Source organism: Phodopus roborovskii, unplaced genomic scaffold (genome assembly GCF_943737965.1).
Source record: "Phodopus roborovskii unplaced genomic scaffold, PHOROB, whole genome shotgun sequence".
NCBI lineage: Eukaryota > Metazoa > Chordata > Mammalia > Rodentia > Cricetidae > Phodopus > Phodopus roborovskii.
In genome coordinates this window covers 13980552-14120669 of record NW_026125059.1, presented here as the reverse complement: position 1 = coordinate 14120669, position 140118 = coordinate 13980552, and the positions used below count along the sequence as shown (strand labels likewise).

Sequence of the window (140118 nt, the reverse complement as noted above, 5' to 3'; positions counted from 1 at the left end):
TGCAGCAATTCCATATATGTTCCCAAGGTACTTGGTATACCAGCAATCTGTTACCAGGTGCAAGTCCATTTGCTCACTACTTGAAAGCCAATAAATACTTATGAGATGACAGTTGGTAGGAAGGAAATCACTTTATTCAAGGACCAGCACCCTAAGAGACAGAGGAAGGTTGTTGTCACCAGAATAAGACTGTGTTAGAGAGCTCAGAAACATTCACAAGTTGTTATAGATAGAAAAAGAGGTTGTGGGACAATGACCAGAAAGGCTACATGCTGGCCAGCGTTTTCGTTTTCTTTTCTCTTTGCCTAAAATGCACTTGAAATGATTCATAGGCCAATGCCCACAATTCTTCAGACAAACATATTATCCCCCTGAAAGTTAAACATCATTCTAGTTTTAAGTAAAGAGCTGGATTAGCAATATTTGCCATGTACCTTGACATTAACTGAAGATCATTATATGTACTAGATAAATAAAAACTAAAAAGATTACTGGTTAGAGACATTGTAGGGCCAGTGTTTATTTAGTTTGGCTCCAGCAATTGGTGTCTGAGTCACTCCAAGGTTTTGTTTAGAACTTACAACATGACAAGTGGAGAATAAAAAGAATGAATTAATAACTTTACATGGGGCAATTTGTAATGGAGGGCCAGTTAAAAACAGAGATGTGCAAAATACTGTTTTACAATATTGTACAATATTATAAGTATTAATTGTAAATATTTTTAAATATTTTAAAAGAACATTACTGCTGTCACAAAACTGTAACTGCAATGAAAAGTAGAGTCCATGTCAGAATTAATAAATCAATTCACAAGACATTCATTTCAACCACTTCTCTAGAGCATGGAGCCATTTTAGATATAAAGAGAAATCTGGCACTAGGGAAATACCCAGAGATCTACAAGGATGAACCCAACTAACAATCTTCCATGATAATGAGATTGACGGCTACCTTATATTTATGCCTCCTAGAGCCTTCATCTAGTAACTGATGGAAGCAGAAGCAGACACAGCTAAACACTGAGCTGAACTCCTGGAATCCAGTTGCAGACAGGGAGGAGTGATGAGAAAAGGGGTCAAGACCAGCCTGGAGAACCCCACAGAATCAGCTGACCTGAACAAAGGGGAGCTCATGCACCCCAGTCTGATAGCTGGGAAACCAGCATAGGACCAACCCAGACCCCCGAATGAGGGTGTTAGTTAGGAGGACTAGGCAGTCTATGGGGCCTCTGGTAGTGTATCAATATTTATCCCTAGAATACTAATGGACTTTGGGAGCCCAAGTAGAGGGATATTCCCTCAGCCTAGACACATGAGGGAGGGCCTAGGCCCTGCCCCAAATGTTTGAAGACTCCCCATGGAAGACCTCACCCCCCTGGGGAACAGAAAGGGGATGGGATGGGGTTTGGTGGGGGTGACAGGGGAGGGTGGGATGGTGAGGGAACTGGGATTGACATGTAAAACAACCTTGTTTCAAATTTAAATTAAAAAAGAAAGAAACAGACAGAGAGAGAGAGAGAGAGAGAGAGAGAGAGAGAGAGAGAGAGAAGTGTGGCATGTTCCCTAGAGCCCATGGGAAAATATGATTGACTTCTCTCAATAATTTCCCTGGGTGTCAGGGATAACTGGAAACCAGACCTGGTTCTCTGATCAGCAGGGTGCTTACCTGGTGGGACAGGGACATTGTCTATGAGAGTGTGGTGGAGAGGAAAGGCAATTGTGAGATTAGAAAAGTCACATCTCAGAGGTTAACAGTGCTGACTTCTCTTCCAAAGGACCTGGGTTCCATTTCCAGCACCCACATGGCAGTTCACAACCATATGCAACCCCAGTTTCAGGGGATCTGAGAACACTGCATGCATGCAGTGTACAGACATATGTGCAGGCGAAACACTCATACACAAAAAATAATTTCTCAAAAGAGAAAGAAAATCCCAGGTTGTGGTGATTTATTTTTAATACAGATTGCCTGAAGGATCAGAATGCAAAGCCAGGCCACACTAGTTAGCTACAGAACCTAGGCAGTGGTGGCACACACCTTTAATCCCAGGACTCATGAGACAGAGGCAGATAGATCTCTGTGAATTCAAGGCCACCCTGGGTTACATTAGAGTGAATCAGTCTAAAAGAGAAACAGAGCTCACGCCTTTAATCCCGGCAATAGAGTATATAAGGAGCTCAGTGCAGTCTCAGGCAGGCAGTCCAGGATTCTGAGGCCTGGTGAAGAGCAATGAAGTCTGGAGATGCAATCTGAGGTTCAGTGGCTTGTCCCTTCCATCTGAGCACTGGCAGAGGTGAGAAATCTCTAGTGGCTTGGCTGCTTTTCTGATCTTCAGCGTGAACCCCAATATCTGTCTCTAGGTTTTTATTATTTGTGTAGCACCAGCTCCCCCTGATCTTACCAGATGTGAAGCCAATGCATAATGCTGAATCTGAATTTTAGGTTCTGTATTGTTACATAAATAATCTGCCTTCCCAGTGCACACTTGGTGGCTAATAAAGGGGAAAGCTCTTTAATAATAGTGCACATTCAGCTCTGGCTAATGCCCAAGGAAGAACTAGCCACAAATAGATATTACTAACTTATATACACCTTGAATTTATGCATTTCACATACACTGTAGTTCTTAAATCTCTTTCAAGTCCCAGCTCCAGGTCACACTTTGAACAATTTAAGCAGAGACAGGAGTCACAAGTCTGGCCAGCTGGGCACATGGGAGACTTACACAGAAAGGTGTTGTCATAGTTATTTCTTAAGTACACTAGCATTGTTCTTATTGAATAGTTGTTACATGGGGTCATCTTGCCCACCTGGCAGAATTACATTTTCCCTGATAAGAACAAAGGGGACTTGATGGCCAACTACAGCTTGCTGGTGATTGTGACCCTGCACTGCCCCTTTGACCTGTCCTGTAGAGGCACATTCTTTGCTGTGTGGATGGAACAAATGGCTGGTTCTCGGTCAGGATTGTCTCCTTTTATTGTGGGAATGGAGCCTAAGTGGAGCCCTCTCTTGCTGAATAAACATAAGCAGAAACTTTCTTAACAACTCTAAGCTTCAATTATGGTACAATCATATCTTTCTCACAGTATCTAACCACCCTGCTTAGTACACTATGGTGAAGAAAGAGTTTCTGTCCAGCCCAGTCCAGCCGCCCTTCAGTCCCAAATAAACATACAGAGGCTTATATTAATTAATAAACATACAGAGGCTCAGGCTTCTTATTAACTGGGTCTCTTAATCATTAACTATTTCTATTAAAGTATGTATTGCCATGAGCCTGTTAGCTTACCTTTCATGCTCTGGCATGCTGGTCCTTCAGCGGCTACATGGCGTCTACCTCAAGACTATCTGCGGTTCTCTTCCCAGCATTCTCCTAGTCTGGTGGCCCTGCCTATACTGCCTGGCTGGCTACGTCCTGTCTGTTTATTGGCTGAAACAGCTTTATTCATCAACCAATAAGAGGAACATATATTCACAGCATACACAAGAATCTCCCCCTTCACTATGTATCTCCCACTCAAGCAGGAGGCAATACTCCTTTGACTAAATTCTACTTTGTATAACTTAGCATTTCCTAGACAAGTTTATTAGTGAATTCTTCATAACATCAGCTTGATACTTCAAGTTTCTTCTGCATCAGAACCATGGCACATTGGGCAAAACTGTTGAGATGATGAGAGTTGACTCAGCAGTTAGGAGTATTTGTCACTCTTGCAGAAGACCCTAGTTCAATCCCCAACATCCATGTGGTAACTAACACCTATCTGTAACTCCAGTTCCAAGTGGGATCTGATGCCCTCTTCTGACCTCCAAGGGCAAAATTCTCATATATATTTTAAAAGATGATGAATTTCGTTGAGGGGCTGCAGAGATGGCTTAAAACAGTTAAGAGCACTGGCTGCTCTTCCAGAGATCCTGAGTTCAATTTCCAGCACCCACATTTAGCTCACAACTCTCTAGAGTGGGATTTAATGCCCTCTTCTGGCATAAAGTTGTACATGTAAACAGAGCCTCATACATAAATTAAATAGTTTTTAAAAAAAGAAGAAATGATGGAAGAAATAGTTGAGGATAGAAGTGTCAGGTAGATGCCTCCCCGGTGTGAATAGGCAGGTGACTTCCTATTGATTGCCAGGCCACCAGAGATGGTAAGTTACATGAAGTCAGCTGCTCCTGAACTCTTCACAGTCGAAATACATGCCTTTCCTTGCATGGTGTCAAAGTACTAGAAGTCACCTTGGCAATGGTCTTTCTTCTACTGCTTCTTTAGGTGTTTGGCATCACAAACTGGCCCCTGGTGCTTCCAGATCATCAATAATAAAAGTAAAACAGAAGGCCATAGGTTATCCTCAGCACTATGCCTTTGCCCCACCACTTCCTCCTCTTGGTCCAATATAGCCTGAGGATTACAGTCTTGGGGGCTGGAGAGATGGCTCAGAGGTTAGGAACACTGGCTGTTCTTCCAGAGGTCCTGAGTTCAATTCCCAGCAACCATAAGATGACTCACAGCCATCCAAAATGAGATCTGGTACCCTCTTCTGGCCTGCAGGGATACATGCAGACAGAACACTGTATACATAATAAATGAATAAAGCTTAGAAAGAACAAAAAAGGAAGAAAGAAAAATCAGACTCCCCGTTAGCCAATGTTGAATTACCCTGGTAATACAATGTATAACTGTAGTCATTTTCTGGTTTCTTGCTTCTAAGCAATGTCATGGACACAACCAATGTCGAATATCTTGGTGTATATAGATGTTATTATTTGTCTTGCCCCATGTTTAATCTTCAGGTTTGATATAATTACTCACATCTTTTCTCCACTCTAGTATCTTCTCCCATCATTTCTATAAACATCCCTCCTTCTAGAACTCTAGATGAGTGTGTTTGCATCGTCTCATTTTTCCATATCCACCTATTCTTGATTCCTACCCACCTGGTTCATGGTGTGACCTTTCTTTGGAGGGAGTTAGTCCCTCTAGCCCCTTACGTGTTGTAAAATTATTATGATTTTTTTTCAGAATTAGGCTGTTAACAACTTGTCTCGAGTCTTGTCATTGTTAAAGTTTATGGGCTGTCCTCTCAGGTGCTTAGTTTAAATGTCTTTTCTAAGTCTGAACACACCTAATCCTCACTTATCTCTATTGACTTAAAAACTTAAACTAGGAGCCTAACAATCAATCAAGTTATACTGAGATCAGCATGCATTTAAAGAAACATAAATCTTACAAATAGGACATGAAGTGATTACAAATCACCATGGGAACCACTCATGGCAGCTGGCTTTTTAAAACTACAGGGTGTGTAGGTGTGTGAGAAGGGTGTGCCAGTGGGACCTGCCTCAGGGAGAAGAGTGATGTTAAGACTGGTCTCACCACAACTATTCATTTGTGCACCGAGAGATTAGGAAAGGGTTGCAATGCCTCCTTTCTCAAAGCTACTGGGGGCTGGAGAGATGGCTCAGTGACTCAAGCGTTGGCTGCTCTTCCAAAGGACCATGGTTTAGGTCCCCACACCCACTATCCCAGGGAATCCAATAGCCTCTCTTAATTGGCATCTCAGAAATCTGAACACCAGGGACCTTGTCATCATATCCAGGTATTACTCCATCCTGAGCCTCAACTTCCCTGTATAAACAAAGACTGCTGTAGGATTAGCAAAAGATGAAGCCTCTCCCAACATTGGCTTCCCTGAACGTTCCTGGGAGTGCTTTCTCTGCTCCCTAAGTCAGTCAGGATCATTGGTCTATGCCACCCAACTCCAGGAATGCTTTTTGGAGGACAGGGAGTCTTCTTCGGAAATAAGGCCATCATAGCCACCTCTGGTACCTCTTGGCTCTAAGGTTCAGGGTTCCCTCTGCCAGGATATATTTTTATTTTTGGTGTGTGTGTGTGTGAGAGAGAGAGAGAGAGAGAGAGAGAGAGAGAGAGAGAGAGAGAGAGAGAGAGAGAGATGTGCACAAGAGAGTGTGGCGCCTGTAGAGTTCAGAAGAGGATGTCAGATCCCCTAGCATTGGAGTTGCAGGCAATCATGTGTCACCCAAAGTGGGTGCTGGGAACCAAACCATGATCCTCTGCAAAAGTGATTCACAGACTTGACCACTGAGCCATCTCTCTAGCCCCCGACAGAACTTCTTCAGGTGAGGTTCATAGTTCCTTCCAGATCCCTAAATCTCGGGAACTAATACTCAAGTGCTATGTGAGTTTTTCAGATGAGTCCATTGGAATTACAACATGATGATGTACCATATAGGTTAATGATAATATACCATATAGGTTAATGGTGATGTACCAAATAGGCTAATGATGCTATACCATATAGGCTAATGATGATGTACCAAACAGGTTAATGCCCGCTGGTGCCAGTTCAGTCCATGCTTCTCTTAGCCTCTCACCTCCTCTCTGCTGGATGATTCTCTGGTCTTCCTCTAACTTTCAACTGTGGTTTGCTCAGAGTTGTAAGTTAAGCCTGTTAGCTTGCATCACTCTACACTAGACTACGATGCCCTTAAAATTGGGAGCTTTATCAGGTTTTGCCCCCTCTGTATTCTCAATAACCTGTACATACCAGTACGCAGTAGTTATTCAATGACTGTGATGTGAGTCCCCGAGAATGCAAAGGCCCGCTCATGTGTGGTTCTTTTATTCCTTAGCTTCAAGAGACAGGACTGATACCTAATATTCAATAAACATTAAAGGTAGGAAATGTGTGGCATGAATAAATGGGTGAGAGAATGAGTGTGCCCAGAGAAAAGCCATCCCTAATCTCCATCTCTCCTCATCCCTGGAGCCACTGAACTGTCCCCAAGCTCATGGGTTTCCTAGTTCTTCATAAGAAAGGATCTTTTAAAAAATGCTAACTTGGGGTCTGGAGGGATGGCTCTGTGATTAAAAGCATCTATTGTTCTTGAAGAGGACCTAAGTTTGATTCCCAATGCTCACATGGGAGCTCACAACCATGCATAACTCCAGTTCCATGGAGTCCAGTACCCTCTTCTAACCTCCTTGGACACCAGGCACAGGCATGAGGTGTGAGGAAAACACCCATACACATAAAATACATTTCAAATAATTAAATCCTTTTTTACAAATTCCAATGACAAACTATAGAGGAGGGAAGGGGTCAGCAGGAGACGGATAGGACATGAGAAAACCATGGAAGGCAAATATGAGAAAAACGCATTTTATATAAATGTATGAACTGTCATAATGAAATTCAGTTTCATGTTTAATTAATACATGCTAATAAAAAATAATGGTATTTTGTACTAAGCTGTGCTATGAGATTGGTAGATTCCCTCAACTGAAGGCAAAGGTTAGTGACCAGGATCATTGAGATGTGTCAGTGGGTCAAGGCACTAATGCCAAGTCTGGTGACTTGCATTTGATCGCTGGGTGATGCCCGGAGTGAAAACACTTCTGTTAAGCTGAGTGAAAAAGATAATGAGGACAGAGAAGCAGTGAAAACCAGAAATAGCAGATCATTTTGACCTGATAACCCAAGTCTCTCCCCACACAGAGGACTACTTTGTGGCCAGCCACTCCCTGTGGGGTTTCCCCTGATTAGGTCATTACTGATTTACATCTTTACTTTTGTCCCACTGCCTGGGCTTCCCAGGACATGATCTTTGTAGCCTGGTAAATGCATGCTTCTCTTCCAAAATGGAATGTCCACAGTGATGCTTGAAGATCTCAGAGGGAGGGAAACCAGAATCTTGAACAAAAGCAGACAAGGTTCACTTCTATAAGAGAAAGTGGGGGAGATCTCAAGTGCTTCCCGATAGTCTGATGAGATATGCCTGGCTTTTCTAGAAATCCATCAAGGACTTGGGAAACCATTTCATTTATTGAGAACTTAATGGAGGGAGCCCAAGCCTTCCACAGAAGCAGCCTCACTGGAGAGCAAACATCTGCCAGTTAGAGCCAAATGCTACCCTCATGGAAGACCCAGGGCCAGGCAGGGATTCTCCAAAGCATTAAACAGAAAATAAATCATGTTTAATGTCTTTGTGAGGATGATCAACCTCAACAAAACGCAGATATCAAAATGTCCTATTGAATAAGCTTTGACAAGCATATGCACACATATATTTATTGTCCCAACAAAATACAGAACCTTTCCATTCCCTCGTGTCATTTCCTCTGTGTTTCTGTGTAACCAGTTTTATGGTTCCAAAGATAAGATTGGCTTGCTTTCCTCTACTATAGATTCATTTTGCCTATTCTAAAATTTCAGATGCCTGGGATCACATTTTATATCAAATTTTATATGTGGTTCTTCTACTACCCATGTTGTTGAGCCTAATTTGTGTTGCCTATTTCAAGTGGATGTTGTTTTTAATCCTAAATAATATCCCACAGTGTTCATATACTATTCTCTAGTGATGAACACATGAATTGCACCTGCTTTGGATATTCTGAGAATAGATTTAATAAAAATCTGTCCGCATCCTTTAACATACACACCTAAGAATAGGCACATATCTAACTTTAGTATAAACTATCAAATGTTTCCAAAATAATTGTACAATATCGTACAATACACATAGTATGGTGACCCTGTTGTATCATTAGCTGTGTGTAAGAGTTCTAAGAACTGGACATGGTGAACACACTGGTAATCCCAGCACTAGAGAGGCTAAAGCAGGAGGATCATGAGTTTAAGGCCATCCTACTACAGGTCAAGACCATTCTCAGGGCCCAAAGAATGTCTCAGTTTACTTGTATTGCACAGGAGGCCCTGGATTTGATTCCAAAAACTACGTAAAAAGGAACACATTCTCAACAATATTTCATATTGTTACATCTTAAACACTCTAGTGGGTATGGAGTGATACCTTGTTATGGATTTAATTTATGTTTTCTGGTGGTTAACAATATTGAGTATCTGCTGTACTTATTGTATCGGCCAATTTTGAGGGGTATATTTCATGTGTATGTCTATGTTTTGTCTTCATATGATTGACATGTAGGTGTTCTTCATATATTGTTACTGTAAGTACACACTTTGTCAGACACAAGCAGCCACTGTCACATGCATGTACTGTGAATGTTTTCTCCGGGTCCCAGGGTCAGACTTTCACTGCCTCACCAGTTTATTTGAAGCACAGAAGTTTTAAATCTAGAATGGCTTTTCAAAGTACGACTGCAGCTGGAAAACCATCGCCTTCTGGCTCTCTGCCCCTCTCCCTGGTACAAAAAGGACAGCCTCCAGCACCATGTCAAGTTGAGACCAGTTCTGAATGCCTTCATCACATTTGGTCCTCACAGTAATCTTGCAAACTGGTCTTGTTAAGATTTCATTACACGAATGAGAAAATGGATGTGCAGAGATACGCACGTCTGAGGCTATAATCCAAAAGATAGACCTCTCAGACCCGTGGGACAAGCAAAGGCTTCTGCCTCTCTCTCTCTGGTGTCAAGGGACAGGATGCAGGGAAGGTGTTGCCTGTGGTCTTCCTGAGTCAGATAATATAGGACTCCATCTACATTCATTGCCCTTTAAGACACCAGTGAAATACAGTGAGCATCTTCTGATAAGCAAGAGGCTGGTCCTGTTCTGAAGAGTTTTAAAGGCCTTTAGATCATTGTAAGACTCCAGTGGGAACAACAGGATGTCCATCAGTGGGCAAGTGGCATACAACATCAGTTTTAACTTAATTTAGAAAAAAAAAGAAACAGTGGAAACCCTTCTCATATCCACATAGTAAAGAGAAAATCTTCCATATTGCTCTGCTGAGTATTTCCCAAAGGTATTTTGAGCTACCATGCAGTGATGTTCCATCCAGTGAGAACCAAGGCCCCAACTGTCTTAGCCAGTCCTCTTATTACTGAATGGCTGTGCTATTTCCAGTCTTCCATGTTATGACTAACTCTGGTGTGAATACCCTCCCACTACACACAGATATTTTCCATGTCGTCTGTATTCCATTGGCCTTTATTTCCTGAGGTAGACGTGTTCAGAAATAAAGAGATGTAAGTTTCTTTATTCTTTTTGTCTTTTTGTTTGCTTGTTTTTTGTTTTCTTTTTTGTTTTCAAGACAAGGATTCCTTTGTGTAGCCCTGGATATCCTAGAACTTACTCTGTAGACCAGGCTGGCCTCAAACTCAGAGATCTGCCTATCTCTCCTTCCTGAATGCTGGGATTAAAGGTGTGTGCCACCACTGCCTGATGGAGATATAAATTTCTTAATTGCTTATGACAAAGAAACATACAGTATGTCAGAAAAAGACAGCATCATTCTCAGTGACTAACTGGGTTTTCAGTGTAGATGAAGAGCAGGAAGGGCAGAGAACAGGCTTCGGGTCTCATACCGGAGGGTTGAAAACAATGTCCAAGTAGATACTCCCTAGAATACATTGTTCGACGATGTGTGTGACAGACTTAGCTATCTCTCCAGTGGTGATCAGAACACTAGACTTGATTTACACTGGCCTTGAACCTAGGTCCTACTTTGTCACTTGCCAGTTGTGCCTCTAAGTAAGCCACTTCCCCTTTTCCCACCTCCCTTTCATGCATCTGCAGACAGGGGACAACAATGCCCGTGGACATTCTGATCATCTGTGAAGATGAAATGACACTTGGGCTTTTTTTTTCTGTTTTAAAACTGCAAGCCCCTGTATAGCCATTATGCTCTCTGTGTTCAGTTGGTGGACTGGAATGTAAATCCCTAATGAAACCGATAAGACTTGTGAACCAGAAAAGTGGAAGGCTCAACTCTACATCCATTGCTGATGTCAACAATGGCTCAACACTACCTGCTCTAAGAACAGACATTTCAGAAGCCCCAGCTTAACTTTTCCACTCTTTATTTCCTGGCCCTCCTCCATGCCACATGGGATGCCCCTCATGTAGAGTAAGTGTTTCTGTGGTATGACTTTAAAAAGAGTGTGTGCTAGGCCTCAAACTCTTCCAAACATTTGTTTCTTAGTCCCAGTACCACCTAGCTCAAAGTTTACAAGCTACCTCTTGTAATGGCACTTTTACCACCATGGTCTGCCTCTCAAAATCTTATAACTCCCTTTCAGCCACTATATGAACTCCAATTAATGAATTACCTAGAAAACACCTGACTTATACTCTTCAAAATTATCAAAGTCAGGCCAGAGAGGTAGCTTGGTGAATGAAGGCACTTGCCATCAAGATTTGATGACTTAATAGAGCATGGTGATATGAACCTTTAATCCCAGAACTCAGGAAGCAGAAGCAAGTGGATCTCTTAGTTCAAAGCCAGCTTGATCTAGAGAGTGAGTTCCAGAACAGTCAAGGTTACATAGAGAGACTTAGTCTCAAAGAAACAAAAAAAGATTTGATGACTTATCTTTAATCCCTTGAATTTGATCAGTTGTAGGAGAGAATGGATTCAATGGATTCTCACAAATTGTTCTCTGCCTTCTACCTTCACATCCTGGCATACAAATGCTCCCACAGAACTCACTGACTCCAGACAGACAGCTGAAGAACCTGCTGTGAGTGACAGTTGTGGGGCTTGGGCAGTCTGTGGGACCACTGGCAGTGTGACTAGGATTTATCTCTAGTGCATGAACTGGCTTTTTGGAACCCATTTCCTGATGGGAAATGTCATTCTGTAAATATGTTTCTCTTATTAGTTAATGAATAAAGCACTGTTGGCCAATAGAAAAGCAAGATAGGCAGGACTATGAGGCAAGAAGGATTCTGGGAGATGTAGTAGAAGAGTCAAGATGTAGGGACTTGAGAGAAGAGGTCCAGACCCTCTCTCCAGTAAGTGGAAACACTTAGATTAATAGGAACAGAGCTAGCCAATAAGAAACACTAGTAACATGCCAATAGCTTTATATCTAATATAGAGTCTCTGTGTGTTATTTGGGGCTGATGTGGCTCTGGGACCAGGCTGGCAGAAAAGTGCTCATAACAGTTCCCTATGGAGGGATACCTTGCTCAGCATAGATACACAGGAGAGGGCCTTGGTCCTGACTCAATGTGATGTGACAGACTTTGTTGACTCCCCATTGGAGGCCTCACCCTCTCTGAGGAGTCAATGCAGGGGGAAGGTGGGGAGAGCAGGAGAAGGGGAGAGAGAGGTAACTGGGATTGGTATGCAAAATAAAAAAGAATTGTTTTTAAAAATCAAATGTTCCCACAGACACATGTCATAAGTAAGTAAATATAATTTTTTAAATTTTTAATGAGCAAGGCTATCAGAAAAAGCAGTTGTGCCTCATTGTCAAGAAAAACCCTAAACCATTTTGAATGTCATATTCTGTAAGTCTTTGAAAAGTTTGAAGAATGCCTATTCATCTTAAATACATCTCTGTATATCTAGAAATCCTAACTAACTTAACTATAAGTTCTATCATAGGTAACTATCTATAATCTGTATTGAATTATACATTAAATTTCTAAATGAGCTATATAAACACAACACTTAATAAGAGGAGAAATATACATATCACAAAATTGACATTAAATTTGTATCAATAAATAAAAATCCATTCCAAAACAAAGTATTCATATCTATACCATAATCCCCTTTTTACCTTTAAAAAGATTGGTTGGGGTCATTAACCATTTATAACCACCCCCATTTAAATGAAAAACATTTATAAACAATATTTTGGAATTTGGGGGTCGTTCTTTCCAAACTGCTTCCTGCTGGTAGGGGGCGCTGTCATGGGATCCTAAGAAGACACAGAAATCCTGGCTGTAGTCTGCAAGGCTGTCTTGTCCAAGCTGTTTTGAATGTAGGATCACCTGGTACTCTGTTTCAGGGGGCCTTGCTTAATCAAACCACATTAGTCTGGAAGGAATCCACAGCTTTTCGTTTTTTGGTTTTTTTTTTTTTTTTTTTTTTTTTTTTTTTTTTTTTTGTGGAAACAAAAATAGAAATCCTTTTCCCCAGTAACCTGTCCTTAGACTTAAATTTTGAAGTCAAAGCATTTTTAAAGTATGTAAATTGGATTAATCCAGCAGCATTTGTTTTAACAGTTGTTGTTATTTCCTCAGCAGTCAAATTTAAAGACAACAGAACAGCATATGGTATCCAAAGTTTCTCTGTGCTTTCCATCTTTATGTGGCTTTTTCATTACTCTCTTTCTTCTACTTCTATTTTTTCATATTTTGAGACAGGGTTTCTCTGTGTAACTTTTATCTGTCCTGGAATTCACTCTGCATACCAGGTTTACTTTGAAATCACAGAGATCTGCTTGCCTCTGTCTCCCCAGTGCTGGGATTAAAGGCGTGTGCCACCACACCCAGCTCCTCTCTGCCTTTTTTAAACAATTTTATTCTTTTTCTCTCCCAAGCGTACATATATTTTAAAACACACTGTAAACCTTTAGCTTTTGCTTAATGTGAATCTGTCTTTACTGTAAATCTTTATCTTTTCTGGCCATGAGTCTTTTATCTGGTAAACAACAACATTGCTAAAATGAAAGTCATAGCTGTGTTAGCCACGGTCTATCAAAGATGGCGGTGGGCACTTTTACCGCCAGAACTGACAGCTGTGCTCACTGCCATGGTCTACGCTGCCATCCACCAGCATGCTGCCAGCTTGGAGATGTGGTCACTGCCATTACCAGCTCTCATAAACACCAGTAAGTTGTTAGCAGAGCTCTTTAAAAGCCATGTGGTTTTTTGCCGCTTATGCTGAGTCAGGAAACCTCCCTTAAAGGAGCCATGCAAATTTCTGTTTGTCTCTAGCAAGGCAGAGCCCAACTGAGAAAAATGCTGCTACCAAGAAGCCTTGTTTGTCTCTGTTCTTTTGTTTCTAAAACAATTTTTTAAGCTTTTGTTAAGTTTTAAGTGGAAGTTCTTATTAGCCACGTTGGGTGCCATATGTTATGTGTAGTTTTTTTCCCCAACGCCAGCCCCTCTCTCCGGTAAGATAAGACCATGTGGAAGTACTTGGATTAATAGAAATAGACAGAGCTAACCAATAAGAAACTAGTAACTGGCCAACAGCATTATATCAAATACAGCGTCTCTGTGTGTTATTTGGGGCTGGTGCAGCGGTGGAACAAGACCGGCTGGGAAAAACCTTACTCGTAACACCACTTAGCAAAGACTGTGGGGTCACTGACTGTAAATGACTGGTAGTTTCTGTCTGTAATTTTTCTCATGTGCCACTACATTCCTTCCTTAAAAACGGCTATGGGTATTTCCCCCACTGCTTGCATGTTTATCTCTCGTATGTATGCCATCTTTTGGGCACACATAGCTGTGAATCGTCAGGAAGATGGTTTCTGCTTAATCTGTATAATTTTGATGAATAGAAGTAATACTAGGACAAAGACAGCTAATTTTAAACTTCAGAACAAATTCAAAGCAAACTGGCTGCCCCTGGAGATGAATACACAAAGGCAAATTCCAAGATGTTTATTGCTGATTCAAGGTCAGGCATGAGCAACTTTGGTAGACATAACCCCCTGCAGTAATGGACTTTCTGCCTGTACTTCTAACCTCAAAGCACAGCAAACTAACTCTTTATTGTTTAAGTCCTGAATTTCAATGTAATTTTCTGTCTGGGAATCCTGACCTACATGCATAGCCAATTGTTACTCAGTGGCCTGAGAGAAATTGTATGATCAGTATGGCTTTGTTTCTTACTGTTTACTCAAGAAGTGCTGTGTGACCCTGAAAGCATAATTCATATTTGTCCAGATGCTTTGCTGCAAGAGGAAAAGTGTGATGGAGAAAGAAGTGTGAGAGATGTAGAAGGAGGTGAGTGAATGAGTGAATAAATGAGAGAAGGGGGAAGAAGGGAGGGGTGGAGGGAGGGAGGGAGGGAGGGAGGAAGGGAGGGAGGGAGGGAATATAAGAGTAGTGTGTGAAAATGGGAATTACATTTCATTTGAGCACATGGGCACAGGAGATCACTTCCTAAATATAACACCAGTAGCACAGACACTGAGAGCAACAATTAATAAATGGGACCCCCTGAAATTGAGAAGCTTCTGTAAAGCAAAGAATACAGTCAACAAGACAAAACAACTCCATACAACATGGGGAAAGATTTTCACCAACCCCACATCTGACAGAGGACTGATCTCCAAAATATACAGAGAACTCAAGAAACTAGAAATCAAACTACCAAATAATCCAATTTTTAAAATGGGCTACAGACCTAAATAGAAAATTCTTAACAGAACAATTGGCGGGAAGACACTTAAGGAAATTCTCATCATCCTTAGTCATCAGAGAAATGCAAATCAAAACCACTCTGAGATTCCATCTCACACCAATCAGAATAGCTAAGATTAAAAACACCAGTGACAGCTTGTGCTGGTGGGAGTGTAAACTTGTACAGCCACTGTGGAAATCAGTATGGGGATTCCTTAGAAAATTAGGGATCAACCTACTCAAGACCCTGTAATACCACTGTTGGGCATATACCCAAAGGAGGCACATTCACACCACAAGGACATTTGCTCAACTATGTTCTTAGCAACATTATTCGTAATAGCCAGGTCTTGGAAACAACCTAGATGCTCCTCATCTGAAGAATGGATAAATAAAATGTGGTACACTTACACAATGGAGTATTAATCAGCAGTAAGAAACAATGACATCCTAAAATTTGTAGACAAATGGAGAGAACTAGAAAAAAATCCTAAGAAAGACAAATACAGTATGTACTCACTCATAAGTGGATACCAGACATAAAGCAAAAGAAACCCAGCCTACAATCCACAACCCCAAAGAAGCTAGAACCTTCTTCCAGATACAGATGGAAGCAGACGCAGAAATCCACAACTAATCAATGATCCAAGCTCCTGGAGTACAATCACAGTGAGGGAGGAGTGATAATATGAACAAAGGAGTCAAGACCATGATGGGTAAACCCACAGAATCAGCTGACCCCAGCTAGTGAGAGATCACTGCCTCACGTATGACAAATGGGGGACCTGCAAAAGACCATACCTGACTCCCTTAATATAGTGACAATGGTGTGACTGGGACAATATGTGAGGCCATTGGAAGTGGGTCCAAGATCTAACACTAATGCACAAACTGACTTAGTGGAGCCCACTCTATAAAGAGAGATACCTTGCCTAGCCTAGACAAAGGGGTGTGGGGATGGGGAGGTGCCTTGTTCCTGACTCAAGGAAATGATGGAACAGACTTAGTAGACTTCCTATGGGAGACCTTACCATCTCCATGGAGCAGAAGGGATGGGGGAGGGAGTGGAGGAGAAGGAGAAGAGGAGGGAGGGGGAACTGGGATTGGAATGTAAAAAATAAATAAATTTTTTAAAAAGAAAATGAAGAAAAGAGTAGTGAGTGTGAGTGTGTAAGCATGTGAGTGAGTGAGTAAGTGAGTGAGTGAGTGAGTGAGTGAGTGACGTAGAAGAGAGATGCAGCAGTCGAAGGAATGTAACAGAGTAGAGAGAAGTGTGTACAGAAAAGAGATGCACAGAGAAAACGTAGCTGTGTGTGAAGGGATATAACTGTGTGGAGATGGGATTTCAGAAAGGGATTTTTAAGATGAAGTAAGAGAGAGAAGGTCACCATCAGGAAAATGTGTGCTTGTTCCTTTTTTCTTGTTACCATCGGAAAGTGTGTGTGTTTCCTTGTTTACCCTCAATAGAAAAGTCTAGTCCTCAGATACGTAAGAAGTTTTCCTAAGTCCCACTACCTTGAAGACACTTGTTCTGCAGTTCTTGGAGCTGCAGGCTGAAGTAGAGATTAATCCCAGCATTCAGGAGGCAGATACAATTGGATCTAGTCCACAAAGGAGTTCCCGGCCGAGCAGAGCTACATATGGAACCTGTCTCATAAAAACTCCTCTCTCAGCCGGACGGTGGTGGCCCAGCACTCGGGAGGCAGAGGCAGGCAGATGTCTGTGAGTATGAGGCCAGCCTGGTCTACAAGAGCTAGTTCCAGGACAGCATCTGAAGCAATACAGAGAAATCCTGTCTCAAAAACAAACAAACAAAGTAAAAAAAAAAACACCTCTCTATATATATTACATATATCATATATCATCTCTATATATATTGCATATGATATATCATATAAAACTATATGCCATATATACCCTCCCTATATAAAATATCATTGTATCACATATATCATATAATATGTCTATATGTATCTGATGTATATAATCATGTTTTACATATTTATACACACACACACATATACATACTCTCTAATCTTTCCCTCCCATCCTCTCTCTTTCTTATGCCTATTCCAATCAGCTCATAGAACCACCAACTTCACATCACTCCACTGTGTCCCTGTCAAAGTTACTACTGACTTCCAGGTTGCTAAATATAGTGCTCAGTTGCCATCATTAATCACTCTTCCTGGATCTATTTCCTCCACAGCTGTTTCTAGGACTCTGTAATGTCATGGTTTGGCCCCTTCCTTTCCAATCTCCTGTTGCTCCTCATATCTTCTTCCTAAGTCCCCTTCTCTTCTCCAGCCACCCAGGAGAGTAAGGAGGGTAAGCCTAGGTTTGGGCCTTCCTGATCCATGTGCATCCCCTTCCCTTCTGATCTCATCCAGTACTGGGGCTCTCTGCTTCAGCTGCACAGTGATGGCTTGCTTGTTATCCAGTCTCCCTCCTAACTTCCAGATCACAAGTTCAACTCACTTCTGATTTCTCATGTTGGATGCTTCCTACATGCCTCCAACTTAATATTTCTAAAACTGAATCCCTCATCTTACCTGCCCAAACTGCTTTACCTATTCCTGTCTCCAGTGATGGCATCATCCTTGAGTCATTCAGACCAAAACTCTTGCCATCCTCTGACTCACTTACCTTTTAATACCATGTGTGACGTACTGGGAAGACCAATTTATGCTACCCTTAAATGTGATTGTGAAATTGGTTTTGGAGCACCAGTAATTTCCTAAATTAAATTATTCACCAAATGGAGGTGGGGAAGTTCTGCCTTCACATCTGTTTCTTAATTTAATATCTAACACAGCCTGGCCTACAGTGCTTTCCATGCATATGGCTGCCAAGCATCCTCCAGGCCACTGACCTTCCAGATCCCTACCACCTAACCCTACTTCCTATACTCATTTTCTTAAGATCTCTTCTCCTGACACCGGGACATACTTTTAATCCCTGCACTTGAGGCAGAGGCAGGAGGATCTCTGTAACTTCAAGGCCACCCTGGTCTACAGAATGAGCTCTGAGACAGCCAGGGCTACACAGAGAAACCCTGCCTCAAAAAAAAAAAAATCTCTTCTCTCTTGCTGGGATTTTGTCCCACTAACTTAGTATGCTTCCTAGGCCCACAAAATGTACCCCTTCCAATTTACTTCATCTCTGACTCTAGGAGGTACGCCTGGCTTCCTCCTTTGACCTTGATTAAATGCTAAAGCCAGTCAGGTTTTCTTGACTCTTTTCTAGATCTCAGGAAATCTCTCTGTGCGGCTCCATAAAGGTGGAGAAAGTATGTGCTTGTCTGTAATCCCAGCACTCGGGACACAGAGACAGAAAGAGGGGCAAGCTCCCACTGAACCAGAGAAAAGCCTGCCATAAAGAAGACAGTTTAATCCCTGAGACTCACACAGCTGAAGGAGAGAATGGATTCCCACAAATTATCCCTCTGCCAGTACACCCTGGCATACATATGCTCCCAAAGACACACACAATCCCTTATTCCTTCCTTCCTCCCTTCCTTTTTTTCTTTCTCCCTCCCTCCCCCTTCTTCCTTCCTTCCTTTTGTTTTCTTTCAGATGGAGGCCCCTCAAATTCCTGGCCTCTTTTCTATTCTGCTGCTATCCACTGACACAGCACCAAGTGATGAGTTCAGTGCTAACTTTATCCCTTCTTAGATGTGCAATGAAGGGAATTACAACATCTTCTCTGTGAGCCAATTTTGAGATTATCAAAGATGATGGATGTCAAGGGCCTGGCACACAGCAAGCACGCAAATGAGTGTTGCTGTCATCCCTGTTATTATTACCATCCTGTGGGCACTACTCTGCATGCATACTCTAATTGAATCCCTGCATTCAGGCTTGAGATGTGCAAATGGGATGTGCTGCCATTATCTTACAGAGAAGTTCAAGTTCAAAGGGATTGCAAGTGTCTGGGGTTTTTTTTCCCCTAATATTGTACAGCTAAAAAAGTGGCAGAGAAATTATCCAAACTCTGATAGGTCTGGCCTTAAAACTTTGTTCTTGCTGTGAGATGCATGTCCTCTCTGAAATTACTTAAATTACTTAAAACACAAGTTTGAGAAAACATACAGCAGATATCGTCCTTCTAGAGAGTAATATGGAAATGTATCACAGTCTTATAAAATGTCCTCATAAAATGGTTGGAATTATGAAGACTGGAATAGTATTATGTGTCATTGGACTGTAGAAATGCAGCTAGTGTTTTTTGTTAATTTTATGGGTTTTATTTCTGTGGTCTGGAGGCCTCTCGCTTTCTAGATTGCAGAGTGTAAGAGAGTGCAATGGATATATAAAACATCAGAGAAGTCAGAGAGATCAATGAACCATGACCCCTCTGTTCTCCTCCAGGAGACATCTGGGAACTTTAGGATAAATGTGACATTTTCTGGAGAAGAAGGGATGTGAACTGCTGCTGTTGGAGAATGTAACTGGGGTCTTGATCAGTTTTTATTCATCAGTCTTGGCATCCAATTCCCCTCATGTATTTAAAGAGTGCCATTTATTTACTACGCGTCATTCCCTTTCTGCTCTTTCATTCACCATGTATTTCCCACATTTGAGATAATGCATAACCATGATGAATGGTATACAGTAGGGCTCTGTTTTGCTTGGCACTGACATACAAAGCCCAGATGCAGGCTCTTCAACTACAACACAAGTATGTTGTAGATAGTAGGATTTTATTAACTTTTTAAATATGAGAATTAGTGGTTAAAGATGGCAAAAGTACAGCGACAGACACCCCTATGTCTTTCCCTGAAAGTCACAGCACACTAATGAAATGTAGAAAGAAATTTCAACCCTGAATCACAAATTGTTTTTGAACATGGAATAGGAAGGTAACAGAGAAAATAAAATCTATCACCAAAGCATGACATGTGGTACACATGGAGACAACAGAGGTAAAAAATGCCCACACAGACCCTCGCACACAGTAAGAGCTCAGTGGACGTTACTCACAAGGAAGCCTCATTTCTCTGAGCAGAGTGACTGCAAAGTTTGAGTCAAGTTAGAAAGGAAGGCATGAGTGAAGGTCTTTGTTGAGAGAGGGAGGGAGGAAGAAAGGAATACAAAGGGAAGGAACATAGTCCAGGCCAAAGTCATGGAATCAGACATTGGGGCAGGGTCAGCTAGCATGAGGTATGAAGGAAGCCTGAAGGACACATAGGTCATTTGAGGATCAGTCCCTTACTCTAACTAGATCCTTTTGCCCCTCCATACCCCCAGCACCCTGTCAAAACCATCTCCTTAGGCCTCCATCCAAGGCTACAGAAAGCATGTGCCTGAGCATCCACTCTGACAAAGACCCCATTCTCTCCGGCTGGCCACAGCTGGAGCCCATGTGTGGCTGGGAGCCAGGAGGCCTCTGGCTAGCCCAGCACTGGCAGTAATCTGACATAAACTTGAGCAAGGCACACTCCACTCTGCAGCCTTTTTCCTTCAGTAAAACAGCAGCGAGCACACTGCCCTGTCCTTCCCTGGGGTGGCATGTGGCCCTAGGGTGGCATGTGGCTCTGCTGAGTTGCGATTGATGGGAAACTTCCCTGTGAATCACCATAAAACTCCAGTCACTGGGACTATTACTGCCATTATCATCATCACGGCTATACCTTGACTCACACGCCAAATGTCCTCCACCCCCTCTCTCCTCCTGCCCTTCTGGAACGTGGCTTCAAAGAACAGGGGGTTCCAGCACTCAAGCCCTTCCATTCCCAACTCCTTTCTCTCCTCTAAGATAGTCAGCCTTTTGACACCTAGAATTGAGTCAAGACCCCCTCACTTTGACCCCAGTTCTGACTACCCCCATTTCCAACCACTCTGACAAAGTAGGGAGAGCCCTAGGCATCAAGAGTGAATGATTTGGGACACCTGTCTTCTACCTCAGCTGCTTCCTCTGACAGTGAAAGTGAAGATGCCAACCTCATAAGTATTGCCTTGAGAATCGCATGAGATCCTGTTAGGGATCCAGTCCCTGAAGATAAGACAGGCCTATGACACTCGTGTGTCCTTGGCTGTCTGAAACCCTTCCATTTATTCTATTTGGATCAAACACTGCTCTCTTCCCCCTTATCTCCTCTTAAACTTTTGTTTTGTTTTGTTTGAGATAGGGTTTCTTGTGTAGCCCTTACTGTCCTGGAACTTGCTCTGTAGACCAGACAAGCCTTGAACTCACCGAGATCCTCCTGTCTCTGCCTCCCAAGCGTGGTATTAAAGGCATGTGTCATCACAGCCCAGCTGACTCCTCTTAAACCTTAAATGCTCCTAGGAAAGTGAAACACATGCTGTCAGCCCCACAAGTTAACAGATGAATAGATGGTGCCTCCCATTCCAAAGTGAAATGATAAAGACCCACACTGAGAAAGGTTAGGGGGAAACGGACCAAGCATGAAGGCCGTTTCCATCTTAGAGTCAACTGCGACTTCCTCACTGGCCACAGACCTCGCTGCTATTCTAAAACCCTTTCCTATTAAAGGTCATCATCAGCCTAGGTACCAGATGCCTGGGGCCTCCTACTGGGGCTGAGTTAAACTCTAAAGCAGATCTTCAGGCGCCATCCTGTGGCCACAAGGGAGATTGCAGAAGTAAAGAGCAGATGAGACAGGAAGAGATGGGGAGAGCTGCATCCAGAAAAGAGGGAAGATCTATCTTCCGCCTTTCCTCACATACCCCCATCAGGAAGTGCCCTATTCCAGTCCCACAACCCTGCAAGTATATTGTCTGGCCCTGCTGTTTTCTTTCTGTGTGCTCCTAGACAAGACCCTGCGTCTTCTAGGACTCACTTTCTTAACTTTAAACTTAAGGGATTAAGCAAGGTGAGATCTCAAGCCAGGTGCTATCCACAGCATACTTAGTTTATCTGATCATGCTATCTAAGCAAGGCACAGATCCCTGTGCCCAGACACTCCTGACCCACATGGCCAATCACAGAAAATACAGTCATGTGGTTTAAGGTTTGACTCAAAGCTCCCCTCCACCCTCCCTTCCTGCCCTCCACAGCATCCTTTCGTTTTTGTTTGTTTGTTTTGGTTTTGTTTTTTGTTTTGTTTTTACTTTACATATCAATCCCAATTCTCTCTCCCTCCCATCCCATGCCCCCACCACCACCCTCCCATCCCATACACACACACACACACACACACACACACACACACACACACACTCCACAGGGAGGGTGATGCCTTCCAGGAAGGATCAACAAAATCATCAAGTCATTTGGAGTAGGGACCAGGCCCTCCCTCCTGCCTCTAGGTTAAGGGAGTATCCCTCCATGGGGAATGTGCTCCCAAAGTCCTTTTGTGCACCAGGGATAGATACATCCTGGTTCCACTGTCAGAGTCCACTGACTAGGTCTTCTAACTGAGAACACTGTTCAGGGGGTCTGAGTCGGTCCAGTGCTGGCTACAGAGATAGCTGACCTGAACAAGGGGGAGCTAATGGACCCCAAGACTGGTAGCTGGGAAACCTCAGCATCCTTTCATTCTGTAATTACACACAAGTGGGCTCTGCTCCTCCAGCTCAATGGCTTTTCTCAGTAAAGCAGTCTCTCTCTCCACCCAGCTTAGCACCAGTACAAAGATCACCAGCACTGAAATCGGTCTGCCTGGCTTCAGCCCCATCTGGTAGCAGAATCGTGTTCCCCTCAACAGCTTCCACACATGAATCCTGGAAACCTGCGAATAAATCTATGACACTACACGACAAAGGAGACTGTTGCAGATATTTTGAAGTAGGCGCGTATCTGCAATTGTCAAAGTTGCAGCACATAATCACACACAGACAGGAATGTCAAGATCAGAGGGATGTGAGACCATGAGCCAGGGAATGTGGGAGGTCTCTAGAAGCTACAAAAGAAAGCAGACCTCTCCAGAAGGAATGCACACCTGCCAACCTTCCCTGGACTTCTGATTTCCAGAACTCTTGCTTTCAAAAACCTCAGTTTGTTATAGCAGCAGTAGGAAACCGGTAACATGCCAGTTCAGCCTCTTCACTATGTATGTGACTCTAGGAAACTGCATGCCTCCCATTACTTCATGTGTAAAAATGGGAATGATGCAGGCAATAATTATTTTTAAGATTTATTTTTACATGTATTTATTTATTGGGGATGTGGAGGTCAGAGGACAGCCTGTGAAAATTGGTTAGCTCCCTTCACCATGTGGGTTCTGAGAATTGAACTTAGGTTGTAAGGCCTGATAGGTAAATGTGCTTGCCAGCTAAGCCACCTTGCCATCTAAGATATTAATCGTCTCACGAAGTTGTCTGGATAAAAGAGGAAACAACGGCAATTCTTGGAAATCGCTTAAAACCATGTCCAAGACTGAACATGTTACCTATTACAATAAGAATAGTTGCAACTACCATTAACTAAGATTCTGAAATAGGTGTTGGGTACAATGGCAGGTGCTTTAGGATAAATTCTAACCACGGCAACCCCTTTGGGGGTAACAGTTTCTATTTCAGCTTTAACGATGGCAAAACAAACCCAGAGGAATTTACCTGAAACTGAAAGCATTTTAGTTTCCCGCGTGTACCTGGGAGGTTTGTGTTCCATGGCGGTAGAGGGTTTTGTGTTGCTTTGCTTTGTTTCTTGGGGAAATGGCAGAAGGAAAGCCAAAGGCTCAGGCGTGCCACTGAGTGCCAGAGGCAGATACAATGCAGGTAAAGCACATCTGTAGTCCCTCACTCTGACTGTTGAGGGGCTGAACCGAGGCTTCCCACCTCACCACCTCCCCCAGCCAGGTCCCAGGCGGCCTTTGGGCCACATTTTTGGCACCAGGAGACAGGAACAGCAAGAGAACTAAGTGCTGGAGGGTGGGGGTTTCAGACTTGCTCAGACCCAAGGGTTCTCGGGGCACCCCCACCTTCCCCACGTCCTGCATAACGGACCATCTGTTCTGGGCTGAATAAACAAGGAACGGGAAGCAACGGCCAGCCTCCTGCCCCCAGCCCCAGTGCTGCACAATGCGCCTTTCTCCGAAAGGACGCCTCCCGGGCGCCTGTGAGCGCACATCGTCTGAACTCCCCTCCCCCTGGCGGCACAGCAATAGCCACAAACCAACCCAGTGGAAACCGGTGTAGGTTTTTTTTTTTTTTTTTTTTTAAGAAAACATAAAGAAATCCAACTAAGAACTGGGCGCAGCACGCAGCCTGGGCGTGTGACGTGTTCTTCCCCACCAGCACCTCCCAATCCCCTCGCCCCCCAAATCTGGCTTCTGGTCCAGGCGAGACCAGCTCGAAGGCAGCGCTTGGGACCCGCCAGCGCCCCCTCCTGGACGGTCCATGCCAAGGGGCACAGGTGCTCAGACCGCATGCGACCTTCACTTCCGGCTGGCCAGCTGGTTCTCCAGCTCCTCCAGGCGCTCTGTCAGCTGGGCCAGTGAGCTGTTAAAGAAGATTTGAACTCAGAGATTCTTTCACCTGCCCTGAATACCGCGCCTCCATCCCCAAAGGATATGGTTCTGTGTCAGGCTCTCAAGCGCCCCCAGCGTGCGTCCCTGGAAATCCACGAGGCTTTCGCATTCGCAGGGACTCCGAAGCTCTGTCCCAGCGCTGATGCCCTCTTCTGCAAGCAGAACACCAAGAGTCAAGGGAATGAGGAGCCAAAGGAAGCCTATTGGACTTTGGGCTGAACCTTCTTATACACCTCTACCGAGTTGATGGTTGAGTATGTACAGGCTTTGGCTTTAGACCTGGCTTGAGTCCCAGCCAAGGAGCCCAGAAGTCCTAGGGAAAACTCAGCCCCTCTAAGCCTCAATTCCTGTATATTTAGAATGGATATAGTGAAGGAAGCTATCCATTTGGGTTGTGAGAAGTAGACGATTTGTGTCTGTGTGCACACTTGCAGGAGAAATTCTGAAACCCTGATGCATGCTGGGATAACCACAGAGCTTGCTAGAGTCAAGATTCTGATTCAGAACAAGGATCTGTTTGTTTGTTTGTTTTAATAAGCTCCTAAAACATGTTGATAGTGAAGTCAATTAATTTCACTTTGGTCAGAAAGAATCCAGAGTGACAAACACTCTCCAAATGAGACATATCTAACAACGGAAGTGTTCTATATCTGTCGCACCCGATTTAGTTAGCCACAAGCCACCTGGAGCTATTTAGTGCTTGAAATGTGGCTGGCCCAACTGAAGAAGTCAGTTTTTATTTTGTTTTATTGCAATCAGTTGTGATTCATTATACACGCGTAGCAACTGAATACCACATTGACACAATATCTAAAAACAATGTCAGGCACAAGGCAACCCTGCACTGTGTATTTTAAGTAAACCAACATTCCTCAAACTGTGGTCTGTGGACAAGCAGATAAGCATAGTCTAGAAATATGTCATAAAGATAAATTATCCAACCCTATCCCGGGCCTACTGAGTCAGAGTGAAGCCCAACGATATGTGATTCCATTGATTCTGAAGAAAATACTGTTTTATTGTTTAAACTATGGATCCAAGTTCATCTCCACATGTATTTCTACATCTGAGAGTAGAGTACAGTTAAAAATGTGCTTGCCTGCCGGGCATTGGTGGTGCATGCCTTTAATCCCAGCACTCGGGAGGCAGAGGCAGGCAGATCTCTGTGAATTCCAGGCCAGCCTGGTCTACAGAGCTAGTTCCAGGACAGGCTCCAAAACTACACAGAGAAAACCTGTCTCGAAAAACAAACAAAAATGTGGGCCTGTGTTTTCTTAACACTACATAAAATCATGATGTACTTTACCAGAGATTCCCCACCCATCTTCCTATAGGGGTGCTGGGTACAGATATGAACCATCACATCTGGCTTTTTGTGAATGTGTTCCAGGACCGAACTCAGGTCATCAGGCTTGCATGGAGACTGCTTTTACCTGCTGTGCTATCTCACCAGCCTCCGTTTTTAGTATTAGAGGTTGTCGGCACAATTCTTGGCACTCTGCTTCCATACAAAGTTACCGTTATGAGTCAAACAAACTCCCATACTTGGCAAACTACTTGTCTAATATTACTTGATGGCTCCAATAACACTCCCCAAAGGATCAGCTCTGACTTTAGAATTGTAGAAACAGAGGGTCACAGAAGGAAGAGGATCAGCCTAGACTGTGGTACAGCCAGCTGATGAAGGGAGCCCCAACCTGCCTCAATCTAAAGTTGGTGGTCACCTGAGCATCCTCCCTCCTATAGAAGAGGGAAGGGGGTGAGGAGGGACTTATCCAGAGTTCACTGTAGATGACAGAGTCAGGACAGGAAGGGCCCTAAAGTCCAGTGCTTCCAAAATACCTCAGTTCATCATTAAAGTCGGGAGTTGAACACATTCAACTAAAATCTCTGCTTGGGGCGCAGTCCTGCTGAGCTATCTCCACAGGCGGTGCATACCACGCTGGAAGGAGAATCCCATCTTAGGCCTGTGTGAGAATCTAAAGACCCTGTGGTCAAAATCAAGCCCCCCAAAGAAACTCTGTCCCCTATAAGGTCCAGTTGCCCCCATGGGCACATCTGGGTCCGTTTCCCCCAGCTGAAGATCAGATGCATTGGAACAATTGCATTTATGGTCTTTGTCCCCCAGAAAGCATAAGCCACTGTATCAGAGCCCAGTCCTGTCACTTCGCCAAGTCCATAAAGTTGAATTCCAACAAGTTGGAAGGCTATAGTTACATATAGCTAACATATGCTAAACTTGGCTTGTTTCTTAATTTTTTTTCTCTGGGGCTGGAGAGATGGCTCAGTGGTTAAGAATGCTGGCTGCTCTTCCAGAGGACCTGAGTTCAATGCCCAACACCCACATGGTGTCTCACAGCCATGTGTAGCCAGGGGGTCTGACCCTACTTCTGGCTTCCACAAGCACCAAGCCCATATGTGGTACGCAGACATGCAGGCAGGCAAAAGATGCACGTAAAAATGCAATTAAATAAATAAAATGACGTTTTCTCAAATTACTCCAAACACTACTCATTTGAACGACAAAATCCAGTGCCTCCCTAACTCTGATGAGCACCCAAAGCACTGGGTCTGATTCATTGTCTAGGGTCTGCATTTCTGACAAGCTACAGTAAGGAGACAGGCCTGCGCTGGTCCGGGCTTCAAATCACAGGCTCTGTGTAGAGAGCTGTAACTGCTGAAGGATGTGTGAAGAGCTGAGGACCAGGCATCTTTGGCAGGCAAGGCAACAAAAGAACAGAAGGCCCGGGAGAGATGCGCTCACCTGGGCAAATGCTGCCTTTGAGATTCTCCAGTAGGTGAGTCATGGTGCTAAAGTCCGGAGAGTAGGACACATGCAGCTCCGATGGTTCGGATGCGATCTCGCGCAGCTCTTCCTCCACGGCCTTGCCCACGCCCACGGCATACATGACGATGCCTATAGGGAGGGCCCAGGTACTCAAGAGAGAGCTCCAAGCCTCGAGAAAACTGCTCCCCAGCCTCCACTCCAGCCCCACCCATGTCCTTCCCTTGCCAAACCTACCTTCCTCTTTGGCGCGAGCCGCCCACACCGAAATGTCATCCTGAGAGCGGCCATCAGTGAACACCAAGCCCACACGAGGCACATTGAGGTCCCGAGGCCGCGCACCCTGTGCCTCTGAGAAGCTGTGCTCCACCATGTGGCGCAGTGCCAGCCCCGTCATGGTGCCCCGCTCCATGTACTCCACAGCCAAGACTGCCTGCTTCACCTCTGCTGCTGTGCCATAGCGGCCCAGAGGGAACTCGGTGCGCACCCGGCTGGAGAACTGCACCAGCCCGATGCGTGTGCCCTCGGGGGACACATCCAGGAAGTCCACGATCTGGTTCACGAAGCGCTTCACCAGCTCGAAGTTCTGTGGACGTACACTCTTCGAGCCATCCACCAGGAGAACAAGGTCCACGTGGCCTTCCCGGCACCCTGCCAAGGAGAAGGCTTGGATGGAGGGGGCAGGTCCTTGGCCAGCTAACTCATCTAGTTATTTATCGCCAGTATTTATTAGACCAGTTATGTCCCTTGCCTGTGTGTGCCAGTGGTAAGCTCAGCCAACACTGTCATGGTTACACCATCCTTTCTTTTTATGATAGCCTTTGATGGTTACGTGCTCAGCACTACCCAGGTGCTCTGTTAAAAAGCATTTTTTTAGTCGTGCATGCCTTTGATCCCAGCACTTGAGAGGCAGAAGCAGGCGGATCTCTGTGAGTCTGAGGCCAGCCTGGTCTACAGAGCGAGTGCCAGGACAGGCTCCAAAGCCACAGAGAAACCCTGCCTCGAAAACCCAAGGTGGGTGCTCCCTTCGGCAACACATATACTAAAAATGGAACGATACGGAGAAGATTAGGAGAAGATTAGCATGGCCCCTACGCAAGGATGACACGCAAATCCGTGAAGCGTTCCATATTTGAAAGAAAGAAAGAAGCAAAGAAAGAAAGGAAAACCCAAGGTGGGGAAAGGGCATTTTTAAAATAACCAACAGAAACAATAGCACCATAGCTATCATTCATAGATGACCTGTCACATTTCTAAGCATCATATCAATAACAATGACAAGAACACCCCTTTTGATGTTTTATCATGTGTCAGACTCTGAAACATGCACTTTATACATTTTCCCCTTGGATGGCATCCCCATTCTCTGGGATTCTGAAGGACAAACTGATTGGCTTCTGTGGCTAGTAGTAGCAGAGCCAAGACTGGAAGTCAGGATTCGCTAAACCACAAACTGCTGGACCTGATCACTCCAGCTTTGCCATCTCTGTTCTAAACCAGAAGAGTCAGAAGGAAATACTGAGCCGTGAGTGCAAAAGGGCAGGCGTGTCACCTGCTACAGTTAAGGAAAGTGCATTATGAGGAGGCATAAGGGAGCCCAAGAGAGGAATAAATCGTTTTACCTGGAGTGGTTGAGTGGAGGTGGTGAGGATCAATTTGGTCTTGATTTGGATTGAATAACATGAATAACTGTGTAATTGAAAACTCATTTACCAGAACTCTTTCCCCTAATGTGATCATCTTCGGGAGGAAACTAGGATTAGACATACAGGAGGGTCAAGCCTGCACAAATGGAGTGAAGGTTCTTATAAGAGTTTCTAGAAGCCAGGCAGTGGTGGCACACACCTTTAATCCCAGCACGCGGGAGGCAGAGGCAGGCGGATCTCTGAGAGTTTGAGGCCAGCCTAGACTACAAGAGCTAGTTCCAGGACAAACTCCAAAGCCACAGAGAAACCCTGTCTCAAAAAAACAGAGAGAGAGTTTCTAGAAAGCCTACTTTTTCCATCCATCCATCAAAGGAGAACACAGACAGAAAACTATCACTCATGAGCCAGGAAGTAGAACCTCACAGGACACGGTATCTGCCAGCATCCTGCTCTTAGCCTTCCCAGGGCTGAGAGATAAACATTGAAGACACTGTTGTGGTTTAGATATGGTCTGTGCCCAAGAGTCCATGTCCCCATAGTGACAAAATGGAGAGCTGATTAAGACCCATGGGGTCTTATGGTTGCCAGACTTTCCATCACTGTGACAAGGTATCTGACATCAGCAACTTAGGGTGAACGGATTTGTTTTAGCTTCATGAGAGCAAGAGAATGGTACAGGGAAGCAACACCCTTCATTATAAAAGAAAACAGAGACAACAGGACACAGTGTCACACGTCTATAATCTCAGCACTTGGGAGACTGAGATAGGATTTCTCTGAGTTTGAGGCCAACCTTTGATACTTACTGAGTTCAAGGCCAGCCTGGAATACTCATCTAAACCCCACTCTTCAGGAGCTGAGGATGTAGCTCAGTTGGTAGAGTTGTAGCCTAGCTTGAACCAAGTCCTGAGTTAGATCCCTAACACTTGGAGGCAGGGGGATTAGGAAGTTCAAGATCATTATCAGTTACTTATCTAGTACATGGCCAACTTATGTTACATGAAACCCTGTCTCAAAAAAAGAAAGACAGAAGGAAGGAAGGAAGGGAGGGAGGGAGAGAGGGAGGGAGGAGGGAGGGAGGGAGGGAGGAAGGAAGGAAGGGAGGGAGGGAAAAGAGGGAGGAAGGAAGGAAGGAGGGAGGGAGGGAGGGAGGGAGAAAGGAGGGAGGGAAGAGGGAGGGAGGAAGGGAGGAAGGAAGGAAGAAGGGAGGGAGGGAAGGAAGGAAGGAAGGAAGACTTTCAAAAGACACACACAATGACCCACTTTCCCCAGCTGGGAATAGTTTCCCATCTTCTATCGTTTCACCTCCCAACAGCCCCAAAATCTACTCCCATATTTAATCTATGCTTGGATTAATCAATTAAAAAGGCAAAACCCTTGTGATCCAATCACTTCCAAGAAGCCCAGGCTCTGAATGTTTTTGCATTTGATACATGAGCCTTGAGAGGGAGCACTTTATACCCAAACCATAACAGGCCTTCAGGCCTTCTGGGAGATAATTAGGTCACAGAGCACCGCCTTTGGAAGAAATTAATGCCAATATCAAAGGATGGAGTGGATCTCAAGAGACTAGATTAATGACCCTGCCAGTGAATAGTTACAAAGGACGGCCACCTCCTGTATTTGATCCCTTGTGCACACAGGCTCTTCACTCTCAAGGGCTCTTGTCATGTGGCCAACACCAGCACTGAGATGCAGCGTCTGTGCTCTCAGAGCTACAGATAAGCTCTATTCTGTATCAATCGCCCAGCTCTGAGCACTTTCATTGCAGCAACAACCATTCTGTGACATAGCAACCTGAGTGGACTAAGACAGTCTTGAATGGTGACTAGGAATTTGCCAAGGCAAGAAGGGACATTCTAGAAGGTTGACAGAAGCACATACAAAGGAATGGGAGCCGGGAAGCTCATGGCACAGTCGGGAAGGGTCAGGTCAGTGTGACTAAAATGTTCAGGTGTGGCAAGAGATGGGCTGAAGAGTGGGCTAAAGCTAGACTGTAATGAACTTAAGTGACAGTTTCGAAATTGACCTCAGCCCACAACGAAAAATGAGAACAATAATATACCATGGTGCATTTCACATTCTTACATGTAACTAAACTTCCGCTTCATGAAGCAATACTTACTTTCCTAAACTCAGGAAACTATTTTCTCTTCTTTCCCTTAAAAGCTGATTGTAACCCACTAATTTGGTTTCGTTATCCATTAATGTGGTTGTGCCCAGCACTGGAAAAACTCGAGGGAAAGGCACTTGATCTTTATTTTGTAGACACTGGTGAGCCACAAAAGGATTTTGAGTGAAGGAGGAATATGATTAGATACAGATTTTGAAATCAGCCTTGGCGGCAGGGCAGAGGACTGTTTGGAAGAGCAGCTGGGCACAAGCACACTTCCCAGAAGACGAATGTCCACACCACATCTTTGGGGCCATAACAAGGGCACTGAGGAGTTTCAAATCGTAGGCAATTGGGCAGGAGCAGCCCCTCTGCCTATAACTCACGGTCACAACTCTTGCCATCAGCCTGAAGTCGCCTCCCCTCAGGGCACAGGCAGCGGAAGGAAAGACCTTCACTCACACACTGGAACTCGCAGCCATGATCCACACCATTGCAGAAGTCCCTGACTTGAAGGAGACACCGAGTAGGACTAGTCAGGTTAGACCCCAGCACCTACAATCCCTTTCTATTCTCTACGAATATGAGAGACATCTCCTTACCCCGACAGCTCCTCCCATCAGGCAGCAGGTCATGACCCTCTCTGCAGCGACACTGGGGCCCCACTAGGGTGCTCACACACTCCTGCTGACAGCTGTGGTTTCCAAAACTGCAGTAGTCAATGGCTGAAGGGAGGAAGAAATAGCAAGACATCACTTCTGGGTATAGCCTAGGGTACTCACAGAGGCGGGTAAGCAGGGCTTACTTACCCCTGCAGCTCTTCTGGTCCTGCTGGAGTGCAAAGCCAGCTCGACAACGACAGAAATAAGAGTCCAGGGAATTGACACAGAGGTGTTCACAACCGTGGGTTCCTTCAGCACAGAGGTCTATGGCTGGGAAGAAGATGGAGTCAACCGTTGCTCGGGGCTGTATTTCACAGCATAGCCACACATCCCTCTGAGAAGCTCTTTAACCAAACCTTGGGCTGAGTACCCAGGGAGATGGCTGGGACCAACCAGGGAGATGGCTCCGTCTGTAAAGTGTTTGCTGCATCTGAGATGGGATCCCTAGCATCTGTATAAAAGCTGGAATTGGTTGCTAGAACCATAGCCCTGAGATGGGCAGAGACAGGAAGATCTCCAGAGACCACCAGCCAACCATACTAGCCAACTTGTGAGTCCTAGCTTAGAGAGAACTTGTCTCAAAAATATAAAGTAGATCTGGGTAGTGCTGGCACACACATTTAATCCAACACTTGGGAGGCAGAGACAGGCAGAGCTCTGTAAATTCGAAGACAGCCTGGTCTACAGAGAGTTCTAGAACAGCCAGGGCTACACAGAGAAACCCTGGCTCAAAAAAAAAAAAAAAAGAAAGAAAGAAAGAAAGAAAAAGAAAAAAGAAAAAAGAAAGAAAGAAAAATAAATAAATAAATAAAATTTCATGAAATGGCTTCATGAGTAACACAAAATTTGTCTCACAAGCTTATGATCTGAGTTCAAAACCCACTCAAAGGTGAAGGAAGAGAATCAAGTCCACAGAGTTGCCCTCTGACCTCTACATTCACACTGTGACACACATACACCTGCACTCACACATCATACACACTGATAATAACCAAAAGTTTTTCAGTAATAATGAGGTGGAGAGTGGTAGAGGAAGATACTTGACATTGACCTCTGACCTCCACAGGCATTTGCATACACATGTATGCATCAATTTTTTAATTAAAAAAAATGCTAACACTAATGCCTTGCCCCTACCCCAAAGGTCATAATTAATTAATCTGGTGTGCTGCCCAGACATTTGTAGTCTTCTTTCTACAGGGTCGGATGACATTTCTAACTTAAACACATCTGAGAGCCAAAGGGCCCACTGCTGAGTCCGGCATGTGGAAGAGAATCCCATCCTCCACAAACTCAGTGGCTCGCAGCAGAGTGTGAGGAGCAGCATCTTCACCTGTGTGAGCTCCTCCCTGTCTGCAAACTGGAAACGCAGTAGGAAAAAGCAATTGCACGTTACTACTTCCTTCTGAAGAGGTGGGAGGGAGACCTGTTGCTAGAAGGATTAATTTGATGTTGGGATAAGCAAAGATAGCCTAGATCTGAACTGGGGAAAGTTGTGACCATTTGGGATTCCTAGGAAAGGGACCACAATGGAAGGGGGGAGGCATCACAGATAGGATGAAGTTTCCTAGCCCTGTGGGCTAAAGATAGCAATGGGAAAAATCCCTGTAGGGGGGTAATTGAGGGCTTCCAGGAACAAGGGCATCTAGTCTCAATTGCAATATTTTTCTGTGTATGTTTGACTTGTGCATTACTCATATACCTGCCCACCTCCACCTTTAACAAAATGGACATATGTGCACATACATATGAAAGCACATATGTACACATGTGTGAACCAAAGATTGTAACAAGGTGGCCACTTGGAACTAAAAATTTGAGAAAAGATCCTAAGTAAAAAGAGTGCCGCAAGGCAAGGCATGGTGGAGCACATCAAGTACCTGTGTACTCTGAAGGCTAGCGCAGGGTGGCCATGATTTTGAGGTCAGCACAAGACTCACAACAAGAAAGAAAAGGGAAAGGCGGGGGAAACAGAAGAAGATGCCAGAATGTGTTTTCCAGATACCTTGAGAAATGGATATCCACAGAAATCAACTAGAGGTGCGTATCAAACCTATTTAGGTTTGTGTGTGTGTGTGTGTGTGTGTGTGTGTGTGTGTGTGTGAGAGAGAGAGAGAGAGAGAGAGAGAGAGAGGGAGGGACGGAGGGAGGGATGGAGGGAGAGAGAGAGAGAATACTGGCATGCACAACCATAGATGCACTTGGGTTAGAGTAGGTATTGAATGTCTTCCTCGTCACTCCCCAGCTCTCCACCTCTTCCTATGAGGCAGTGTCTCTCCCTGGACCCGCAGCTCCTGTTTTCTTTGCTATGCAGCAAACCAGCAAGCCCTGGGGATCTTTCCACCTCTGCCCACCTCGGAGCTGGAGTTACAATCATTTGCCAGATGCCTGTCTGGCTCATGAGCGCTGAGATCCAAATTCCAGTCTTCAAGATTGTGTAACAAGGGTTCTTAACCACTGAGCCATCCATCTACCTCTCCAACACCCTCAACTTTTTCAAGTTTTTAAACACAAGAAAACCAGGTGGTACCTGGGTTATTAGGCTCACGTAACCTCTTATTCCAGATTGTGAAGCTAAAACTATGGAACTAGTTGCTATGAGTGTATGAAAGGCTCCTAACACAAGATCTGATATAATTGGCACTCTGTGAGTGGTAGAAAACAGTCACAGGAATATACTCACCAAAAAGAAAAACCCATATACTCATATGTGTTTTTTAAAGCCATATATATATATATATATATATATACACACACACACACACTCAACAAAAAGAAAAACCCCTATCATCTAAGCAAAGCATCACACATAATAGCTTTTCAGATTAGAGGAAAGAAAAGATTCACATAGAAGAGGCACCACAGAGAGCTGAGGTGCAGAGGTAAGAAGGAAGGACATTCAGAGCAGAGATTGGAGAGGGCCACCTAGCTGAAGATATCCCTCCCAGTGGTGTCTAAGTAATAGAGAATGGAGGAGGGGGTCTGGGAGGAAACAGAAGAAACAAGTCTGGAAGGTGGATTGGAGCCAGTTGGGAAATTGTGCCAAAACTGGGGAGGAAGGGTACAAAAACCACATTTAACTGGGGGAGGGGGATGTCAAGACTCCTAGCTCTGATCCATCAAAGACTTGTGTGGCCCAATAATACTCCCTCTTTCTATGTTTGTAAGGCGAAGGAGGTGTGCTTCTACTTCCAAAGGACTCGCCAAAATCATTGCTGTGATGCTGGGAAGCCAAAGAAAGTTCAGGAAGAATGAGTCTACAGGATGGGGCAGTGCTCACCCAAACAGTTCTTATTATCTGGGGCTAGCTTGTAGCCAGAGTTGCAGGTGCAGTAGAAGGTTCCTGGAGCATTGACACACTGGTGTTGGCAGCCATGTCCTGGCTCAGTACACGGGTCCTTCCCTGAGGACACACAAAGAGAGTCAACAGAGAACAGGGGGACAGAAGAGTCAAAGGAGAGGGCTCAGTGGTAGGGTAGATGTAGGGTCGGAAGCAAATACCCAAGTATGGACTTAGTAGGATATTAATTTGGTTCTTTGAGAGGGTTAGGAGAATGGGACTTCAGCAGTCCCTTTGTATAGTCTTAGAAAAGGGCACTGCCCTGAGTGAAGAGGGTGGAGCTAAAATAGGACCACACAGAGGGCGGGGCCATGCAGGAAGATGGAATGGCATTAAATCACAGTAGATGGGGTAACTCAACGTTTGAGTACAAAGGCAGTGAAGCGGAGCATGCCTGAAATCTCAGCACTTGGGAGGTGGATTCAGGAGGATCAGGAATTCAAGCTCAGTCTCAGCTACAAATCGATTTCAAGACCAGTCTAGGTTACAAGGAATCTTGTCGCCGTCCTCCTGCACACACCCACACCACAAAAGTGGCTAAGAGAGTTCTCGTAGCTTTTGTAAATGCAGGGGGGGGGAGACGGGGGTCCACGGGACTTAGAGTGGGAGGAACCACAACCGGGTGGGCGGAGCATGACTCCTGATAGAAAATATTCTCAATGTCTGTCTGTTTGTTTATGACTTGGCTGACCTGGAACTCACTCTGTTGACCAGGCTGGTCACAAATTCAGAGGTCTGCCTGCCTCTGCCTCCCAAGAGCTGGAATTAAAGGCAGGTGCCACCACTGCCCAGCGGTGATTCTTGTTTTAAAGACATTTGGTGTTGGAGTTTGACATTTAGCTTGTGACATACGATGCAAAGTCCCTGATCCAGCAGGACTGGCTGCTGAGTGTTAAGGGACCAAGCCTGAACTCTACAGGCAGAATACTGCTACTATACCCGGAGGGCGGAGTAAAGCTCTCCTGGGCACCCGACAGAGAAGGCTTGTCTGTGATGATGCAAACTAGAATGTAGCCACTCACCACACAGCCGGCCCTGGAACTGCAGACCAAACTCCTGGATGAGATCGAAAGACTCCACCAAGAAGACATGCTGATCCAGCGGAGGCGAAGCCATAGCTCGTAGAGAGCCCACGTCGGCTCGCTGCACCCCCACAGCGTAGATCTCAATGCCGCGGGCGCGCGCCTGAGCGGCCACTTCGGCCACTCGGTCTTGAGGTCTCCCGTCGGTCACGATGACCAAGACCCGTGGCACTCGCTCCTCCGGTGGGCGCGCGCCTTCGGCTTCACTGAAGGCGACGTTCATGGCATACTGGATCGCCAGCCCGGTCATGGTGCCCTGCGCCAGAGGCACTACGGCGCGGATGGCATGCTCCATGTCCTCGCGACGAGAGAAGGCGCGCAGGGGAAACACGCTCTGCACTTGGCTAGAATACTGGATCACGCCAACTCGAGTGGCGTTCAGCCCCACATCCAGGCTACGGAGGAGGCCCACCAGAAACTGTCGCATGGTCTCGAACTCGAAGGGGCGCACGCTGCGGGAGCTATCAATCACGAACACCAAATCCAGGGGCCCAGTATAGCACCTAGGACCTGCGAGGAGAAGGGAAAGGACTAAAGCTGATCTCTCAGGAAAAGCCAGGAGAAATGCTGTTATCCAATGAAAACAGCGCCCAGCATATTAGCCTAACAAACACTCCCTGGATACAGTCACTCATACATCCTTTGGGGGGGAGGGGGGACGGGAACCTAATCCAGGAAATCGCACAAGTTTCCTGCATACATCTCTGGAAGCTGTAATGTATATATGGGCAAAGAGATGTCCCAATCTCCAATGCCTATGTGAATTGGCCAGATATTGTAAAGGAATAAACTGATTTGATTATGCCTATGACACCACAAGCCGCGGTATCTCTGTTAACGTGAGTTGTCCTAGCAACATATTGCCGTATACCCAAACAGGATGGATGTTTAACAGGTCCTTTCAGGTTTTTTGTTTTTCGGGTTTTTGTTTTGGTTTGGTTTGGTTTTGGTTTTGGTGTTTTGTTTTGTTTTTTAAAGAAAATTCTCAAATAGGAGTTTTTAATGTGGAATCTCCTGAGTTTTTCCATATTTTCAATATGCTTCAATAAAATTCAACACCAAGTAACCCGTTCTGCATGAATCTAAAATGGTGCCACATACTGCAGGCGAGGAAACCACACAAGAGGTGAAGCGGGGAGCCCAAACCCAGCCCATAGTGTTTGAAAGTCCTTGCTTTTCTTTCTCCAGCGATGCTGGCTGGAGGTAGATGAAAGAGCTGTTTCTGCCCCCCCCCCCCATGCTGAGGACTGGGCCTCAGCTCACCTGCAGACTGGAGCTGGATTTCCCAGGGCTGGACGAAGAACAGCAACAGGGGCAGTGGCCAGAAAAGACAGCCTCTCATGATGATGCTTGTAGGAAGAATCACCAAGGCGGTGCAGCCTGAAGGTAATAAAGCAACAGTTTTCACCTTTCTCTTACTTTCAGGGTGTGTTCAAAATGCCATGCCAGACATGGTTGCACACTCAGGAGGCAGAAAGCAGGCAGGTCTCTGTGGGTTCGAGGCCAGTCTGGTTGACATAGTCAGTTCCAGGCCAGCCAGGGCTACCTGGTGAGAGCCTGTCTCAAAACAAGAGTCTTATGGTAATTTTTTTCTAATGTCACCACCCTGGGATTGCTGAAATTCACAGAAGAAAACGACATTTTGTAAAACTATGAGACACCAAGTAAACAGAGTAGATAAAAACATATAAACCTCAAAAGGGGATAAACTCCCTTCTAAAAAGATGTTTTATGTGTGTTTTTTATTGTGTGTGCCTGCACACACGACAACACACACGTGTGGAGATCAATGGGCAGTTCGCTGAAGTCAGCTCTCCCTCCATTGTGTAGATCCCAGGCTTAGATAATACTGAACTCCAGTGCTCAGTTTTGGCAGCAAACACCTTTACCCACTGGGCCATCATGCTAGTCCCCAAGGAAGCCTTTTCTAAATACCAGGTACAGCGTTAAATACGTGCATCCGATGTGGCATTAACTCTCTACCCAGGTCCGGCACTTAAGGCTGCTGTTGGCTTAGTTGTACCTATTCAGAAACAGAGGATCAAAGAAATGAAATGCTGCTAACCAACCTCATGTAGCAGGAAAGTGGTTACACCATGATAGACTCCTGTCTGTCTCGCCTGTCAGTCAGCCAACGTGCTCCATATTCTCTTGTTCTGCAGAAAGAAGCCATCCCTCCAACAGCTCCCCCACTCCGGATAAGAGAGCCCTTTGGGGTTCTAGGGTCTTAGTGGGCTGTGAACAAGAGCCACCTCGACGTCTTTGTTACCCGCCTGCTCTTAAGAGAGGCCGCCAGGGGGCGTCTGCAGGGTCTGGCTTCTATGGTCGTGGGAAGCCCACATCTGCCCAGCAGGTGTCCCTGCCCAGAGCAAACAGGAGGTTGGGGAGCCCAGGGACCTTGAAGATAACACTTGGACAAAATATATCTGGTACGAGGGTAGAGGGGCAGAGGTGTGGAGGGTACCGAAGACAGAGACACTAGACGTGCCCAGAGAGCTGCAAGGCTGGGGCCTCGATGAGCGCCCATGGACCCTGTGGGAACAACAGGTGAGCCTTCACTTTCCTGCATAGTCTAGCGAGGACCCCTGAGAACAACGAAGGTCGCAGACACGGACACACACACACACACACACACACACACACACACACATATATACCGCACGAATGGAAATTTTGGGGCGCAATAAGGCTGTCAGCTGGGCTCCAGGCACAGAACTAAACCTAGGCCCCCTCTCTTCCTCCAGAGCCGCCTGGTTCTCTGGCACCTAGGAGTCACTAAGCCGTTCTTCTGTTCCTTACTCCACCCCCACACGGCACGCTGAGCCTGCTCTATCCATTTTTCAGTCGCTGTTTCTTGGCAGAGCAGGCCAGCGTCCCCTAACCCACCGCTGCCCCGCCCCCCTTTTCCTTGAATGGGCCCATTCTGGGCAAGGCCGGTGTGTGTGTGAGAGAGAGAGTGTGTGTGTGTGCGTGTATGTGTGTCCACACTGCCTTCCCATCGGGATTCTTCTCCCTTCTGACTTTCCAGGCAGAGTAGAAGAACAAAAATCCCTCTAGTAGGGCCTGTCGTGGTAGCAAGCTAGCAAGATGTGCCAGTTGCTTGCTGGTAGAGATAGAAGGTAGGGGATGCCTTTTCGAGAATGGGCCATAGCCAAGGCAGTTATACCATCTGAGTAAATGTCCACGGGGGCCTTTGAGACTGCTGTTGGCTCTTGGCTACTGTCTCTCTTATCCTGCTTTTGGCCTAAGCCAACACCGCCCTTGGTATCACCTCACCTGCACCCCAGGGATCTGAGAAAGTCAAAATAGCTTCTGTCTCTCAACTTCAACTTTCCAAACCTGCCATTCCCCAGAGGAAAGTCGGTCCAGGGAAGGCAAAGGCAGTCAGCTAAATTGACACTGGACCCCCACCCCACCCCTTCTCCTAGATCTAAAGACTCCATCCTTGCATTTAGAGGAAGTTTCTCAGATGCCCTTAGGGTAGAGAAAGTGCATTCCCAAGGAAGGGGAGGTCTATGAGGTCAAGAGCTGACCAGGAATGGACACTTTGGGAAGGTGCCAGAACCTAGAGGGAGGAGATTAGAGAAGGAGGGCCGGTGATTAGTCGGCCTTGCTGGAGGGGCATCCAAAAAAAAAAAGGTACTCCAGCTAAATGTGAGCACGTAGGCGGCTAAGTACTGTCCCCTACTTCTTCGTTCCAGACCCCTCGGTGCCCCCGGGCCCTTTGACTCACCTGAACCTGCGGGACAGCTCAGAGGTGAGGCTACAGAGCGACGGGCCAAGCCTCCTGGGGAGTTGGACCAGGTAACGGCGGCGTGGGCAGCTTGCCCTAGGTAGGAACTGCCAGACAGTTAGAGGGAGGCGAGGCGGCAGCTGCATTTAACCTAGGGCGGGCGGGTGGGGAGGGGGAGCGCGGGCTGCGACCCCTCCCACTGGCAGGGAGCGATCTCCCCCTTCCTCTGAGCACCGGGGCCGGGCAAGGGCTGCACCCCCTTCTCCTGCCACTCTGGGAGCTGCAGGCGCGAGCTGCGGGCCGGCCGGAATTCGGCTACAGCTGGAGTCGGGCGGCGACACTCAGCCGGAATGCTCTGGAATCCTACACGAGACACTTCCCAGAGGAGAGCCCCAAGAGGCGGAGCGGTCCTGGCCGCCGCCTGCCTGGCCTGGCTGTGCTTCCGAGGACGCGCCCGGTTCTTGCCCTCCTCCGTCCCTTCCAGGAGTGATGAAAGACCGGGATTTGGTCCTGCTAGGAGGGTAAAATGGCTCAAAAGGACAGCCTCGGCATTCTTAGCTCTCTTCACAGCCCAACCTGCTAATTTCCCAAATATCTCCCACCATGGACTCATGTACAGGCTCCGTTTAATTGTGTAAGCCTTATGAAAACCCATCCTCACCTGCTAAACTCTCAGACTGACAAGCAACAGGCCCCAGAGAGCTGACCTAGCTCACCCTACAAAGCAAATCAATGTCTTGATTCCCTGTGTTTGGAAGAAAGGAAAACCCCTATAGCAGAAAGCCAGGGTTGATGTTTGGGCATCAGAAAGATTCTGCTAATTCTGCTAATGCGGCTTGGGGCCTCGTTCACATCTGCATCCGTCTGCCTGCTGGAACTGCCATTGTGCCATGGACCTAGAACTGTTTCCCCTTATGTATCCTCCTGGGGTGAAGCCCACCTCCATCTGAAGACCAAGTGGAGGGCTTTTAATTGCAGCGCTTTCGCTACGGCCTCAGGCTACGGAAAGCCACCCACAGAGTGCAGCACCTGGGTGACCCCGGTGAGCTCTGTACAGGCCTCATGAAGCACAAATATTCAGCCCATGGCCCGAGTCCTCCCCTTTGCCTAACGTTTCTTCCCCAGGCCACTCCAGGAACGCTAATCAACCCCAGTACCTACTTAAGCCTTGTCCCTCTCCTTCCTGTGGCTGGTTGGCCCGTCCCCATTCGTAGGTCAACCCCAGAGCACGCTGCCATCCTGAGGGAAGGTGTGCGTACATGCCTACAGCAAAGAAGTGAGCAGACCCTGTGGATCCTGCATGCCAAGGTGGCTCAGAAATCCTATGGAAATGAGAAGAGGTAGGATGACTCCATAGCCACTCCAGACCTACACAGCCTTCAGCCCTATGCACCCTTCTTAACCCCATCATTTAGCTGTTTTTACATCATGGAGGCCTCCAGGCTGACACCTCAGCTCTTGGCCAACCAGGATCCTGTTCCTCAGCCAACAAAAGCCACCAACTGGGATCCACAGCAGAATTTTATAGTGACTCTTAGATCCCCATATCCCCACTCAGTATCCATTCTTTCGGTTCCTTACTAAGTGCCCCATGCCAGACCCTGTGGTCACTCCTGGGCTCTAAGCATGCAGCTGCAGAAGACTGATACATAGCATCTTCACTCAGGTGCAGAGGAGGAGTTACCTCCCCACAAATCAGCAAACTAGATACTTCAGAGTGTGATGAGAACTACAAGGGAAACATAGAAACCAGAGGCGGGTAGCTTAGCTTGAAAGGTCAAGGCGGACATGGGCCTCTTTGGGGAGTGATATCAGAACTGGAGTGCAACACTGAAATGGAGTCAGACATGGAAAGATCTCCAGCAACCGTTCCAACTAGAAGGGCCAGGAAATGCTAGGACCCCAAGGCTGCTAGTCCTGCTCAGCTCATCCTGTAGGAAGATGGGGGGTGGGGATGTTATGGGAAATAAACAGGAGAAGCAAAAATGTCCAGGTCATGTGAAGACTTGGGATTTTAAAACCACTAAAGGATTCTAATAGGGAAGTGACATAATTTGACTCATTTTTCATCGTTGTTAATAATATTGTTTATTTAATTTTTTTATATTTTGGGGGAATGAGGCAAACTTTAACTTTGTGGCTCAGGCTGGACTTAAATCCACAGTAATTCTCCTGCCTCAGGCCTCATTCCCCCCAGTGCTGGGACTAGGATTACAGGCATGAGCCACCACCCCCAATTCACCCAATTTGGTTTAACTGTATTTTTGAAGATGTATTTATTAGCTGTGTGGTGGCGTACACCTTTGGTCCCAGCACTCAGGAGGCAGAGACAGGTGAATCTCTGTGAGTTCGAGACCAGCCTGGTCTACAGAGCAAGTTCCAGAATAGACTCCAATGCTACACAGAGAAACCCTGTGTCAAAAAACAAAGATTTATTTACGTATTTTATGAGTATGGATGCTTTGTCTACATGTGTGCCTACACCCCAGAAAAGGGGATAAAATCCCATTACAGATGGTTGTGAGCCACCATGTGGGTGCTGGGTATGGAACTCAAGACCTCTGGAAGAGCAGCCGGCACTCTTAACCTCTGAGCTGTCTCTCCTGCCCCTTAGCTGCTATTTTCAATGCTCTTGTTGTTACTGTGTGTATGTGTGGATGCCACTTAACTTCTGAGCTGTCTCTCCTGCCCCTTAGCTGCTATTTTCAATGCTCTTGTTGTTACTGTGTGTATGTGTGGATGCCACAACTCATGTGGCGGTCAGAAGACAACGTTGCATAGTTGGCTCTCTCCTTCCACTTTTCGGTGGGTTGTGGGGATTGAACTTCAAGTTGTCAGGTTGGCCCTGGCAAGCATTTTATCTGCTGAGCCAACTGTTGCTTAAGAAGCAATCTGGTTGCTGTGTGAGAAGAAATAAAAAAAGTTCAAAGAGGGGCAGTAACAAGGGAGAGACAGTTGGAAGGCTGGGAGTAGGGAGGGCAAAAGGAAGCCCTTAGGACCAACGTGGAAGTGGTGGAAAGCCGACTGATTGCAGATCTGTTTTGAAGATGGAGCGGACAGGACTTACGAGGTTTTAATAAACAAAAGAATGCTCTGTGCTTAAAAGGGTTCACTCAATTAGGAGAGGAGGGGGAATCATGAGTCCTTGGGTTTATGCCTCTTTGAGACACTTTCAAGACGATGAAAATGATATATACAGCTCTCTGCGTGTTCCCAGGTTCTTCTGCCCTCCGCCCTGCGTCTACCTCGCCGGTCCAGGCTGGAGAGTAAAACCAGTGCAAGACCAAGGTGAGAGAGAGCAGACAGGGACTGTTCTCTGCTTGAAGGAGCAGTCTCGTTGCTCCCTCTGGCGGCAAGAGCTAAGATTGACTGGCACCTGAGTCTCTGAGTCTCCCCAGTCCTTCCAGGGTTAATTCCCGTCATTTTCTAGCCCACCAATCTGTGGAGACTGGGCCCACTGTCTGCGGTTACATGGGACTGGACGGTGCATCCGGCAGTGCTCCCGAGACGCAGAAGATGAATTTCGAAGAGCAGCCAGACTCAAGGGTGAGACTGCAAGAGAGAGCATCCAATTCCTGTCCCCAACCCCTGCCTCTTCATTGCAAAGAAGACTCCCCAAGTCCTCTCCAGAAGCCAAGAGACTAGCTGGGAGATCGGGGGTGGGGGGGTCTGATCCATAACCTAGCTAGTACTGCTTCTTGTCATCTCTGATGGGATGGATGTCATAACTGCGGAAGGTTGGCGCATGCGCAGGCAGAGTTGCGAAAAGACGGGTCCCATCCCCATTGAACCCCGTAGGAATTTGGTTGTGCCAAGACCCTGTACATCTCTGATGCTGACAAGAGGAAGCACTTCCGTCTAGTGCTGCGGCTTGTGCTGCGAGGAGGCCGAGAGCTGGGTACCTTCCATAGTCGCCTCATCAAGGTGATCTCCAAGCCCTCACAGAAGAAGCAGTCGCTGAAAAACACAGACCGTGAGAGAAGCTGCAGTGGGAGGATGCGATCCAAATCTGGAGCAGTTGGGAGGAGGGTGCAGGGGTAGATTCGGGGTAGGAGGTGGAGTCCGTCTGAGTACAAAGAAGGGAAGAGCCTGGGTGAGTGGCAGGCCAAGATCGACATCCATGGAGATCCCCACATGATGCAGGAAGAGGAGAGAACCAGATTTGAGGGTGTCAGTGGGGGACTCGGAACAGATAAAAGCTGCAGCTGGGTGCCAAACCACGGGCCAATTAAAAGTGACCTTAAGGAAGTTGTGTCCCAGATCCAGGCAGTGGTCTAATTGGCCTTTGGTGTTCAGGAAAAACAGATATCATGGTGACATAGTGTGATGGTTAAGAGTGCAGAATCTGGCGGTCTGGGCTTAAACCCTATTCTGAAGTTGGCAAGCTGCCTGACCTTCAGCAGCAGACTGATCCCTTAGCCGGAAGTACTGATCCCTTAGCCGGAAGTAGGAGAATCAACATGTATTTAGAAAAGTAAAGGATGGGGAGCTGGCTCGGGGGATAAAGTGTTTCCAACACAAGCATGAGAATCCAAGTTTGCGTCCCCACGAAAGCTGAGTGTAGCTGCAGGTACTGGTGACCCCAGCACTGAGCAAGTAGGGGCAGGCAGATCCTCCTCAGGTTCTGGCCAGAAAGTTCTAGAAAAATAGAGAGCTCTCCATCCAGTGATAGCCTGTTTCTCAGAAAATAAGGTGGAGAATTATAGAGGGCGGTACTTGGAGTAAACCTCTGGCCTCCACACCCACAAGCACACACATGCATACACATACAGAGAAAGGTAACAAAGGAAGGAAGGGAAGAAGGTAGGAAGGAAGAGAGGAAGGAAGAAAGGAGGGAAAGAAAGAAGGAAGGGAGGAAGAAAGGGAGGAAGGGAGGGATGAAGGGAAGAAAGAAGGACCCATTGGTTGATTAAATTCAATGGAAGTGGCTTGGACTAGGTGTAAATGGCATGCCAACAGTCCGTCCAGCATTAAGAGCAGAGAGGAAGACACCCTGCCCAGGGCCTTATCCCCGACTGGTCTAAGTCCAGTGAGAAAATAAAGCTGGGTCTCTAAGCACACGGTGAGCTCTAGAAAAGTTCCAGTGCTCTTTCATACCATGTGATCTTTGCTTAGAGCCAGCCATCAATGCAACTCCCACAGCTTCACACTTCCCGGCCCCAGGAGGCCTCCTTAGCTCAGCCTTTGCCACTTTACCCTATTTGTGTTCTCCAGTCTGTGAACTCTTTCAGGGCAAAGCTAGGTCCAGTTCACACCGTCAGCACCCTGCACAGTTCCTACCACAAAGCAGGTCCTAAGTGACTTGACCAACTCAGTTCACTGCTCCCGCTGCACCAGGGAGCTGGCCAGCTCAGAGCTGGAGCAGACCCTAGCTAAGCAGCTGTGAAATGCAAACACCCGTCCTGTCCAGGCCAGCGGGCTCCGGCTCATTAGCCAGCCTGTCACAGAGGACAACCGATCATCTGGGCAGACTGAGGGACCACATGAGGCCGCTGGCACACTGATCCCACTTCCCTTACAGTGTGCATCTCCTCGGGCTCAAAGGTCTCCCTTTTCAACCGCCTGCGCTCACAGACGGTATCCACACGCTACCTCTCTGTGGAAGATGGGGCCTTTGTGGCCAGTGCAAGACAGTGGGCTGCCTTCACACTCCACCTGGGTAATCACATGAGCAGGTGTGGGCTGGGTGTTCCATATTTACCCGACACTTCAGGAAGGTAAACAAGTGTAACTGAGCCTTGGGGAACAAAGGCTTGCCCTCACCCCCACCCCCAGCCTTAGTGACTAACCCAATCTATTCTGATCCCAGTGACTGTTCTCTTTCCCCTTCAGCCAGTAAGTGGCTGGCCCAGGGAGCACCTTTGTGGGGATGACCACTGAGACCCTGTCTAGGATTAGAGTCTAAGTCTTCACTTCTGTCGTGGCCAGCTGTGGTATGACAGAAAGCCAGAGGAGGTGAAGAAGAGGGTTTGGGGGCAGGAGTTCTGAAACCTTTGTCCCTTTCCTTCATCTCCAGCTGATGAGCACTGCTCCCAAGGGGACTTTCCGCCCCAGGAAGGTTACATCCGCTATGGCTCCCTGGTGCAGCTTGTCTGCACAGTCACGGGCCTCACGCTGCCTCCTATGGTATGAGGAAGGACTCTGTATCCACAAGGGTAACCACAGATCAGTACAGAAGTGTGGCCACTCAGGGCAGGGCTGGGGGCTGAGGCCTGGAAGCCCCAAAACACCTCCTCCCTCTTAGTGCTTAATGGGAGTGTGCCTGTGGCCCCATGGCTATCAAAATAGAACTCCCTAGCTAGAGGCAGCCAGCCTCTGGGGACCCCGGCACCTTGCCACCCTCTCTTCCTGACACCCTTCTGCTGCAGATCATCCGCAAAGTAGCCAAGCAGTGTGCCCTCCTTGACGTGGACGAGCCCATATCCCAGCTACACAAGTGTGCATTCCAGTTTCCAGGTGACACTCCAGGAGGGGGTGGCACCTACTTATGCCTTGCCACAGAGAAGGTGGTGCGATTCCAGGTGAGAAGCTAGGGCTACCAAGCATACAAGAAGAATACAGAGTGCCCTGGGATTATAAGATCTTGGCCACAAAGGTTGCTGCTTCTTAAGCAATAGTACCATCCATGAAACATTAGAGTCAAAGAGAAAAACAATGTAATTACTATTAGTAAACAATTCTCCTTCCCAGGGGCTTTTAGATGTTGGGGTATGAAATTGCAGAATATATGAACTAGAGAGTTAGCTCAGTAGTTAAGAGAACTTGTTGCTCTTCCAGAAGACCCAAGTTCAAGTCCCAGCACCCATCTGGTGGGGCAAAACTTCACAACCACTAAGTCCAGCTCTAGGGGATGTGACACCCTCTTCTGACTTCTGAAGGTCACCCACATATGGCACACATTCACATACACATAACTAAAAAGAGAAAATTTCAGAATATAAATAAAATCATAGTAGGAAATAGTATTGAATATTACTAGACAAAGTTGTAGGATGTCAAGGCAAAAGCATACAGTACGGAAAACAATAATTATTAAGTAATATTTCCCCAAAAATATTATTCTGGAAAGTTAGTAGATAGAATCATAAAATATAGCAAACAAGAATTGCATCCAGGTGATGCACACCTGTAATCTCATCACTCAAAAGGCAGAAGCAGACAGATCTCTGAGTTCAAGGCCAGCCTGGCCTACAGAGTAAGTTCCAGGGCAACCAGAACCACACAGAAAAACCCTGTCTTGAAGAGAAAAAAAAAAAACACAGTAATTATTATTGAGCAATATTCACTCACAGACAGTATTAGAATTATGTTTGGTTTTTCATGTTTGAGACAGATTCTATTCATGTGGCCTAAGCTGGCCTTGAACTCTCTAAGTGGCAAAGGTTGACCCTGAGTTCATGCATGACCCTCCTGACTCCATCTATCCAGTGTCGCCATATGCACCACTACTCCCAGCCAAAACTGTGCAAAGGCACAAATTTTTTTTAATTTTTAATTAATTAATTTATTTACTTGTTTTTGTTTTTTGGTTTTTTTTTTTGTTTTTTTTGGGGGGGGTTGGTTTGGTTTGGTTTTTCAAGACAGGGTTTCTCATGTAACAGCCCTGGATATCCTGGAACTAGGTCTGTAGACCAGGCTGGCCTCAAACTCAAAAATCTGCCTGCCTCTGCCCCACCCCCCAAGTGCTGGGATTAAATGTGTTCACCACCATTGCCTTGTTAAAGCACAAGATTTTACAATGTTAAAATAGGGTGGATATGTCTGGAGAGGTAGCTTAGTGGTTAACTGCATTTGCTGCTCTTATAGAGGACCAAAGAGTGGTCCCCACACCCAGGCCAGATGGTTCACAACTGCCTGTAATTCCAGTTCCAGGAGATCTGACACTCTGATGACTTCTGCTGGCACCTGCACACTTACACACACACACACACACACACACACACACACACACACGCTTGTAAATAAAAAATGATTATTTTGCAAAGATAGGAAAGCCTGGTGATGAAGGCAGAGAGTTCAAGGCCTGTTGTGCTACAATGAGTTCAAGGCCAGCCTGAGCAATTTAGTGAGACCTTGTCTCAAAGCGTAAAAGGAGTGGAGATAAAGCTCACTGGCAAAGTGTTTGCCAAGCAAGTGTGGAGTTCTAGGTGCAGTTCCCAATACCAAAAACGAAAATCAAAGTGGAGAGCAAATGAGGAAGATATGTGATAGCCACCCCTGACCTACGCGCACGCGCGCGCGCGCGCGCACACACGCACACACACATCCCCTGACCTACGCGCACGTGCACATGCGCGCGCGCCCGCACACACACACACACACAGAGAGAGAGAGAGAGAGAGAGAGAGAGAGAGAGAGAGAGAGAGAGAGAGAACACATATAAATACACAGTGCAAATAAAAAATATTTTTTAAAAAAAGAATGAGTTTGGATATATCCCATACAGGGTGAGGATCTCACCCAAGATCCCTGGGGAGGATAAACCAGAAAGCATAGAACGAAAGCTTGTTAAGGCTGGGCCACTAGGGAAGCTTCAGTTCCATCCTTTGGACCTCCTGCCAGGCTTCCCTCTGTCCCAAGGAGGCCAACAGGGCACTGCTCAACGACAGCTCTTGCTGGACCATCATTGGCACTGAGTCGGTGGAGTTTTCCTTCAGCACCAGCCTGGCCTGTACTCGGGAACCTGTCACTCCAGTGCCCCTCATCAGCACTCTGGAGGTGAACTGCCCGGTGGTGTGCAGTCGGCCTATCTGCTCTGGGAATCGGGAGGCTGTTGGAGGAAGGACAGGATGTTCCTTCTACATCCCCCCCCCCCGTGCCCCGCGCGCGCACGCGCGCGCGCGCACGCGCACACACACACACACACACACACACACACACACACACATTCCCCAGTCACCTACATCTAGTCCCATTCACCCCCAGCTGAGCGGCGGAGGTGATGTGGCCACACTGGAGCTGCACGGAGAGAATTTCCACGCTGGACTCAAGGTGTGGTTTGGAGACGTGGAGGCAGAAACCATGTACAGGTACCGATGGGGGAGGGGACAGTTTGGCTCCAAGGATCAGAGGCTGGAATGTTTGTCAGTCTATCCTCCGTTCCCCACCCTCAGGAGCCCACGGTCCTTGGTGTGCGTGGTGCCAGATGTGGCGGCCTTTGGCAGCGACTGGCGTTGGCTTCGCACTCCCATTACTGTGCCAGTGAGTCTGCTGCGTGCAGATGCTCTCTTCTACCCCAGCGCCTTCTCTTTCACCTATACCCCGGAATACAGCGCTCGCCCTCTGCCGCCTGACACGCACCAGCCCGCCCCTGATGCAGATGCGCTTCTCGAGAGCATCCACCACGAGTTCGCGCGCACCAACTTCCACCTCTTCTGCCCCAGCTAGGGCCTGCCACCTGCGGCCGACGCCCATGCCCATGCGCAGCTGTCCCTCCAGAGTATGCATTCATTCATCTCCCTTGCCCCTTCGCTATGAAAGGGCAGGAGGGAGGGAAATTTCTCACTTGTCCTCAGGCCGCTCACTGTCTCTCAGATATACAGGAGCTGTCGATCATGAGTGATGTTCTAATGTCTTCACCTTGTGGGGTGTATCTTGATTTTTTATTTTTTAACCTTGTACACCCATCCTTCCGTCTTCGTGTCTTTCTGGCTCTTCCTGCATCTATCACAGACTCTGAGGACCCAAGGGATTTGCCCTCCACACATCTCTGTCCCCACTTGAAAACAAGTCACACGAAGTACCGCTAGCATGTCCTGGGCGCTGGTCCTATCTGGAGTCCCTCTTAGGGCGAGGAGTCAGCGCCCGCCTACACTCCCTATGGCACCCTCCCTGGGTTTGATCTCTGGCATTAGTGGTTAGGCAGTGGACTAGGACAGAATTAGCTTGTGCCCTCTTCGCTGCATCCACAGCCACTTCTCCTTCGGGCCCCATAGGAAGCAGCCTGAGGATAGAGACCGCTGTATATTCCAGGATTAGGTGAACGAGGACACACCGCGGCAGGGGACAAGGGGATGGGGTGCTACTGGGGGCTGTCCATGTCAGAGTCTCATAGAATAGGTACCTTTATAACACTGTAGAGAGGAAATGCTGTTCGAGATAACCTAAGCCTGGAGAACAAATGGCAGCCAGCAACTAGCTACACCCCCATGCCAAACAGGAAGGTAGTGCAGACTCAGAGGCAAACACTGGGACTCTTCAGACCAAAACTTTCCCAGGACAAGGCAGACAGACGTTATGGGACAACTGAACAATAATGGAATTGAGAAATAAGCCTCTGAGCATGGGGCCCATGGCCGGAACTACAACCTTCTCTTTTCCCTGCCTACTCTGTGCTTATATGAAAAAGGTAGGATCCTGATGTGGGCTGTGGAAACCAAAGACGTGGATACATTGGGTGCCAGTCTCTGGTCTTGCCTGGTAGGGAGAACTGATTTGAAATATGGGGCCAATCTCTGGCCATACCACCCCTGAACATGCCAAATCTCATCTGAAATGTGGGTTCAAAGCTCTAATGATCTGGAACTGTCCTTAACCCTTGGAGGATGAGTTCTTTCCTGTAAGTTCCCCCACCCCCTAAATGTGGAAAGTCCCATAAGAAAGCAGCAATAAGATTTGTTCAGGCTGCTGCTGCTGCTGCTGCTGCTGGTGGTGGCACACGCCTGTAGTCTCAGCCCTCGGGAGGCAGAGGCCAGAAGATCGCTGTTAAGTTCAAGGCCAGCCTGGTCTAGGGCTGTCTTTGACAAACCCTGTAAAAGCAGTCTTAATGACTTTTTTCCCCCTTGGACTTCACTGATTTCTGCCGTCTACTATCAACAAGCTGAAATTCACCTTGAAAGACAAGGAAGGGGTTTGCTCAGAGCCCACATGGCCTCTGACAGGGAATCTTGGCTAAGAAATGCGGGGCACATTCTCAGTGAGCTATGTCCCCAACATGAGTCCCTGCCTCAAAGACTTTGTGTCACTGTCCCGTTGAAACCAGAAACAGCAAAGGGGAGTCTAGCGTGTACCAAGAGGGGAACTGGGCTCCAGAGCCATTCAGTTGCCCTCTGGGCTTTCTCTGCTGTATTCTAAGGCCAGTCTGAGCCCCAGGCCAGGCCTGCAGCTCTGTCCTCTCCTTTATAACCAATGGTCTGACCTCAGAGCTCTGGCTCCACCGTTTTGAGTTCCAGCTGCAGTGCAAACGGTGGAAGCACTCCTTGACTGGAGTCTGCATCATCTGACATGAAAGACTTCCCTACCCATCATCTTCCCAGCGCTGGATCTCTGTCTTCTTCTCCAGCAGGCAATCCCTTTGAGAACCCTATCAGTTCTTCCACAACAGAACCTGCCCCTCCCCTTCCCTCTCTCTCCAAAGCAAGAAAATGCCATAGGAGTTCCCAGTTTTCCTGTGTAAAATGAAAATCTATGAGCCCCTAAACTCAAATCATATTAGTAATTTCAAGACAGAGACAGGAGACAATAACTCAGGACAGACAGAGAGCCAAGAGACAATAACTCAGGGCCTAAGCTGTTGAAGACCTTCACATACTCTGAAGCCAGCCCTAGCCACAGACTTCCATCTTGTATTCTACCAAGTTGCCTCCTGTATTGGGTTGCCCTCTCTAGGCTGTGATGGTCATATGGAAGTAGGATTATCATCTGTTTGTTTGTTTATCTCACCGTAACACAATGCCTTGGACAATAAGCTGGGGCTCTACATTTAAGAAACTGCATTGCATTGCCAGATAATGGTTTGCAAGTGCAAAGAAAAACCACCAGGTGGCACTGTTCCTCTCACAAACATAAATGCTGTCAAAATGTGATTGGAATCCTTCGAGATTATCTTTTTCATATGGTTTACATGCTTAGTTCTACATATCTCCAAGAAATTTACAAAGTTCTAAAGCCCACTCATCTGTCCACTTACTACACTAGATTCATTTAAGTTTGTTGTAAAAATTAGCTGACCTTAGACAGCCTGGTGGCAAATGCATTTAGTCCCAACACTTGGGAGGCAGAGGCAGGCAGATCTCTGTGAGTTCAAAGTCAGCCTGGTCTACACAGTGAGTTCCAGGACAGCCAGGGCTACATAGAGCAACCCAATCTCAGATAGATAGATAGATAGATAGATAGATAGATAGATAGATAGATAGACAGACAGATAGATCTTTCCAGGCCATAGCACAAATCAATTGGATTAAAATCCCTGTGCAGAGGGGATGGGGCGTCTGTATTGTAGACAAACTTCCTGCATGACTGGAACAAAAAGGCAGAAGTTGGGAGTCACCACCCCAGCACATCTTCTCTCCCCTTTTCTAGAAGGGTAAACTGAAGCTACAAGAGGCTGAGCTCACACACAGCAGGTCGATGGTACAACCTGTCCTTGGTTTTAGTCCTGCACCCCTAACACAAAGTCCGGGCCTCTGAGGTTCTCCTGGCTGTCATACCACACTAGGCTACAGGTGGATTGTCTGTGTTGACTGTAGGACAGAGTGGGAGGATGCAGACCAAAGGAAAGATGAGATGGGTGTCTGCTCCCCAAATCCCAGTTTCCCATCTCCTACCACTGACAAAACAGTCTCCCATTTAAGGCCTGGCCTTGGGCTACTTCTGTTTCTGTTGAATTAGGTTTTCTGCAAAGTGGTGCAATTTTCAGACATTTCCTTCCCTGGGGAGGATGTGGATGGCTGAGAGCATAGACCGTGAAGGCATCAGGGGAGAAGGGGTTGGGAAATGAAACCAGAATGCTATCTACAGGTTTTGTCAAGGGCCAGTCATAAACTCTTGTCTGTCTGTCTGTCTGTCTGTCTGTCTGTCTGTCTGTCTCTCCCTCCTCCCTCCCCTACTAAGGTTTGGCTTTGTTTCAGACCCCACCACCACCACCACCACCAAAAGGGACAACATAAGGGTGGTGGTATTACACTAATACCTTTAGTGGGTGAAGTGGCAAACACCTGTTGCAGCTGGCTGCTTTCTGTGAGGGTTGTGGGGGTAGGGATGCAAGCAAAGTTCTGGGGAAGGCAAAGCCTTGTGACCAAGTTCTTCACGGATTAACCCTAGCTAAAGAGTATTTTAGCAGGGGGCTGGGGATGTGGCTCAACTGGCAGTGCACCCCACAGAGGTACGCAAAGCAAGCTGGTAGCACATGCCTGCAATCCTAGCACCCACGAGGTAGGACCAGAATCCCATGGTATTGGAAACTCATGGTGTCCAGGTGCTGGTGCCACAACCCTTTAATCCCTGGAGGTGGGGGCAGAGGCAGGAGGATCTCTGTGAGTTCCAGGACAGCCTGGTCTACAGAGCAAGTTCCAGGACAGCCAGGGCTACACAGAGAAACTCTGTCTCAAAAAACTCACAAACAAAAGAAATTCAGGGTCATCTTCTAGGTACATAGTGAGTTCAAGCCAGGCTAAGCCAAGTGATGCCCTGTCAGAATAAAGGGAGTGGGGTACTAAGGTGAAGCCCATCCCCATCAGCTTCATCCTTCAGCCACTTCTCTTTGTCCTTGGCTGGTAGTTGGATAAGGTATGCTGCCCACCGTTTTGCCTGGGTACATGCATTGTATGTATTTAATATGTACTGGTGTATGTAATCTCTTTTCACATTGCCACACACATGTATTGTCAGGTGTCTTAAGCTGAAGAAAAGCAGTTCCAGTCGTAGCTGGATCCAGTAAAAGGAGTCAAAGCTGGGTGAGCATGGTAAGCTCAAGTTACTTTAAGGTATCTGTAAATGGGAATGGTGGCATTTGTTTCATAAAATAATGTAGTTCATGAAGGCCTTCCTTCAGGACCAGAAGACCCACAGCAGCTGCTTCCTGTGGGCTGGCTGCTGCCACTGCTCTAAGGTTTTTGTTTTATTCTATTTTGAGGGTGACGGAATCAGGGTCTCACAATAGCCCTGGCTGACCTGGAGCCCATAGAGATCCCCCTATCTCTACTTCTCCAGTGCTAGGATTAAAGGCATGAGCCACCATTCTAGGCCAATGCAAACACCTTTCAAGGTGAAAATAATATCCTAGTCGCAAAATGAGGAAAACAAGAGCCCACAGGAGGTAAGTGACCTTTGTGCACCGGTTTTCTATTGCATAACAAATAACCACAAAAGTATCAGGTTACAACAATACATATGCATTGTTTGGTGTTTCCATGGAGTCCAAGCACCACTGCCCAACTTGGCTACTCTGCTCAGGGTCTCCTACTGCTGTCATCAAGGAAGGTCTTTCAGGCAAAAGTCGGCAAAATTAATTTCTTGAAGCTGCCGAACTCAATGGTATCTTGCTCTGTTGAGACCAACTGCGTCAGGCCCATCCAGGATAATTTCTTTTGCTAACTCGTGAATCAGCTAATTGGGGATATGAATACATCTGCAAAATCTTCTTACATATGCTCTCTAATGCAACTTATTATAAGCCCAGTGGCATCCTACATAATTTACAGGCCTTATACACATCAAGAAAAGTAGGGGCCTGGAAAGATGGCTCAGTGGTTAAGAGAACTTGCTAGTCTTTCAGAGGACCCAGCTTCCATTTCCAGTACCCACTTCAGACAGCCCCTTAGTTGCCGATAACTCCAGTTCTGGGGGCTTTATCTTAGGACTTTGAGGGTACTAGTACTCACGTATATACTCACACAAGGTCACACACACATACCCATAACTTAAAATAATGCAATGGGGGGGGGGACTAAAGAGATGGCTTGGTAGTCAGGAGTACTTGTTGCTCTTTCAGTTGTTCAATCCCGGCACCCACATGGCAGCCCACAACCGTCTGTAGCTCCAGTTCCGGGGGATCTGGCACCCTTACACAGACATACCATACATGTAGGCAAAGCACCAATGCACATGAGATTAAAATAGTTTTTAATTATAAGATAATGAACATTTAAAAGAGAGAAGGGATTTATAAAACGTATGTCATGGAGGAAGGAAGAAGTCTTGAGGCCATCTTGAAGTTCTGCCTGCTTCCCAGAGCTTCCTGCTGAATATTGACGTGGGAATATCTGTTTGATGTGTAAGCTTTTCCATGCGTTATGAAAGAAATATCCAAGAGTTTTCTTCATTTCTGTTATGAAAGAAATATCCAAGAGTTTTCTTCAATTCTTATGTACCAATCTGTGTGAGCATGTCGGACAAATAAACCCAGGGTAGGATTGAGAGGTAATGAAGGATGCGGTCACCAACCTGTAAGATAGCTTCTATTTTGGTTTGGACATGAAGCGCCCACTTCCCTAAGGCTTACGTTTTGGTTTGGTTTGGTTTTATAGCCCTCCCCCAGTTTTGATTTTTGTTTTGTTTTGAGACAGGGCTTTTGTTTGTATGAGCCCTGGCTGTCCCAGAACTTACTTCATAAACTCACAGAGGTCCACCAGCCTTTGCCTCTGGTGTGCAGGGATTAAAGGTCTGTACCACCACTATCTGGCTCAGGCTTGGGTTTTAAAGGCTTGATTACCAACAGTTTTGGGGAAGTGACTGAATTAGGCCTCTGACCTAATCAGAGGATTAACCCTTTAATGGATTTACAACACAGCATTATTGGGAAGTGGTAAAACGTAGAGGTGGGGCAGTTTGAGGAAGTAGGTCACTGGCAGTGTGCCCTCAAGTTGTACTTGTCCCTGACCCCTCGTCTTTCACTGTGTCCTGGACACCATGAGGTGAACAGCTCTGCTCCAGCATGCCCTTACTCCATGTTTTGTCTCATCACAGGGCCAGAAACACAAAGCCAGGTCAGGGCAGATTGCCTCAAGTCAAAATAAATCCTTGCTCCCTTATGCCTCTCTCAGGTACTTTGTCAATCATGAAAGTTTGACTAGCACAGCATCCGAGGCTTGCCTCTCCTGGCATTTCTGCCTTTGTAACAGTTTACTGTTGACAGTCAACCAGACTGACCTGCATGCATGACTAATGAGATGCTATGAAAGGGAGAGTGAGTGACTTCCAAAGCTAGGACATAAAAGGCCTTGTAGCTTCTACCTAGCTCTCTTGGATCACTGACACTGGGAAGCCAGCTGCTATGTCATAAGGACACACATTTCTATGTTAATCCATGAGGTGAGCAACTGAGGCTTCTTGCCAACAGCTAAAGCCAAGTTTCCAGGCATGTGAATGCACCCTGTTGGAAATAGATCCTCCTGCAGCCCATATCTGGATTGAAACTTTCTGAGCCGCTCCCCACCCGACCTCTCTCAGCTGCTCCTGAGTTTCTGATTCACAGAAGCCATGGGAGATGTTTGTTATCATAAGCCCCTAAGTCTAAAGAGAATGTGACACAGCAGCAGGTAACTAATACTTCTAAAGCTAATATCTCATCCAAAAGATGGTACTTGTGTTGAGAATGCCACCGGAGAAGTCAACCTCTGGCCATTCCCTCCACAGGCTGTGGGAAAGCAAGGCAACAGCTGATGATGGAAACTGAAGTTCAAATGCAGAGCTGTCAACCTCCACTTTAACAGATTCCTTAAACAGCAGACATATTGTGTCCATGCCACCCTGATCGGCAATCACTCACTACATGTAGCTACATGTAGCCACTGTGCACTTAGGAAGAGGTTTTGCAACTCAAATTAAAAGAGCCACGGTGGCTGGCAGCTACTGTGTTGAAGCAAATCAGATAAGAGTGCATGCTACCAGAAAAGTTGTTGTGAGAACCAGGAACTCACCCAAGGGACTCAGGGAAACAAAATATAGTATGGTCTTTAAAGAGATTTGAGACCCCAATCTATTGCTTCAGAGGGGGCTATGAGGGTTGATTATCCCCCAGTGAAGAGACAATGAGCCACATAACCCTTTGTTAGGCACTGTGATTATGACTCCAGAGGCTCACTACATGGGCTCAAACCCCACCTCTGCCACTAGTAAACTCTGTAGATTTAGACATGTTATTTAACCTCTTAGATGCAGTTTCCGCATTTCTAACAACTGTTTCATACTGCTATGATAATTAATGGGTCAAATATGAAACATCTGAGTAGGTTCCTGTGTCATATGTGATGTGAAGAGCCAGCAGATTGACTACTAAATCGCTCTTGGTGCCTCTCTTCTCATTGAACTGCATGCTGATGCCAAGCCCAGACCACCCAAACTAAGGTTCCACTCTGTGGAGACAAGAGTAGGTTATAGCTTTGCTGAAGGCTTCTAAGACTTGTCACCTGCGTGCAACAACTACAGCAGGGCCTGCAGGGACAAGCAGGTGACATCAAGGAAATAGGTGTAGACTATGTCCAGATAAAGTCAGTTTCCCTTTACCCACTCCTACTCATCATATACATACAAGGCAGTTAACAAAGAATAGTTTTTCTCAATCCCTGAGCTAAGTGAATTATTTGGACTTTTATGAGACTCACCAAGTTTTCTACACAGTGACTCATTTAAGGGTTTTTACTTTTTTGGTTATTATTAGTATTATGTGTGTGCATTCTTCACAGTACACGTGTAGGCAGTTTCTCTCTGTCCTGGCAGCCGTTCCAAAATAACCACAGAGACTTTTATAATATTATATTGGGCTGACAGCTTAGGCTTGTTTATAGCTAGCTCTTGTAACTCATTTCTATTAATCCATGAGCTGCCCCAAGGCTCACTTACCTCATGAACCTACTTGCCATGCTGCTCTGTCTTGAGTCTCATGACTCCCTGACCCACTTTCTTCTCCCCAGCTTTCTCTATGCCCCCAAAATCTTGCCTAGCCATTGGCCAATCAGATTTTCAATAACAATAAGAACATGTCTTCAGGATACAAAAGGGTTATTGCTTTTGTCTAATTCTCCCCTTCTAATTAAAAAAGGTTTAACTTTAACATAGCGAAACAACATGTAACAAAAAGTTATCAAGTAAGAATTACAGTCGCAGGGCGTTGCTAACCCTAACCCTGAGAGTCAAAGCCAGCCTGGTCTACAGATTGAGTTCCAGGACAGGCTCCAAAGCAATAAGAGAAACCCTGTCTCAAAAACCAAAAGAAAAAAGAATTAGTTACAATACCCAGTTCATTTTTTTTTTTTGCTACTTGTATTTGAATTTGAAGATTTTTATAATTTACCTTTTATTCTAACAAAGGAAAACTAAATAGTCTCTAACTCCCTCAAAGACCCCTGAAGGGTGTGAAGTTACTAAATGATAGGGACATCTGGCTGCCTGGACAATCACCCAACATAGGAAAGTTAAAACATTTAGTCAAAAAGGGGAAATATGGAATATTCCTTTACACATCTGAATATGTCACTGAGATTTGTTTAATAAAGAAGCTGACTGGCCTATACCTAGCAGGATGAGGTTAGGGAGGGGAGAACTAGATTTAAGAGGATGTACTGGGAAGAAGAGTGCAGAATCTCCAGTTGAAGAGAGAAGATGAACATGTACTGGGAAGAGGTACCACCACATGGCAGAACATAAAAAGAAATATGGGTTAATTTGAAATGTAAGAGCTAGTTAGTAACAAGCCTAAGTTATTGGCTCAGCACTTATAATAGTCTCTCATGGTTATCTGGCAACTGGCTGGCAAGCCAGAAAAGTCTGCCAACACAGGTGGACCACAGAGGTCACAGGACAACTTACGACTTGGTTCTCTTTCCACGGTGGAGCCCGGGAATCTCACTCAAGTCCTCAGGCTTAATTGACAAGTACTCTTATCCCAGCGCTATCTCAAAGGCCTCAGGGATTCCCATGTTTGTTTTTAAACCTGCTGCTGCTGAATTAAAACATGGAGAGAGATGAGATGTCCTGCCCAGACCATCAGGATACATTTTCTGCTACCTTCCTTCCCTCCTGCTGTTTCACATCTGTCCCTGTGTCTGGGACCTGAAAAGGTTTTACAAGCTTCGAGTTGAACGGGTACACTCCAAAAGGGATGACCTGTTACAGCCTTTAAAATGACACTGGGCATGGTGGAGCTCGACTTCAGTCCCAGCATCAGGGAGGGAGGCAGAGGCAGGTGGATCTCTGAGTTCAAGGCCAGCCTGGTCTACAGAGCGACTTCCAGGACAACCAGGACTACACAGAGAAACCATCTTGGAAAAGCAAAAAATGAAACGACAAGCTGACAATCTAGAAAGTACCAGGTTTTATTATCTTTTTATCAAAACAAGAAATCAGTAACAGACGACAGTGTGAAGAGGGTACAGAAAAGGTGCAGGCACCGAGGCTAGAAGAGGGACCCAGCCAGCTGGGACCCCACTGAGGTGCTGATGGACTTGCAGGCACAGATACGGTTGAGGGAATAGTATCTCCCCAACCCACATACACCCTGGACTTTGTAAGATACTCTGAAGAGGGAGAGCCCCAGGCAACAGGACTCATTTGAGCCTCATCACCCTCCTCCTGGTCCCCTTCCCTTGCCCCGGGAGACAAGCAAAGCTGAGTGGTCACCTGCCAAGCCAGCTTGAGTCTCTTAGCAGTGTGCTCAGTGAATGGTGACTTGAGCACTCAAATTTGTGGCCAGTGCAACTGAGGAATGAATTTCTAACCATGTGGTCCGAACTGACCTGAGTTATCCAGCCACACGAAGTCACTGTCATCTAGAGAAGCCTGGGGAAAGCACCCCCAGAAGCCCCTGCTGCTGGGCCCCCAGCGGAATGCTGGGTGAGGGTTAACTCAACTACTCCAGCTCAACCACAAGAAGGCACCAGGAACAGGGCAAGAGAAGGGGGCAAAGCCTACTCGGCCACACAAAAAATTCACTCACGCAGCCCCCCCACAAACATGAAACTGGTAAAACCATTCTATATCCTAAAAAAATATATTCTTCTATTCTTCTAGAGCCAAGTAAGGATAATATATTACAAGAACATGTACACAAATATCCCACTATCCCCTACATTATATTCTGGAATCTGCTAGAACATTATAGCTACTTCTTAAGACAATGCAACTTCACAAAGGGCCAAGTTCATTAAAAAAAAAAAAAAAAGTGCAGATTACTTTTAAAAAATAGTGGGGGAAGAGTCAAGAAAGGAAGATAAAGAAGCAGCCCTGTCTGAAGCTATAAATAGTAACAAAAATTAATAAAAATGATTATCTCCAACTCTTCTCATTTTCAAAAAACAAAACATAAAAACCAAGACACACAAACTTAGCTGGTGCAATGGAAATGTTCAACACAGATCATTTGCACATTCCCACTCTCTTAGCCCAGACACAGACACCTGCATAAAAGAATGAACCATTTAAAAACAAAAAATTAGTTTTTAGTTTTTATCAATCTTCTACAAATGCACTTCAGCACTTTATCCCATCCTCCCCAGATTAAAAAAACAAAACAAAAAAAAGCAGTTGAGTTCCAAATGTCACTGACAGAATGGCCCAAGGTGTACCACAGAGACTCTGTAGTGCGAGCCATTCATGGGTGGACACATCTCAAGGTGCACAATGTGCAGGGGATTCTAGCTTCTTGCCCCAGCTTCTGACAGACGGACAGGGTATAGAATGTGGAAGGCAGCCAACTTGGCTTCCATAGGCAAGACAGTCAGAGATGAGGCACATTCAGTACAGGCTCTAACCTGGTCCTAGATTCTATTCTGGAAATTTGGAGGAAAAAGAAATGACCCAAACCCAAGCTTGCCTTTAGAAAGAGCAAGCTTAACCCTTTTTTTTTTTTTTGTTTTGGCCAGGGCAACCGAGATACACGCAACCCTCCCCCACTCCCACCCATCCCCAAACCCAAGTGAGGCAGCACAGTAGAAGATGACCTTTCTTCTGACCCTAGAAAGGTGACCAGAGACGAAGACACTGACAAGTCAGTATTAAGGTGCCCTCCCTCTACAAATGCCCACCATCCAATCCTTTGACTCCCCTCCCCATTAAGTTCAAGCAGCTCTCAAGGGAAACTTCACGCGTAGAACTCGTTGGTGGGGGCTTTTTTGTAGATGGGTTTCTTGCCCAAGTCATAACTGCCTTCATCCTTCTTCTTCATGCGGTACACCAGCAGCAGGATCAGGAAAACAGCGAAGAGGATGCCCACCACGCCGCCCACAATCAGAGCTGGAGGAAGAGAGCCAGAGGTGAGGGTGAGGTGCTCCTTGGGACCTTGGGTCCACGTGTTCTTCTACCTAGTCGGTTTTCTCCATCACAATGGCCACTCCACTACCCCAAGGGAGATGATGCCTCGTCAGCTTTGACTCTCATGACTTCCACGACGGGATGACTAAGTAGTTAAGACCAGAGCTAAAATGGACCACAAAGCAAAGCCACTATTGGCCTAGTCCAAAGCTTGGGCTCTTTCTAAACATGACATAGACTCTGCTAACAACAGCTTAGCACTAGGCCAGGAACAAAGGAAAATGGAAGGCTGCAGCAACTCGCATAGACACTTCCAGCCTTACCGTGGGCTAGCAGAGTCTACAAACATGCAGAACACGCTAATGTACACACTGTCACAGTACAAGTAATTACTGAGTGTCATGGTTTGTGTTCCCACGTCTTACGGTTTCCCCGATTTCTCCTTGAACTTTGAACCTCCCCCAGCTACTACTATGTCTGCTGTGGCAAGCTTCTTCGTCTCTCTCATATTTCATACACACTGATGCTCAGCTTCCTGGCCTGTGAACCTCTGGCTCGCCTGTTCCCCACACTGAACTAGGCCTGCACAACAGTTAAGTGTCGCAGTCCAGCTCGTGAGGAGCATCTGGCTGGGGGCACGCAGAGGTAGACTTCTCCATTTGGGCGAGCATCTGTCCGTCACCATGCCAGGTGGCCAGAATAACTCATTCCTGTTTGTCAGGGGTGGGAGTGGCCAACAGAATCCTTCCTGTGGCAGACTGGATCCCCTAATCCTATTTTACCCAGGCTAAGAAGATTAATTTCACACAGACACACATACATACACACAATCTACACAGAATGGAGCAGAGCAGCCAAAAGAATGAAGAATTTCTTAATTAAAAAAAAATTAAATTTAAAAAGAAAGTGCTGCCAGGGTACCAGACGAAGTATAGGCACTATCAATCAGACAAATGCCACCTTCCTGTCTCCAGCTGTCCCCTTCCCTCCAGTAACTCCAGTCCTCCTTCAGGTCCTTGATCTGCGCCGGAAACTAACTCAGAAGGCAACCAACTGTGCTCCAGGTTAAACACCAGGCCCACCAGGCCCTGGCTCCGTGACCTGGAAAGGTTATTTAGGTTTCCAGTCTAGGTTCCATGGGGTACACAGGAACATGACAACCATGTGACAGACAATTACCAGAACTCCCTGGTGCTATGTCAAAGCTACTGGAACTAAGGCCATGTTTTCAGCTGTTGTTACGCCTCTGCTGTCCCTTCAGTGGTGAAGCCATAAGGACTAGAGAAATGGATGCTTTCTAGAAAAGATCTCATGCTGGTGTGACCCTGACATAGAAGAATAAAGGGTATTAATTAGTTCTCCTCTTACTCTGTGAACCAGAGTGGGACCTAAGTCTCCCCACAAATAAGAAAAGGAGCTTGACACAATCGGTGGTTTTCGAAGTTTTCTCGAGAAAATAAGCCTAACTGAACCAATCCGAAACTCCACAGATGTAAATGAAACCTGTCGCCAGCAGGTCTAAAATATACTAAGAGCGAAACTCTATGGCTGAGGGGGGTTATTTCCACAAAGCCTGAAACATCTAAGGCCTAACAGTTTCTAAGGACCAGACGCAAGGCAGTGCTGAGTGACCCAAGCAAGTCACCAGGGTCAACAAGGCCAGTGAGAGCCTGAGCAGGTGAAGGAAGGAGGTAGGAGAAAATAACATAGGCACACAGTTCCTTACACCTTGGCCTCTTCTGGCTCAGCTGATTCCCAGGAAAACAGGAATTACCTAGCATGGGCTAGCTACACCCATGCCTCCTCACCAGCCAGTCCCCCTCAGACTGCCTACTTATCTCTGGAAAGTTTGCTCCAGGAGACAGCATCGTTCCTTTTTACAGAGGAGTAAACCAAGGCACCAAAAAAAAAAAAAAAAAAAAAAAAAAAAAAAAAGCCTTCTGGCCAAGGTCAGAGGGCTATCAAGAGGAACTAAAGTGAAAGAGGACCCAATCTAACTCCCTGGGGCCTCCAGGCTTTCAAGGGAAATTAACCCTTAAATAATTAACTCCGGATGCCACTCAGGGGAAAGGCTCAGAGAAATACCTGAGGGGCTTAAAGAAACAATTCCCCTTCTATTCTTTAGAAGCCTTTGATATGCATCCTCCCCTTAAGGGAGATAAAGCCCTCAGATGCCCCAAGGTGAAGTGAAGGACTGAGGACTACTCTCTTCACCCTGGAGGAACAAGCAGAGTCTTACCTGCCAGGACCTCGGTTCTCTCAAACATGTTGCCATCCTGGGCAGTGCTGGACATGGACACTTTGTTGGATATATCACGATCCACTTCGGAGGGTGAGACCCTTTTGGGAATGACTTCATTCTCCTCTGGCTCCTTGGGTTCTGAGGGGACACGGATGCCAGGCTGTGCCCTCTCAGGAATGTGGTTATTTACAGGCACCTGAAAGGGACAGGGGGAAGAAGGAATACTGAGCATATCTAAAGAGGAAGTGGGTGAAGGGATAACAGGTGGAAATAACATCCACCCCAAATGAAAATGAACGGGGGGGGGGGGGGGGGGGAGAGGAGATGGCAAGCCTTCACGAACTTGAACTTCAGCGGGTATACCCTCAAGTAACCACTACGAGCAATGCAGCAATGCCCATTTGTCTTTCTGGAAGGCAAATTTGCACCTGGGATTCTCTCCTAAGACTGTGTGTGTGTGTGTGTGTGTGTGTGTGTGTGTGATACTTGATGCTTGATATTTACTTTTAGGGCACCACAATTTATTGACAGCTATTTTATCAATGACATGAACAGACCACAACCTGTAAAAATAAACGACGCAGGCAAGCAAGTCCTGAGGACACAGAACTACTTTCTCAATTTGAAATTGGTGCTGTCAGACAGCTGCAAATGCATAAGGAAGCGGGCAGGGGGTGGGGAATGGTGATGGGGGTGTCATTTTCTCCAAGGTGGATGGCCCACCTGCCTGCCCCCAAAAAAGAGTCTTCAACCAGCACTGGGGAGGCAGAGGCAGGAGAACCTCTGTGAGTTTGAGACCAGCCTGGTCTACAAGAGCTAGTTCCAGGACAGGCTCCAAAGCTACACAGAAGCCCTGCCTCAAAGAGTCAAGTGCTGCACAGGGCTGTATTTTCTGCCCCTCTAGGTGGGGGTGGGTGCGCTGTGGAAGAGCAAAAGCCAAAGGGGAGATACAAAGGGTGCACGCAGGACTTACCAAGGGATGAATCACTTCAGGGAAGGTCTTGGTCTCCTCTGTGTCATCTGCAAGGTTAGTGGAATGGCTGTGTGAGCATGAGGTTGGTATCTTGTGTCCCAGGAACAGACTCCTTCAGCTAGTGGAGTCCTTCCCAGCAAACTTCCCAAGTCAGCTTTAGTCATCTATTCTGAAACATGAGACCCGTGGGACACCTGGCTCATTCTCAGCGGTATGCACACTTGGAGTCCACTAAGTGTTCAGGCACTCTTCAAGCTCCAAACCCTACTATGTAACATATAGATCCACAGAATATAACAGTATCTGGGAACTGGTTAGAAATGCAGAATGACCCTGAGTAAATGGGGCACATCTGGAATCCTAGAACACCGGAAGCCGGCACAGGATCAGGAGTCCCAGACCAGCCTGGGCAACACGATCTGGAGAGGAAGTTAGTAGTAGAACACTTGGTGCAAGGTCCTAAACGCTATCTCTATCTGGGAGGACTAATCAGCCTAGGGCCAAATTAACTAGAATTTACATGTGAACACACTCCCCCCTCCCCAGGGAATTAACTTTTGGGAAGGAAGCAGTTCATTATAATACTAAATACTACACATTGCAACATAAAACTTAACTACAGGAGGCAAAGAGCTTGCTTCTCTACTGCGGCTGTGTAGGCAGTCCTAGAGCATAAATGTACATCCCAATGTACACAGCAAATTTTACCTCTAAAAATGCAGGGTTACCCTGTGCTGGGTAAATTCCATCCACAACACTCATTCACAATCCTTCCAACACTTGTTTTACACAGTAAGAAACCAAGGGTCTGGAGGAAAGAAAGGATGGAATTCTGGACTGTGTGACTCCAAAGCTGAAAACTTGGAATCTAACGTACCCTTCCTCGTACCCCTGAACAGGAGAGGGACACCTCTCAGAAGCTATCTGATACAGAGACCAGAAAGCCCATGAAAGCCCAAGCACCTGGTCACAAGCCTGAGAATCCTCCTTGCCTCCATTTTATCTGAAGCAGGGGTGTGTCTTCAGCTCCCCCTCCACATCTCAGCCCACACATCTGCCTCCAGTTCCACCCGGACTTCTAAGCCAGGATTTCTCCCTTCCAAAGGAAGAAAAACACTCTGGGTCTTTCCCCACGCTCCCTCTAGCCTCCACCAGAGAAAGGAGCCTATTGGACAGGTTCAGGCTCGTGCCTGCAAACTCAGAGGAATGAATTCTAAGTTGTTTACAACTCACACTCGAGACCCTGGGTGGGTGGGAAAATGTTACTTTTGTTTCCTTTTTTGAAATGGAGAAGGAAGGCTTCAGGGCAATCTCCACTAAAACACACATCTCTCTCTCTTGGGGCCACAATTCCCAGAAGGCCAGGTCCCCAGCCTGCCCAAGGGCACTCTCATACCCAGATCTCCAGAGCCGGACAGCTCCAAGTCATCTGACTCCTGCTCGAGGCCCCCAGCATCTTCGTCATCTGGGAGGGCTCCAGAGAAGTATCTGCCTTCCAGGAAGTCCTGGTGGTCTATGACCTCAGTCTCTCGAATCTAGGAAAAAAGGTAACATCATCCCACAAACTACACTCAGCCACAAGCAGGATTACAGGACTAGATTGGAAGCCCTGGGGCCTGTCTCCCATCTGCTGGATATTTACCATTCTGGGTTAATAAAAATATTTCAAGTGGTGTGGTAACAAGTTGCCAATATTTGTAGGTATCATTTACTGAGCCACCTGCAATTTCTCCGTTTTTTTTTTTTTTTTGTAGTACTGTTAATTCATTTTATAACTAGAGACGATGGGCACTATAAAGGCTTTAAATCATTCTCTAATTGGTGGCATAAGTGACAGGCAGGATGGAAGAGGCATGCAGGGGCAACCTGACTTCAGGGCCAGAGGTTCCCATGCACACAGGCATGCCCAGGATACTACAGCCTATGACGGCAGCTGATTTCCACATGGACGGGAGTAGGCTACTGGCTCTGGGCCTGCCCAGTCAGGAACACATTCCCCAACTGAGTCAGTCACCCTGGGCTGAGACAGGCTCACACCCCAAGACAGCCACAGGGCACAGCTCAGACCTAGTGACTCAAAGGCACACTCCTGAATTCATCAACTGCTCTGAAGTGTCTGTTCTGCCAGCTTTGTGCAGGACACAAAGACATAGACCCTTGCTCCCTCAGACCATGTCACCCACTCCTCAGAGAGCCAGCAGGCCACCACAGCGTCTAAGGTCAATTCCCACCAAACAACTGTTGAGAGGCATCTAAGAAGGGACCCCCTTCCAAACACCACTTATTCTGCCCCTCCCCCCCACATCTCGTAGTCCCGTAAGTTTTCCGCACCAGGGGCACAGGGTGCACGGTAGTACCCACTGCCCTTCCGCTAGCCTCTGGACTAAGGCTACTGCTCTTGTAAACAACCAGGTCCAAGGGTCACTGTTCCACTCCTAACGAGCCTTTCCTCTGCAGGGGATGAACCTCTAAGAGGGTCAGAATAAAACTAGACAGTCAGGCGACCAGGATGGGGTGGGGGTGCTCTTTTACAGAATTCTGACCATATTCAAACCAGAAACAAGCAGTGACAACCCTAAGGCTACACATAGAATTAGCCACACAAAACTTAGGGTAGAAAGTGGCCGGATCTGTTTCTGACAGCCCCAGGCTGTCCTTCACCCCAAGCTGCAGTGACACACCTGGAATGGTGAGAAAGAATGCTGGTCTATCCCTGCCTGGCAGGAGAGGTCAGGAGAGCAGCTTGGGGGTCAGGCTCCTCCTTCACTCTCTCCCACAAGCTTCCGGGGAGAGGTGGCAGGAGCTGACTGTGCCTGTATCCACCCCCCGTGGTCAGGAAATCAGATTCTGGGAAGGGAGCTCTGAGGAAGTCCGGGAGGCATCCCCCCCCCAGGAAGTCAAGGCAGAGCACTTGGTCCTGTGCGTGGGAGTGGGGAGCCAGCAGGGGTTGAGCCCGGCTTAAGAATGACTTCATGACTCCGGAATCAGGAGTTGTGGGGCTGCTGGTACTGGAATTCCAGCCCAGTACAGGGCCCGTGCCTGTGGCTTTGGTTTGGCAGGACAGCAAGAGGGCTTCTCCGCGGCTGTACAAGTGCCCTCGATGTCAGGCAACTTCCCAAGGCACCCCCCCCCCACACACACACCCTTTGGTACAAATTCCCCAGGGCTCAAAATCCGTAACAGCAAATGCCTCCTCCATTGCTTAGGGTGTGCCAGTCCTTAACACTTACCCACGTAGCTGGGATGACATAGACCCTTTTGGTAGAGGTGGAAACCAAGGATCAGAAAAGCAAATTATTTCTCTAAGGTCACACAAGCAGAAAGTGACCAACAAGTACAGCAGTCAGGCATGAGATTACCTGGGCTTTTAGCCACAGACACGGGAACACATTTGTGCTTAGGGATACCAGCCTGCCCTAGGCTAGACAGGAACACTAAGTGGTGCATGTCTAATCCAGCCAGGGGTTGGGGTAAGGAGAGATGGAGGGAGGAAGGCCGATATTGTTACTTTAGACCACCAAAGCCTGAAAGACTGGTCACTGTGTTAAAGTTCAAACTCCTCAGGGCAAATGCGGAGGTTCTTGGGGGGGGGGGGTTAGGTCTCAGTCATGGAGACCTTCCCTACCCAATCCCACCGCTAGGAAGGAGCCTTGTAATGTTAAGTCACACACCGAACCTCCTTAATTTGTGAAAGTGTTCCAGGGTGTTTCAAAACAACCCAGGAGATGGGAGATAAGCACGTTCGTTCATTGGCTTTCAGTAATTACTTCAACCTCCCATTAGAAAAATGAGGTCCAAGAAAGAAGGCCGTTAACAATCTGACGTTGGTAAAACTGAGGCTGAAACCCAGGTTTATTCCTGGTTCAGACAGCCCCCTTTTAGAACAGCTGGCATCCCCCTATTCCCCTCCCCTTCATTCTGAGACAGTATCACTAGTAGCCTTGGCTGGCCTGGTACTCCTTAGGGAGACCAGGTTGGCCTCTGAATCTCCAGTACTGGGATTAAAGGAGTCTACCCAGCCCCCTACCCCTTCACCTTTATGCTAAATTCCAGAGCAAATAATCATTAGTCTTGAGATCACACAGGGGCTCAGAGCCTGTCCAGGATCAGGCCCTTTGCCCCAGGGATTGAAAAGCTCTTCAGAGATGGTCTTAGAGGAAGAAGAGTTAAAAACCTTCAGCCTCTTCAGCACTTTAGAGAGGCTCTTGGAGCTCAGAGGACATCCTTCCTCTCTTGGTTCCTTTCTGGTTCATCCTCTGCTCACAGTACTCCCAAGTGGACAGACAGCAGCCATCGAGGCCAAGATAGCAAGACAGAACCAAGCCCAATACGTTTTCAGGCAATGGTTTTGTAAGACTGAGAAATTACCAATAGGCTTTCTTTCCTCCCGCACTCTTTTCAAACAAGGTCCATTCAGTAATCTGGGGTGGCTCTGAAAAGCCAGGCCACCCATCAGGCAAACGCAGCCCTGTCCTGACTACAGATGCGGTCTGTTCACCTCAGCTCACCCCAACCCTACCCAGGAACATGTGTTCACATGAGTATGTCCACATGAGCACCCACTATGTATCAACAGGACTCAGATCTGTTTCCAGTCACAAACATACAACAAAAGGCTGTGGGTCTACACTCAAAAGGCTCTTGCTGGCTCTGTAGCTGGCGGATATCTGAACTAATGCTGGCAGCTAGAGTCCCAGACTCTTGCCCAAAGCACCCAGGAAAAAGAACAGAAGTGGCTGACTTTTATTTTATAGGAAGCAACACCTGCCGACAGAAGGACTTTCAGGCCTGAGCCCAACGAACGTCTCATTTTATAACCTCTGAGACAGATTACTATGCCAAGGTCACCCAGGCAGCTAACATTGAAGCAGGGCCTCTCAGCTCCCAGGGTGAGGTGGCTTCCCACCCCTTTCTGGAGCCTTGGCTGTCCCCAGGGTTCTTAGCAAATACACAGGCTGTTGCATGAAGCTAGGAAAAACAAGTAAGAAACAAAGAAACACTGATTCTATCCCAAGTCTCACAATGCTCATCAATCACCCTGGGAAAAGCATGGAGGCTGGGGTGACTTCAGAAGCATCCACTGAGTATCAGGGACCCACTCTGTACAGAGTCTACTCCACAACATGACGAGGTGGTCTACCTGGTTTGCAGGTGAGAAAACAGGTTAACTGAGTCATTCAAGCATCAGAGCTAGAGAGGAGGAACTGGGTTGGGGTCTTTCTCTAGACTACGCCCTAACCACGGCCAGGTTTCTCACCGTCACCCATTCTTCACCTCCAGCCTAAGTGTGGCACACAGGGCTCCAGGGCACCCCTTCCCTTGCCCAGGATTAAATAAAGGTGAAAGTGATATTGCTTAAACAAAGGAGCAGAAACTTGGCTGCAGTGCCAGGGAGGGACTCGGGGTCAGAACTTGGTTAACTGTGAACTAATGGGAGCCTGCTACCTGCCTCCTCCCCAGGGAAGGCAGGGTCAAGGCCACACTTGATCAGGAAGAGACCCCAAGTGTAGCAGTGGAACAAGTACATTTAGGAGCAAAGAGCAACACCCTTTGGGCACAACTGCTGGACTTCTCTGAGCCGTTCTGTAGCCCCACCAACCCCATTTCCTACAGCCGGCAAGAGACACAACCACTTCTATGCGTCTAGGAGTTTATTCTGGCTTTTAAGTCTTCAATTTCCTCTTTTGTAATCGGGGCTGGTAAGCACTTAGCAGAGTGATGAAAATCCACGGAAATGAATCCCGTGACGGGGGGGGGGTTGACATGGTACTAAATACACTAGTTTTCCTTCAGGCTGGGGGGGGGCGGGGGCGGGGGAGATGGATGCTCAACAGGTCAGACTTGCAGAAGAAACTGAAGGACTAGGGAGGCTCTGGCCATCAGATGGGAGATACTTTTGCAAGCCAGAGAGGGGTATGGCATCCAGGCTTCTACTGCTGAGACCAAAGATACTCAACTGAAAAGGCTGGTTTCTTCAGACTCAGGGATGGGTAGAAACCTGCCCAGTGTAAGCTATGAGCACAGTACTGTAAGCAAACAGAGACAGAGGAAATCTCTATTTTTTCCAATAGTGGGAGGCACTAGCCAAAGACATCTGAAATTCCTCTTGTGACCTCAATCCTCTATTTCCTAGCTTGCCTTGAGGGGGAACACCCCCCCCCAATCTAGAAAACAAAAGCAAGTCTCACATCAATCTCTAGTGTCCTAGTACCTGAAAGGGTTAATTAAACAAGTTCTAGGGGAGTGGGGGGTGTGCAGTGAGGGTTCAAATGTCGGCTCTGCCCACTTCAAGGTCAAGTTACTCTGAACACAATCACCCTGTAGAGAGCCAGGCCTGGCACAGTCAGCAGCCAGCTTTTCACCAAGCCCCAGGGCAGCCCATTCCCACAAGAACTCTAGGATCATGGGGTACCAGGCAGGAATGAAGGGGATTGGTCAGGGGTTTCAGGACAAACTCCTCCCAGTACCAATCCAGTACTCTTGTCACTAACTACCTAGGTGGTCCTGGGTGGTGGATTCCCGTTTCTGAGCTTTGGGTTCCCCACCTGTAAAAAGTCTCAAAGAGACAAGCCTCCCTCTGTCCAGAGGCCTGGTTACCAAATTGGGCATTGCTCCGATTACCAGTGGAGACAGTTGGGAGGGACTGGCTCCCTCAAGGCCTCAGAGACAGAGGTGCATTGAAGTTGGGACTTGTAATCTAGGCTGCAGATCCAAAACCCCTGCTGGATCTGTGGCTGGCCAGGAGACTCTCAGGATGCAAACAAGCCTCCTGTGTTCTGAGGGCAGAATCCAAGGCCTACTTTGCAGCTCTGTTGCAACGGATTAGATCTACCAGTGCCTGGTTTTATGGCCCCTGCACCGCCCCAGACACCGGGGAAGCCAGCACTCCAGTCCAGGCCAGTCTGTCTCAATCATCTCTCAGCTGGGCTTCCCCAGAGGCAAGGAGTGTCCTCGATCTAAGTGCCCAGCCCAGCCGTTTGCTTGCTGGCCCAGAGGTTGGAGTGGTATGGCCAGTCCCCACAGGCTGGGCCACCACAGCCCAACTTCACCCAGTCACTGTTTCCATACACACCAGTTCCTCCCTGCCTCCCTTTCCATTACCCTGGGTGTCACCTGACCAGCAAGCAGCCTCTCCTTTGCCAGAGAAAACTGGGGCAGCCAACTCCCTATACTAGGAGGACAAGGGAGGGGACAGGCAAAGGATAGAGAGCACTCAGTGAAAGGGAGTAACTCAAGGTGAGGGAGGGAAGAAACCAGGTAGTGGAGGAGGGTGTCAAGTAGAGACAAGTGACAGCTGTGAAAGGTCAAAGGTGGCTGGCTGTGGTGGTCCGTGGCTGTAATCACAGTACTAGGGAAGCAGAAGTATGAGAAATAAGAATGCAAGGCTAACCTCAGCTACATAGGGAATTCAAAGCCAGCCTGGGCTACAAGAGACTCAATCTTTTAAGTTCCAGAGCCCTGAGATAAGAATCTGAACCCCAGACACCATGTCCCAAAGCCAACCTCTGGCCAAGATCAGAAGAGCCCTTATCTAGTCATCGCTAATAATAAATGCAACAAACCAGCACTTTACAGGTTTGCTAAACAAGATTATGGCCGTCAACTGACACAGGTGTTTTATAGAGGGCACTAGGGCTCTCACATCAACAAAGTGACTTATTAACTCGCTGTGTGCACCTTGATGAGTGGCAGAGCTGGGGCAGAGACTTGTGAGACTTTCTGGCTCTCAGATACGTCTTCATTTCCAGTTTCCCAGCCTCTAACAGACACCACCAGAGAGGCCTGCAAGGGGCAGGCTTGTGCCCAAAGGTCACCAACGGGTTAATTACAAACCAGCTCAAGTCAAGTTTCTCTTTCAAGTTCAATGGGACCCCAATGGTCCACACACATGTTCTCCCAGTCTCTAGTGCATGATACAGGGGGAAATGCACTGCCTTTGCTTATCCACCAAACCCACTTGTAGTCGTTCAGCTGCCTTGAGTCTGCCCACCTAACGGGAAAGTGGTACAACTTAGCTTGAGCAGTGTCCTGAGAGATCTGGTACCCTAGTAAATTCCCTGCCCCCCTTTCCCTGCAAGCTGCCCAGGACACCTGCAGATCCTGGCAGGAGAGGTGGGGCTGCCAGGAACTGGTTCTTGTTTAAATATAAACCCATCTGATAACCTGCAAACAGCCCAATTCTAAGATAAACAAATATAAGATTTGGGCTCTATCAGCCCCACCCCTAGGCTCGTCCCTTCCCACCTAGCAGCTGCAGGACTGGATGTGGGGGAAGAGGGAGGTCCTAGGCAAGTCAGGGAACGGTCTTCTCTTCTGGTCCACTACTTGGAGCTATGTTCAGAGTCTCATCTGCAAGCTCATCATCTAAGTCTCTCCATAATCTTATTTATTTACTGGTGCTAAGGAATTGAACTCAGAGCCTCAACAGACCATTAACTAAAGTTTTAACCCTCATACCAGCCTCAGAAATGTACACGGCATCCTAGAACAAGCCAACCCGAATGATACTAGCTTGGCTCTATGAATTCAGACCAGTTCAAGCCTCAGTGTTGCTTAAGGGTGTGTATATGTGGAGGGGTGTCCCAATGCTGTACCTGCTCTGTAACACTGCCCAGGGTCAAAGTGCACACACAGGCACTGTGAGTGTTCAAAGGCTCTAGACATTGATATTGACTATCAGAGGTCAAGATAAAAAACAAAACAAACAAAAACCTTCAATCCTTCAGGCCCATTCCAACATTCTTACCACAGAGCTATCCATCTTATTAACCAAGAGACTGATAGGAAATGGGTGATTCAGACAAGCTGTAGTAACACAGTGATTACAAAGCCCAGTCCATCCCATTCCCCTACTCTTAAGCATTATTTGTAAATTGCACCAACTCATCCAGTCCAGGAGGCTGAGATTACAGCTAGTGGCCAATCCCTTCCAACATCAAGCCCAGCTGTCCAGCTCCCCATTCAGGCAAGCTCAGCACTCCAAGTCCTTGGAAAAGCGTCCTGTTTCTAGGCACTTGGGATGGCAGGAGCTGAATGTCCACCCTACTTCTCTTCTCTTCTGAGACAGGGACTTGTTTAGACTCTACCAAAGCAGCCAAGAGAACTCTCCTTTCCTCTCCCCCACACTGGGCTGCGGCTCAGGAGAGGCAATGGTCCGGCCTTCTCATTTTGGATATAGGGACACTGGGCCCTAGACACAAGGTAGCAAACCAGAAGTAGGTCCCAAGGTTATCTAATGTCACCATCATCTAAAATGTTCTCTGAGGGACAAACTAACCAGACACCTAGCATTCTCAATCAGACCTTCTCAATCAGACCTGGTTCCTGATCTTGGCAGAACACCGCATTCCTTTCAGCATCAATTTTCTGTGAAAAGGGAAATAAAAATTCCTAATCTGTAGTAAGTACCAAACTGTAGCCACACTAGCAATAAATGACTTTGGAGCACTTCTAGAATGAAGTTCCATACATGAGTTTATTCGCTCACACAAATCACTGCCTGTAAGAAAAGTAGGTGTTTCAGTAGGTGTAAATGGGTGGGGTTCTCTCCCTTTGCAGAATTTGGTGGTGCTTTCATTTCCCGAAGGGAATGCCTTGGATGTCTCCAATAGCTGCTTCTGAATAGTTAGCACTCAATTATCAAGTATAGGAGGGCTGGAGAGATAGCTCAGGACCCTGGTTCAATTCCCAGCACCCACTTAGCAGCTCTCAACTGTAGCTCCAGTAGCTCCAGTTGAACTGACTCTTCTCCTGGCCTCCTTGGGCACTAGACACAAACATGCTATATACATTCAGGCAGAATGCCCATCCACATAGGTACTAAACCAAAAACCAAATATGAGATCTGGAAAGGTGGTCTTAAAGCTTTCTAGCTCCTCCATCAGATTCTGCAAAGATCTCTACACCCAGAGAGGATAAAGGGAAGCCTTCCCAACCACATAGCTCTTGAGATCATGGCCCAAATAGTTTCCTGGCTGTGTGGTAATTCTATGGGTTCCCAAGAAGCCCCAAGAGTTCTCAACAGCCACTCATAGGTCCTAGAACAGCCCCCCTAGACTTCCGCCCCTCCAGCCCCCACCCCATGCATCCCCCAACCCCCTTCAGTGCTATCAAGTAGAGAATTCTCAGGTAGACCAGATGTCTTTAAGTTGAAGTACACCTGGTGTGGTGGGTGGGAGATGCTTTCTCAGAACTGCCTGGGAGTAGTGCCAAGTCAGTGGGCTGCGCCCCTGGGCAGCAACACCTTGCCCCACCTTCCCAACCCAAAACAAGGCTGCCTTTAATTGGCCAGGGTGGGAGTGGCAGGCAGGAAGGCAGAGCAGGGAATGCTCCCAGCTGGACAGGAAGAACAGGTTTAAGATGACAAACCCGCCAAACAGAGGAGAGGGCAGCTAGGTGTTTAGCTTGGGCTCCCTTCCCCAAATCTGTGTTTGGACTAAATCCAGAATTTGGAGAAAGGCCTTATAACATGAGGAAGACTACTTTATCAGACAACTGATGGCCTGCTTGCCATCAATATACTTTATCTGGAAAAGACACAATAACATAATCACGTGTTAGTTTTGTGTGTATGTGTGTGCACGGTGAGGGCCTAAATTATGTTATCAGAAAGTACTCAATAAATCATAACAGCTATTAGCCAAACTCTGCTCCCAGGCTTTTTTTTTTCCCCCCTCTAATTCCAAGAAAAAAGGGAGAAGGGCAGATAGTATCATTTCTCCAGTCTAAGAGAGCATGATTTGATCTGATTTTTCCGTCCACAATTTAAGGGGAATCCCTGGTGCCCCAATTAAGATTCCCACATTAGCCAGGAAGGAGAGAGTGCAGAGATCGGGCTAAGATATTGAGACAGAGGCCTCCGGAAGGAAGCAGCTACTTAAGGCTGGCTTCTCCCCTTAGCTATATCAGGTCACCCACAGGCCTGGCATGACCTACCACCCCCAAACCCACATCCTCCTACTGATCTGGGGGACACAGCCGCCTACTCCTCCCCCTTAAGCAAAGCACCTGCTGGCTGAGCTGAGATCCATGGCATGTGACTGACCACGGGTTGACCTCAGTCACCTCTTAGACCCTTTCTCCTCACACTGCCCTGTCAGAATTCCTTCAGATACCTCCCCAAGTAAAGAATCAACTTCACAACACCCTTCAACATCTCATTCGGAATTATTACACCAGGGAAGCATGTGGTATGGGCTCCAGCCTCAATCGCAAATCTTTCTGCCAAGATGTTGCTTTAGAGGAAAGTCACAGCCCACATTCTGGTCCGTTCCCCCCTCCCCGCCCCCCACTATTCCTTGAGGCTTTCTAACCCCAGATATCGACAGATGTAAGACCAGTCTTGAGTTACAGGAGAAAGGGACCCAAGGGCAGCCACTAGAAGCAGAAGATAAAAACAGGCACTTCCAAGCCCGGCTGCCTAACTTCAGTCTGACTCAGCCAGTTATTAGCTGTGTGACCTTCAGCAAATTACTTAACCTCTCCTGCCTCAGGACTAGTTTAAGAACAGTAAGCAGTGAGGTTTTCTGGAACCAAAAACATTTAATTCCAAAGCTATCAGAAAGCTGTTAGAACAGAAACCTGCACACAACAGGTTCCGCATTTCACTGGAATTAACGCAGCATGTTGCATAGGCCCTCACCGGGTCTCCCCGGACAGAATCAACTGTGCCCTAAGTCAGCCCAGAGAAAAGGAATTTTCCAGAAGAATATTAATAATTAAACTTCTGGGTCTCTCTTTCCCCCCTCTAACCTTGGACTGAAGGTGATAAATCCCCTCTCCCAGAAACTGCCATGCCCCGCAACTTCCTCGGAACCCACCACTACGACGAACTAGTTGTACATGGCCCAGGGCCCTGTGGACACCGGTAGGGACCCTGGAAAGTTTCTTTAGGCTCTTCAGGACCCCTTCTCCTTCAACTTCTTCACCTCACTCAGGTGAGTGCCTCAACTTCCCCCTATGTTATTCAACACAAAAACTCGCAAAACAGCTATAACTCAACTTCTAGCCAGGAGCTGTTGAGTCAGTCCGCTCTGTAAAGATAAGGGACCCAACTTTCTAGGCAACTTAAAGCAAGAAGGGTCATCTTTTGATCCTACTGCAGCAAACCCGTTCTGCAGATGGGGAAGGTGACACTGAAGGAGTCCTTGCCCTTTCTCTGGTCAGTGGCAAGACTGTGAGCAGGGGTAAGTTCTCTCCACTCCAGAATCCCCGCGTAACCCCAAGTTCTCCTACTCCCGAATGCACGCTGCCCACCTCGTCCCCAGGACATCTAAGGCTCAAGCCGCCTGCCTGCTCTGGACACCCAAAGAGAGGAGGGGCGCTCCGGGCTCAGAGCCTGCCCCAAGATCACGGCGAAGGTCTAAGGATATGGGCGGAGAAGAGTTGACACCAACTTAGTCACGTCCCATCCCAGTGCCTCGCGGCAAAGCAGAGGCCGGGACAGAGGCGCAGAGCAATAATGTAAGTGCTCACGCTCGTGGAGTAGTTCCCGCCAGCCTTCCCGCGACCCCCGAAGTCTCCACAAAGTTTCCTCCGCCTCGGCACCCAGACGGGGGTGGCGCAGCTCCTGGTGTAACCCACTCCATCCGGAACCCGGGATCTCAGGAAACAAAGGAGGCACCCCCCCCCCGCGCGCCCTAAGACATCCCTCAAACACCTACCGACTCGGCGGGGGCGCCAGGGAACCCTCCGAAGAGCAGCAGCAGCAGAGCGAGCATGCAACGAGGCGCCATGGTCCCAAGGGCGCAGACCAGTGGCCCGGAGCGGGCGCACAGCCCTTCTTATAAGCGGCAGCCCCGCCCCGCCCTGCCCCGCCCCCAGTGCCCGCTCGCACCTCCCGGAATTCCCCCGGGAAAGCTTGGGCCTGCAGGGCGCTGCGCCTGGGCGAGCTGGAAACCCCAAGGGGGACCCGCCCACTGCGAGCCCGCAGGCTCCGGGATGACCCTAACTTGCGTCTCCCAGAGCGGGCAGCTTGTGATGGTTAGCAGATCCACGGCGAAGCAGCTCCCTCAACCCCCCCCACCCCCACCACGAGGATCACCGCCCACGCCACTTTATAGCTGGGGAAACTGAGGCCCCGAAATGGGAAGGATTGACTCAGCGTCTTCTGTTTATACCAGTCTTCAACCCGGGACGGTCCCGTCTGAAGTCGGGGAAGATTTCCCAAGTGGGGCTTGATTATGGATAGTTTTGATTAGCTGCTCTGAAAGGGGTGGATGAAAAGGGTTAGGCTTTTCCCGGCCTGCTGTCGAAACTATTCCAAGCCCAGGGCACTAGCCCAAAGGCAGCTGGACAGACAAAGCAGTGAGCCTGCCTTTACATTAACCAATAAAATTTATGAACTGAAAGGTGGGTTTTGTGTAATCCCCACATGTCACAAAATAGTTATTCTTTTGACTTGCCACCCTCATCCACCACCACCACCCCCCTTAGCAATGAGCAAAACAAAAACAGGCAGACTGGTCTCTGTTTTGAGAGATTTTTCATCTCTCAACTGGTTTGCAAAGTTTCTCTCAAGTAGGCTTCCACGTTGGATGGATCCAAGGAAATCGCTTCTGACGGAGTAGGGGTTTGGTAAGATTTCTTAGACTGTTGGAATTAATAGTTGATTGAAGGCCATCTCCACCCACGTGATGAGGAAGTCTGTCATCCCAGCACGGAGGCAAGGGGACAGTCGGAGTTTAAGATGTTCCAGCTGTTAAGTATGAGGCCCTTAAAAAGGGAGGGGGCATACTAGAACCATCAATCAAAGAGTCAATCTTTAACATACAGATGTATTTGCTAAGGGTGTGATGTGGCTTTGGGACTAGGGTATGTTGGCCTGTTTTGACATATTAAGAATTCACATTCTTCTTGTGTATGTGTTTTTTGTTCCCCCCCCCACCCACACACACACAAGGTTTCCCTGTGTAGCCCATACTGTCTTGGAACTCACTATGTAGACCAGGCTAGCCTTGAACTTAGAGATTCCCCCTGCTTCTGCCTCCTCAGTGCTGGAATGAAAGGCTTATGCTACCACCACCTGGCTGAATTCACATACTTTTCCAGGTGGAAATGACCCCTGCCCCTTCCCCTCTTTGAATTGTCTAAGCCAGCCCCTAACTCACAATGTCCCAATTCACACCCCACCCCACCACACACACATACAAGATGGGGTTGCAGGCAAGGCATACTGCGTCCTATTCCTTGACTTCCTTTATTCTATTCCTTAATTATTTTCCAAGAATGAAAGCCTCTTGTGGCAGAGGCTTGACAGAAAAAAACAATTTTCAAATACTGATCGTAGGGTTCCCCCCCCCCACAGACTTAATAATGAGCAACTGTTTTCAACTATTTTAATATATTTCCCTTAAAATGGGCACTCTGAAAAGAAATTAATCACCCTAGCTGGGTGTGATGGTGCATGTTTTAACACTAGTACTCAAGAGGCAGAAGCAAGTAAATCTCTGAGTTCAAGACCAGCCTTGTCTACACAGTGAGTTCTAAGACATCCAGGGCTATGTAGAGAGACCCTGTTTCCAGAGAAACAGACAGACAGAGAACTAGAATGATTTGGTCTACATTTCAGGCTGACCAGAGATTCACACACCATCAGAACCTTTCTTTCTCAAGGAAGAAGGGAGGGAGGGAGGGAGGGAGAGGAAGAAAGGATCAGTTTTGCAATTCAAATGGTTTACAATCTTTGTCTTCCATGGGATTGAAGGAGGCCTAACCTAGCTGTCAGGAGGTAACTCACTAGAAGTCATTTCTGGTGACAGCTCAGCCTGTGCTGCTGCTCTCTGTCACCTGTCATTGGGGAACAAAACTCAGAGAGGGACTTCTCACCACTCCCAGCTCACCCAGCAGTAGAAGAGGGGGATAGGCTAATTTGTGCCTTCTGTCAGTTTCTGTGGTGTAAATACTTTCACTGTGGTTGATTTCAACCCACCAATGAAACCTCACTGAACATGGAATTGGGAAGTGGTCTGCAGTGCTTATATAACACAATTGGTATTAACATTTCAAAATTTATTATTTTCACTTCAAGACAGGATCTAGCTAAATTGGCCCAAACTGGCTTTAAACTTGTGACACTCCTATGTACCCTTCCCAGATCGCTGGGATCACAGGCCTAGGTCACATCTGGCTGCTGTAAAGAATCTTAAGAACATAAATTAATAATAAATGTATAATGAAAAAATTCAGAAGTGATAAGCTTTGAGCGATTTCCTTCTGGTTTGTCTATTTTATGATGGTGGTTGTGCTGATGGCTAACTTTATGTTTCAAAGTTTAAAAACTGCTGTGCTTAGAATTACAAAACAAAATTGGACCTTCAAATGTCAAGGGATTTTAAGGGTTGTTTTTGCAATTGCCTGGTCTTGTGTAGCTTTAACAAAACTTGCTGTTTATACAAGGTAATAGGCCACAAGGTTAACTGTGTTCCTGCTTCTGTAAACATCTTGTTTTTGCTGGAGATAATCAGACACCTGCAAGGTGAATGTTTAAAAACAAAACAAAATAGCAGGAGGTGGTGGCACACCCTGTTCTAGGCAGTGCTGGGGAGGCAGAGGCAGGTGGATCTCTGCGTGTTGGAGACCAGGACAGCCAGAGCTACACAGAGAGACCCTGTCTCAAAAACAAACAAAAGCACTAAAATAAAAATAAAAAACAATGTAACTATGTTCTTTGTCTTTATAAACCCCTAACTAATGTGGCTAGGAGATAAGCTTGGGAATTGCCAGTCCAGCCCGTAGAACTGGCTCCATTAATTTGAATAAAAGCCTCCACTTCGTTAAAATGTATTCGTGGTCAGACTGGTGAATCTCTGAGGATCCAGAACCGTAACAGTTTATGTCGTACTGGTGACTGACCCAAAGGGGCACATAAGTTAAGCAAGTACCCTACCACTGAGATGTACTGCCAGCCTTTCTGTGTGTGTGTGTGTGTGTGTGTGTGTGTGTGTGTGTGTGTGTGTGTGTATGTAACTTATAGTAATAGTTAGGTTTAACAAGTAGCTCACAGAGTGCCTCAGATTAGATTCTTCTGAAGCATTTCCTGATGCTGACATCTGGAAAACATCAAAATGAAAACTAGGGGTAGAGTTGTAGCTAAAATCTGTTCTACCCTAGTGTGAGCAATATTCATCCAAGCTTAAAATTATCAAGAAGAAAGGAAATGCCCCACTCTGCAGCAAGACATTCCCAACAAAATTTCACCTTTTCTGCTTAATAAGTACTGATCAGACTTGTTCGGACTGGTTTTAGGACTGTGTAGTTATTTATTTTAGATTGATTCTGCTGTAGTAGGGATCGAACCCAGGACTTCAGGACTTCATGCACACTGGGCAAGTGTTCTGCCACTGCAGCCTCAGCTCTTGACTCCATGTGTCAAAGTGCACACTTTAAACCTCACGCTTCAACTGGTGTCAGGACACAATCCCCCATCACCTGTGTAAGTTCACATAATTTATGCTCTCTTTTCCACGAATTAAAATGTAAAAATGGGGGTGGTATTCTTTAGAATATGGGCATGTATGCTGCTGGTGGCACAGACCTTTAATCCCAGCTCTACGGAAGCTAAGGCAGGTGAGTTCAAGGCCAGCCTGGTCTATACAGGACAGCCAGTGCTACACAGAGAAATCCTGTGTGGAAAACAAAACAAAGAAAAAAAAAAAAAAAAAAACTGGGCAGTGGTGGTGCACGCCTTTAATCCCAGCGAGTCAGAGGCAGGTGGATCTCTGTGAGTTCGAAGCCAGCCTGTTTATAGAGTGAGTTCTAAGATAGCCAGGACTATTGCACAGAGAAATCCTGTCTTGAAAAATAAAGTTAAAAAAAAAAGAAAGGAAGGAAAGAAAAAGAAAGCTGCTTAATTATTACAAGACTTTTTAAAATACGTAATATGGGCTGGGCAATGGTGGCTCAGGCCTTTAATCCCAGCTTCGGAAGGCTGAGGCAGGTGTGCCTCTGTGAGTTCGAGGCCAGCCTGGTCTGTAGAGTGAGCCCAAGAAGAGCCAAGGCTGCAGAGACAGAAGGACAGCAAATCTGAGACCAGCTGGTCTAGATATTGAAGCAAATAGAGGAGCCGGGGAGATGGCATTCTCGTTCTCACGTGGTGAACATTCATATACTTGTTGAGCCCACCCGCATAAACATACAGAAACGTTATCAGTAAGTCTCGTATCTAAAAAATAGAATGTGAGCAAATTCTGTGGCAGAGTGTGGAGTGTAAATGCAAGTGTGAGTAGAGATGCCAGTAATGTAAACTGTTCGTGTATTTTCTTAAAGGTTCATTCATTTTTATATTGTGTGTGCAAGTGTTTTGCCTACACCACATGTGTGCCTGGTGACGGAGGAAGCAGAAAAAGACATCAGATCCCCTGAAACTGGAAGTAGAGTTACAGATGGCTGTGAATCATCATATGGATCCTGCGAACCAAACCTGGGTCTTCTGCAACATCAGCCAGTGCCGTTAACCACTGAATCATCTCTCAGGCCCCTGATCTTTTCTGTTTTTCTTTTTAGATGGACTGTTGAAAATAGCCAACTGTTGGGGCATTTGATTCAACGGGATACTTGTAAAAGAACAATGTAAACATTTTATTTGTAAGTGTATGAATTTACAATAAACTGCAAAGTACAATCCTTGCAACTATTTAAGCAACTATAGAAAAATGTGAGCTACTAACTTTAAAATGTGCCTTTAAAATGATAGTAACTTGGGGAGAGTACTGCCTGAAGAGGTTGAAAATGGCAAGTTTATAGTTAGCAAAAGTATTTTGCAGACTGGAGACATGGCTCATGGGGGCTGGAGACAAGGCTCAGTGGTTAAGAGTTTTGACTGCTCTTGTACAGGGCCTGGGTTCAATTCCCAGCAACCATACAGCAGCTCACAACTCTCTGTAACTCCAGAATTCACCACCTTCACACAGATTTTCATGCAGGTAAAACACCGATGCACACAAAATAGAAATAAGTAAATTATTTTTTAAGTATTTTGTGCCGGGTGTTGGTGGTACATGCCTTTAATCCCAGCACTTGGGAGGCAAGAAGCAGGCAGATCTCTGTGAGTACAGCCTGGTCTATAGAGCTAGTTCCAGGACAGGCTCCAAAGCAATAAAGCGAAACCCTGTCAGGAAAAACAAAACAAAAACAAACAAACAAAACCAAAACAAAACAAAAAAGTATTTTGCAAGACTGTCTCAACCACCTGGAACTTCATTATCCCTTTTTCAAGTCCTGAGAATCTCTTTGAAGGGGTAAAAATATGCATTGATTCAGTGACCCACGGATTAATGGGAATTGAACCTGGGCTTCTTGGCTTGGGAGCAGAGAATATGCATCAACAGTCCTCATTCGGCAGAAACACTGGTCTGGGGAGGCAGAAACAGGTGGATTACCTAAAGCTTGTAGCCGGCCAGTCTAACCTACTCATCCAATTCCAGACCAAAGAGAGACCCTGTCTCAAAAAAATAGTGGTGGTCCATCCACTCCTTTAATCTCAGCACTCAGGAGTGAAAGGCAAGGAAATCTCTGTGAGTCTCAGGCCAGCTAAAGCTACACAGTAACACTCTGTCAAAACAAAATAACAACAACAACAAAAGCTGAATAGTTACACACACACACACACACACACACACACACACACACACACACACACACTTTATAATAGCAAATTAAGGTCCTGCATGGAGTTGAAGTTAAACTTGCAAAACAGAAAACCAAAAAGAAAAGAAAGAGCTGGCTAAAACAAAATCTAGTTTTAAAAATCTTGATTGCGTGTGTGTGTGTGTGTGTGTGTGTGTGTGTGTGTGTGTGTGATAAAGGGGTAGTGCACATGTGTGAGGATGAAAATGTGGGGTCACAGGGTAAGTATGTGGATTTGGTTCTCTCTGTCCACCTTTATTCTAGTTTATGGATGGAATTCTGAAGTCATCAGGCTTGTACAGCAAGCACTTTATGCACCGAGCCATCACACCAGCCCCTTACATAGTTTTTATACTCAGAAGTTGGTTCCAGGAATTGCAAAGATGGAGTAAAGTTTGCAAGGCAGTTTGTTCCCCTGCTCCTGGGGCAACTAGGAGGATGAGGATGCAGTGGCGGGCACATAGCACATACTCAGCTGTGCTGGTTTCTGCTCCCATTTCCTTATTTTCTATCCCTGAGTTGGAGGGAGTCCAAGGAACATCTTGGGCCACATACTTATGTCATCCCCTCACTTCATTTCAAGCAAATAAAAGTGATTTGGAGTATCGTCAGGCAACCTCCTCCAACAGAACTTAAAAAGCTGCCGAGGCATGACCCGTAACAGAGGTGGGAGAGCTCTCCCTTCTCTCAAACTCAGGCTGGGTGTGGTCCTGGAGTGTCAGAGGCTCCAAGCCCAAGTTCTCCAAACTGTCATTAGATGCTCCATCTCCCGGAAGTCCTGGATCCTTCGCCTTCTAACTTTCATCTCTCCTTCCACAATGTCTAGTGTTCCTCCTTTTGAGTAATTGTCCCTTCCCATCTTGTGTTAGAAGGCTCTTTAATTAGAAGGAGTGGGGCTACATTCCTGGCTGTGTGATCTGGAGCAAGACACTACCTCTCTGTGTCCCCATGTCCTCATATACCACTCTGGAGTCCTCGGAAGAATGTTGACAGCATGGTGCTCAGCCCAATGCCTTGCCCATAAACCGCTTGGAATCAAAGAGGTCTCCCGTGTAAGCGTATTGAGACATTCCTCTCCACAGGAGCAGCCCGCATACAGTACACACCCGTCATTTTAGCGCTGTTTTCAGAAGAGCTAAGGCACTCTCTCCCAGAATGGTGCCATCGCTTTCCGATCTTCCTCACTCCGCTCAAACCTCTCCCCAGTTCTACATAAGACAGCCTGGACTTTGCAGAGTTTATGGAATGTCCAGCCGCCCCTGCCTTGCATAACCACAGAAACTGGAAACACTCTGGTCAGAAGGTTCCTCCTAGGCCACTGGGTCCAACAGAGCCTCCATTGTGAGATAGGCAAACCAAGGCCAGTACTGGGAGTCAGCAGCCACCAGAGGTATTTGCAGGTTCTGAAAATAACTCCTCCGGTTACTCTGTGCTTTGCCTAATTTTTTCCTCATCTGACATCATGGATTTGGTTTTTTGCTTGTTTGTCATCTGTTTTGCCTGTGGGATATGAGATGCACAAGGTAGGGATATTTGCCTGGCCGATGGATGTATCTATCCACATTACCTGCAGGGTGTGGTGGCATATGCCTTTAATCCTAGCACTTGAGAGGCAGAGGCAGGCTGATCTTTGAGTTCAAGGCCAGCCTGATCACCAGAGTGAGTTCCAGGACAGCTGGGGGTAAACAGAGAAACCCTGTCTCAAAAAAAAAAAAAAAAAAAAAAAAAAACCAATGCAAACTAAACAACAACAAAAAAACGGTTCCATCCTGCAGGGAAGCTCCTTAAGTAGGAAGGCAAACAAGTCAAAATAGCTTCAGGAAGTCCCTGAAATTGACAGATGCACTAACCCCCCTCCCTTCCTGTCAGAGGAAACCATGAAAGCAGAAAAGCAGAGCCAAGAAAGACTGAGAAGAGACCAGACCAGCTGCTTGGAAGAAGCAGGGACCAGAGTCACTTGGAAAGGATGCTCTCCAACCCGTGGAGCTGCCAGCAGGCTGTGCGGTGTGCTCCAGGTTCCCAGCTTTTGTGAGCTGTCACCCATGCTGGGTGGACCTGGGTGACGCAGTTGTCTCTGATTCATTTTGTTCCTGAAGTAACCCCTCACCCTCATTTCTCTAAGTAACCCCAATAAAACCATAGACTCACCAAGTTAGGCTTTGGTGGTATCTGTACGTTGGTATGTTGTGGGATCTCTATCTAGAGTGAGTAGATGTCTCTTGAAGAAAAGCTTTGTCACATGACAACTCTGTGGGCTATACTTTGGGTTAACATCTCTCTCTAAATTCAGCTCTTGCAAATGTAAGAAACATGTCTCCTCAAATACTTTTTAAAAAATGAGAGCAGATGCAGAAGCACACACCTATAACCCCAGCGCTGAGAAGGCAGAGGCAGGAGAATGGAAAAATAGTGGGCTCCATATTAAGAGAGGAAAGGAACTGAAGAAGGGGTGGGAACAGAAAGGGGATTTGGAGAAGTGGATTCCAAACCAAGACTAAAGAAAAACACACACTGTGGTGATTTTTCTGGGCTTGTAAACTTGTAAACTGCAGATTTTTTTTCTCCTTCTCTTTCTTTTTCCTTCCTTCTTCCCTCCCTCCCTCCCTTCCTCCCTCCTTCCCTTTCTCCTTCCCTCCCTTCTTTCTTTTTTATTCTACCTAAGACTGGATCTCTCCACATAGTCCTAGCTGTCCTGGAACTCACTATGTAGATCAGTCTGGCCTCAAATTTAAAATGATGTGCCTGCCCCTGCCTCCCAAGTGCTGGGAAAATTCAAGGTGTACACCACCATGCCTGACCCTTCTTCTTTTCCTCGTCCTCCCCCATCCCCCTCCCCCTCACTCTCCTCTTCCTCCTACCTTGGAACTTGCTAGATCCCTGCTTTCAGCAGATGTGCACTGCCTTAGCTCCAACCCTGTGAGCCTGCATGGTCTTTATTTGAGAGGGTTCTCTTCCCTAGGTGTATGCTTCTCTCCCTTCTGTTGACGTACTGAGTCTCCCTCCTCTAGTCTGCACAGCGGGGACAGTCATTCTCATTGGCTTCTCCAGGAGACATCTGTTGTTCTGTGACTAGAGATCTATCTACCCCTGAGACCACAGTATGCATTATCAGTCTGTTTTAAGAGCAGGCATTTGGCTTCTCGCATCCCAAGCTGAGACTGTTAACAGCACCTTCACCTTGACCTCATGAAGTCAGTAGTTTATCTCTTGCTTTGCAAGAGAGAAAGGAGAAATGACAGCAAAAGTGTAAAGAAGCTTCCCCCAACTGACCGCCAAACCCACCACCAAGTAATGTGTGCCATTGCTGTTTACCACTGAGATCTGGGGCTGCTGATTATGCAGCAAATGCTGACTAGTGTAGGATTCAACCCCAGGGTTCTTTGATTCTGTCTGTCTTTCCATTCTGTCCCACCAAGCTTCCAGCCCTGCATCCCGCTCTAGAAAACACACTTACACACACACACACACACACACACACACACACACACGAATGAATGAGCATACATACACTCACAATCATTTCAAAGGGCTGGTGCTGTTACAGGCCCTCTTTCTCTTCCCCCTTTCTGTGCTTTGGTACTGAGCAAGCATTCTACCTCTGAGATACACTTACAGTTGCAGTCATCCAGCAGCAACCGAGGAAACCAAAGCATAGAGGAAACCAATGAGTTGTCTTGGGGGCAAAGCTTCACTTGGAAATCCATCCCTTGGATTCTGGCCCTGGGCCAATTCTGCCCTTGACACAGACCATCACCTGGGCTCTTCCGTGCTGTGGGCATGATGCCATGCAGTTTGCACACACAGCTTTGGGAGCTGAATGCAGTGAGGATTGTAGGACAGTGAACCAGGCATTTCTCTGAGCTTCTCTTAGCCTCCCAAGTTTTCCATGCCCCCTTGAAGTCCTCTTCCTTAATTCAACATTCGGTCATAGGGCAGGCCATGCACCTGTGCTACAGATGTTACCAAAACCAGTATAAGCTCATCACAAAGAGCTGTGGGTGCAGAGGAAGGTCCTAGGGAAGGGAGGTAAGGATTCCACGAAGAGAATTTGCTTGCTGAGTGTGCACAAAGCCTCAGGTTCATCACTAGCATGAGCCTGCAAGAGGAGCATAAGTCTACAATCCTAAACATGCCTGGCTCTGACCGTCATCGTGTGCATGTCCACGGTGATTCATCTCATGTCTCTGGTTTTGCTTCTTTCTCTATCTGTTTGCTGACACCCAGCTGTTAGAAACACTTTGACTACAATGACTGGCTTGTCCTTGTCCTGGCTCACATTCCTCACCTTTCAGGATGAATTTAAAATACTACTTCCTCAGAGACTTTCCTACAAAGACCAGCTCATTTCCCTGTTCCAGTACATATTCCTTTATTATTATTATTGTTACTATTATTATTAATTTTGGGGGGAGGGCTGAGAGTATGTGCGCCGTAACAGGCATATAAAGTTCAGAAGACAGTCCTGTGGTACAGTGGGCTCAAGGGATCCATCAGCTGCGCACAGCAAACACCTTTACCCACTAGGCCATCCCACCAGCCCGTCACACATACATGTTCACAGCTATGTGTTTGTGCTTGTCCTTGTCCCTTGTACATTACCCCTTTTGTGCTCTACAGCCCTGAGGAGGAGGGCCTGTTTCTAGTTTGCATTCATGCTGTATCCCACAGCCTAGCACAGCGCCAGCTACTTAGTAAGCACTCAGAAATACTTGTAAGGACACGGCAGACAGACGAACAACTCCCCTCCCTGACCTCCACCTCTTCCCTTGCTTTCCCCAAACTCTGCTCCTCTGTTCGTGTCCGGGGGGGGGGTGTTGTGAGTTGATAAGGGCAGGGGCCTTTACCAGCTGCTCTGCCTCACCAGCCCCTTCACAATTTTCACCGCTTGATATTAAATATTGCATGACCCCCTGACTTGCTTGTCTGTGGCCTTCATGAGGCCATCACGTCTCCTCTTCATTAACTATTCATTTGTGCCGCCAGAACCTGTTCATGGAAAACAATATACATCCAATGAATATTTATCAAATAAACGAACAACCTAGAAAAAGAAAAGTCTGGGTGGTAACGCTAAGAGCGTGGAGTCACTTCTAGGCAGGGACAGGGAGTTGCGTCTATCACAGGGTCAGGAATGCTAAGAGATGGGCATGACAGCACATGCTGCAATTCCAGCACGAGCGGCTGAGCATGAAGATGAGTATGAGGTCAACCTGGACTACATAATGAGTTGCAGGCCAGCCTGGCCTATACAACGAGACCCCATCTCAAAAACAAAGCAAAGAAGAATTAGGTAAGAAATTATGTTGTGAAGCAGAGATGTAATCGTTTGAGAATATTTTGCCTCTCTTCTTCCTTTCCAAAGTGTCTTAGTCATCAGTAACCAATGCCTGGAGCAGAGTCCTATATTTAAGATGAATAGTACCATCCAACCAGAGGCCCAGCCACCCACTGTCATGCCTGGAATCACCTACCGCCATGGAGAGATGGTTTGCAGAAAACTATCAGTGATCAGGCTTAGGACACAGAAACCTTTCTCCCCTCCTCTGGTGTACGGGAAGAATTGGCCATTTGTGGAGAGAAGGCATACGCCAGGTGTTTCTTAATTGTGTTAGCATTGTTTTGTTTGGGTTGCAGCGCTGGGGATGGAATCCAGGACCTCGTGCTTGCTGCTCTGACTTGCTAGCTCTAGCCATTGTGGTTCTTCGTTTGATTATTCCTGCTGAGAAGACCCACCATGCACCAGCTGACTGTGAGTGTTTTCCTCCTCTGAGCCTCAGTATTCTGTGAAATAGCAGTATTTATGCTCACCCTGCTGAGAAAAACAGATGAGGTTGCTTAGGTGAGAGTTTTGTATAAACTGTCACATCCAGCACACTGACCTGGGTTGGAGTTCAGCCCTGCCCCTTTCTGGAGGTGTGGCTTTGGGCAAATAGTGCCTTTCTCTGTGCCCCAGGTTCTTTATCTGCTAAGTGTGAATATTAATAGTACTTACTACTCACAGGCTTGTTTTAGAAGTCAAATAAGGGCCAAATGAGATAACAGAAGCCTGTGGCATATAGTAGGTGCCCAGCAAATGTTCCTCCTCAAACACATGTGTGCACACACAGCCCTTGATGCAACGAGAGTAACAAAGTGTTCTCAGTTTGGAGGAGAAACCAGGCAGCCAATGAGCTCGCTCTCTAGTTTCCATTCTAAGAAAGGAACTCACTGGCTAGAGTCCAGGCTACTCAGTGATGTAGAGAGTAGGAACCAATGCCAGCCTCCCACATGGAGTTTCCAAAAAGTGTGAGCACAGTGTTGCATAACCTGTCTCCGGAGAACTTCCACAAACTATTCCCCAAAAGGAAACATGAGCAGGGCTATGGAGCAACCTCAGGAGGGAGGAGTGGGGCACAGGTGGGGCTGGGACTGCTTAGAGAAGCTGCTGGCCCTGATGGCACAGGCCTGTAATCTAAGCTATGCCAGAGGCTGAGACAGGGGGATCACAAGTTCAAAGCCTGTCAGGAGAACAGAGTCAGCCTGGGCAACTTAAAATACAAAGTGAAAATAGGGCCAAGGAAACCGGTCGACAGTAGAGCACTGGCCAAGCATGAGCGAGGTCCTAGGACCAGACTCCAGTACTAAAAGATGCACGGACAGACACACACAGAAGGAACCGTAGGCTCTGGGCTTATTCTGTCTGATACTTAGAGTAAGATCCTTGTCTCAGCTCTAAGAGCTTAGGTATTTCCACTCCCACATTCCAAAGGAAGAAATAACAGCAGTAATTAATACTGCCAACATTTACACAACACTGCCTGCTTATCAGGCTAAGCACACATTTGATCTTCAGTACAGCCCACAATAGGGGTGCTACTGTGATCCCTGTGTTATGGAAGAGGAAACCATTAAGACAGAAGGGGGGGTGGAAAGCATGTGAAATAAGTTCTCAAGGCTGTAGTGGAGCCAGGATTTAACTTTAAACAACCCTATGTCACTTGAGTGACTTACTAGGGTAGGTCAGAAGCTGACCCTAGTACTAATTGTCCTTACATGCTTGTAGTCATGTCCCAGTGTGGGGGTGATGTAAGCGACCAAATGACTAGACACTCAGAGGACAGTTTGTCCAGCTTGTGGCTGTTTGCCACCTCTGCTCTGACCCAAAGTTTGAATTTCATTCATAAGTTTGTAACCACAGACTTGGTGGTGTGGGAAGGGCCCTTGGGAACCAGCTATTCTAGTCCAACCCCCTCATATTACAAATGGAAAAAAAAACCCTAAAGCCCAGGGATAGCCAAGGACACAGCAAGGTCACAGAGAAACTTTCCTTTGGATAGAGGAGTTGGTTTGGAGTCAACTACAGATAATCTTCTGTGGTTGCCAAATATGTAAGTCTGGCTCACTCTTAAAGTTGATCAGCATTACTATTATTGTTATTATTACTATTATTTATTATTGAGACAAGAGATCTTTATGTATCCAAGCTTTCTGGAGCTCATGATTCTCAGTCTCTAGACCCCAGAGTATAAGGATTGCATGCCTATGTCACCATGTCTAGCTTGGAATTAGCTTTAAATGTACAGATTTTGTACTGGAAGCGTCATTCAATAGCGAGTGTTTGTATAATTGTGAGGCCCTGGGTTTGATCCTTAGCACTGGACACACACACACACACACACACACACACACACACACACACACACACCCTGCATGCTTTTGGAGGTGTCAAGGGACAATTCTCAGGAGTCAGTTCCCTCCTCTCACTGTGCAAGTCCCAGGAACTGAACTTGGGTCTTTTGGCTTGGCAGCAAGTGCCTTTGCCTGCTGAGCTATCTCACCAGTCCCAAGAGATTGATCTCTATGCTCCACTTTCATAGAGGAATCCAAATATGCCCTGTTTCTCAAGTGGTTCTGACGTCACAGGGTATTGCATTTGGAAGTTGGAATCCAATCCCTGGCTTTTCCTTTATAGCTTGGAATGGAATAGAAGGGCCCACCAAGGGACTTGCCCAATGTCACACAGCAAGGTTGTGACATTTCCTGGACACTTTGATCAAATTTCAAGAACAGGCTAAGAAGGTTGGGGAAGAGAACTGTCATGGTTCCCTGAGCTCTTGGTTACCTACTGGAGTCAGGTTAAGACAGGACTGTGGCCATTTCCAGACTCAGCAAGGTAGGAACCCAAAAGCCTAGCCTTCAAAAGGAAAAGGAAACAGCAGAGCAGGAAAGGCTGTGGCCAGCCAGTGGGGCTTTCCCAGAGGCAAGCTCTAAGAGTGACATCAGAAACTCAGCTGTGACATGAAGAAATGGACAGACCTGCCTGTGGGCACTAAGACAAACCTCTCCATCTGTTCTTTTTCTAGACCTCCCCTCCTTCCTCTCCTCTCCCCTCCCCTCACTGCAAGGCTGAGTGGAAGGATTTACTGCTCTTTTCCTTTTTCTACAGCACCACAATCTAGTTCCTCCCTTCTCCCGTCATCTGGAAAGGAAGCTGGTGTTTGCAGTAAGAGGGCCTTCAATTCTTTCTTCCTTTTTTTTTTTTTTTTTTTTTTTTTTTTGTTCATTTTGTTTTTCAAGATACAGTCTCTCTGAATAGCCCTGGTTATCCTGGCACTAGCTTGGTAGACCAGGCTGAACTCGAACTCAGAGATCTGTCTGTCTCTGCATCCTGAGTGCTGGAATTAAAGACTTGCACCACTGTGTCCTGCTGAGCCTCAGCAGTTTCTTTACACACTACTGTCCTGGGCTTTGAGAATTACATAGCTCGTCTGTGTACTTGATAGTCTCACAGACACTGGATCCTGTGAGTTAGTGGAGCAGAGGAGTCTGAAAACCTGTGCTGAACTGTATTGAGGTAGCGAAAGCATGCATGGGCTAGAGTCCAAGTGGATTATTTACCATTTCCAAATGATAAGAGAAGTCACATACACTGGCTAAAGCCTTGTTTCTTTACTTTTATTTGGGGTTCTATCAATTCAAAATTATCACGTGACTATCACTCGCTCTTCAGAAGTTCTGACGGGCAGATATGTGGGGATTTGTAAAGTGTTTAAATGGGAAGATAATTAGTGCAGTATAAAGTAGACGTTGGAAAATGTTCATGTAGTTCAACTCCTTGCTTCATGAACAGGGAAGCTGAGGTTTAAAAACAGGAGTTGCTCAGTGGTCACACTGCTAGCAAGAGGCAGCTGAGAGCCCATACTCTGTTCCTAGAACCATGTACTTCCCTTCTTTGTGCTCTTCTGTGAAGTTGGGGAACTTGAGTCTTTGGGAACAGAAATCGAATGAGTCATGGGTTTGCCTTTGCCCTTTCTCTGCTCTTGATTCATTCAGCAAATATTTACTGACTGTCCACTATTCAGTCTCAGAGAAGGCAGAGATAAAAATGAACATGGAGGTAGGCAAGGTCAGCTTTGATGCCAGCTGTGACTTCAAAAGCTATGTTTTCTCCTCATTGGATGGCCACCTCAACACCCACTAGTCTGCCATCTAATGTAACCATGTCTGAGTGCAGGGCATTGTTTTATATGTTCAAATCAAATCTTCCCTGCCTCGCCTGGATTATAATGCCTGTTTTGCTGGGTGTGTGGAACATACCTTTAATTCCAGTACTTGGGAGGCAGAGGCAGGTAGATCTCTGTGAGTTCAAGCCCATCTACAAAGCAAGTTCCAGGACAGCCAGGGCTATGCACAGAAAAAACCCTGTCTTGAAACAACAAACTATAAACAAAAAGCCCATTTTGTCACTAACTCTATGTCTATAAGAAGACAGGATGTTGCCTCCCTTCTCAGGCCTTTAGTTTAAACATCAGTGTAATTAGAAAGTGGGCAAAATAAATTATGTAGAAAAGCCTGAAAGTTCTGGATTAACTAAGGAAAGAAAACACAGAGAATCTAACATGAAAATAGTCAATGTTTAAACTTATTTTTCCCCTTGGAGGGAGAGGAAGTGTGTGTGTGTTCCAGGTGGGCCTGGAATATCGCAATTTCCAGACCAGCCACGGCTACAAAGTGAGACTGTCTCAAAAAGAAGTTCTTTTTGGTTAAATTTAATTTGTTATTGTTGTATTTGTGTGAGCTCAACAGTCAGGTGACAGCTTGCAGAAGGGAGTTAGTTCTCTTTTTTCAACGAGTGTTTCAGGGACTGAACGCAGGTCCGGCAAGCCTTTAACCCGCTGAGTCATCTCGCCATCCCTCAAATAGTGAATGGTGTTTTAATGTTATTTATTCCTAGACTTTCCATCCCTTTCCCTCCTAGGAATAGGTCTGCTGTTTTTTAATCCCCCTTTAGGGGGCGCGCAAGATTCACGGCTTTGTGCCTCACTTCCGGTTGCCTTCATCCTTTCTCGTGCGCATGTGCACATTTACTTCCTGGCAGGTGTCGGGGAGCCTCTGGATGATGTGGTCCGGCTCGCGTACACTGCGCCTGCGCGATGTCAGTACGGCCGGTCGGCCGCCGTCCCCGGAAACGCTTCTTTTTCACGCAGCCGCAGGCCGCAGCTATCCGGCCTCTCTAGGCCGGCAGGTCCTCCGCTCCATGGTTCTGCCTGTCAGCGCAGTTTCGGGTATCCACGGCTGAGGCCCGGCCGCGCTCGGACGCTTGGCTCCTCGAGCCGGTCGCGGGTGAGTGAACCCGGGAGGAGCCCGGCGGACGAAGCGGCCAGGTTTCCCTGGACGCCGTGAGTGGGTCCGCCCGCCCCGCCTCCCCCACCTCCCGGAATGGTACCGCTCCTGGGTCCCAAGCCCTCCTCCCTCCCGCGGCGTTGCCAAGGCGACGGCCGGCCGGCTGAAGCTCCGTGTGTATCCCCGCAGGTAGCCCGGCGTTCGCGGGCGGATGGCGTGGCAGCGCTGACAGACGCGGGCGGCTGCCGAGCCCCGCGGGCCGGCATGGCGGGCCAGTTTCGCAGCTACGTGTGGGATCCATTGCTGATCCTGTCGCAGATCGTGCTCATGCAGACGGTGTACTACGGCTCGCTGGGCCTGTGGCTGGCGCTGGTGGACGCGCTGGTGCGCAGCAGCCCTTCCCTGGACCAGATGTTCGACGCGGAGGTAGGCTTGGCGGGATGGAGTAGGTTTTTGTGGTCCCGCACCGCCAAGCTCTAGATCTAACTGGGCATGGTCTCCTTTTGGGGACCTAAGAAAGAAGGGATTCATTCCAGTGTGCTCCCCTCCCCTTCTGTAAAACGGAATGACAGAGGGCAGGGAGGCAGATGAGTTCACTCTCAGGCGTGTCCAGTCAGTCCTCTGATATTGGGAAACGACGTACTCATCTGTCAAGTTCACGCTCGGGAACTGCGCATTCAAGTCTGGAAAAAGGGGGGGGGCAATCTTACGGGGTTTTAAGTAACTTTACAGTTTTGTGTTGGGCTGCACTCACAACTAGTTAGCCCGAGGTTACAGATATTACAGTCAACAGGCTTGTGTCTCACTCAGGCAAGCATGGAAAGTCTCTTTGCTGAGACCTCTCGGGAAAGTGACTACACTTCTCTAAGCTCAGATTTGCAGGGTCCACGGTAGGAAGAGGAGTAGAGAAAAGGGCATCCGGGGTGGTGCAGTGGGAACTGTTAGGACTTGGTGTCAGACGGGCATCTTACTTAAATTCCACTTTGTTGGCTGTGTGACTGTGGCAAATGTTACCTCTCCTGTCTGCAAAATCATGCGACTGGCATTAGGTGGTAAATTGTAGTACACAGACCCTGCCTGTGTTTATAGTCCAGTCTAACTGAAGGAACTTGACAAATTGTTTTACCTTTCCAAGCATTTTCCTCCTCCAGAAAATGGGCAGACTAACCCTGTCATGTCACCCACAGTGAAAATGTTAAAAGAAAATGCTCCATGAGCCTGGTGTGCATGTGTGTTGCAAGCCTTTACTACCAGCATTCAGAAGGCAGAGGGTGGTGGGTCTGAGTTCAAGGGCAGTCTGGTGGACACAGTGAGTTTCATTCAGGACTAGACAGGGAAACCCTGTCTCGGAAAACAAAAAGAAACAAAAAAGGAAAATGCTTTGTAAGGTATAGTGGAAGCCTAAGAGCCTGTTAGGAGAAGGAGCTGTGATTGACAGACGATACTGAGCAAAGTTCTTGGTTCAGGGACCTGGGATGGAGGCCTTGCTCTCATTAAGTATCCTTGCTTTAGCCTTTGGATAACTGATTATTTGAGAAGAGACACTAGTAGTGGTGTGAGATCGTGGATTTCAGAGGCCTTTGCAAGCTGAAGTGTGCTTCAGATATTTAGTACTTGTACTCTGTAAACAGTAAATACTGCACACATATTGGGTGCTGAGTAGTAGCACTTTGTGGGAGGCTCCATCCTTCTTGTAAGGGCATATGGGAGTCAGGCTTTGTTGTTGAGAGTCTGAGCCGTAGCTCAAAGATCAGCAAACTGTTTTTGGAAGGATGAGGTAGTAAAGGTTTTTTGGTTGAGGCCATTTAACTCAACTCTTATAGTACAAAAGCAGTCATAAAGAGATCAGAAAATAATTGTGAACTGTGTTTCAGTTAAACTTGATTTACGAAGCGAATGCCTGGCCTGTGGCGCCCTAGTTTGCTCAACATCCCTTTAGACTCAACTCTTGCTGTTTAGTCACTGCATCACCTGGGGCAGCTTCTCCAAATGCTTGTGTGTCTTTGTTTTGTAAAAGGAAAATAGTACCTTCCCACATGCCGTGAGGCTTGAATGAGATACCATACAGTGTGTGTGAAAGAACCATGTTGGAAATGGGCTTCCATACAGATGAAGAGGATGTATTCTCCTGTGCTCTGGGACAAGTGTTTGTGCCTTTGGCTGTTTGCTAGAATCCTGGGGCTCTGCCAGGTCACATCTCTAGCGTGTTTCCCTGTGATTCCCCCTCAGATCCTGGGCTTTTCCACCCCTCCAGGCCGGCTCTCCATGATGTCCTTCGTCCTCAACGCCCTCACCTGGTGAGTACTGCCAGCTCTCCTATACATCTTTCGGGGTCTAACTGGAACTAACTTCCTAAACTTAAGCGTGAGCTGGCTGGCACTTCTTGGGAATGGTAAGGTGGGTGGAAGAGCCTATTTCTAAGAACTGGCCCTGTCGCAGGTCTCCATTTTTATTTTGAAGTAAGCTCAAAGCTCATTGTCACTGTGTGCTGACTCCTGATAATGTACCCAGACATGGTGTGAGTTGAGGGGAAGACTGGCTTCCATTCTTGCTCTTTGCCATTGACGGAGTCACTCTGCTCCTGTCTGCGACCCGGGTTCCTTGTGTTGGACTGGGTAACATCCAAGGCTGCTCATGACCACTGCCCATCTTTTGAGGATCAGTTTAGCATAGGGACCGAGATCTGAGACTTAAAGCAGACTTAACCTGGCCTCAAGTCTTCCACTACCTTACCTCTAGTGTAGTGACTTCAGTTTGATCTCATCCCCTCATCAGTAAAGTGGGGCTAATCTGATCACCTCCTGGTTGTAAAGGACTGTGTTAATTCACGGGAAGTGCTTCAAACAATCTTGCACATGTGTATTACAACTTTACACTGAAGGAGGGAAAATGTCCAGATTTCTGGCTTCTCTTGAATAGTGGGGAAATGGATTGATTCCAGGCTCTAAGATTTGCCTGGATGTAATAGCTTCTGTCTGCATTTTACCCAGAGATGTGTACTTTCTGGTAGCCACCAGTGTGTCCCGTTCCTGGGCAGCTGTTTGTCATCAAACTCATCTTTCCCTGCTCTGTCAGACCCACTCTTGATGTTACCCAGCATCTGATATGATAACCCTTGTTTCTCGCTCTCCTTGCTCGCTTCTGACTGCTGTGCTGCCATCCTAATTGTCCCCACCCACACCCCCAAGAATCTAATGTAAGGCCAGGACAACCCAGTGACAATCCGCTGCTGTCCTTTCCCCCACAGTGCCCTGGGCTTGCTGTACTTCATCCGGCGAGGGAAGCAGTGTCTGGATTTCACTGTCACTGTCCACTTCTTTCACCTCCTGGGGTGTTGGCTCTACAGCTCCCGTTTCCCCTCGGCGCTGACCTGGTGGCTGGTCCAAGCTGTGTGCATTGCACTCATGGCCGTCATCGGGGAATACCTGTGTATGCGGACGGAGCTCAAGGAGATCCCCCTCAGCACAGCCCCTAAATCCAATGTCTAGAGTTGGGCCCTTCGGACACACTGCTGGCATTTGGCCCCCCTGTCACCTTGGGCTGCTAAGACCTCCACATGGGTCCAGCCTGAGTCAGAGCAACCCTGGAAATGTGAAGTCTGTTGGTAGAAAGATAAGGAGGTCTTGTCACAGAGGCAGGTAGCAGTCATGATCACAGCTGCAAGAATGGCCTCTGCCTGCTGGAGCCTTGATATCTGGAGGCCAGGAAGGGGACCTCATTGAGGGTAATAACAGATTCGGAACCATGTCACTCTTGAGCCATCATACTGTCACCAGCCTGTTATTTTAAAAAAAGGAAAAAAAAAAAAAAATCAAGGATATCTGATTGGTGCAAACCACTCTTCTGGTCGCCTGTCTTACCCTCTGGGACAGCTGGTACCTTTGCCATGTTGCCAAACCACAGTGATTCTGTGAGGAGAAACATTTGATTTCTGGGTCCATAACCCCAGAAAGAGATGTAGGAGCAGAGTACTCGGCTGCTGGCCGAGAGAGGACGACCAATGAAAGAAGCATCAAGCACAAGAAAACGCACAGCATGTGCCGTTAGACACACACGGTGTGTGTTTGTGTGTCCAAGAACCCGTGACTGACTTCCTCCAGTTCCCTGTATGGACTCTGCCCTGCTACTGACTCTCAACACAGTGGGCCACAGGACCCAGAGAAGAGTCCTAGCACCCCACCCTCCACCCCTCAGCCTTAGCTTTGTAATAAAAGCCACTGCCTGCTCTCGAGGAATGATCAGGCACCAGCTCCCAGTTGTGGCAAGAGTTTTTGTTTTTGTTTTTGTTTTTTCCTGTCTTATTTGAATTCTGTGGTGGTGAGGGGGTATGATGGGTGCCCAGTTTCTCCTTGCAGGCTCCACTGATGGTGCTAGAGGAGATAGACTTTGCTGTGAAGGCTAGAGTTTACTTCTAGAGTGGTTCCTCTGGTGCACACTGGCAGCTGTCCTTTCTCAGTACATAAATCCAGTATTTTCCATACTTCTGCCTGTACTTACTTGATGTCATTGTTAGAACCAAGAGAGAGATAGCTGTGCCTAAGAGCTATACAGAATTAGCATCCCTCCTTTCCTGAGCCCCAGAGTTACTTCTCTATTCAGGTCAAATACCAAATGCCAGAATAGGTATGAGAGCACCTGGTTGCCCTAATACTTGGGAGGCTGAGGAAGAGGATCCTGAGTTTGAGGCCAACCTGAGCCACATGATAAACTCAGACAATATCGTGAATCTCTGTCTCACAAAACGAGCAAAACACTGTATCCTGCCCTCCACCTGCACCTGCTCTACGATGCCTAGGGTATTTAATGGCATTTCCCCCCATCCCCCTTGTGAACCCTGAGCATGTACCATGGTAAACACTTGTGAAGCAGGCAGGGTTTCTCTGGTTTCTGGAGCTTGCCCAAGATAGCTGAGTCTCACAGCTAAAGATGAGTTTTTCGCTTCCTCCCTAGGGAGCCTTTCTTGCCTCTTACCTCAACCTTGTAGAGTAGGGAGTCGGAGCTGGCAGAATGAAAATCTGAGAATGAAAGTGCTTGGGCAAAAGCCCCTTAGCAACTCTGGGTTGTGGCTATGCTGGCTGCAGGGCCTAGGCCCAGCTGATTGGTGGATTTCCTCCTAGACACAAACTCCTCAGGCTATGACTACAATGAAGGGCTTTAGAAAATGCAGCGTAACTGCTGTCTCCCTTGAGCTGTGGAGTCTTTTGCTCCAGGCAAGAACATCTCTCTAGCATTTTCTTTTAGTTGCTTGTGCCAGCTGCTTCTGCATAGTGTCCTTGATGAGAAACCTATGTGTTTTGACTGCTAATTGGATTTTTGGAAATTGCGAAAGCACCAAAAGGAACCAAGGTGACTTTTCTTTGTTTCTCCTTTTACCCCAGTAATATAATGACTGACAGCTGAGTGGCAGCTGACCAGAAATCAGATGATATTCCCCAGAGGGCGTGGAGACAGGCATATCTACATAGCTTGTTGACCATCCTGCCTAGCTGAAATGGCAAGCTTTCAGCTCAGTGAGATGCTGTCTCAAAGTAGTAGGCTGAGTGTGCTAGAAAGCAGCATCTGGATGTCCTGCTCTGGACTCTGTACGCGCGCACTCACACATTCAGTGAGATGCCTGTCTCAAGGCAATAGACTGAATGTGCTAGAAAATATCTGCATGTCCTAGTCTGGGATCCACACATACACTCTCAACCTATATACACCACACATGTAATGCACACAAAGTTTATGCCTTTGAGATGTGTACAGTTACTGAAGCAACAATATGAATGTTTCTAGAGGTGAGTTCCATTGTGTCCAGTGACAGTGACATTTTGTCAATATAAAAATCAATGTATGCAGTGAATGACTAACTGGTGTCTGGTAGAGGGCCGGGGACTTGTCTCCTCTTGTAACAACTTCAGTTGTACCACACACATATTTGAGAGAAGGTTTCTCTGTGTAGCCCTGGCTGTCCTGGAACATACTCTAGACCAGGCTGGCCTCAAACTCCAGGAGATCCACCTGCCTCTGCCTCCCCAGTGCTAGGATTAAAGCTAGGCAGTGCCACCACTGCCTGGCTCTGTCATCCATACCTTGCCGGTGATGAAACTATGGAACTTGCCCGTAGTCTCAGAATTTGGGCTCTGGAAGTAACAAGGATGAGCTCATGCAGCGGAGGTCAATAATTAGGGCCTGTAAGTTGTGATTGGTTCAGCATTCTCTAACCGTATACCTTCAAATCTCAGTTTCCCTAAATTAGTTTGAATAGAGTGTTCTATTCAGGAAAAATGGATAGGCAATGTACAAATGAGGACCACAGATTAACAAGTAATGTAAACGTGCAGGCTGGGTGTGTCTGTCCAGATCAGAAACCTACCTCCTCCAGCTCCCTAGTGAAAGAACATACCTCTGTGGAGAGCCCAAGCCTTGACCCTGCGTCTCCCTTCACTCTGCCTAACATCCACTTCAGGCCATTTGGAGAGGGATGTGGGGACTCGTGTAATTGCCACTCAAAACAGTTTGTAACTCCAAAAGATAAGGGGAAAGTTTGGCTCGAAGGACACCTCTAACGCCTCATTATGTGCAGCCCTCTGTAGACCAATCACATGGAAGCCAGAATGCACTGGCAGAGATCTTGAGTTTTGAGGGAAGGCCCTAAGTCCTAAGTCCTGAAGGGTTCAGGGCTCAGAAAGGCTCTCCTGGAAGCTCTGTTTCTTGGGCTCTTCCCCTGTGGCTTCAGGGTGGCCTTCTGACCAAAGGGCAGTCACACCTTACAGGAAAGTGACAAAGACTAATGAAAACAGTATCGAGGCAGGAAAGGGAATGGAAGCTGAGTCACTGGGAATGGTCACAGGATAGAGGTATAGAACGCGGCAGTGGGTCGCGGGAGAAGGGCTGCGTTTGAGGCCAGCTTGGCTAGGGTGTGTTGTGTCTCACTCTCCACACCCTACCCCTGCAAAAGATAATGGTGTAGTGTTTCCATATATCTACATACATTTCTTTCATACTTCAGATGGTGCAATGTCGGTGTGGTGGTTGAGGCGATACGGTATTGTTCAGGAAACAAGGGAAGTCTGTACATATCCAGTATTTCCCATTTACAGTTGGTTGAATCCCAGGGTATAGAGCACATGCATGCAGAACAGAACGCAGGGCTGTGGAGGGCAGAGAGTACTCATTTCTTGGGATTGGTGTGAGAATTTCATGCAGGTACATGTGGCATAGTTCTGGCAGGTAGGAAGTGACCCATAATTCTAAATTACCAGCCTCCCTCTCCCCTCTCCATTTCACAGTAGAGGAGCCTGCCTTCTCCTGTCTGCTGTACCCCTCAGGGTGGCTATTGTATATTCTCTTTTTTTCTTTTTTTAAAATTTTTCATTTTACATACTAACCCCAGTTCTCCCTCCCTTCCCTTTCTTCAGAGGGGGTAAGGCCTTGCTTGTTTGGGGAGTCAGCAAAGTCTGGCATATCAAGTTGAGCCCCTCCCCCATGTATCAAGGCTGAACAAGGTATCCCACCATAGGGAATGGGCTCTATAAAGCCAGTTCAAGTACCTGGGGTAGGTCCTGGAGCACAACCTTGTACAACCACTTTGGAAATCAGTATGGCTGATTTGGAAATCAGAAAATTGGGAATCAGTCTACCTCAAGACCCAGCAATACCACTCTTGGCATATGCACAAAGGATGCACAATCATACCACTAACATGTTTGCTTGTCTGTGTTCATAACAGCATCATTTGTAATAGCCAGATCCTGGGATGGGGGGAAACCCCTCAACCCAAGAATGGATAAAGAAAATGTGCATTTACACAGTGCTGTTACACCTGGACTAGGGGGCACAATGATAACTCCCTGCCAGTCCTGGTGTTTTCCATGATCTGTGACCCAGGAGGCTCGATTATTGACACCACATGCATTGATAATCAGTGGTGAGATGGATTCTGGGATGACTCCTTTGGCCAAGGTGGGCTCTCCGTGTGAATTTTTCCTCTCTTGGGAAAGTGGGATAGAGAAACCTGGAGACTGAGGGTAGATTTTGGTCCAGGGACTCCTTCCTGAGCAAGCTGGGGTGGCCACTGGCTGTATGGGTACAGGTGTCCACCTCTCCTTGGATGGCAGGGCCATTGTGAGGCACCTGCACCCAGGAGATAAATGGTCTCTGACTTCATAGAGGAAGTGTGCACTGCTCAAAGGAGACAGCTTGTGGGGCAGGGAGGGAAGGTAAAGGATTATAACTTGGTAGATTTTCTGTTCCGGTTTTGGAAATTGACTTTAGGAGCCTAGGGATGGACCAGGGTAGCAGAAACTCATACACAACATACATTCCCGCTACACCTCCCCCAGGATCCCTGTCCTCCATGTTTATGTGATTGCCAGCCTTAGCAGGTGGGGCCGGTGGTAGTATTGTTCAGTGCCATATGGGAGATTTTATTTGTAGACTCATGGAACTCCCACCCATCCCTCCCATTCAGTCAATTGCAGGGTCTCTACTCTTCTTAACATTCATGTTCCCATTCAGGGTTACACCACCTGCCAGCAAAAATCTCCATGTTAGTCATAAAAATCACCTCCAGAGGGCGCTATCATCTAGTGAGTGGGCTCAGGGCCTGGAAGCTTTGGGGTTTTTTTGTATGGCAAATTGGAGCTATCTCAATTTCCCAAAAGGAAGGCCATTAAGATGGACCTCAGGAGTCAGACACCTCTTCCTTTCATGGGGACCTCAACCCATGAAGGGGAGAGTTTCTTGTTGTCTTTGTTTTGTTTAAGAACTTTCTAGCATAAGTCTTATTTAAAATGTGACTTAATCAAATAAGTTGATTTGGCCTAAGGGGAGAAGATGTGGCAAAGCCCAGTATGGCTACTTCCTTCCTCCCTAGCTTAAACTTGATTGAGATTCAGGGCCACAGTTGTTCCTACTTTCCTGGGGTCTCCAGACAATGAGATGACACATACTGGATCCCACATTTCCATCACACCTTTCTAGAGCTCAGAGTCACATGGAGATGCATCCTCAGCCCAGCTGTGTGGCCTAGTCAGTGGCTTCCTCTCTCTGGGTATGGAGCCTCCCAGTACTGTCAACCACCCAGAAGCCCCGAGTCTAGGGCTCAGGTATGAGCCTGGCTGAGGGGCTGCATCTTTCCTCGGCCTGGCAGAGGTATTGTCATACCTACCTCTTATGGATGGCACATAGGCAGCTCAGAGTGACACAGAGCAGAAACGGGTGCAGGGGCGCTTGGTGCAGCGTAGGGTAGATGCTCTGCACATGACACGGCGCCCTGGGGGGCGGATGCGTGTGGGGAGCCCCTCAAACCACACAAACTGGTCAGTTACGTCCAGTGGATTCGTGTCCGTCATGGGAGTTTTGTGATGGTAGGTCTTCAGGACGACAGCTTGGGGCTTAACATGTGGTTTCCTCTTCTGGTCACTGGTATGCAAGCCAAGACTCTCTGATATCTTGGGGACTGTAGCCTTTGCCTGCTCTTTACTCCGTGACACCGCTGCAGGTGGCCCATGTGACCCTTCCTTGGACTTCCACTCATTGGACGTTTTTGTCTCAGGTTCCCTTATGGATTCTGCTGTCTTAGATTCCGGTTTCTTCTCAGTGGTCCTAACTTCTTGGAGTTCTTCATTATCTTGTTTTGCTTTCTTGCAGACATTGTTGTCCCTGACAGGGAGAAGAAGGGTTGTCAGCAGAGGAAGGGTCTTTCTGACCCAGTCCTGAGCAGTTGCTGTGTAGCTGTTTGGGGATCCTGCTAGAGCTAGAGACAAACTGGAAAGAAATGTCTCTAGTGCCTGGGGATAGATGGGAAGATTAGTTATGACTGAGTTTGTATGAGACATTGGCAAGGCAGAAGGCATGACCAGTATTCAAGGATCCTAAGCGTGTATATGTTGTTGGCACCTACCACTGCACCAGGCTTCTGTCTCAGCCAAGAGGGCAGACAGTCCAGTGTTCCTTTCAAATTATATTCTAAGGAATCATGGGGTTCTGGGGAAGCTTCTTCAGTACCTTCCCCTGAGCAAGGTGCTGCTCACTTTAAGACAAATTTTTAAGAGCTGCATCTGTGCTTTAAAACTATGGTTTTCTGTGACCCTGCGCCTTCTTGTTCTGGGCTTCCTGGTCACCCTGGGAGCTACATCAAAGACAAAGTCTTAGGAAGGAATCAATAGACTTCACACGTAGAAAGAGCTCATCAGGAGTGTGAGTACCAGATTGAGCCAGGCAAAGCCCCATGCTGGCTCATCTTAGCTGATGACAGTGATGGACACTCGGTACCTGTTGTCAAGATCTGCCAAGTAGGAGGCAAGGAAGCAGCCACATTCTGTAGAGCAGTCTTTGGAGACAGCATGCTAGATTCAGATCATCTGGATGGGGTAAGACATTCAACCTCCCAGAGCCCTGCTGGGGTCTTCATTATAAAACTGGGATAATGTCATTTGTCATCTACTTAGGATTGTTGAAAAGAAGCATCTAAGTGTGTGGGGGGCAAGTGGGGGGGGGAAGGTTGCATGTGTAACGTTCTAAGCAGAGTGGCTGGTACTTAGCAGGCACTTTTATAAATGATCCCCAAATTCTAGAGCGACCCAAAAGAGTAATGGGATTCTGAGCAAGACACATGTATCTTCAGATTCAGAGGGTGGTCTGCAAGTCAGCCTCTGGGTTGGGCTGCCAGGCTCAGGAGAAAGAGAAAGTTCCCCAACACAGTCTCACTACCACAGTTACACGTGGGCCCGTAACTAGATGATTAGGATCACTGTTACAGCCATAGCTTTGATCTCAGGCAGGAATGACTTCAAACAGGTACTCTGCCAATTGTTAGTTCAGTTGGCTAAGATGAATCACTTCATCTCTTGAGCTTCAGTCCCTATCAGCAAAATAGCTTGCATAAATAAATACCTGTTTCCCAGAGCCCCTATGTAAAGCAGGCCACTGTTCCTCAATCCCTCACCACAATGCTTATTCCTAGGAAAGGCAGCTACTGGCTCCATTTTGTGTGTTTATCAGGAGGGGGTGTGGACGGAGCTCACCCAGAGGAGATTTGGAGGATCTTTGGAACTCTGAGCATTGAATTCCAGCACCTTCTGGCCAGGCTATGCAGTTCTTGGATCCGGCTATTCGAGCTCTTGAGTAACTTCAAGAGGGACAAGTTTTTTAATACCTGACAGGGTCAAGAAACCAGAAGATTAGAGGGCTCAGCCCTCCTGGGATAGCCTTCCATGTCCTAGCTGTGGCTTGGCTCAGCTCCCATGTCGCTGGATCAAGCCCCTGGGATAGCACTTCAGGGGGCGTTAGACTTCCCTAGGCAGGGGCTACAGTGGAACATCTCACCATTTTAAGTCGGTTCCGCTCAATTAGTTTGCTGACAGGCTGATTTATCTTGTCATCCTGCAGTTTCTCATCTTGTATCTGAGGGATAGGAAGAGAGGGGAGCTAGCATAGAAGGAGTCCCCTCGCATGCCTATGCTGTGCCTTTCCCATTGGCTGAGCAGGCTTTAACCGGTCCTAGCCTGGGACCGTTTTAACTCTGCTGGCCCCCTCTCACCCTTCGTCCTTCCCTTTTCTGAAAGGTTGGAAAGTCTGTCTGTCCTTGGTGTGGCTGGACTCTCTGGTAAGATCCCTTCTATGCCCAAGCTCCAGTACAAAGTCTGACCTTGGAAACCAGTCTATTCTTGGGCCTCTTCTTTGTAGATGGATTCATGCTGGGGCTGTAGCAGCAAGATTTGATCCAGCACTGCCTGTACCCTCCCCTCTCACTTCAGCCAGCACACGGGCTGAGCAACATATGATGGCACTGGAGCTGCCAGGCAGGGGACCTGTGACATCACTGAAATGTGTGACAGCATCAGGGATGTGTCTCTGGAGGGTCAGAAGGCCACTCCCACCTGGAGAGACACAGCAGGCGACAGGCAGCAGTGCCCATGATCACAGCCTCCCTTCCCTGTGAGATAAGAAGGTGGACCCCGCCTTGTGGAGGAAGAAGCTCAGATTTTAAAAGGTTACATGGTTTACCCGGTTCACACAGCTGGTTAGTGGTAGAGCTGAGACTGGTGTAGGTCTGACAAGTCAATCCCCGAAAACTGGAGTCCCCAAACTGTTCCTGTATTCAGCCATGCCACATACGTTGCCTGGCTCCTGCTACGTGTCAGGTGTTTTGTTTGTTTGTTTTGTTTTAATAATTCCTAGAATAAAGTAAGCTTCCATTCAGATGAGATAAGGCACAGTTAGGGTGTCATGGCTGTGGACTGGCTTGTGTTCTAATGGAGACGAATAGCCCTCAAACAGTATGTGTACTAACTGTAAGTTTTACTGATAGAACCCTAGAAGTAATCTTATAATATTCTTTATCATCAATTTCATTCTTCAGTTACTATTTTGGGTTTTTAAAATAATTTATTTTGTTTAAAAATTGTGTGTGTGTGTGTGTGTGTGTGTGTGTGTGTGTGTGTGGGCAAAGGTGCAGGCAGAGGCCAGTGAGTGTTGTCCCCTGGAGCTGTAGTTACAGGTGGTCACAATCTGCTTGGGTGCTTAAAACCAGACTTGGGTCCTTTGTAAGAGTAGTACATGTTTCTAATCACTAAACCTTCACTCACTCCTGCCTGCTATTTTGTTTTTGAGATAACTGTCTTGCTCTGTTGCCCAGGCTAGCCTCAAACTCGTCCTCCTGCCTTAGTTTCCTCACTTGGAATTGCAAGCATGTGTCACAACTTAGCTGATATTTATATTATACTTTTCTTGAATCTAAGTCTTCTGTGTATGGCTCGCATGTGGTTATGTCTAAACAAATGTGGTGCCCATATAAGTGCTGGTGTTTGCATTTGAACCGAAGAGTCAGAAGATGAAAATGTGAGATGACAAATGCTGGAATTTTCTCTCACCCCCCCCCCCCACTGACCTGACTGGCTCTGCATTACTAATGTTTGCTCCAATATTTCTCTTCTTTCTTCTTCTTCTTTTTAGTTTTTTGAGATAAGGTTTCTCTGTAACAGCCCTGGCTGTTCTGGAACTTGCTTTGTTGACCAGGCTAGCCTCAAATTCAGAGATCTGCCTGCTTCTGCCTCTTGGGTGCTGGGACTAAAGGTGTATACCAGCACCACCCAGCCTTTCAGTTACTTTCTTAATGCCAGACCAGCGGCCAGTCATTGTCTTCTGTAAAGGGCCTCTACTGTGGGACTTTAGAGCTATACTTGTAACTGCTTACTTAGATCTATGTAAAGTTGCTACCAATAGTACAAAAGTGAATGGGCATGGTCTTACTGCATTAAGACTATTTACAAATACAGCTGATGAGCTGAATTTGGCTCGTGCCAACTGGGGACAAACCAATAAACCAATACAGTGAAACCCAGTTTGCCATGTTTCCCTCCCCTGTTGGTGAACCTGGACTCAGAGTGGAGGACAAATACCCAGCAAGCCCTGCTACATCATGTCTACTGGTCACAGGTCTGCAGGGCAGACTCTCAGGGAGGCATGCAGGCGATGATTTCAAGGTTAAAGTGACAAGTGTGAGCATCTCTACCTTTGTGTGTGCTCAGCATCATTCATGTAATTATAAGTTTAGTCATTTCACCTTTGATGATGGCTGCACTTGAGAGCCAGCTCTCAGTGTTTCTCAACATGGAGGGATAGACTTTCCTGAGCCTGAGTCAAATTTAACATGCCACTCACTTATAGCTAAATGCCCGGATCAATGTGAACGGGGACAGGGACAAGAAGGAAGAGATATAGTGTATTAAAAAGTATGATTGTACAAGCCTGGAGTCCCGGCACTTGGGAGCCTGGGGCAGGAGGATCAGTTCAAGACCAGCCTGACTACACAGAGTGAACCTGTCTCCAAGATAAGACAGCAGGAGAGATGGCTCAGGACTAAAAGCACATCTCTGAGGAGTTCCCAGCACCAGTGTGGAGCAGCTCACGGCCACCTTTGGCTTCAGTTCTAGCGGTTCTAACATCCCTGGCTTCCACAGGTACCTGCACCTACATACGCACACACATCATCTTTTTCTTTAAGGCAGAAGTCTGGTTTGGAAAATATTTATCAAGAAGACAAGATGTGAGCAGAGTCCTGAAGAAAGTGGAGGCTGTGGTAGCAGAACATGAGACTGAAAAGGAAGTTATGGTGGTCTAAGGACAGATTGGGGCACACCCTGGAGGATGATGGGCTGTCTGAACCCCTGTGTGTAGTTGGTTATATCAGAATGATCCAGAGAGCATGTAAGAAATAGCTTCTCGGGCACTATCCCACTCACTGATATCCAATCAAGTTCGGTACTCACTCCATGCTAGACTTTCTTAAGTGTCTAGTAGCAGCAATATGAAGGTGTGTGGGATGTTAATCTGCCTCAGGGAAGATAACGAGGGGTAATTAGAAAGGATGGTATCAGGGACAGTCCCTTTGTGCTCACTCCTCTGTGGATCCCAGTATCCCTTGGCCTCTCTGCCTGCCGAGGTGTTCTCTTCCTTGCTAGTGCCACTGTGGTGCTTATCAAGTGGATCGTACTAGACTAGACTGCACATGCTCCAAGGTCTTGGTGCGTGGTCATTCTGTCAGCTCTGTCAACTCCAGGGGCTGGGATCTTCTGTGAGCTAGGCACCACAGACAACAACCTTAGGCACCCATAGGCAGAGCATGCCCCCTTTCTGCCCTTTTCCAAGCCCATAGGCACCTCTAGAATGTAGGCTCCTCAATGGCAGGAGTTTTTGTCTGTTTTATTCATTGATAGATTCCCCAGGACCTAGAACTGTGTCTGGTAGGATCATAGATCATAATCATGCTAAAAAACACCCCCCATATATACTGTGACTAAGATAAATGAGGACCTCCACCCACCCCACCCCCACCCCCACAAGCTAGCCTGTGGGAATTAGGGAAGGAAATATAGAAGTTAGCCAAGTCAAGGATATGAGGTGACCAGGACCTTCTCACAAGAGGGAATTTAGAGGGTATAGGTGTGCAATATGTTTTGCTGGGGAAGACAATGGGGTCAAGTGTGGCAGGGTGGACCTGGAAGAGAGAACACGACTTAGGTGCTATGTGCTCAAGAGTCAAGCTGAGAGCCTCGGAGTCCACTGGGAGGACACCAGGAGGGCTCAGCTGTGGAGGCCCTGGCTTGATTCTGTGGGGGGCGAGCCTTACTGCCTTTGTCATTCTGCTCCAGTTCATACTTTTTAAAAACTGTTTGTAAGGCTGTACCCTTTTGATGAGTTTTGGGTTTATATCAAAATGAAGTCGCTAGATGTGATATACACCTTTAATCCCAGCACTTTGGGAGGCAGATATCTGTGAGTTCAAGGATATCCTGGACTATAAAGCTACATAGTGAGACTCTCTCAACAAGAAAAAACAATTAAGTGGAATGCACAGTAATTTCCCATAATTCTCTCACCCACCCTTGTGATTGTACCCTCTTCACTCCATCAACATTGCCAGTTAAGCTTCAGACACACAGTGTGACACATTAGCATCCTTTCTGGCCATCCTTTCTCTTAGGGTTCCCTCTTGCTGTTGTCCACTGGATGACTGTTCAATAACATTGGCCTAAAAATCCCGTGCTGTACTTTATTCATCCTTCTCCACCAAGCCCTGGCAAACCCTGACCTCTTTACTGTCTTCATAGTTTTGCCTTCCAGTGTGTCCTGTGATCAAAATAAAAACAAATTAATGTCTAGCTATTTTGGAGTGTCATTTCCTTAATAAGCATTTAAACAAACCCATGTCTTTCTATACCTTGACTGCTTGCCTCTTCAGTGCTGAGTAATTGTTGTTTTCGTGAGCATCAGTTTGTTTATCCCTTGCCTACTGGAGAATGTCTTCTGTGACTCCAGCTTTGGGCAATTATGAATAAAGCTGCTGTGCACATCTGTGTACAGGTGTCTATGCAGACATAAGCTTTCCACTCCCTTGGATAAATGCCTGAAACTGCAACTGCTGGTCAGCTTAGTCTTGTAAGATAACAGCAAACCGCCTTCCTACATATAATTTATCATTTTTTTTATTCTTTGAAGACTTCATATACATACACAGTGTATTTTGGTCATATCCAACCCCATTCCCTCCCTTTCAGCTCCTCCCGGATTCCCTCCCCAACCCATCTCCCTCCCAATTTAAACATCCTCTGTTATTGTGACACACTGAGTCCAATTAATGCTGCCCATATGCTCATGGGTACAAAGTCATCTACTGGGGCCTGGACCACCTACCTGTGGCCATCCCTGGTGGTGTGATGGAAAACATCCCCCCCCATAGGCTTTCATTTTTGTGTGCTTAGTCCCCAGTTGATGAGGTGTTTGGAAAATTTCGTTATAGCCTTGTGGGAGGAAATGTGGCCTTGTGGAAAGAGGTGTGCCAATGGAAGTGGGCTTTGAGGTCTCAAAAGTCCAGTGCAGGCCCAGAGTCTGCTGCTGTTTGTGGCTCAGTGTAAAACCCTTCATCGACTGCCCCAGTACCATGCCTGTGTGCTTCCCGCCACAGTGGTAATGGCTCCGTACCCTCTGAAACTGTAAGCAAGTAGCTGTAAGTGTAACCCCAATTTAACGCTTTCTTTTATGAGTTGCCTTGGTCATGGTGTCTAACACCACCCCAAAGAAAAGACTTCCTCCTGTGCCCATGCACCGGAGCACTTGTGTGGTTTGTCCTTTCGCTTTTTCGGAAACTAAAATATAATGACATCGTTTCTGCCTTCCTGTGTCCCCTCACACTCTACTCCCTCTCAAATTTATGGCCTCTTTTAAAAACTGTTGTTTGTCACTGTATGTGTTAAACAACTTGCCAGTATATGATTTTAGGGCTGACCAATTAGTGTTAGATAACCAATTAGGGGGCTCATTCCTAGGGAAGACTATTTATCCCAGTGTCAGCATTGCTTAGTTCGTTGTATGAGTACATAACCCTGACCCTCATGAGATTTGCCCTTTCCAGTTTAGCATGGCTGTTGGTGTAATTCTTCAAATCTTGCTTAGGCAGCCATACTGTTGAGGCATTATGGGTAAAGCTTCCTGTCATTTCTAGGAGACACAATCTCAGATTTCCTGGTCCTTTAGCAATCACAATCTTCCTACCTCCTCTTACTTGATGTTCTCTGAGTCTTTTTTGTTTGTTTGTTTTTCGAGACAGAGTTTCTCTGTGAAGCCTTGGCTGTTCTGGAGCTCGCTTTTTAGACCAAGCTGGCCTCAAACTCAAGAGATTCACCTGTCTCTGCCTCCCAAGTGCTGGGTTTAAAGGTGTGTGCCACCGTGGCCAGCCTTCTGAGTGTAGGAATTGTGTTGTAGTGACATCACGGATCTTATGCAATCTATTTATTATCCCCCATTTTACTAAACCAGCATAATTCCTAACTGCATTCAGGATCTTTTGTTCTGAACAGTATAATACATCTGGCAACTTTGATAGATGAGATAATCTTTCTCAAACCAAAGAAAAATTACAAATCTTTTCAGTTTTCTTTGAATGTATAATCATTTAAACTTTTTAAAAATAATTTTAGAGCTGGTAAGATGGCTTCTGGGTAAGATACTTGCTACAAAGCCTGACAACCCGAGTTTGACTCCTGGAACCCACGTGGTAGAAAAAGAAAACTAAATCCTGCAATTAGTCCTCTGACTTCCACATTTAAATTTTAAAATATTTTAAACAGTGAAGAACGTCCCCCAAACTCCACAAGTCCGTTGACAGGTACATGTTGGAAACACCTCACCTGTGGCACAGAACTAAACACACAAAGAAGGGATGATCGAGAATAGAGCTCAAGAGCAGGGTCCACAGCACAGTGTGATGGCAAATACCTGTAATTCCAAAATCTGGGAGCAGAGGCAGGAACATTGACATAAAATCCAGGCCAGCCAGGACTGTACTGCAGAACACTCACAAAAAGAGAACCGAGTCAAAATCCTAGTGGAATTCTGTACAGAAATCAATATCTGGGGCTGGAGAGATGGCTCAGCAGTTAAGAACATTGGATGCTCTTCCAGAGGACCAGGGTTCAATTCCCAGCACCCACATGGCAGCTCACAATTGTCTATAACTCCAAGATTTGACATCCTTGCACAGACATACATGCAGACAAAACATGTAAAATAAAACTAAGTGAAAAATTTTTAATAAGAAATGAACCATCTAATTTTAAAACATATGAGGAAAGGCAAATGTGACATGACTCTGGAAAAGTTGCAGGCTTTACTATCTGATTTTAAGTGTTACTGCATTTCTTATAAAGGCATTGTAGAACACATTCAGTTGGGAGAAGATAGTCTTTCCAATAAAGTATATTGAAATAGTTGTTATATGCAAATGAACTTTAATCCAGAACTTATTTATAAAAATGAACTCAAAATGAGTTCTGTGAGAACCTAAACTTTACTAAAACATACAAAGAGGCAGGGGGAGCCAGGTATGGTGACGCACGCCTTCAGTCTCAGTACTCAGGGAAGCAGAGGCAAGAGAATCTATGTGAGTTTGAGGCCAGTCTGGTCTACAGAGTGACTTGCAGGACTGTGCAGGCTGCACAGAGGAACCCTGTCTCAACAAACAAACTAACAAAGCAGCACAGGAACAGTTCTAGTGACTTAGAGTCAGGTCCTGGAAGAGAGGCAAGAGTCAAGGCCTTTGGACTCTTGACACACTCATCAAGACAGTCTCAAAGAAGAGGCCCGAGGAAGGTGACAGCATTAGTATTAGTGGTAATTTATTTTTAAAATGTTCAACAGGCTATTCTTAAAATTGTATGGAATAAAATTAAGCTATTCAATCTCGTTTTATAGAATACAGATAGTAAAATAGTGATAGTGAGGGGCTGGGGAGATGGCTCAGTCAATAAAGTGTCTGCTGGGCAAGCATGAGGACCTGAGTGTGGATCCCCAGCACCCATGGGAAGGCCAGCTGTGGTTGCTGGAGTCTAAGCCTACTGTGTTGGCAGAAGTTTCTGCCTTGCCAGCAGCTCCTAAGTAAACACACTGAGGCTTATATTAATTACAAATGCTCTACGGATAGCTCACGTGGCTCGTGGCTTTACCTGTCCTCCAGCCTGTCTGGCTTCCTCTCCATCTGGTTTATGACCCCTCTGACTCCACCCTTCATCCCAGCATTCTGTTTGGCTGACCCACCTATACTTCCGGCCTGGCTACCAGCCGGTTAGCTTTTTATCAACAATGAGAGCAACACATGTTCACTGTGTACAAAAGGATTATCCCACAGCAGGGAAGGGGCTGCCACAAGTGAGTTCCTGGGGCTCACTGGCCTGTGAGGGTGGCCAGTGTGTGAGATCCAGAACCAGAGAGAGACCCTCTCAAAAATAAGGTGAATAAATGATGGAGAAACATATCTGTTGTTAACCTCTGGCACACTTGCAGACACCAGCAAGCACACCTGAATACACTCATATTCTCACACGTATACACAGGCGTGCGTGCATGTACACATACACACACACACACACACACACACAGGCAATAGTGAAGTAAACCAGGTTACTTTTCCAACATTTTAACAATTCAACACTGTCTCCTTTAGGTTTTTATAGCCAAGACAGGGTTTCTCTGTGTAGCGCTGGCTGTCCTGGAACTCACTCTATAGACCAGGCTGGCCTCCAACTCAGAGATCCACCTGCCTCTGTCTCCAGAATGCTGGAATTAAAGGTGTGCACCGCCACACCTGGCCTACATAATTTTTTACTCTAGACACGCAATTAACCTTTTTGTTTGTTTTGAGGTAGGATTTCATGTAGCCCAAGCTGGCCTCAAACTCACTGTGTAGACAAAAGGGGACCAGATTCTCCTGCTTCCACTTCCAAGTGTTGAGATCATAGGTACAGGGTACCAGGCCCAGTTTTTATGCAGTGCTGGAACTGAAACTCAAGAACCTTCTACATCCTAGGCAGGTACTCTGCCTTCTGAGTGACATCCCCAGCCCTAGTTGTGATTTTGCTTAACTATTTTTTTTTTTTTTTAATGTTTCAACTTAAGTAGCCTCTGTTGAATTGTCTTCAAGTTCGCCAGTTTCTTCCTTAGCTGTGTTGAACTTATTGATGAGTCAAAGGTGTTCTTCAGCTCTGGAGTGTGTTTTTCTAGTGTTGAGTATGTGTGATAATTTCTTGCTCTCAGCTAGTCCCGCTCATTTACAGTGCCTACACTTTCCTACATTGTCAGACAGCTGGGCCTCAGACCTGGGCCTCATCATTACTCTGGTTTTACAAAAGGTTTAGGTTGTTGTTTTAGTTTTTCAAGACAGGGTTTCTCTGTGTAGCCCTGACTTTCCTGGAACTTGCTTTGTAAGTTCAGGCTGGCCTGAAACAAAGAGATGAGCCTGCTTCTGCCTCCCGGGTACACAATTAAAGGCATGCTCCACCACACACATTTTTGGTTTTTAAAAATGTGTTTCCGTATATATTGTGATTTTTGAGCGCTCTGTGGACATAGTACATAGAATCATTGGCACTAAGTACAATGTTACTTGTGCCTGGGAATTGCGGTCTTGTGCTAGGCCTTTAGTGTGAGGGACTGAGTTGTCTCTGTCACTGTTCTATCATCTGGGTTCCCACACATTCTGCACAGTTCAATAAATATTTTAGCTAGTTCTTCTAATTCTTCTTACCCTCGTGCAGGGAGACTTCCTATCCCCCTCAGAAGTAAACCAGTGCCTACATTCTGTGTCCTCTTGGAGGCTCCTGTCCTTTGGAATTCACATCAATTAGTCGCTCTGCAACTGCAATTCTCTTAAGGTTGGCACACTACGAAGTCAGTTCAAGTTTTAGGAACTGTTATTAGTGTGGTAATACTCTCTCCAGCTGCCTGCATCCCAGAAACCAGACTATCAGGCCATCTGCTTTTTACTGCCCTTTCAAATCTGGCCATCAATTCCTTGCCAGCCTGGGTCATTCTTCTGGATGACACACTTCCACTGTAGCTTACAACCAGTTTTTGACAAGTATCTGGCAACAGGAAGGGTCAGACATGCCTAACCTTTCATCATCTTTGATTGAACGTAATCTGTGGATGAACTGATTGTGGATGAACTGATTGCTCACAGTCAGCTACAGAGAGATCTCCTGGGTTATACTTTCATTCTTCTCACTACTGCACTCAACCAGTCCAAAAAGTCCAGGCAGGGGTGGGAGCCTGTGGGAGCCGGTGACATGTGACCATGTGCTGACAACGAGACCAAGTATCTACTCCATCCATTAATGAGAAATAAGACTCAAGCTTACTAAAATATTTCTTGAAAAATGAACGTTGTAAAAGGATAAGAGAGCATGCTAGCCCTGTGGTGACACCATCTCAGGAGGCGGCCTGCCCAAGTTCGATTCCAGCCCTGTCACGGGCCAGCTGTAGGACCTTGAACACTTGCTTCCTCCACCTCCCTGTAGCTCTGTTTCTGTGTGTAAAGTGGACATAGAGCACTTACCTCAGAGGATTGAGGGTTAATATTTGCAAAGCACTCCCAGTCACTCCCGTAGAAATGCTGACAGTCAGGACTCCCTTCCTATAATGTCACAAGTTCATGGTAGAATGCAGTTCTTTCCCTTTTCAGAACCCATCCCAACCAAGAGAGCGGAGGCTTATGGAACATTTCCAATGTAACCGAAGTCCTACACTAAGCATCTTGTATGACTTTTTAAGAGTGGGGATTAATTATTCCTAGTTAATAGACAGGGTCAAGGATCAGAGAAGAGTTTGCCTAGGTGGCTAGAAGCTTCAGGAGGTTAACAACTCACGAGGAGGACTGAGTGTAATACCTATAATTTTAACCACTTCACTGCCGCTGTCCATAACTAGTCCCATTCTTCCAGTGGAGAAAGTTGCCTGTTATAGTTACAGAGTTGTTCTCAAATATAGTCCCACAGAAGAGTCAGTGCCTTAGGATTGCTGGAGTATTATCTGTAGGGAAACCCAATGCAACCTGCTTCTCACAGCCCACCACTCCCGTTTGCCCTCCCAGGGGCCAGGGGAGGGGTGGGGGGCACGGAGACACTGTGCTTCAATACCAGAGCCTAGATTTTATTCTATCAAAGGAGGGGAATGGAACATGACAACACTTGTGCTCTGAACTGTCCAAGCTGACTGCCTAGTGAAGAATGTGGCTAAGTTAGAGAGGACACAGGAAAACCCGAGGGAGGCTACTACAGTGGGAGCCAAAGCCAGAGAGTGGTGGAAACAGGAATGGTGGATTGGAAAGATACTTAGCAAATAGAATTGACATGAAATGGAGGTGTATTTTAATATGGGCCTCAAAGGAGAAGATGATGCCAAGGATGGCTTTCAGATAGCTTGACCCCAACACAGATTGATAATGGAACACACACACACACTCACACTACTTTCCAGGGCCAGACAGCAAGGGGATGGGTGTTGGAGGGGAAAAAAATGGGAACGGAGTCTTGATCCAGGAGCTGTTATACTGGACACTGCTGGCACTGGTCTGAGCCAGGAGATGCTACAAATGGGACAGTTTCCGTCTGGACCGCCCACCCACGCCAGGCCGAACGTCTGGCATCTCTGCTAACACCTCGAGGTGTTGGCTCCCTGCCGGCGTGGAGGGTGCGGCGCAGGATCATCCCCTCCAGCACTGACCGGCCCAGTGAGCTGACCGGTAGGGCGGCGGCTCAGTGTGGTCCTGGGGCCAGCTGAAGTAATCCAAGGTCGGGGGTCAGCCGCAATGCACGCAATGCACCTGTCTCATTGGGCTGCAGCTGACCCTCGCTTCCCCATCCCGCACCTCCTGGAGAAGTGCGCGCATAAGCGTGGCCAGGGTGTTAAGAGGTGCGGAGAGGCGGGCAACGGGTGCGTGCGCGTGGTCGTTGCGTGGGCGCTGCTCGCAAGTCGGAGCGCATCAAGTGTGCGTGGGCCGGAGCCGGCGCGTGTGCCCGCCGCCGCTGTGCGCTGGGCGGGGGTGCCGCAAGTGCTTCGGGGCGCGCGCGGCCCCGCGCCGGCGCTCGCGGCCGCCGGAGCTAGGAGGGATGCGTGCGGGAACTTTTCGCCCGCCCCGCAAGTCCGGGTCCGGGTCGCGGCCGGCGTTCCGAGGGGCTGCCCCCCGCCGCCGGCCCCGAGTGCCCGCCCCGCCCCCACTTCCGCCTCCCGCCTCTTCCTCGTTCCCGGCTCCCAGGGCCGCCTGTCCCCAGGGAGCCCCGCAGGCTTAGCCCCACCCGGCCGGCGCTGCTCGCTCCCACGCCCCCGCCGCCGCTTGTCGGGAGCGCTTCCAGTGAGCCAGCGGGGCGCGGGCGCTGCAGGTAGGGGGTGCGCGGGGTAGGCTCAGGTGCAGCGGACCGGGGCCACGCAGCACGCGAACGCGGGGCGCCCTCCTCTGCCCGCCCCGTCTTCGCCCACGCGCTGGTCCCCTTTTAGGGAATTCTTTGCCTCTTGCCTCCTTGGGCGCGGGTGGGGCCGGGGCGCAGGGCGTTCTCCATTTTCCTGGCTCCTGCCTGGGTCTCAGGAGCCTGCCTCCCAATCTCCACTCTTCCCAGTACCTATGGTCGCGTAAACAACTGCCTAGCTCCAGGTCTCCGCTCCGCAGCCCCTGGTGGGCAATCTCTTCAACCTGGTAAGACCACAGCGTCAGGGGGAGGGGAGAGGAGAGAGGCGTCCGGGTGGCCCCGGTTCGCGGCAGCTCGCCTCCCCTCCCCGCAGCTCCGCAGACCGCCCCTGGGGCCCTGGGTATTTTTAGCGTTGTGACCTGGGCGGCAGCTCTAAGAAGTCTTTCTCTGGAGTCCGCGTCAGCGTCTCCGTTCTCCACGGCCAGCCGGCAGCCACATCAGCTCCCGGCACTTCCTTGACCCTGCCTGGCTCATTAGTTTTGGGTTCCCCGTGAGCTTACTCTAGTGCTTGAAGACCTGGCCAAGAGCTGGGTTACCCTGCCCAGAAGAGGTTTTTGGAGGATGACAATTTGTTCCTCACCCTAGAAATTTCCGTGCTCCCGGTGATGGTGATGGGTTCAGAGCAGTGTAGCAGGAATGAGAATGAATGCACAAGGCTGGCCCCAGAGCTGTGGCTGGGGTTCTGCAAATTTCAGTACTGGGAATCTCGAGGCCTGGTCTGAACTGTGCCCAGGCATTACCCTTCTAGTTGGCACTTGCTGGCAGGGGAGGTAAGCGAGACAGATGTGTGAGAGGAGGGGGGGGGGACAACTGTTAAGAGTTCAGAGGGAAGGTGGTCAGCTTTCCCAACAGCTGTCCTTCACGAAGTATGACCATGTAGTACTTCAGGTAGGACAGTGCCTCCGGTGGGGACCTGGGGCCAGAAAGATGGTTTTCTTAGGTGCAGAGGCAAGTCAGGAAGTTAGGCCTTTGACTTCAGAGAAAGGATTCGGAGGTGATGGGCATCGTGGCAATGGTGTGTGTGTGTGTGTGTGTGTGTGTGTGTGTGTGTGTGTGTGTAAAGAGAAGTGTGTGGGGGAGGAAAGTTGCTGTAGTCTTTCCTTGGGTTTCGAAGGGAGTGGGAAGAACCAGAGCATCTGCACCCTCTTCCCTAGCCTGCTGAGGGGAGCTGGGTCCATGAAATGGCCAGGCGCTCCCCCCCCCCCCCAACCTCTCAGAAGGACATTGTAGGCAGTTAGGCAGCCATTGGCAGCCTTGATTAACAGCAGGCTCTCATAGTGCCTGATACTGACATCCCCTTTGTGAAACCAGGGCTGGCCCTTCCTCTACATGAGCCTTGAAATGTGTGGGGTGAGTTTTGTTTCACAGAAGGGAAAGAGGCTGCTTAGACCAGAGCTGTCCAGACTGGAAGCAGAGGCGGGGATGCTGGCTGCGCGGGGCTCCTTAAGCCGGGGTCCCACTTCTTCCCATCGAATCCCCACAACTGCCTTTGTTTTACTCCTTTATCCTCCAGGGGCTGACATGGACCCAAATCCACGAGCAGCCCTGGAACGCCAGCAGCTGCGTCTCAGGGAACGGCAGAAGTTCTTTGAGGACATTTTACAGCCAGAGACAGAGTTTGTTTTCCCTCTGTCCCATCTTCATCTGGAGTCGCATAGACGTGAGTTTCAGGTCCTGAGTTCGGATGGGTTGGGGAAGGTGTCCTCGTGGTTCTCAAATCTTGGGAGCCATCTCCCTTGCTGTTTTTGTGACCCAGTAAACTCTGACTGGGGATCTCCCAGGCGATTCTGATGGTCTGGAAGCTTCAGCCTGGTCTGCCTGCCCTAACACTCTCTCATCTGCAGCCCCCATAGGCAGCATCTCGTCCATGGAAGTCAATGTGGACACACTGGAACAGGTGGAATTCATTGACCTTGGGGATCAGGATGGAGCAGATGTGTTCTTGCCTTGTGAGGACTCTCCACCAGCTCCCCACATGTCTGGTATGCCTCTCTGCTTGGGGGAGCTGGGTACCATTTGGTCAGTGCTGAATGTTTGGGCCCAGAAATGAGGTTGCAAGTCTGAGCTGGGAAAGAATCTTCAGTAGAAGCTGGAAGTGTGTGTCCCAGCTAGAGAAACAGCTCTGATTTAGGGAAGTTGACTCTCAGGGGGAAATGGTCTAGGAATGGCTGACTGCTTTTGATTTTAATTTTTTATGTTTGTGAAAGTAATGCAATTACCATAATTAAACTAATATAAAACATAATGGTCATGTTAGACAACCTAAAACCTACTCCTACTACTAAATTTTACCAAATGATTTACTGGATTCTTAATATTATACTAAGTCCTTCACATATTTTCTCTCGATCTTTATAATGCCCTATGAGGACAAGGAATAGACTTTTCATAGAAGGAAGTTAGAAGCCTGGTGGCGGTGGCGCACTCCTTTAGGCAGGTGGATCTCTGAGTTTGAGGCCAGCCTGGTCAACAGAGTGCGTTCCAGGACAGCCAAGGCTACACAGAAAAAGCCCATCTTGAAGTTAGAGGCTAGGGGTTGAGTTCAGAAGCATGCTACAGTATGCTTGCCGGGCAGGTATAAGACCCTGAGTTTGATTTTAGTGCTGGGAAAAAAAAAAAAATTAGGTTCAGAGAAGTTCAGTCACATAGGCAGGAAGTGGGAAAGCTGGGTATTCAAACCCTGTATCTAGTTCCAAACTCTGTATGCTTAACATGTAAGACACATACTCTTATTTAAAGGGGCTGCTGCCATTGCTAGATCCCTCTAATCACAGGCCTCAGGAAACAGAGGCAGCATGATCCTGAGTTTGAAGCCAGCTACAGAGCAAGACCCTGTCTGCAAAAAAACAAATTGCTATTATTTCCTGATGGCCTCAGACATTTGATACACCTTCTTAAGATTTTTACACTAAAAAGTTAGAAATGTGGGTGTCCTTCCTTGAGAGGGAAAATGACTTGCCTACAGCTATTCAGGAAGAGGTGAGGGAGAGCGGGAGCTCTTAGAAGGACAACAGCACATAAGATGATACAGTGGTAGGGATGGGGCTGGATCCTAATCCTGACTCCTTACTGATGGGGGGCGGGTAATTCTGGACAGGTGCCCATCCTTCTCTGTACTTCAGTTTCCCTGGCCAGATACTCTCAGAGTGCTCTAAAGCCCTGTGTGGGGGCCCTCACCAGCTCTTCTCTATGGGTAGGAGTGGACAACCGTCCAGAGGAACTGAGCCTGCCAGTACCCACGCCAGACAGGACCACATCCCGAACTTCCTCCTTGTCCTCTGACTCGTCTAACCTGCGCAGTCCAAATCCAAGTGATGGGGGAGCAGACACGCCCTTGGCACAGTCTGATGATGAGAATGGGGATGATGGAGGGGCAGAGCCTGGACAGTGCAGCTAGCACTGGGCCTCTTGAAGACTGACCAATCTGGCTGTTCTCCTTAGAGAGGAGATCCCAGGCCCAGCAGAGCACTCCGGAGAAGACACTTTACTTGCCATCAGCACCAAAGTGAGAAGGGATGGCGGATGGTGTACCTGAGAATTAGCCTTCCCCCTGCTTTCTGCTAACTTTCTCCCGCTGCAGCCTTCCCACCAGTGGTTTCCTTCTGAGGTAGGACTTCCAAATGAGAAGCGGGAAGATGAGGTAGGACAAGATAGCATTGCTTTGTTAGTACCCCTCCTGCCCCCAGGTGACCCTGTAGTCTTTCTCCTACATCGGTGTCTGAGGACAAGTTCTGAGGAGTTCCACTGCGCACTCTGTGAGGCTGTACTGTTGTAACCTTGCCTCTTTAAGTCCTTTTTGGAACAGGATATAGTATAAATAATAAACTATAATATACCAGTCATTTCACCTCATTCTTCACATTGCAAAGGTACCACACCCACTGTCCTTAACTAACCAGTGCCATACCTCTATCATTCATATACGCCATTTAGTCAAGAAATACTTAGGACTTTTAATATCTTTGCAAGGCATTTGTAATAGAGTTCTGAGTAAGGCGAAGTGCTTTGCTGTTTACACAGAGTTTATTGTCTGTGGTGGAGAAAATCAGGTAAATGCAATTCACAGTATAGTAAGTAGCAAGATCAAGTTCTCCTCTGGCATCAGGAAACAAACTTGTAGAATAATTTCTTAAGCAGAGAGATGAAGGACAAATAGGAGTCGCCAAGCTGGGCAGAGGGAAATGGATCCTATCCAGGGAGAAGGTGCAGCCTGTAAACACTGAGTGGAAAAGCCAAACTGGATGTGGGGGCTCACATATGTAATCTCAGCACTTGAGAAGTGGAGGCAGGAGGATCGGGTTCAAGGACAGCTTTGGTTTCATAGCATATGTGAGTCCAGCCAGGGCTTCATGAGACCCTGTTTCAAAAATAAAAAGTAAAATTGAGCAAAGAAGAAGAGACTAATAGACTAGCCTAAAGAAGCTAAAAAGCATTTAGTTCAAATAAATTGTTGGATTTGAAAATATACAGGGAGAGGTAAACTTGACAAAGGTCAGATTGTGAAATGCTTTGAAGCCTGTATTAGGTTTCAGTTTGACAGCTAGTAAAAGATCATGACTTAAGATACAAATTTATTTCCTCATACTAAAGAGGTCCAAAATACAGAACTGAGGGGAAGCTCCATGGTAACTGAGCACCAAGCTGCTTTTTGGGTTGTTTTCTGTAGCCATCCAAGGCATGTGACATCAGTTCTTGCCCATACCTCATGTTTAGGACAGTTGACAAAGCATTAGCCAGCATGGCTTTGAAAGGGGCAGGAAATGAGAAGAAATGGAGACTGGGCAAAGAGAGCACAGCCTGGGATCTGTTCTCACATGGACATTTTAAGAAATGGTACCCACTTCTATTTCATTGTCCAGAATTTTATAACAGAAAATGTTTCACTGTAACATTTTGTAAACACTTTGACACAGCATTTTCTATAAGAGGAAATTCTTGCTTTTGGAAAGACAGTAACCCTTTGAAATCACTGAATTTGCAGTGCATCAGATTCCAGTACTACCTGACATCTCTGAGAAACATGCCAGGGGAGGCTGGGATAGCCCTTTTTGTGGGGACTGTGTTGTCTTAACTGCAAGAGGATAGTAATCATTAGCAGCTTAGAGTTGGACTTCATTGGGAATAATGAAGGGTTAGAAGTGGTACTAATCTCCCATGTGAGGACAAAGACCACTGACCCAAATCATCATGGCCAAATTAATTCAAGCAAGCAACTAAAACAAGCTTTTTTTATTCATGTACACAGGTAGTCTCCCCCTTAAGGCAGGGTTCCAGAGATCAGCATTGGGCATGGGGGAGATAAGATGTTTATAGCTCAGGGGTAAGGGGTTTCTAAATGGGGGAAGTTGGCAGGCAAATAGGTGGGGTTATAGAAGCAGAATATAATAAGGTGGTCATAACAACAGGTAATCATTGTGGATTTTTGAAACAAAGGGTTGTAAAATGATCATAAACAGATTTTTGAAACAAAGACATGCTTGCCATTTCCTGGAATAGGCAGTATAGATGGAACTATTTGTAGTTAGGTTATAGGTGTGTCAGAGCCCAATCCTTGATAAACAGGTTTAATCATAAACAGGAATGGACCTAATTTGTCTTTACTATAAATTGACTTTGCAGCCTAAAATGGAGACAGGCTTGTTCATCAGTTGGACTTGCTTGTTTAAAAGGTAATTCTGGCTGCAGTTTAGAAAATATACTGGAGAAGGCAGGCTATAGACAGACAAATAATAATACAGTAATATATGAAAGTGATAATGGTGGTCCCAAAGGCAGTGGTGATTCCCTTACCTAGGCTGGAGCAGAGTGTAAACAAATTAACATTAATGTGCTGGTTGTTCAACAAGTGTAAAACACAAATACTGTATTGGCCCAAACGGGGTTAAAAAGGAAGAAAGAAAGAGTTGATTGTGCTTTTTCTGCCTTAGAGCTTAGTGTAGTGGAGCCCAAATGTAAATTTGCAGCCATGACTAGTGCCACAAGGCAGCCAGGTTCAGAGGTCACCAGAGATTCTCCCTTGAGGAAGTGACATTGGAACTGAGCTCTGAATAACAAGTAGGAATAAGCTAGGGGAGAAGTACCGAAGCCCCTTGTGGCATTCTGAGTGAAAGGGATCCAGTGCCTGGAAACCAGATGATTGCATTCACCTAAATAAGAGGTAGGAGTCAGGGTAGAAGTGATGGGTAGAGAAAGACTTAAAGAGGCTAACTGAGAAGCCTTTTTAATGAGTGAGTTAGGAATGGGACAAAGGTACCAGCATTGTTTGTATCTTATCCTGTAGGATGGTTTGCAGAGTTTGGGCTGAAGAGTGTAATAAATTTGTTTTAGATGTATTGAGTGTGAGTGTTTTTGATACATCCAAAACAACACAATAAGCAGGTACCTGGGTCCCCAGGTGTGGGGTTGGGTAAAAGGATTGGATTGAAAAAATAAACATACAAACATTCGTTAATGCATGGGTGGGAAGTGAAACCATACTGAGAATGAACTTGCCCAGAAAATCTTGAATGAAAGAAATTTTAGTACCCAGCCCATAAGGATTCTAGTTCATTTCTCACATTAAAAAGTCTTTAGTCTTCCTACCCTTCACATAACCACCTGCAGATTAGTGACTTTTAGGTTGAATCCCAAAACTCTTCAGTCTGAGTGACACTTGGCTTACAGTTTCATTTTTTTTCTTCCAGGAAGCCATTGTAAGTTAGTGTCCCTAAGGATAAATTTGTGGCATCTCCAAGGAAGCTAGAATGTCCTTCAGCTTCCCCTGTCTCTGTAAACTTGTAGCATAGATACCTTCTGCCCCAAAGTCTCTGGGTTCAAGCTGAGATCATCTATTAAGTTGGGCCAGGAACACAGCCTCAAGTTAACTCTTAGAATTTTTTAAGTTGCCTATGACTTTACTGTATACAGATAACAATCCTTGTCTGTGCCTACCCTCCCTAAGAATAGCAAAGCTCTACCTCTTCTGTTGATGAGCCCATCTTTCTCTTGAACTTTGGCATCTGAGCTCACCAAGCTCTGACAGGACTTTTTGGGACTACCCTTCTTCAGGGTGAATGACGAAAGCTGTACTTGCTTGGTCACCGTCAACATTCCAATAAATCTTTTAGTTCTCTAGACACACAATGCTAAGATTGTGGAGTTTGGAGCAGGAGCCTTCGTGGGGGAGGGATCTATAGCACTCTTGAGAAATAGAATTGTTTGTGAGTCTCTGGGAAATCTCCAGTTGAGCTAATATGAGCCCCAGCTCTGTCTGGAAAAGACTAGGGTCAGTGGGACCACAAGACCACTTCCTGGTTGGGACAAAGACCTCTCCTTCTGCCAAACCACAGGGGGCTGGCTAGCCTTCAGAGGCTTCATCTAGGGCTGACTGTTTCCTCAGGCTACACAGTATCCTTGGAGACAGCGTGCTGATTTAGGGCCAACTCCAAATTAAGGAGCCCAGCATTCAGTCTTCAAGCCACAGTGTGGCTTCTTTCTGTTGCAAGGCTTACTGGGTAGACATCCTGATAGACTCTGAAGAGGGATTCTCCAGCACCCTGGAAGAAGACTAAACTCATCTCTGCAGAACCTTGTGCTATGGAGGAAACAGAAGAGATCACAGATCAGGAGAGTCATTAAAACCTCACCCTGCAACAGTCCCCAGGAGTGTGCAGACCCCTGCCAACAGCATGATAATGTGAAGACAACAGTATGTGTTATCTGGCTCATTTAGGTGCAACTGAGTTCTACAATGTGCTGGCATTTGTAGAGACAGCAAAGATACCAAGGTGACCAAGAGCTCCTTCAGGAACAGACATGTCCCAGACAGTGGGAGTAGACACAATGAAGGTCACAGTGCAACTGCACAGGTGACTGTGGCTTGCTACAGGAGGGTCATCACAGGAGGTGCATGGGCTTTGATGATGGGGGCAACTTCAGGAGGAAACAGCACAAACTGGAAGAACCATGGCAAATAAGAAATTATTTGTAATGCAGCCTCTTTTCCTGGCTCTGCTGCTCACTTTCCATACTTTAGTTCCCTTATCTGTTACATGAAGATCATCCTCAACTGTCTGAAGAGATGGCTATTAATCCCCAATGTGTTATGATAACAAAGACCTTGAAAGTAGATAGGTTTTTAAAATAATTCCTTCTGTTTGTGTATGTGTATCCCTGGAGGCTAGAAGAGGGCACCAGATGTCCTAGAGCTGGAGTAGTAGGCAGTTGTGGAGCAATCAGGGTGGGTGCTGGGAACAGAACTCAGGGTCTTCTGCAAGAGGTGCAAGAGCTCCCAGCCACTGGGTCATCTCTCCCGCCCCCTGAAAGTAGGTGAGGAAAAGTGACATGCAGGTTGCTCATGCTTACACAGATTAGGACTCTGAATCTTCACCTGACATCAAATCTCTCCCTTACTACTGCAAGTCTAATGGGATCAGAAACACTAGATGTAGGGGAATGAGTCATCCTTTCAATGTTATTTTTTTAATAGAGATTCATCCACATAAAGTCAAGGCTCCTAGAGGCATTGAGTCTGGAGCTGGAATTGTAGGCGGCTGTGAGCCATCCATTGTGGATGTGGAAGAGTAGTGAGTGCTCTTAGCCAGTGAGCCATCTCTACAGCCCCTAAAGTCATCTTTGAACAATTCCTTTCTTGTTGGAGTCTATCTCAGCAGGCCTTCCTAAGACCAAGTTTGGGCTCTTCCTAGGAATAGTTGTGATATCTTACTCAAGAGCCTACTGACAAAATCCTCCATGAATGTGTTTCCTGGAGGGCAAGTGGAAAAACAAATGAGTTTAATATTGGAACAGCTATAGGTCAATAACAAAGAAAAAATGTGTACAAAAAGGTAACAGATTGTTCATGAGAGAAAATGCATGGATAACAAGAGCATGAATAGGTGTTCAACACCAGTATTGAGGAGAATGCAAAGTAGTACTACAGTGAGACCATCCAGATAGCTGCATTCAAAACCTAAAAACACCAAATGTTAGTAGGATGTGGAGCAGCAAGAACTCCTGGATTTTTATTGTTTTGTTTCTTGTTTACTTTGGGTTTTTGAGACAGGGTTTCTCTGTGTAGCCCTGGCGGTCCTGGAACTCACTCTGTAGACCAGGCCGGCCTCGAACTCAGAGTTCCATCTTTCATTGCCTCTGCCTCCTGAGTGCTGGGATTAAAGACTTGTGTTACCACTGCCCAGAAAACTTTCCTATTTTTAATAGACAAATAAAATGACAGTTTTTGGAGAAAGGCATGTTTCTTACTAAACGTTAAGCATACATATTTTTCTTTGATTCAGCCATCCTGCCCCTAAATCTTCTTCCAAGGGTCACAATAAATCCAAATCTACAAAGCAGCTTGTACAGATTATAATCAACTTTGTCCAGTATAACCCAAGCTGCTAAGAACTCCGATGCCCATCAACAGAATGGAGAAACTGGCTTATCCACACAACGTTAGCACTGCATAGCAATAAACAGAATGTCTTAGACACATGGGAAAAAGAGGCCACACAGCACTGTGTTCATGGAGATGTGAGGATGATGCAGAGCCAACTCCCATGAAGCTATGCTTTCGGTCTCCAAACCACAACGTGGTTTCAAAATCATTCCTTTCAGAAAAGAACAGGCAAAAACTTACACTATGGTATCATTTACATTTAGCCCTAGGACAGATCGATCTATTACAAAAACATTGGTTGCCTCTAGAATGTGTTCTGAAGATAGACATTGGCAGGGAAGAGTCATTAGCCATTTTTTGGGACTTTTAGGTGGTTATGGTTAAGTTTTGGGGTTCCCTCCCAACCCACACTGCTATGCTGGGTATGAACCCAAGGTCTCATGTATGGTAGGCCCTCTGCCCTGATTTAGTTACGTCCCAGGTCTCAGGAACATTCTATATCTTGTGTAAAATTGGGGGCTACAATGATATATTAATCAAAACCCAGTTGGTTTTACAAGACAGAAATGTGAACAAAACTGGACTCTGAGAATGGAGTACATCCATGTGTGAAATTTACTCCGTGGTGGCATCAAAGCTAAGAGATGAGTGGACTTGTTTGCTGGTGGGTAGCCATAATGTCGTTAAATGGTGGAGTGAATTTACGTGACTGGAGCTCATTCTTTCAAGTCTGTCACACAGTTTAAATTATTTATAATAAAAGGCCATGGGGATGGAGTTGTAGGGCAGGCAGCTCTGCCTTGGGAGTTGCTGGCTAGCTAGGTTTAGTAAACAGACACTAGACGTTTGCCCCTCACACCTGTAGTTCCAGCACTCGGTGCTGTGATTTTTCGGTACCTTCCTTCAACTACGAAATGGCCATACTGCATATTGAGCGCTTCCTAGAGGGTGGAAGCATCTCGAAGTGCGTGAGCCCTCAAGTCAGCCCACCCTCCCCGCCAAAAGCCCACTCCCCTGCACCAGCAACCTCCGGGACCAGCGGACCGGTCGCGCTGCCCCTCCGGTAACCGCACTGTGGTTTCCGGGACATCACCGGAAGTCCTTCCTTACACACCCTTCCTATTGGACGCCGGCTTTGGTGGGCGCGGGCGCTGCTGGGAGGCGGAAGCGGCCGCTGGCATGGCGGCGGCCGTGCCGCTCGCTGCGCTGCAGCTGCTGCTGCTGCTGGGACCCGGCTGCTGGGGCCACGCGGAACGCCCACGCGACAGCCTGAGAGAGGAGCTTGTTATCACTCCGCTGCCCTCCGGGGACGTGGCCGCCACATTCCAGTTCCGTACGCGTTGGGATTCGGATCTGCAGCGGGAAGGAGGTGAGTTCAGGACCTGAGAAAAATGTCTGTGACACTTCACTGAGTTCGTTTAGGGGACAGTGTCTGAGGGCGGGGTCTGGGTCGCCACTCACCTGCCCTGGTGTCTTCAGTGTCTCATTACAGGCTCTTCCCTAAAGCCCTGGGGCAGTTGATCTCCAAGTATTCCCTGCGGGAACTACACCTGTCATTCACGCAAGGGTTTTGGAGGACTCGATACTGGGGGCCACCCTTCCTGCAGGCTCCATCAGGTGCAGAGCTCTGGGTCTGGTTCCAAGACACCGTCACAGAGTGAGTTCCCACCTCAGGGACTGTTACGGGTCGTGGAGGGAGTGTGGCAGGGGAAGGTGTTGTCATCTTGCCATTGCCCTTGGGATCAACTGCCCTAATAGGTGGCGATCCCACCAAATTGATTTTGGAAATAAGGGATGATATTACAGGACCGGGTAGATGCCATGTCATAAAATGGTTTGCCACTTAAGTGTGAGGACCTGAGTTTGAAAGTTCCAGAACCCACTTGAAAAGCAGGGCTGGTGATGCAGGCCTGTAATCCCAGAACTGGAGGAGGTGGAGATTGGAGGAACAAGCTTGCTGGATCACTGACCTCCAGGTTCAATCAGAGACCCTAATCACACACACACCCCCCAATGAAGAGAGGGAATGAAGAAGACAAATCTTGTTCATCTCTGGCCTCCACTGCTGTGTGCATCGGTGTGCCTGCATATACAACACAAAGAAATTCATTAACACCCAGTGGCATTCTTTACTTTGCTGAGTGAACATTCTATGCTGCATGCTTTGAAGTCTGAGGTACTACATGCATTTCCCTACAGAGGCAAATAGCAGACAGCTGGTGCTTACTGTTGACATGTAAAGCCACAAATACAAATAATTGGGAAACTAGGTTTATTTATTTTTTTGTCTTTTAAAAAATAATTTCCATGCCTTACAAAACATTTGTGGGCTAGCACAATGGCTGAAGGAGTAAAAACATTGGTGAAGCATTAGAATGAGGTGTTTAAAGATATCTCATTTTCATTTGCCTCTTCCTCTCTTAACCACCATGTAAGATCAGTAGCTTCAATTTGATTTTTTCAGACAGTGTTTCTCTGTAGCATTGGAGATTGTCCTGGAACTCCCTCTGTAGACCTGGCTGGCCTTGAACTCACAGAGATCCACCTGCCTCTGCCTTCCAAGTGCTGGAATTAAAGGAGTGTGCCGCCAACACTCAGTTCAGTAACTTAAATATTACTGGGCTTAGAGCAATGATTGGGAGTGGTGGCGTTGTGACAGATCCAAGAAAAGCCTGTGTGACAATCTGAAGTAGAAGCCACCACTCAGTTCCTATGGATTGCTACCATATGACTGTGGATGACTGTGGAGGTGTAATGTGTCACTATCAAGAGAGATTAGACTTTAGCATGAGAATTGACATTTAAATAACAAGTAATTTTAAAGTTTACTGGAATGCTGTATGGGTTGGTGTTACTCGCACCAAATGAAGCATGGTGCTTAGGGCAGGATGCTGCCGCCACCTAGCCATCTCCTGAGGGGATTTGAGTGGGGTCTTGAGTGCTCACACATACCACAGAGCAAAGGAACTATGTTTGAGGACAGCAGAAAGGGCTCCTTGGAGGAGGGGAACAAGAATGGAGCAGAACTTGGAAGGCAGCAGAAATACATGAGCAAAATGTTCCCAGCGAGATGAACCACTTGAACAAAGACCTACAGAGCTGCCGAGATACTCAGAGAAAGGGCTAAGGAGGAGAGATGAGGCAAGGGCATCACTGAGCAGGGGTAGTGACATTCTGATTCCCGTGGTTGAGATATGACCTCGTTCTACCATGGACTTGGCAGTTAGCTATGGCTGTATGAAGGAGGCCACCCGAGGTAGGGAGTTACAAGAGTATAACAGCAGGACAGTAAGTGTGTGTGTCTTTGTCTAGTGTGGATAAATCCTGGAAGGAGCTCAGCAATGTCCTCTCCGGGATCTTCTGTGCATCCCTCAACTTCATCGACTCCACCAATACGGTCACTCCCACCGCCTCCTTCAAACCTCTGGGGCTGGCCAATGGTGAGATAGCCTTTGAGGTCTTTCTTTCTTGTACTTTCTACCCTAACATTTGCCTCTTTCCCTCGGGCTCCTCTCCCACAGATGGCTAGATCCTAAGTCCTGTGGGTGTGCAGATAGCTTTCTAAGGCTGCTATCTCTGTATTGCCTTCTCTCTCACTGGAGATGGGACCACTTGGCAGTGGTACAGGGAGAAGGTGGGCTCACCCGCATCTTCTGAGTGTGGCTCCAGAGTAGGACCCAGGTATACCCTGGATAAACCACTGTCTCCCTCAGACACCGATCACTACTTCCTGCGTTATGCTGTGCTGCCTCGGGAGGTTGTCTGCACCGAGAACCTCACCCCGTGGAAGAAGCTCTTGCCTTGTAGTTCCAAGGTGAGTGTGGGTGGGTGGGTAGGTGTGTAGGTGGGAGCCCCACAAGAAGAAGGGAGTTGGCAGATGTCCCTTTACAGCCTGGCAGCCAGGATGTATTTAAGAGAATCTGTGCCCCATGTCAAGTGCTCCATGCAAAGTACTGACCAGTACTCCTCCTGTCTCCTCCAGGCAGGTCTGTCAGTGCTACTGAAGGCAGATCGCTTGTTCCACACCAGTTACCACTCCCAAGCAGTGCATATCCGTCCTATCTGCAGAGTAAGCCATGGGGAATGGGAATGGGTTTTATCCAGAGGCTCTGACAGACAGTACAGGTAAATCTGCCTGGTTCTGGCTGAGTAGTGAGAGGCAGAAGTGATCCTCATTATGTGGGGCATTGGCTGTGCACCAGGGTAACTGAGTGGTTGCCTGGGAAGCACTCAATAAATCTTTATCGTGGAACACAAAGTCGGGAACAGCAGCCATGTGAGTACAGCTGTTGGCTCGGTCACTCGCCAGCTGGCATGACCTTGAGGAAATCATTTCATTTCCTTGAACTTCATTCTCTCGTTTGTCACATGAGAATAATAGATTCTATTTCGGGGGTGGTTGTAATGGTTCATCAAACTGAGGCCCATCAAGCTGTTGACATGGGATCTGGCTCAGGTTCAAGTGCTCCCCCATAGGGAACAGTAGCAAGTCGGTAGTGAAGATACATAAACAGATAGGGCTTACGTCCCAGTTAGTCCTTGGGGCTGTATGGTGGGATGAGAGTAAAGTGCTGACTGCTACCATCCGGCCCTTATGACAGAATGCTCATTGCACCAGCATCTCCTGGGAGCTGAGGCAAACCCTTTCGGTTGTATTTGATGCCTTCATCACGGGACAGGGGAAGAAAGGTAAGCTGCCTTGGTACCTCATCTCTCTCCACCTGTCTCAGTCCTGCTCTGCCTGCATGGACCCAACCACCCCAGCCCTTGTTCAGCCCTGCTCTTTCTTCTCAGACTGGTCCCTCTTCCGCATGTTCTCGCGGACGCTCACTGAGGCCTGCCCACTGGCATCGCAGAGCCTAGTTTACGTGGACATCACAGGCCACAGCCAGGTACCAAGGTGTTTAGCCGCATATACTCTCCTTCCCCAACATCAGCCTGCCCCTCTGCTTGCTTCTGAGTGCTGCCCTTGTGTTGCCAGGACAACGAAACCCTGGAGGTGAGCCCTCCTCCCACCTCCACATACCAGGGTGTCATCTTGGGCACCCAGAAGACCTATGCTGTCTATGACTTGTTTGACTCAGCTATGATCAATAACTCCCGCAACCTCAACCTCCAGCTCAAATGGAAGAAACCTCCAGAAAATGGTGAGTTGATGGGGGGGGGGATGGGGAAAGGGGGTCACAGCTCAGCAGATCCTCAGTTTTATCCCATTCCCTTAAGTTCATAGGGGTTTAGACCTAACTCTGCATTCATGGTACTGGTTTTAAACTCACCTCTTCTTCACTTAATGACTGGGCAAGTTTCTACCTCCACAGAGCCTTAGTGTCTATAACAATAAGGACACTAATACCTAGTGGATAGGATGTGATGATTACTGTAAAATACAGAGTTCATTCATACATTCAGCCGGTCCAGTAGTTTTGAATTTGTGCCATGCTCTAGACATAGAGTGGTAAATAATACCGTCTTATTTCTTATTTGCCACTGACGTTCTGTAAGAGAGTAGTGTCGGTTCATTATAGTTGTTACTGAAGGGAAGGGAGGAACCCCCTGAGAGTGCTCTTGTGGGCAGGAAGGGGACACAGGGGCAGACACATGAGCACATGTTGTCCTTGTGGTCGAGGGAAGCTGGATGATTCCAGAGCCAATGCACCCAGTTCTTCTGGCAGAGCTTTTCCCCACCTGGCCCCTGATCGGGGGCTCTGAGTATGGCTCAGGCAGCTGGGGTAGGAACTGAGGCTCCTTTAGGAAGTGATTCAGTGTTGCTTCTTTTTTTTTTTTCTCAGCAGAGGCCCTTCCTGTGCCCTTCCTGCATGCGCAGCGGTATGTGAGTGGCTACGGGCTGCAGAAGGGAGAGCTGAGCACGCTGCTGTACAACGCCCATCCTTACCGGGCCTTCCCTGTGCTGCTGCTGGATGCTGTGCCTTGGTACCTGCGGCTGTATGTGCACACCCTCACCATTACCTCCAAGGGCAAGGAGAACAAACCAAGTGAGGAGCTAAGTCCCAGCCAGAACCCCCAGTTCACCTCAGCTCACCCTTTCTTAGAATCCTCCAGATTCCCTTCTCCGTACATAGTTCCTGAAGTACCCCCGAAGGCCTGTAAAGGCAGAGAGAGGGAGAGTTAGGAATGGTTTTAGAAAATACAGCAGAGGCTGGGTGGTGGTGACGCATGCCTTTGCCCAGCACTTGGGAGGCAGAGGTAGGAGCATCTCTATGAGTTTGAGCCAGGGCTGTTACACAGAGAAACCCTGCCTTGAAAAAGCAAACAACAAAACCCAGTAGAAAGCATCACTGTGTTAGATTCAGAAGTAACTAACAAAGCAAAGCAGCCCTTCTGTACTTGTAGAACATGTGTCGCTGAGGATTCTTAGTGCAGTCCAAGGACAGCAGCCTCATGCCTCCCCACTTCCTCCTCCCTGAGAACGTCCTCAAGTTTCAGGACAGACAGAGTCTGAGACAGAATGGGTTAGACAAGGAGAAGTAGCCGTGGGGGTGTCTGGTTTCTTCACTTTTTTGGGAGAGTAAAGAGGTTAACCCCTTGTTAACCCCTTGATGCACAAACATCACTGTTAAGCCAGAAACTTTCCTTTCTTGTTCTTCCCCAAAATCATATGTTAATATCAATATTCTGAATTTTAAAGGTCCCACAGTCTTTAAAAATTCAAACATTTAAAAATTCATCATGTTGAAGTAGCCAATTTCTTTTAAATTTCAAAGTCTTAGCCAGGCAATGCTGGCACATACCTTTAGAGTTTGAGGCCAGCTTGGTCAACACAAAGACACCCTGTCTTGGGGGGAAAATTCAAAGTCTTTCAAGGGTGGGCTGCAATAAAATCAAAAATAAATTAAATACTTCTCACTTCAGGAGGGAAGAACAAGGGAACGGTCACAATCTGAACATAGCAAAACCAAACCCAACAGTATAAATAACTCAGTGTCCAGTTGCTGGGACCCACTCACGATCTGGACTCCTCCGAAGGGCTGGGGTCCCTTCTGCAGCTCCGCCCTCTGCAGCGCACACAGCTGTCTTCTCGGCTCCAGCTGACTCCACTCCGTGCTGCTGCTGTTCTCGGTGGTCGTCCCGCGGCACTGGCCTCTCCAGATGCCGGGGTCTCTGCTGACACTGGGCTGCACTTTCACCAGCAGCCTCTCCTGGGCTCTCTTCAGGGACTCCAGCCCTGCCACACAGGGACAAGCTTCAGATGTTCTCTGTGATACCTTCATACCTTCAAAAGCAGCACTAGCTGGGTGACTCTTATATGACCAATTTAGTTGCCCAGCACAAAGTACAACCTTGGCTACCTCTGGAACACAGCTTCTGTGTGCTGACTGTAAGAAAACACTTCCCAGAAGACTTCGCCTCAATGATGCTGGTCTCTTAATCACTGCTAGTTCTTCAGCTCCAGATGAGCAGCATTTATTGTCCCCCAAAAAGCAAAGGTTTACTTTAGCAATTCGTGTGTTTTGTTAATCACAGCAGATTTTTCTGGTCTCTTGCCAATGACAGCCAATTCTCCAGCTCCAGCTGAGCAGACACCACAGATTTTTCACACAAAAGGCCTGGTAGAGTCTTTGCTTCCCTCTGAAACTTCACAAGCCAGGCTGCCATCCTCTACACTGCTCTCTACACTGGAACATTCTTATCTTCCAGGCTCCCACAGAACACTTACTGACTTTTCCAGCTCAAAGTCCTTCCATAATACTCCCTAAAACAACATGGTCACATCCGTCATAGCAATACCCAATTCTTAGTACAAACACCTGTCCTAATTAGGGTTTCTGTTGCTGAGATGAAGAAACACCATGACCGATAGCATGTTGGGGATGAAAGGGCTTATTTGGCCTACACTCTTACATAGCCCATCATTGAAGAAATTCAGGACAGGAACTCAAACGGGGCAGGAACTGATGATGCAGAGATGCAGAGGCTGTGGAGGGATGCTGCTTACTGGCTTGCTCAGCTTTATTTATTTATTTATTTATTTATTTATTTATTTTTTTGGTTTTTTCAAGACAGGGTTTCTCTGTATCTGTCCTGGAACTAGCTCTCGTAGACCAGGCTGGCCTCAGACTCAGAGAGATCTGCCTGCCTCTGCCTCTGCCTCCTGAGTGCTGGGATTAAAGGCGTGCACCACCACTTCTCTGCTTAGCTTGCTTTCTCCCTACAATGGGCTGGGCCATTCCCCATCAATCACTAGTTAAAATGCCCTGTAGCATAGCTGGATCTTATGGGAACATTTTCTCAGTTGAGGGTTGCTCCTTTCGGGTAACTGTAATTTGTGTCAAGTTGACATAAAGCTAGCCAGTACAGGGGTAAAATTTAGAATTTGTTATGTTTTTTTTTTTTTTTTTTTTTTTTGGCCAGGAGGCTGAGAAAGACAGATTGCTGAGTTTGCCTGGTCAAGAGTGAGTTCCAGGACAGCCAGGGCCACCAGAGAAGTCTTGTCCCCAAATAAACGAATTAAGTTTAAAATTTTTAAAGAAATGTTATTTTTTAAAGAAAGTATTGACATTTGCTGATGCTTCCTACTGGATGCCTGGCATCACCCAAGCATTTGTTTTACTTTGGTATGAAGAGATACCGATGATGAAGAAAGAGGCAAATATCAATCCCAGGGGCCAAACTGAGGAACTTTTAAATCATGTTTCCTACATTTTCAAACCTTTGGTTAATAGTTTCAGCACTATTCAAAAATTGTGTTTCAGACATCCTTTATACATAGGGTGAATTTTGTGCCCCCCCCCCAGGGTATTGGGAATTGAAAAATGAACTTAGGCCTTGTACATGCTAGACAAGTGCTGTCTATTCTATTACACCCCCGCCCTCTTTGTTTCGGATTTTGTGGTTGGGTTTTTTTTTATTGTTTGTTTGTTTGTTTGTTTGTTTGTTTGTTTGTTTTGAGATAGGGTCTTCCTGTGTCTCCTTGGCTGGCCTGCTAGGATCATTGGTGTTTGTTGTTATACTCAGCTTCCCACTGACCTTTACACTTGGAAACAGGGTCTTGTGAAGTTGCCCAAGCTGGTCTTGAACTTTCATTCATCCACTTTCCTCAGCCTCCCAAGCATCTAGCAGCATGGGCGTAGCACAAGACTATTCTTCCAGGGTCAGCTGCGTTTTCTTTGACTCTGGAGAATCTTGAACACACCCAAGCATAATAGGTTCCCAGCTGGGTATCATGCCTTTAGTAATCTCCTATCTTTCTTAAAGCATTGTATCAATTTCACTTTAAATATTTCAGAATATGTTCTTAATAGACAAAATTAAGCCATTATCACTATTTATTTCCAGGTTAGCATACATACACCACATTGGATTTTTTGTTTGTTTGTTTGTTTTGTTTTTCGAGACAATGTCTCTCTCTCTGTATTGCTTTGGAGCCTGTCCTGGAACTCTCTGTAGACCAGGTGACCTCAAACTCAGAGATTCACCTGGCTCCCCAGTGCTGGGATTGAAGGCATGGGCCACCAACCAACGCCCGGTTAGCATCTTTATATGCTATCACTCTCAGTGTCTCCCAGGGCTCTAGCACTAGCTTTCTGTGTCTGGTTTGTCTGTTCTTTTCATCGTCTGCTTGCCTCCAGCATGCTCTTGCTCTTTATTTCTTGAGCGCTTTCTTCTTTCATTGGTGTGCTTTATTTTTTTAGGGTGGTTTTAGGTTTGCAGAACAGTTAAGTTCAGAGATCCTGTGTTCATTCTCTGCAGTCAGCTCTGTTATCACTCTCATGCTGCACGCCATGTGTGCTCCTCTCCATCCCCCAGCCCGGGACTTGCACATGTGAGGCGAGCACTTTACAACTGAGCTCAGCCACAACCCCCCCCCCCCCAAACTTTGGTTTTCTAAGACAGGGTTTCTCTGTGTTGTTTTGGCTCTAACTCACAGAGATCTGACTGCCTCTACCTCCCCTATACTGGGATTAAAGGCGTGTGCCGCTGGTGGAGGTGGCTGGAGAGGTGGCTTAGCAGGTCAAGAGCACTCACTGCTCTTCTAAGAGGACCTAAATTTGGTTTCTAGCATCCACATCAGGCAGCTCACAACCACCTCTAACTCCAGCTCCTGGGGGAATCTGACACCCATTTCGATCCTTTTTGGGTAGTACACTCATGTACAAACCCACTCACAGACACACGTACATAAACATAAAACAAAAATAAAATAGTAATTAAAAAAAAGAACTACTGAAAATCATGATTGTGCCGGAGATTGAACCCAGAACCTCATGCTTGGTAGGTGTTAACATCAATCTGTACAGTTCACAGCTTTTTAAATTTTATTTTTCTATTTGCTTACAAAGTAACAGATTTTCTTATGGCTTTCTCATATATACTTTTTAAAAAGTGCTATTTGCTAAAACTGGGTCGTCTGTTATATAATGTGTAAGGAATGTTTGGCATTTCTGGGTTTGTCCTTGTGCTACTGTTTAATGTGAGCTGGTATTACATTTAGAAACTTGATTAGATTTATGTCCTATATTTTTGGCAAGAATTCCCAAATGACTCTGTGGACCCCCTGTTGCATTACATCAGAGGGCGATGCCTGGTGCCCCAGTTTAATGAATTATTCATGTGTTTATGTATTTGTTTATTTGTGGGAGGGTTATTTGTTCTGGGGCATGCGTGAAGAGGTCAGAGGGCAGCTTGCAGGAGTTGATTCTCTCCTTACCATATGGTTTCCAGGGACTGAAACCAGCAGGGCTGTCAGGCTCAACAGCAGGTGTCTTTACCCTTGAGCCACCTGAGCAGCCCAGATGCCCCAGTTTTAGTGATGGGAGATTGATGGTCCGCAGCTTCCACGGCAGCTTCTTCTGACTGTGTCCTGGGTTTGCCGCCTGGAAGCACGCTCTCCCTTTTCTGAAAACACATTTCTTCTCTAGCTTGACTTCTTTTTGATCCCAAGGCAGAGGGGCAGGGAGGTGTAGGTAGTCTGATTTTAGGAACAGAGTCTAGGTGGCTCTTGCCTCCATCCAGGTTACATCCATTACCAACCTGCCCAGGACCGACAGCAGCCCCACCTCCTGGAGATGCTGATTCAGCTGCCAGCCAACTCTGTCACCAAAGTCTCCATCCAGTTTGAGCGGGCGCTGCTCAAGTGGACTGAGTACACACCAGACCCCAACCACGGCTTCTATGTCAGGTGGGCTCTACCCCATAGTCTGCCCCCACTCCTGCTCTTACCCTTTGGTAAGAGGAGCCAGTAAAGAACACAGCCTGTCTGCTTCTCTGCAGCCCATCTGTCCTCAGCGCTCTGGTGCCCAGTGTGGTGGCAGCCAAACCAGTGGACTGGGAAGGGAGTCCTCTCTTCAGCACCTTGTAAGTGTGACCACACCCTCCTGCTGTTAGGTCCTCAGCTACCTACTGGGTGGCTTCCAAAGCCGTGGGGGATTTAATCTGTGAAATGTGTGAAGATCGTAGCAAAGGCTTCTAGGGTGCTACTGCTAAAACAAGTAGGCGAGAATAGTAGCATGTACCCAGTGACCTGAAAAGCAGCCCAACTGCTTACTGAAACTGCTCACCAAGCCGCAAGGATTTCAGAAAGCCTCTGATATGCAACCTGGCCTGTCTCGCTGTGCTCACAACCCAAAGGGCATATTGTTTTAGATTAGGGTGGTGGTAGTGGTGGTTTTGGTGGTGGTGTATATAGTAAGTTACTTATTTTTGTGAGGATGGCCATTTAGGCTGAGACTAAGCTAAGGCAGTAACAAGGCAGACCTGTCAGTGTTGGTGGCTTCTTTTAACCAGGCATGCATGCATGTGTATGGGGGATGCTCCTTTACAAGGTTTCAAGACTAGAACTCTGGAAGCTGTGACTGAGTAGCACTAGCTGCCGCTCCGGGTTGGGGAAGACAGTGGGGAGGGAGGGACAGCCAGTCCCATCTCACCACTCTCCCCCATCCCTAGGTTCCCAGTGTCTGATGGCTCCAGCTATTTTGTGCGACTCTACACAGAGCCCTTGCTGGTAAACCTGCCCACACCTGACTTCAGCATGCCCTACAACGTGATCTGCCTCACGTGCACTGTGGTGGCTGTGTGCTATGGCTCCTTCTACAACCTCCTCACCCGAACCTTCCACATTGAGGAGCCCAAGTCAGGTGGCCTGGCCAAGAGACTGGCTAACCTCATCAGGCGTGCCCGCGGTGTCCCTCCTCTCTAAGACTACCCTTGAGCATTCCTAGCTGCACCCTACCCACTCACTCCTGTTCAGGGCAGTAGGGCTGGGACTTTTTCTACCACTCTTTCTGTCCCCAGAGTTAGATTTTGGAGCAAACTCCGCCTAGGCCTGGCCAGGGCCTAGAGCTGTGGTGACCAGTGTGGCAGCCTCAAGCCAGATGCAGTGCAGAAATGCACGTTTCCCTTCTTCTGTAGCAGCCTCACTTGTGTCCAGAAGTGGCTAGTGCTGCTGTACACTGGACAGCCTAGAGAAAGTCCCATCATCGCAGGACGTTCTGATGGCCCAGGAAATGGAGTGCAGAAGCGCTTGTGTACTGTGTGGTGGGTTGAATTTACTGTTGTAATAAAGTGGCTGCTTTCCTAGGTTATTGCTGTCTCCTTGAGGCCTGGGAAGAGTTCCCAGCCAAAGCCTGCGTGAGGAGTGCAGCTCTGCCCACTCCTGCCAGAAATTCCTCCTCTGTGTATTCTCCACACCCCTCTCAAAGTAATTCTCCAACTCTGGGTTTGGCTGGGAGGTTTTGTGTAAATATAATCTATGATCATGAAAATGAATCCTGTCAGCAAGGGCAGAGGCAGGAACGGCTAACTGCCGTGTCAAAATGGCTGGGGCTCACTGTGGTGCTGGGAAACGAACGTTTGATGCTAAGGACCACTCCTTAGACCACCCACAAGCTCTGAAGTTTGGCCGTTGGCTCCAAGCCTGCCCCTGCCCGCCTCCCCTTGTTAGAGAACTCTGGGTGGGTTCCAGCATGGCATACATGGACTGTTCACCAACCATGAAACCCTTAACTGCCTGCTTCACTTTCTTCCAAAGCTGAGTGAGACATTGCTTCCTCTGGGAAGTCTATGGCGTGCCAGGGTGGCATCAGTGCCTCTGCTTGCACTTACCTTGTCCCTTGTTACCCGCTCGTGCCTGTTGACTTCCATCGCACAGTGCTTGCCGTAAGGGGGGGGGGGGCGTCTTTCAGTAGGGGGTGGCCCATCTCAGGATGTACCGATAGTGCTCAGTCAGCAATGGCAAGCAAGCATCTGGTGAATTCTGGTCAGGGTCACTGGCTGGGCCATTTTGGGTCATTCACCAGCTTAGGCAGATGAAAGGAGGGAGGGAAGGTGCTGGGCTAGTCCAGACCTGAGCAAAAGCAGCTTGCTCTAGACCTTTCTCCTTGTGCTTTCTCTCCAAGGAGCAAATAAGCAAGTTGTGAGAGGCATGAGTGCAGCTGGGCCAGGAGCTGTGCTTATGACCTGGAAACTCAGTAATCTGCAGTTAGGATTGTGAATTCAAGGCTCAACCAGGCTATGTAGATCCCATCTTCAAAAAACAAAACAAAACGGAGAGAGAAACAAAGGCTGGGCACATTGGCACATAACTTTTATCTAAGCACCAGGGAGGCAGAGAGTCAGGTAGCTGCTCTCTTGAGTTCAAGGCCAGCCTGGTCTACCCGTAAGTTTAGGACAGCCAGGGCTACATAGTGAGACCCTGTCTCAAAAGTACAGGAAAAAAATGTAGGTGGGTGGCTTTCAAAAACTGAAGGATTTTGGCAGTCAAGTGGTGTGTGGGGTTTGACGGCCAAGTCAGAAGGGCATGAAGTAGCCCTGATCCATCTCAAGCACCTCCACAGGCTGCCTGCACCTGCATGTCTTGCTCATCTCTCCCAGAATGCATTTACCCAGCTGCCTTCATCTTCTTGCCATCTCCATTTGGATGGCTGGGATCCCCACAGCTGAGCTTCTCATATTCCCTGCTCCACCCCAGCTGTTTCACCCATAGTCCCCCTACATCTGTCAGTGGCATCCGTCCTCTTTCCATCTGTCCAGACCTTGGAGTCATCTTTGATCTTCGGCACATCTAATATGCACCTTCAAAATAAACTCAGACTCTGACGCCTTTATGTGTGGGTGCATAAGGAAACTAGATGTCAACAGCAAGTGCCATCTTGTGCTTTTTTGTTTTAATTATTTGCATGTGCATGTCTGTATCACATGCAT

At 47.2% G+C, this 140118-nt stretch overlaps 7 protein-coding genes and 1 pseudogene across 11 annotated transcripts; 5 read left to right on the top strand and 3 right to left on the bottom strand.

Moving 5' to 3' along the window:
• Nucleotides 1–24282: 24282 nt before the first annotated feature.
• Nucleotides 24283–37531, bottom strand: Matn4 (matrilin 4). Its single transcript, XM_051186602.1, has 10 exons — nt 37429–37531; nt 36106–36675; nt 35024–35146; nt 31891–32013; nt 31684–31806; nt 31468–31590; nt 27560–27973; nt 27302–27454; nt 24583–24689; nt 24283–24504 (listed from the first exon to the last, which is right to left on the bottom strand). Exons 1-10 carry the CDS (start codon nt 37505–37507, stop codon nt 24445–24447), a joined length of 1875 nt encoding a protein of 624 aa, XP_051042559.1. The 5' UTR covers nt 37508–37531; the 3' UTR covers nt 24283–24444.
• Nucleotides 28341–28458, top strand: LOC127225504 (uncharacterized; annotated as a pseudogene).
• Nucleotides 37532–38690: 1159 nt separating the features above from the next.
• Rbpjl (recombination signal binding protein for immunoglobulin kappa J region like) lies at nt 38691–49285 on the top strand. The gene is made up of 12 exons (XM_051188562.1): nt 38691–38712; nt 39867–39969; nt 41113–41238; nt 43116–43186; nt 43329–43444; nt 43697–43871; nt 45420–45557; nt 45915–46024; nt 46267–46419; nt 48461–48616; nt 48824–48927; nt 49012–49285. The coding sequence occupies exons 1-12, from the start codon at nt 38691–38693 to the stop codon at nt 49283–49285; spliced, it is 1548 nt and encodes a 515-aa protein (XP_051044519.1).
• Nucleotides 49286–60522: 11237 nt separating this feature from the next.
• Sdc4 (syndecan 4) lies at nt 60523–76883 on the bottom strand. The gene is made up of 5 exons (XM_051186591.1): nt 76740–76883; nt 65474–65612; nt 64078–64124; nt 63102–63300; nt 60523–60844 (listed from the first exon to the last, which is right to left on the bottom strand). Exons 1-5 carry the CDS (start codon nt 76809–76811, stop codon nt 60693–60695), a joined length of 609 nt encoding a protein of 202 aa, XP_051042548.1. The 5' UTR covers nt 76812–76883; the 3' UTR covers nt 60523–60692.
• A 16229-nt stretch (nt 76884–93112) lies between these two features.
• Nucleotides 93113–97013, top strand: Sys1 (SYS1 golgi trafficking protein). Its single transcript, XM_051186583.1, has 4 exons — nt 93113–93303; nt 93493–93729; nt 95533–95600; nt 96551–97013. The coding sequence occupies exons 2-4, from the start codon at nt 93568–93570 to the stop codon at nt 96789–96791; spliced, it is 471 nt and encodes a 156-aa protein (XP_051042540.1). The 5' UTR covers nt 93113–93303; nt 93493–93567; the 3' UTR covers nt 96792–97013.
• Nucleotides 97014–102470: 5457 nt separating this feature from the next.
• Tp53tg5 (TP53 target 5) lies at nt 102471–115829 on the bottom strand. The gene is made up of 5 exons (XM_051188871.1): nt 115748–115829; nt 105043–105170; nt 104617–104718; nt 104316–104446; nt 102471–102951 (listed from the first exon to the last, which is right to left on the bottom strand). The coding sequence occupies exons 1-5, from the start codon at nt 115827–115829 to the stop codon at nt 102483–102485; spliced, it is 912 nt and encodes a 303-aa protein (XP_051044828.1). The 3' UTR covers nt 102471–102482.
• Nucleotides 115830–116357: 528 nt separating this feature from the next.
• Nucleotides 116358–120423, top strand: Dbndd2 (dysbindin domain containing 2). 4 transcript variants are annotated; one of them, XM_051186577.1, is made up of 5 exons: nt 116436–116501; nt 116736–116812; nt 118099–118245; nt 118430–118567; nt 119783–120423. In XM_051186577.1, the coding sequence occupies exons 3-5, from the start codon at nt 118107–118109 to the stop codon at nt 119980–119982; spliced, it is 477 nt and encodes a 158-aa protein (XP_051042534.1). In that variant the 5' UTR covers nt 116436–116501; nt 116736–116812; nt 118099–118106; the 3' UTR covers nt 119983–120423. The 4 variants fall into 4 exon arrangements, with proteins under 4 accessions (XP_051042527.1, XP_051042534.1, XP_051042519.1 ...); XM_051186570.1 differs by lacking the exon at nt 116736–116812 and having other exon boundaries at nt 116358–116501; XM_051186562.1 differs by lacking the exon at nt 116436–116501 and having other exon boundaries at nt 116670–116812; nt 119683–120423.
• A 6675-nt stretch (nt 120424–127098) lies between these two features.
• Nucleotides 127099–138701, top strand: Pigt (phosphatidylinositol glycan anchor biosynthesis class T). Of its 2 annotated transcripts, none has more exons than XM_051186546.1 (12): nt 127099–127330; nt 127441–127618; nt 129274–129401; nt 129675–129775; nt 129944–130030; nt 130563–130650; nt 130756–130853; nt 130943–131108; nt 131754–131954; nt 136933–137098; nt 137191–137274; nt 137863–138701. In XM_051186546.1, the coding sequence occupies exons 1-12, from the start codon at nt 127141–127143 to the stop codon at nt 138113–138115; spliced, it is 1740 nt and encodes a 579-aa protein (XP_051042503.1). In that variant the 5' UTR covers nt 127099–127140; the 3' UTR covers nt 138116–138701. The 2 variants fall into 2 exon arrangements, with proteins under 2 accessions (XP_051042503.1, XP_051042502.1); XM_051186545.1 differs by having other exon boundaries at nt 131751–131954.
• Nucleotides 138702–140118: the final 1417 nt, after the last annotated feature.

Excerpts from the sequence above, each read along its gene's own strand:
- Sdc4 (XM_051186591.1), bottom strand. The coding sequence starts at position 76,811 with ATGGCGCCTCGTTGCATGCTCGCTCTGCTGCTGCTGCTCTTCGGAGGG. Across the intron at positions 65,613-76,739 it reads CTGGCGCCCCCGCCGAGTCG|ATTCGAGAGACTGAGGTCAT; the intron begins GTAGGTGTTTGA and ends CTTTTTTCCTAG. Across the intron at positions 60,845-63,101 it reads GAGAACCGAGGTCCTGGCAG|CTCTGATTGTGGGCGGCGTG; the intron begins GTAAGACTCTGC and ends CTCTTCCTCCAG.
- Rbpjl (XM_051188562.1), top strand. The coding sequence starts at position 38,691 with ATGGACCCTGTGGGAACAACAG. Across the intron at positions 38,713-39,866 it reads GGACCCTGTGGGAACAACAG|ACCCCTCGGTGCCCCCGGGC; the intron begins GTGAGCCTTCAC and ends TCTTCGTTCCAG. Across the intron at positions 43,187-43,328 it reads AAAACCAGTGCAAGACCAAG|CCCACCAATCTGTGGAGACT; the intron begins GTGAGAGAGAGC and ends GTCATTTTCTAG.
- Pigt (XM_051186545.1), top strand. The coding sequence starts at position 127,141 with ATGGCGGCGGCCGTGCCGCTCGCTGCGCTGCAGCTGCTGCTGCTGCTG. Across the intron at positions 130,651-130,755 it reads CACGGGACAGGGGAAGAAAG|ACTGGTCCCTCTTCCGCATG; the intron begins GTAAGCTGCCTT and ends CTTTCTTCTCAG. Across the intron at positions 137,099-137,190 it reads AACCACGGCTTCTATGTCAG|CCCATCTGTCCTCAGCGCTC; the intron begins GTGGGCTCTACC and ends GCTTCTCTGCAG.
- Sys1 (XM_051186583.1), top strand. The coding sequence starts at position 93,568 with ATGGCGGGCCAGTTTCGCAGCTACGTGTGGGATCCATTGCTGATCCTG. Across the intron at positions 93,730-95,532 it reads ACCAGATGTTCGACGCGGAG|ATCCTGGGCTTTTCCACCCC; the intron begins GTAGGCTTGGCG and ends ATTCCCCCTCAG. Across the intron at positions 95,601-96,550 it reads GTCCTCAACGCCCTCACCTG|TGCCCTGGGCTTGCTGTACT; the intron begins GTGAGTACTGCC and ends TTTCCCCCACAG.
- Matn4 (XM_051186602.1), bottom strand. The coding sequence starts at position 37,507 with ATGAGAGGCTGTCTTTTCTGGCCACTGCCCCTGTTGCTGTTCTTCGTC. Across the intron at positions 27,455-27,559 it reads GGCTCGCGCCAAAGAGGAAG|GCATCGTCATGTATGCCGTG; the intron begins GTAGGTTTGGCA and ends CCCTCCCTATAG. Across the intron at positions 24,505-24,582 it reads TTGAGAGCCTGACACAGAAC|CTGGCCCAGCTGACAGAGCG; the intron begins CATATCCTTTGG and ends TTTAACAGCTCA.
- Dbndd2 (XM_051186570.1), top strand. The coding sequence starts at position 118,107 with ATGGACCCAAATCCACGAGCAGCCCTGGAACGCCAGCAGCTGCGTCTC. Across the intron at positions 118,246-118,429 it reads TCATCTGGAGTCGCATAGAC|CCCCCATAGGCAGCATCTCG; the intron begins GTGAGTTTCAGG and ends TCTCATCTGCAG. Across the intron at positions 118,568-119,782 it reads ACCAGCTCCCCACATGTCTG|GAGTGGACAACCGTCCAGAG; the intron begins GTATGCCTCTCT and ends CTCTATGGGTAG.
- Tp53tg5 (XM_051188871.1), bottom strand. The coding sequence starts at position 115,829 with ATGATCCTGCGCCGCACCCTCCACGCCGGCAGGGAGCCAACACCTCGA. Across the intron at positions 105,171-115,747 it reads TGCCAGACGTTCGGCCTGGC|GTGGGAGTGGCCTTCTGACC; the intron begins GTGGGTGGGCGG and ends GTGTCTCTCCAG. Across the intron at positions 102,952-104,315 it reads ATCCTCCAAATCTCCTCTGG|GGACAACAATGTCTGCAAGA; the intron begins GTGAGCTCCGTC and ends TCTCCCTGTCAG.